The sequence below is a fragment of the Amblyomma mixtum genome, chromosome 3 (assembly GCF_055824585.1).
Source record: "Amblyomma mixtum isolate Tamu chromosome 3, ASM5582458v1, whole genome shotgun sequence".
NCBI lineage: Eukaryota > Metazoa > Arthropoda > Arachnida > Ixodida > Ixodidae > Amblyomma > Amblyomma mixtum.
The window spans coordinates 117,065,705-117,196,962 of NC_143014.1; the positions used below are offsets into that span (position 1 = coordinate 117,065,705).

Here is a 131,258-nt window from a genome sequence, read left to right on the forward strand (position 1 = left end):
TGGCATCGATTGGTTGTGTGGTAATTCTAGACAGAAGAATGGGGGTCATGACTGTCCCAGTTTGGGCCTTACGTAGGTTTTTGGCCTGTTGTCTGGTAAGGTCCGGGTGAGGTGCAGGCTAAAGTTTCCGTGCCTCACGGAGCTGATGGGTCATTTCATCGGTAAATGAAATCAAAAGAGCAGTTGTTGAGCACACAAACTAGATAGCGCAGCGCGTCCACAACGCTCCGAAATTAGCTTTTTTTCCACGGGCGATTTGAATCGTTTATATGTGAACGATGGCCTATGGTGCGGTAGCGAAAGAGTTAAGACTTTAGGCTGGAGAGGCGTGCATATCCCCCTCCCCATAGATTTTTAATGAAGGCGCTGGAAGTTACTTGGCGCCGGCTGCAAACACGCTCCCTTCTGAATCCGGCGGTGCTTGCCTTCTTGTACCCCGACCAATACAACCTTAACTGCAGCAAGTGCGGCGAAAGAGCCACGCACGACTACATTCGCAGGAACTGCGCAAAAGATCCACCCCCGTTCTCCCGAGCGGTGGGAGCTCGGACCCGGATTCAAGTACGGGCCATCGAGAGGGCCAGTGAGGTCACCGCCAGCCACGGGCTGGTGGCCATGTAGTACGTCTCTCTTGCAACCTGATCTAAACGCCGAAATAAATGTTTTACAATCCAAGAATCCACCACATACTCTGCAATAACCCATGTAGCACAATCAAAATTAGCGCCATCGTTTACGCTCGATGGCATTGCGCGAAACGCGCGAAATCACCGAAATGTCAGCGCTCCTAACGCCGTCTATGGGCAACCTACAGTCACTGCTCGTGCAATCTCGCAACCAGACCGAAAGTAGCCGGGTCTGGCCGGGTCAAGTGTGCGTGTGAACAGTCCAAGTTGTCGTCGGTGTCGGTCACCTTGCAAAATTCGCATTTCCTTGCCCAAAGCTTGTTGGCTTAGCCGATCTTCACTTCAGCAGCATGGCAGACGACGAAAGTGTGAGACAACCTTGCATCTGTTTACCTGAAGACCGAAGTATTGTTGTGCGAAGTGTGGTAGCTTTCAAACCCCCTCCCCGCCCTGCCGCACGTGAAGATTGCCGCGAATACGATTTTGATCGGGGTGTGGACAGTTAGATATTTTGCCGCGTTTGTTTTGTTGTATGCCTTCTGCTGAAACTGTGCATTGAAAGTCTTGCGCATGAACAAAAGGAAAATTTACATCGTGGTTAGGCTTAGCAGAAGCCTTGCCGCTGTATGGACAATTGCGACGTCTCGAGACATTAAAAATGTTGATTGAGGCTTATTGTAACCCGTTGTGAGGAGACCGTGGTGTTACCATTGACTGATTGTTTTGACATAAACCCAGTAGTTTCCTCGTCGGAAACGTGCAACGTGGTGTTTATTAGCAATATGGCAGCCAAAATTGCAGCATACGTGCCAGTAATAACCCGTTGGCAAGCACGTTGCCGGCGGTGAACTTTACTGGCTTGTATTTAGCAGCAGTACTGTTTCGACACTTTTATGGTGTGCAGAGAACAAAGTCTAAGCAGGATTTACTGCATGTTGTTTACGTTTTACCATCGGGCGGCGTATTGGCTACTAACTGGTGCATTGATAAAAGTGCTTGTGAAGTTGCGTCATGTGCATTGACGCGCTTCTTGACGTAAATCATGTGACGTATTGCTTTACCAAGTTTTCTTGTTGCGGAAACTTTTAGTGTGGCCTCGTTTTAAGTACGGCACCAAGTCTAATTACCGTTACATCTGGATGTGGGACACTCGTGTGAGGTCATTTTTTTTTTCTTTGGGGCAGTGACGCGGCTCCCTAAAAATATTTATTCTTGTGAACAGCAACTGAGACAAGAAAACTTGTAAATCAACTGCAAAAATTGAACAATCTTCATAGACTTGCCATAATAAGTTAAATGTGTAACTTTCTGTTCAGGTTAACAGTATCAGTATCGAGTGCTGAAGTGTGTAAATTATGCAAGGTAATGCCGTTGTTATGGTTATGAAACCCGTTGCAGCTTGTGTTTACGTGTTTTATATTTAATGTGTGTGCTGGTTAAGCCATTTTGGTTGTAAAGACTTGGCAGTCTGGCTTATGTGCTCATTCTTGTTCATTGTTTGTTATCATTGTGATGTACTCTGAACTTGTGGGTGCTGTGTTCTCCGGTATACAGCTCTCTGTTATTAGAATTGAGGTATTAGTTTTTGATGTTCCTCCATGACCACTGACTGAAGCTAGATATGCAGAAATAAAAACTCTGCTGCTGAATGTTGTAGGCTTGCTATCTGGTCGTGGTGGCCGTATTTTGACGGGAATAAGGGATAAAATGCCTGTTTGCTCAAATGTGATTCATGCTAGGCTCTCCAGGTAGTTGCGATGATTTTGGAGCCCTGTACACAAGAAGTGCATAAGAAATGCTGAAAATACATAATTGAAGGGGGAGGCAGGAACAAAATGGTAGTTTGAGTCACTTTGTTACTACGGAAATACACATTACTTCATTGTTTACTCAACCAGTATGGTTGTGGAGTGTGCATTTCGATTATGTCAGCAGGCTCGCTTATGAGTAGTGCACTCATTTCACCCCATTCACACATGTCTGTCAATGAGTGTAAGTGAGTGGATGTGTGTGGGTTGTTTCGCTCTAGATGGTGTTGTAATTTACTGACAAGATGTAATGTCTTGTAGGTTCGTTGTTGCTTAATTGCTTTTGATGGAGGCAAACTTCAAGAAGGCTTATGAGCTGTGCGATATCAGTGCACAGTAGAGGATGCCAGATGGTTGAAATTAATCTGGATCTTTCCACTGCAATGCCCTCTCATAGCCCACATGCAGCTTCGGGATGTTAAACCCCGTGTAGTACATAACATTTCTCGGGGCCAAATTTCATCAAGAGGATTATTTCCTATGAAGAAACAAGCAAGGAGAAAACTGTACAAATGACTGACCTTCTTCGTACAGCAACAGTATAAAAATTAGCTGATGAGTATGACGCAGCTCCAACACTCCATCCGTATGGAGTTGGCACACATACCAAGCAATGATAGCGGAGGGGAGCTGTAACAAAGCTTCCTGGGCTGCAGCAGTAAATCTGCCATCCCCTCCATTGTTAACCAAATAGAAGAAAAACTTTAAAAGGACACTGTTGGTGTGAAGACTATAGCTGAACATCAGTGAGTGGATTTGAGTGAATCGGCATACTATAGAAACATTTGTGAGTCAATGTGCGAGCGACATCTCATGGTGTGAGGTACGGTTTAGATATTGTTTTAATAGTTGATTGCTAATAGTGGATTGATGAAAGCCTAAATGAGGTGGTCGCGAGTGTAAAAACTCACTCGCACATTTATAACGACTGTTAAATTGGCTTCTTAGTTACGCCTGCAGAGTAATGGATCGAAGTGCCCTGTTTTAGTTGCTGGTACACCCATCAAACTTTGATCACAGTTGCTGCAAAAAGCTTTATTTGCTCGTGGTTACTGAGTAGTCCAAAATCAGTTGGTTCATTGCAGTGTTCACACAAACGTGTTCAGGTTGCATTGCTCACTTTCAGGATACGTGCCTAGGCCATGATATTTTATTTTACCATTTGCCCATGTGGTTTTGCTGAGGGTTTCAGTTTTGTGTAGCTTGACAGTAATCTGCCCCTTTTTACTAAAATCGCTAAACTGCTTTTAAGGTTATTGAAGTAGTATTGATAAATACTAGAGCTACTGAGTAGTGGATCTAAAAGAATTTGTCACAAACTCTATGCACGATATCTATGAAACTATAGTAGGCAAAAAGATAAGGTAAGCACAGTCACTTCAAGCTAGTTCACGACAGGAAAAAGAGCGGTATATAATCAAGGAAAAATGATAAGCTATAATGTTTTAGGCAAGAACTGATGCATGGAAGACCATAAATGAAGGTCTTTTTTTGTGGATTTTTAAGTAGGATTATTCTCGTCGTGGGATCGGGAGAGGAGTATTTCATTAATGGGGCAACAGGGATGTCTACGTCTGGTAGCATAACCTGCTGTTCTGGTTAAAATATGTGGGGCATGAGTGTAACCTGCTCACCCAAACTACATTGTTGCTCTGTGCAGTTAGGGGAGCTAGTGCAGTTACTGTAGCCTGCCGCAGTGACTCACTGGCTTTGGCATTCGGCTGCTGATCTCAAGGCTACGGGATTGCATCCCGGCTGCAGCGGCCGCATTTCGATGGAGGCGAAATGCAAAAAACGGTCGTGTGTTGTGCAATGTCAGTGCATGTTGAAGAGAACCCCGTGTGGTTTTAATTAATCCGGGCCTCTTCACTACACACCCTCATAGCCTGTGTATCTCTTTGGGATGTTAAACCTTGCATAACACATCCTTACCCGGTGCAGTTACAAGCTGTAACTAAGGTTCATGGAGTTTCACAACTACCATGATGTGCAAAACTTCCTAGGCCAAGGAGTCTGACTGTAGAGCATGTGCCCAGTGCAGTGACACAATCATGCCTGTAACTTGCTAGTTTTCAGATATTGTTTACAAGCCTGGTGCAGACAAATTTGCACTGTTCTGTCAACATCACTGCATGACCATACTCCAGTCACTGATGCTTTTGCCTGGGAACTTTTGCAACAGGTGGTGCAGCATTGTAGTGGGTTGCCGTACTTCATGTGGCTGGTACCATGCTGCTTGACATTGATGACTTTTGTCTTTAGAATGCAGGCTATGAAAACATTTCATCTGGCCAAATGGTTGTGAAATGTAGAAATGGAAGTTTCCCAAGTGTATTGTGACACTTATCTCTTTGGGCCCCCTGGTTAATTACGTTTCATGGCTGTAGCTCTGCCCTTCACATTTTAGAGAGTATAAAGTAACGTAGTTAATCATTTCAAGAGACCAATTTAGTGGCCATCTGGTAATGTTGGTGGAGGTTTGCTGTGCTGATAATATTCTGCAGTTATCTGTAAACTAGTGTTGATGTGCTTTCAAGCTTACATTTGAATGGAGTACTTATTTCCTTATTCGGCTGTGGCAAACATGCTATCATTCAGCGGTTATGTTTTTTTGATACAGCAGAATATGAAAACAAAGGCTTAGCATTGGCACTGCGTGCTGTACTGGGATTCTTATATGCATACACTTGCTGATGCAACATGAACATTCTTAAGTAAAAAAATATGGCAACCCCCTTTGAAATGGGTACCATATTCTTCAGACCAATTTTCGTCATTCCTGCTTTGTTCTTCTCGGTTATCATTAGAACTATGGTTTGATTTGTGCATTCCTCGACTCAAACTTTGTTGTGGGGTGCTAAAGAGCTTGGCACTTGTATTGTTAAGTTTTAGATTCTTAATGCTCATATGCAAAATGAGACACTGCACTCTTGTGGAAATACTGGGCTGGAGTGGGTACTCTGCATGTCGAAGAAATGTGGCACATGCATTTTATTGACTTGACATTTTGTTTCTAGCTTATATTTGCACATCTTATTGGAGTGGAAGCACCTGCATATGGCTTTGCATACCTTTGCACTAAAAGTGCTGTACAGTTCTGCTAAGTATTCACTGTCATACACAATGCTGACACAAATGTCTCAGAATTATTTGAACACTCCACAGTGACAGACAAGAAATGTGAACAGGCTCTTTGATACGTCGAATTACTTGTTGCTTATTTGCGTAATCATGGTGGCCCATCAACACCCAGTAGTGTGCAGTGAATGCTCATGAGTTAACACGTGTTATTTATTTAGTAGGTGTATAGAGCTCTGGCATAGACAAGCTTAGCTTATCTGCTGGTACAAAATTGCAGCCTTTATTTTAACCTTGGTAGCTGCTGGGTAGGGCATTCTGTAATTGCTAATCTGGGGAATAAAGAATTCTGGGGAAGATTTTTCATGCAAGAGCATAATTGATTAGCTGAAATTTAAATCATACGGAAGTTGTTTTATTGGAAGTAAAGAATGTATTCTCTTCTGAAGTGTGTATGGTCATTAGAAAAAAAATGCCGAAGACAGTTTGGAAATTCTAGAGTGTGCTTGGCGAAAGCCTTGTGGTCAGCCCACTGCCGCTTCCCCAACCGCTTGGCTCGGAATCACTGGGCCGCTTCGGAGCCATGCGTCTCACTCACTCGACTGCAATGAGACGTCTGGCGAAGGAGCGGCGATGTAGCTGCCGGCGCGCGCGCTTGTTCTACTGCTACTGTGTGACGTCATGGTTGCTATGCACAGCTGCACCCCTCACTGGCGCGCCGGTTGCTAAGGAGGGGAGGAGGTTGCGCTTTTACTTTCTTCTTTCTAAGCTCCTGCTTCATTGCTTTCGCAGCTTAAAGGGTGTCCACTGCTGGTTACAACTGCGACGGCGACGCCGCGAAATGCAGAAATGGGCGCCTAAGAGCTGCGCTCTAAAATATGTTGATTAGCTTAGTAAAATGATCACATTGATCAAGCTCATCTTGTCATGCAGGAGAGTTTTAGAAAGATTGTTTAGACAGGTGATCTTTTGGACAGCATAACAGAACAGAACATTTGTTGTTTTTCAGATTTTTGACCCATCCTTGAAAAAGAAGAAAAAGAAGAAGAAGACTCCATTTGACCCGAGCGCACTGGAAGATAGCAGCACAGGCGATGCGGCTCAAGCTGAGAATGGCATTGAAAAGGAGGATGCTGAGAAAGAGAACCGTGAAGATAAGGACGAGGGTAAGATTGTTGGGGTCATCTTCGAACACTTGTTATGCATGTCTTGAAAAATTTGTGTTTCATGGTAGCCAGTGCATTAGCTTGCCGCAAAAAATTCCTTCACAGCAAAAAAGTAGACTGTTGTTGAAACTTTTCTTGTTTCCTAAACAAGAAGCTGATTACCAGAAAAAATTATGAGCTCTATAATTTTGATACCTGGCTTGTTAATTTGGAGGACAGGTTTAATAGAAGTATGGGAGAGACTTCTGTCTTGCAATGGGCGTGGTGAGGCTGATGATTATTTTAATAAAGCCAAACACTAAAAAGTTGATTTCATGTACTTTTGTGATCAGCTAGCTAGCGGAGTAATGCAGGGTGCTGCAGACCGTGGCGCAGTGTTACCAACTGCTGTTTTTTTTAAGTGGTATGCGACTGTAATTTACCTTACCTGCACAAAAATAGCACAAAGAGGGGGGGGGGGGGGGGGGGTTGAGGCCTCAGGAGAATTTAAAAAAAAATATTGCGATTATAATTCAATCTAAAACTGTTCTGGCCAACCAGTATACAGCTGATGCCTTCCACTTATCCTCCTATGCAGCAGCAGCAGTCACCGTCATCACCGTGCCACCACTATTCGGTGCTTCGAGCTGCCCAGTCGTGCGCCCGTTTGCCATTTTTTCCTTTCTAGACCTTCCAGTTTTTCTGATTGCCTGGGAGACTCCCAAATTTTCACGCACAGTCCCGATTGTATGGACACGCTCTTTAATCTCCCGAAAATTGCCCCCGACGTTGTTTAGAATATTTTTAATTTTTTTAACGTTTCGCTGCATGCTGGATAGGTTTAACCGTATTTGTTGTCTTGCTGAAGCCAATGTGACTTTAGGTACCACACCTGATTTTCAGAACTTCGAAAATTGGGACTCTTCGGGATTTTATGTCAAGCCACCTGCTTTCGGGAGGGCCTAATGCATGTTTATGACCAGTGAAATCCGAAAGTTTGTTTTCGAAATAAACCGTGTGTTTCTGGCGCTGATCTAGGGCGCGGGAGCTGTCATGTTAATTTTTTTTTTTTTTTTGTGTATTGTTATGAGCTTTTACAGCTTGTTCTTGGGCTGTTCGCTGGTTTCCTCGTGATTGTTAACGAGAACAGCTCAGAACGGCTCACAACAGAAATGCTGTTAGCTCTTTTTACATCTGATGATCTGTGCGGCTGTCGTTTTGAGTAGAGAATGGGTATAAATTTGCTGAAAAGTCAACATTACCTGCAGTTTAATTTAAGGCAGAATTTTTCCTTTATATCCAGTTTTTTTCAGTGTATAGTTAATGCGAGGCACTTTCAGTGGCCCTTGAGGTTCTGACTAGCATTCATGAAACCCCCATTGTGTTCCATGGCCGCTGACTCAGTTGGCATTAAAAATGCCCTTGTGGCAGGGGTATTACTCATTGGTCTATGACCATGGCTATCTGTGAAAAAGGAGGAGAGAAAGAAAGCAAAAACAAGTTGATAGGATAAAATAGCCTCGAAAACGCAGCTTCCACTCTGGTCCTCACAGAGCAAGTATGCCATGTTTCTTCACGCAGACCCAACACTGGACTTGGACGACTTTTCTGGACTGAAGAAGAAGAAGAAGAAAAAGAAGCCCTTTAGCCTAGAGGATATGGATGCTGCTCTTCCAGTAAGGAACCTTGCAATTTTTCAGTGATCTACAGTAAAGTTCAACTTTTATATATCTAATATGAAGATGACAAATTATTGGCTAAGTCGAACTCTCCTGAAATGTCCTTACAAATGCATGAAATTTCTAGTTTATATAATGAAGTAGATTGTAGGATGGTGTGAATATTGGAACATTTCGAGTATCGAAGTGATTAATGCAGTATTCGATTTGGGCTTCGAAGCCAACAGCAGTATTCGAGAACTTCGAATATTTTTGAAGTTCGTGAATTTAGAAAAAGAAGCTGCTTGGAGAAGCAGTCGATGGTGTTATGCTCACTTTGACACTTTCACGTGATCGTACCATACTGGGCGTCAGCACTCGTGACCATGGTATGGTGGCCACGTTCACAATCTCTGCCTTCGAAGGCTGCACTGTTCGGCATGTTGCCGATGGGCGCTTGCAAAGCCCAGAGGTGAAAGCGAGCCCGCTGTGTGAAAGGCCCCAATGACAAAGATGACAAAAAATGAGATATGAATGCAGAACTACCAACATGACCGAGGGCGAGTGCTCTGTTGGCGTTGGCTTTCATGTAGTTGCGGTGCCACTGGAAACCAAATTCGAAGCAGGCCATGCCTTATTGTTTGTGCCCTTCAACAGCTGAAATTAAAGGTATCTTGAGGAGAAATTGAAGTTTGCTTGTACCAATAGAATACCAGCTCCTAACCACAAAAGGACCACTCTTACTGAAAACAAAGCTGTTGCAGAGCAAGAACTAATATACACATACTGCCGCCACAGGCCAGTCTCGCAGGTACAAGCGCGATGACGAAATAGTCGAAAAACACAACAGATCTCGGAGGCTGAAAAACGTGCATGAAGGTTGTGTGTTTAATCGATATTGAAGTATATAAGTTTTGTTTCAAAACCCCTCGTGCACTGCTTTTATCATGTGAGGAAGGTGGGAAAAAAGACAACCTGAATGAACCTATACTTGGCGGTGCAACAGGTGTTTCAATATGCGTTAGTGCTTCATGGCTATGCGTTTTGTGTGCCCGAGTGGTTCCTTTTTGGACGCGCCTCGATTTACAAGTGAGGAGCAGCAGAGGACCTCCAAGTGCCCCTCAAAGTGCTCTTCAGACTAAGTTCATGCAGCGGCAGGCACCTGCAACGAGGAAAATACCTATGAATAGCTAATGTTGCATGAGCCTCCTCGTTAGCAAATGCACTGTTCAGCAAGTTCACTTCATCAGTCTGTCAAGATGCTGGGCTGCATAACCAGTGCTACAATTATTATTATTGCAGAATTTAAATCTGTCCATATATACCAAGTCTCATTCATCACTTGTGACGGTGGCTCGGTGGTGGCAGCTTCCCCACCAGTAGCTTGGCTTGCTGCCGGTGCTGCCGGTGCTGCCGACTCCTCGGCGCTCGGACTATCCCGCGAGACCCACCGCATCAGCCCTCAAAAGCATCGCACGCTGTGTGGGGCTGAGGTTGGTGAAGTACAGGCTGCTGTTCTTTGTTAGAACTTCGTTGTTGGAATTAGGAGCGGGATCCATTGTAACGCTGGTGCAAGCATAAACGAAGTGATGGTAGCGACGGCTGATAGAAGCCTTCACTGTTCGGCTGGCAGTAGTTTCCTTTTTAGCTGCTGCTAGGCTGCACCGCTTGGTGCCAGCAATCACGGAGTCCTTGTTTACGTCAGTTTTTGGCTATTTGTCATCAGAAAGGCCAGAGTGGCAGGAAAATGTTTTCAACTTTGAATCCAAATCTCTTGGCAAGAAATGCATGCTGCTGGACGAGCGGCAATAAAGCCACGAAATGCTAAACTATAAGATTTTGCTAACAAAAAAAAATTTAGTAGAGTTGTCCTCAGTGCCCCTTTAAGTGAGTGGTGAAACGCCAGTAAGTGTGGGTACTGCGGTGAGAAAGACGGGACTGCAAAGCATTTTGATGCGGGTGCACAGTCTTCACTTTGAAGAGCACCACCATTTTCTTGTGCTCATGATCTTGGTGTAGGGGTACACCTCCCGTGCTTCTTCATTTTCCGTGTTTAGATGAAAGGACTCACATAAGAATTTCCATTTAAGCCTGCTTTTCATGGATAGGTGCACCTGTGCCTTTGCGCAGTAGCGCATGTGCGCGAGGGTGAGGGCGGCTCGCATCTCCTTGTGCTGGCCCATGCTGCCGACGCGCCTCTTGTCTGTAGTAGTGCAACTTGCAATGTTACGAGGTTGGTCTATGCCAGGGGTCCTCAGACTGCGTTTCGCGGGCTGGTTTTGTGTGTTCTGCATGCATCCACACTGGCCTGTCGCCCCTTTCCGGTGCGCTACTGGCGGGTGTGCGCGAAGCAGACACAGTACCTGGTTTGTTACAACTCATTTCTGAGTGTTAGCTTTTCCTCGGTTTCGTGCCGTCAGCGTGTGTGTCATCCACAGCAGACCTTGGCAGCACGCCAAGACGCTGAGTGTTAGTAACGGCTCCTCGTATTCATGCAGCCCCCCGCGACTACGTGGGCAGCTGTAGTCGTGTGCGGCTGCGAAAAAGTGTGTCTAGGTGATGAATTGTGCGGTGTTTACCGGCTCGCTTCCACTGGCGGTCATTGGCGGTCACTTTCTCGTGCGAACATTTGCACACGTGCATCATAATCCGGAACTACCAAACTGTTTGTTGTTTTGTTTGCCACTAGTCAGCAGGGCCGCACGCGAGGGCGCCACTTTATCGCTTGTTATCTCCATTTGCCTCTGACTGCTGGCTTTGTGATTGTATCGTTGCGTTTTTATTGCTTTGAGCTGTGTATGCACCGCCATGCCATCCCGCGGGGAACTACGTAACGTGGGGCGGGGTGGGAGAGACTATGTGTCATATTTGAGTCAACTGTTTTGTTGGCCAACGAGGGGTGCGAGATGAGAGGTTTACGTATAGGCGGAATATACAGTATGTATTGCGCGTTATGACCTTTGTAGAGTTTTTTAGGAGATGTTCTGAAAATTTTTGCGTAATTGCGCGCCCCCTTTTTGGAAGCCCTAGTTTAAAGAAAAAAAATTGCGCAAATTATGAGTGTAAACACGGTACTTACAAAAGTGATTGAAACAGCGAGAAAAAAGCACATGTGGTTCATCCACAACAACATCGACCAGTTGTGGCGCTTGTGATAGCCGATTGAGAGGGGAATTCCTTGCTACCTGTTGAAGGCTGTTTGGGGTTGTATGCGGCGATAAAGTTTGAGAACCCCTGGCCTGCGCAAAAGCCAACCCCAGAAATCGCTGGTACCAGCCTGTGGTTTCATTTCTTTATGTAATAAAATAGGTGTTGCTGTCAGAGGGGTGCTCATAGATCATGCAGTTGATGCAGCTTTACCGAGGTGCCGTTCTGGCAAAGGTGGTGCCATCGTTTGAGGTTGTGTTCAGTATGGTGGCGTGTTGGTTTTGACCCGCACTTGTACTGAAGTGAGTGGATGTGTGCAGGAGGCCGAGCCTAAGGAGGAATCGTCCTTTGTGGTGGATGATGACAGGGATGAGGAACGGGATGGGGCTTTGGATGATGACTTAGACTTCAACCTTCCCAAGAAGAAAAAGAAAAAGAAGAAGATCACATTTGATGCAGTTGATGCAGAAGGTGGCGCAGCTGGAGATGAGGAAAATGATGATGCAACGTTTGGTGAGTGCATTTTACCGTGAAATTTTGCCATGTAATGTGCTTCCTTTGTGAAAAATATACAGCCCAAGAGGCTTGCTTCTAAGCTTTGGAGGGGTGAGTACGTGAGCTCATTTGAGAAGTTTAGAACACTGAGGACACAAAGTAGGTCATATAGCAAGGCCCAGAAACCTGCCAGGTAGGCTGTGAATTTTTTACAAAGGCTGGGGTGCTTCCTTTTCAGCATATATGGATGCTTACGCAGTGTGTTCTTTTCTCGGCAGTGTTCCTTTTTGGCATCTGGGAGCATTAAAACCAGTTACTGTGAGAAGCTAAAAATGCCTAAAAAATATCTGAAGGTGGAGCCCGTGAGGTATTTGAATAAATAAATAAATAATACAAGCAAGGGGTAGTTTTGAAATTTTAGGGGGGGGGGGTCACTGCTTTCAGCATGAACTTTCGTATCTTTTGTTGTATTTTATTTTTCTTCTTAGTAATGCTTCCAGACTTGGTGGATAAAGTTTCAGCATTATATCTGAAAAACTTTTTCTACAAGTTCTTTCTCTTCTGTACCTTGTGGAAAGGCTGCCGACAAGAAAAATCATGGTAGAAGACTACTTCAACCTTCATTAGCTTTGTGAATGTTTGTGATGTGTCCAACAATCTTGTTTTTTTTTCCTCAACACAAAATTCTTGTTTGTCTTTTTTGGTGTAGTTGTAGACATGTACAGTGTGAAGAAAATGTCATACCGAGAACTCTCAATTCATCAACCTCTAAAAATAAAATTTTCGTCACATTTTATGTGGTTCAAGGAGTGAAACAAAACAAATGTGCTCAAAATAGACCAAACAGTCAGGAGAAAGTCAGCTTCACAAGGTGTGCAACATCCCAGAAAAGCAGTAGAGATGTGCGAATATTTTAAATTTTAAATACGAATTGAATATATTTGGTATCGTGTTCACATTCGATTCGAGAAATAGTATTCGAAATTTCTGATTGCACGAAAATTCATGAATATTCGGCATTGACTGAATACCACCGACTTTCATTAATCTCACTGTGGCAAGACCACACTATCTGGACAGATTATCCGAAAATTGAGTTTAAAGTGTCAGGAGAGCCATAGAAAAGCATCATCTTTGCTTCGTTTTTCGTCATTTATTTTGTGGATCACTTGCATTTGGGATGTTGCTAGGCTTGGACCTCATGCAAAGTTCCGCAAGTTGGCTTTTCCATATACCACACAATGAAAACAAGATGCCGACCACTTGCTTTGAACAATGTCAATGCGAAAGCACACAGTTTCTTGCTTTCTTTTTCACAAATTTTTTCTTGTAATAAACTTTAAAAATAATCTATTGCTTACATGTTATTCATTATTTGCGTGTCTGTGTGCATTTCTGTCCTTTTTAGCAGATGATATGGACACCAAGTCGAGCACAACCAGCAGTTCCAACACGTGGTCTGGAAGTGATAGAGATTACACATACGATGAGGTAAGCTTTATGCTGTAGGTCTGAATTTTGCTCATATAATTTTTTTAGCTGTTTTATGGGGGTAGCAGCTTTCAGAGGTGAAATTTTTCATTTTTTTGCGCAGAGCGATTTAATTTGGCACGTATATTGGGAAGCGCACTGAATGAGTAAATACAAATTTTCACTCATATATCTTCAGTAGTTTTGACATTAAAAATTTTTGCTTCATTGTTGTGTACCACACTTGCAGAAAGCCTGGTCTGGCAACAAAACATGGTAGGAGCCTAGAGGCGCTCTTGAAGGCGCACTAAAGAGGATTCTGAGCTCATCTTTTTACTGCAGGAACTTGACCTGCATGCTCCGAGCATTCTGTTGGTGTCTATTTTAGTCTGAGAATTCAAACTTTTAGACTCCACAAACTCCGAAATATCGGTCGTGAAAATGTACACGTTCCTCTGAGGTGCGCGACGGTTCCTCAGTGAAGTCTGAAATATCGCACTAGTCCGAATTACTGGAGTCCGAAAAAATCGGTCGGCTACTGTGTTACATTCTAACAACAAAGACTTTCACTGAAAACAGCTTTTTATAAGCTAGAAAAGGCAAGAAAAAGATGCAGGTATTGCTAGCACCAACTAAACTGCAATGTGTCCACACAGTTTTTTATGTGCGGCTCTCAAAGGCTATGCTACACTGCATTTACTCCAAAATGGTGATCACACAGCCTTTTTTTTTGTGTGTGCGTGTTGCGTGCGGGTGTGTGTGCGTGTCAGGAGTTTGAATCGAGTGATGGAAAAACTTTTGAGTGCAATTTTCTCAGCAAAGTGTCCTTTGCTTTTGGACAGACATTAACATTCCCAGAAAGAGTCATAAAATGATTTTTGCTGGAACGAGTATTGGATGGTATTGACTGTTTTATTGTCTGAGAACTACTGTCTTCAGGATGTGCACCTTATTTCACCTGAATTGTTGATGTAGTCTGTCCTGAAGTGAGCCTTGTTTTGTGCAACCTTTTTTTCTCCCAGCTTTTGCAGCGGGTGTTCAACATTATGAGGGAAAAGAACCCAGACATGGTGGCGGGTGAAAAAAAGAAACTAGTGATGCGGCCACCCCAGGTGCTGAAAGTGGGCACCAAGAAGTCCTCTTTTGCCAACTTCCTTGAGATCTGCAAAATGTAAGCAGGCCGAGGCTTTGTCAGTTTTTCTCATGTAGTTGGTTTTGTGAGCACAGTGAGGAGCCCCTTTAAAATGGAATAAATTGCATGAAATATTGTGGGTAATACGGAAGTATTTTAGTTCAATAGCCATCTTGTGTATTTTTTTTCCATCCTGTGTATTTTTTTTTTCTTCAGTGGGAAAATGTGTTTGTCAGGGACCACCTCAATGCCTGTAAATAGCGGTCTACTGGAAAATTTCCAGGATGTTTGTACAGTCTGGAGAGAACAGTTGTCAAAAATGGTGCGGTAGTGTGCAAGGAAATGCATTGACACAAAAGAGCTTACTTGCATGGCAGTGTGCCTACAGTATAGGCATTGCTGTGCCGTGTCAGCTCATGCATTTCATTATTGGTTACACATCTAACACCCACATTCATAGCACTTGTACTATCGCCTTCACAACTCTTTTAGCGTAAGCTCTGCCACCTCGTTTTGGTCAACTATGATGTGCTTGAAAACTCGTTTGCGGAAGTTCGCATGGGGCTCCTCAAAGGGGTGCTGAGTCAAGATGTCACCAGCAGGGCAAGTGGTTGTGGAAAAAAGTAACCTATTGCATGGTGATTACAATCTGCGCACCTCTTACTTGTGCGCAATGACAGGCCTGACGCCGATAGCAGGGCCCCTGTCATTAGGCCAAAAAAGCCTGGCCTTTTCTGCCTTTTTCATTGGAATCCTTGGGCTCTGCAGCAATGCCAGGCTTCTCATGATTGTTGTCTACAAAGTGGCTGCAGTAAAATGAAGCCACATCTAGCAGGCGCCAATGTCAGGCGCCAATGTTCCATATTGTCCATATTGCATATTCTCCGCAGCTTCTCATCTCTCCTAAAATAGTAGCATGGCATATCTTGTCCGACAACATTACTTCCGCGCCCCTGCACGCTGTAGTACCTTGGCTTTCTCCAGCATTGTTCTAGCTGCTTTACACATTGAAGTAGAAAATGACAAGACGCAGGCTGAGAACCATGAGGCATGGACATGACACAGCTGGAAAAATGGACTACACAGCAAGGCAAAAGTGCAGCAAATGTGCCAGTTCGTATTGCCTGTGTGGGAAATGGTTGGTGATGGGCAGGGACAAGCCTTTCAGAGCTTTCAGAGGTGGCCGCTAGGCACAGCGGTTCAAGAAATTTTGTTAATATAATTACTTTTCGCTAGTTTCTGATCAAAAGTAGTGTTGCTTTGCTCATTTATCAGTGCCACAGCTACCATGTGGGTCGTTAATCAGGGTGGTAAAAGTTTTGTTCGCAGTCTGTTTAAAATAGGAGAAATGGAATGCAACATGAAGGTTTTGACGACAGTCCAGACTTATAAAGACAAGGCATTTTCTGTAGTGGCTTTCTTTGATTGTTACGATTTATTTCTAAATTGCTCTTGGTTGCATCAGGTCTGAGCTTAATAGTTGAGGAACAAAGTTCACAGTTTAGAATAACCTAATACTGCTTGTTTGCTGGTTCTGCACAGTGTTTCATAATGAGTGTTTACATGTGTGTAATTGTAAAGAAAGTGCTGTAGCTCTTTTGATGTTTCTGCTTGTTAATGAGATACATTATGCATCAGGGCTAAGAAATACATTTAATATCTTCATGTAAGAGTAAATTATATCATTGATGAGGCTTTTGATGTCGTAAGTGAAAGACTCCTGTGGGGCATGCGGAAACTAACTGGTGGAGCTCCTGGTATTGAGGCCGGCACAGCGCTTTTATGCAGCATATATGGCCAATGTGCTATCTGCCAATGATTTCACCTCAAAATATAGTTCTGTTTCATCTACTTATGCCACTGTCAGTACTCATGCCAAGTATTCATGGCCTGTTCAGTTTTTATCTCTGTATGTATGTGCCTGCGTGTGTGTGCGGTGTGGTGTGGTAACATGACATGGACAATGACGTTTTTTAATTCCTTGCTTTTGTCCGCAGGTTGCATCGTCAGCCCAAGCATGTGCAAGCATTTTTACTAGCTGAATTGGGAACAAGGTCAGTGTACACAGTTATTTTTTGTATGAAAATACAGCAAAATCTCGTTGATCAACCCCCATTAATTGCATAATCCGGATAATTAGAACTGCTGGCACAGTCCCGGCCAAAACCCATGTAAGTTTACGGTGTCGGACGCTCTCTGATTTAGACGCTATGGGTCTCGCACTGGTTAATTCGAATGAGCTCCCAAATGGAGGCCTCATCTAGGAATGCCTGGTATGGCATGTGGTCATCGAAATAGCCCTACTCACACCTGAATTAATTCTGCAGAGTTGCCCGCGCAGCTCTGACATGCATGTAGTGGCAGGTGTGCCGAAAAATGGATGTTCCTGTCTCCGAGAATTAACCAGCCGTGTGGTTCCGGTATCACTTTCCTTAGTTTCACGCTAGCTTGCGGCGAGGACGACTGTGAGCCGTGCATCAGCCAGCCAGTTGCGTGCAGTTTCGGACTCTTCCCTCACTTCCATCTGCATGGTCCTTCCATTGCATCGAAACTGCGGGCTTGTTACGTATCATTCGCTGCTTGTACAGCGTTACACGAGAATTGTATTTATTCAAACGAGGTGTCATTTTTTGTGCGGGTTCAAGAATTGCAAACGACTTGATCAGACTGGTCAGTGGTGTAAATGGTGTAACTGAAATTAAAGTACTGAAACCTTTTTAGTTATAAGTTTCTGTAATGATTCTCTTCTTATTGCCACTGCTATGCCAAGCTAAGATAATAGCAGTGTTTAAATTAAAATGTTCATGAAGTCTGCTTCATATTATTTTGAATGTGTTAGCAAATTTGTGCTGCCAGCCTCTTATCGAAATTTCAGCAAGAATGAGTATTTCAGGTGCAATGTAGCTGTTGTCTTTTGTGACTCTTCACAATATCTTGCAGTGGATCCGTGGATGCGAACAACCAGCTCATCATCAAGGGGAGGTTCCAGCAGAAGCAGATAGAAAATGTGCTCAGGAGATATATAAGTAAGTATGTCCTTTGCAGAACTTGTATTCAGGCTAGCTTCTAGAAACAGATTGAATGCATCAGGTGATCACTTTCATGTTACAAAAACTTGTAACGGAAACATTGGAATGCATTTAACAGAAACATCGGAAGTTTTGAGCTGTAGTCAGCCAACTAATAATGAATGTGGTTATCACCTGACGTTTGTTACGTCTTGGAGTTGGTAGTAAGTGGCAGAGGCATAACTTATTGGACTTGGGTAGGGCGAACTTCCATAGTGGCTTTTATGCGACATGCACAAACTACCATCCACACAACAAAGTTTTGGCACTGGTTGGCGCGTTTTTGTTTTACTTTCCATTTCTGTGATGGCTAGGAAATAATGCCAGCAGTGCATGCATAGAGATCAACTTCGCGGAACCTCAGCGGAATCTGAGATTGGGAGTTGTAGTCCTAGTGAACTAGAATGGTTACACTGCTAATTTTCCCAATGATCAACACCACACACACACACACACACACAAAAAAGAAACATTCCCCTATGTATTCCTCAGTTTCAGGGACTGTTGGCTTTCTTCATAGAACAATTTAGTATGCATGTTTCGTTGGCACACTTGCCAGGAACCAAGTGTGCATATGCATCGTGCATGAGCAGCTAGCACCCGGCAGCAGTGGTAATGGTTTAGTAAACCTCTGCAGTGGTGTGCTTTGAAATAGTTGCTAAGATTCAACTTTTACTGTGCATGCTTTGTAGACTATTAATTTGAGTCTGTGGAAGATGCTATTTTTGGTTCTGTATTGCACCTCAATCCTTTCTATTGCTTTTGTTTATCCAGAGGAGTATGTGACGTGCCATACCTGCCGGTCTCCAGACACCATCTTACAGAAGGACACACGACTCTTCTTCCTCCAGTGCGAAAAATGTGGCTCACGGTGTTCAGTTGTGAGCATCAAATCGGGTTTCCAGGCTGTTACGGGAAAGCGTGCAGCCATTCGAGCCAAGACTGCCTGAGAAGTCTGTCTGCCCCCCTGCATGTCTGCCTAATAAAAAAATTCTTTTTTTTAACCTTCGAGAGAGAAGAGCATCAGAATTGAGGCTGGTTTCATGGTAAACATAGTTCACATGAAGCTCACATTTTACATTTTGCTAGAAGCTGCATTATCTGTTTGTAAACACTATACAAATTCATCACAAAAAGAAGTGTCGATGTCAGTTGTGTAGGCTGTCTGTTTAAAGGCAAGCAAAACTTGAAAAGGTTGGCTTGTGAATGTTGCCAATAAGCAAACAGGCATTTTTCAGTGTTGAAAAATCTATTACATTAACAAGTTACTGTTAGAAGTACAAGAAATTAAAAGAATGTATTCAGCTCAAGTACAGGCCTCGCCAGGTTTAGTAAAAGCAGCTTATCTCGTGAAAGCATGCAGAGGATGTGCTAGACCTGGCTCTCGCTGTGCACATGCCTCGCTCACCGTGAATACCTTCAGTTTGTGCTAGATGGTGTACCAAACACTACATGGCCAAGCACTCGAGTGGCGTTTAGTTGAGGTCTGTGGATGCTAGGGATGGTTGCGGTGCATATACGTATTGGGAAAAAATCCGCTGTAGTCTGTAAAGCATAGCAAGTGTATATCCCCCCCCGTCAAAAGTATACAGCCCAAGGGGTTTGCTTGAGAGGCATGCAGCATGCCTTATGCATCCTCGGGTACCGTGACCTCGCGAAAGAGAAATGGCTTCGAGTCTTAAAACCTCCCAAGTTTTGGACTGCTAGATGTGCTGGGACTCGGGAGCCCCGCTAAACAGCTTAGGAGCAGACCTCTTAGGCTGTATACAGGGGCTGTACCTGTCAGGTAAACTGCTGTTGCAGAGGATAACTTGATAGTAATGAGCGGTGAAAATAAGCTCAATGTATGAAGGGTAATACAGTTTGCATACCACTGTGTATGTTTGCTACCGCAAGTGGTTATTTTAACTAGGTGCGATAAATTTTATATGTGCGGAATCTGCAAATGAAGCAAATATGTCCCATAATTGTGCATGGATTCAGTTCATGCGCTGCAATGACTGATTATTAGGGAATGGTACAAAAGGTAATCTCGCATGTTGGTCGATTTTGATCCATATTGGGTGGGATGACCAACTATGAAAGACATGAAGGCTGGCAGTGCAAAACAGCAAAAGTGTGCTGCAGAGGTGGGGATCTGAAGCATTACTGAGAAGAGGCTACAAAAGATTGCATGGTCCTGTCCTGCATTCGTTGTGTGGCAGTTTTGAGACATTCCTGAAGATGGCAACTTTTAATTGTTGGGTCAGTTTATTAACTTAAAACTCCCCTATAAGGGCATTGCATAAGGAGTGCGTTTCTACACAAGCACCGTAAATACGGTGGCAAATAATCATTGTACGAAGTGGTCAGTTATAAGTGGAGCAGTGTTGTCGCCTGGAAGGGCATTCCGACTTGTGGCAGTTCGGAACATAAAGGGAGGCACTGTAAGTGGTCCAAGTAGGCGTGCACGCGAACTGGAAGTGAATAGCTATTGGATGAGGTATGCATGATGCTGCTGTGGTGTATGGTGCTTGATGATGTGAGTTCAATGAATTCTGGCCCATTTCGGTTTTGAATATCAAGCTTGAACAAATGCAGCTGTGCTGAAATAATGTGGCACAAGTGAACGGGATCCATCTTAAGTTGGTTCTTGTGGAGGTTACCTGTAAATTGCTGTTTTGTGTCAGTATGAATGCGATGTCTTTAATGGAGACTGAAGCTATACTAAAGATGTAGTGTTGACCTTTTGTTATGTGAGGGGTCAAATTTAACCCACTTTTAGGCCATTTAGCACTGACCGTCTGCATCTGCATTTTGACAAGATAAACGTTTTCCAATCCAAACTGGGGTAGCTTTCAATGTCTGTAGATGAGCACAGTATACATTTTAACCTATTTTTTATGGTGCTGCCAGCTCATGAGTAAAAAGAAACGCTTTTTTTTATAGCCTCTAGAGTTATTTGATGACAGTGGTATCAAGAGCAGCTTAAGTTCACACTGCTCAGAGTTTGGAACATGCGAGTTTTTACATGGATGCCATCAGCTCAGCTTCTCGGGCATGCCTGGTGTCTTCATTTCACGTTTTTGGCATCAAAACCTTGGGCGACAGAAAAAAAAATGCTATGTGTTCACAGGTACTAGCATACTAGGCTTGCACGTCAATCTGTGCATCAATAGACAACCTACATGTGGTTTCAATTGCTGCTGGATGGCCACCCAGCTGAAAAAAAAGCAATTGGTGCAAATGGGCTTTCCAATTGGAACTAACTGGACTCAATGGGACAGTCAATTGGGTTCACAAATCTAGCTGGGCAGTTCACTTGATTCCAATTGGACAATCCAATTGGAACATCCAACTAATTCCAAATGGATACAATTGGAACCCTAATTGGATCGTCTAATTGGTTTTTTAGGTTCTAGCCGAATAGTGTAATTGTTGTGTAAGTGGTGAAAGTGTGCCAACCCAGGCAAAAAAAAAAGAAGCCAATTGGGATCAAATGGACTCAATAGGTCAGCCAATTGAACTCGTGAATCCAATTGAGTAATCCCATTGAGAGGTCCGATTGTTCCAATTGGCTCCAACAAGATCTCCCAATCGGAAGCCAATGATTTTCATGACTGAGATCTGCATATTGGCAGCTGAATCTTCTGAATTGTTTTCATCATTTCGACCACCTGTGCAGTCATGATTAAATACAATAACTTCATTCACAGGACCAGCACCACTGGCTTCAGGAGGAGGGTCCAATGAATGGTGTATGTAAGGCCGAAGAAGAGTTGTGGACATAGACTGAATGCTCTGGTTTTGTGCCACCACATCTGGCTTTTAGTGTTCCTATGGCTTGTGTGTCGTGCATGCTTGCCTGTGGCCCACTTCAAGCTGCCACTTCTGTTGGAAGCCAACAGTTATTCACCGATTCTTATAGGCTCCAAATGGTACAATTGGGAATTTCCCCATTGGACCACGGTGATTTTTTTCACCTGGGCAGCTAATCAATGGGAACAGATTCAGGCAGCGAAGAAACAGGGTATGCAGGAAGAACAAAAATGAAGCGTTGCGTAGGCACCAAACACCCCCCATGCAGCTTGCCAATAAAAAAGTGCCACTGGTGCTCCTCTACTTGACAGGAAGCATGTGCCAACTACGAGTGTGAAACATGCCGTGTTCCGTTCTGCTTCCCAGTGCTTTGCACCTTTTCAAAGAGGAAACTGATGCTTTCAACATGCAGAGACATATAGGTTCAAGAGAGCCAAGGTGGCAATTTCCAGTACTTTTTCATGTTTCTCTGAATATATCACCGGGGCCATTTTTGTCCCACATTTTCAGAGAAGCCATGGCGCTCGGGGGACGTATTTGACCTACTTTTTTTTAATGCTGCTCATATATGTGTGAGGTTGAGAATTGTGCTGAAAGTATTCGTTTGCTCTTCCGAATTGACCAGGCTACAATTTCTCCAAAATTTTTGTGCTGAACTTATAGCACTTATATAAGGTCAAGTACTGATGGAGATGCACCATGTGTTGCAAAAGGTTCCAGGAAAAAGTGCCCATAACAGGAGGGTTCAAAGCCGTATCAAGATAGTGACCACTGTCACTCGTTCTATTGCTATTAAGAGATGTCAAGGGGGAACGTTGCTAGTGTTCTAAGGATATTAAAGGGGCACCGCAATGCTTTCCTCATGTGCCAGTTAATCTTATGAAATAGATTTGTCATGCGTTCCAGAGACCAATGCAAAAAGAATTATTTCAATTACAGCATGCAAACGAAAGTTATACCACTGAGAAAATTCGAGAACGCGTTTCACTAGCCCATTTCACTCGCCTGCAGTGCTAAGATTGTGCGCTCGCTGTGATTCTTAATTGGTAGGATTGTATCGGATTGGTAGGCTAGCATCGGTCCCCCCTCCAACCCCCCCAACCCCGCTTCCTGTCCGGCTTGAAAATTGGTTATTGAGGAAAGAAAATGGCCCAGCAATTGTCTCGCATATCGGTCGATGCCCGAACTGCGCCGTATGGGAAGGGAGGAAGTTGGGAGTGAAAGAAGAGAGAAACCCAGGTAGCACCAAACATTAGAGACAGTGTTATAAAAATGTTATGTAAGTTGCAGTAATGTTACATGTTGCATTGTAACTTTACATTAACATTAAAAATTAACGTATAATGTTAAGTTACATAGGAAATGTTACTTTCACGTTCTAAACAAACATTGTTTTAATATAATCTTCTAAGTTTTATTAAAATGTTAGAGTCATAACTATAAAACAACATTGCAAATATATTTAGAGCACTGATTTCCAGACCATTTCTCGTTGTTAGTAGAGTAAAGATGTTTTTAAACTAACAGTACTTTGTAACCACCCCTCTTAGATAGTACTTGCCATAGATTGCATGAACAGCCCCATTATTTTGTTACAAAATTTTGGTTATTACCCATTCACCACTATCACTCATGGGACATCCCGCAGTAGTGAGTATATAAGCACGACTGCATGATGTCCGTTCGGAGGTGAGTGAATACGATCGTTGCATGTTGTGCTGTATAGCGGAGCTGAAGTATCGCCATCGTTGCTGGTTCTTGCAACGTGTTGTAGGTTGTGTGCCGTCACAACTGGCGGGCTTGCATGCTTGTGCGGGGCTGCTTCACTATTTTCAAGAATGTTCCATTTATGTTGTTTACATGTTTCACGAATGTTCGCGGGGAAGGTTATTCCAACATTTATATGTAACATTTCAAAAACGTTGGAAGAAAAGGACAAAACGTAAAGCTAAAGGGCCCAGCCATGGTCCAGCCTAATCCAGCTGCCCCTGCGCACTTAGCCTTTTCTGCGACATAGCATAGTCCGCGAGAACGTATCTGTTAGAATATATCGTGGAATATATAATTGAAATTCGCGCGGGTTCACCAAGGTAAGGCAGTGTGGCCAGAGTGGGCATTTTTGTCTCCTTTTTCTTTATATTGCACTGCCGCAGTAAAAATTGGAATTTGATGGTCATTACTCATGGTGCTTGTACCCTAATTTTTCAGCTTTGTCTTTCGCACGGTTCGCATTAACTGTTAGTAAGGTTTGCGTCTAGTGTTTTTCATAAACACGCACAGTGCTACGTGGCTGTCTTCAGTGATTGCGGTGTAATGTAAGTTATTTGATACTACTAATTTAATAACCAATTGTCTTGAGCATGGAGTCTCTTAATGATCCTGACGATCTTGAATTGCTTGAGTTGAGCAACTCTGCCATTGACCATGATTGGCGCTGCCGGCGCTTGTGTAGTCCGTGAAGGCATAAAAAAAAAAAAAAAAAACACCACGGTGCTCTCGGGGGGCTCGCTCAGCTCGTTCGCTGGCTCGCTCTCGTGCGCTGCTTCCATGGCGATGTTCCTTGTGAGCTAAGGCTGGGAGCTTGTTCTAACGTAGATGTTAGCTTGAACGATGCTCATTGCAGGTGGGTATGTCGTGATCATCGTGTGTCGCAGATAACGTGCCAGAGAAGTCTGTTCAAGATGGAACAGGAATTTCAAGAAATTGATTCCAAAAACTCCTGGAATTCTGTCTACCAGGTAAGTTGCTTTACCGCCGAGGTAGCGCCTGCCGCGATTCTTTTCTATTGCTGTAGTTACGTCGCGCGGATTTTCCTTTGTAACGTCCCTCCGTTCTGCTCCTACGTAACAGCATTTAAAGTTATGTTTTATAAATCGAAGGCTAGTAATGTTTCGTGTCATTGGTTAGAAACTGGCATAGGGGTTAGGCCTACGGTCTGTTAACAATGTAATGCTTGGAACCCACGCACGGTCGAAGCAGCGATCGTAAGTGGCAATTGAACGGACCTTTTTCCGTTCATCACCTGCTTAGCCTATTTCATAAAGGAACTAGAAGCATGTGATGAACGCGTAACAGGGTTCGGTCACTGCTAGCGTGAATAACCAGAGAAACCGGCAGTGGTCGCGGAGCGCAGCTGTCTCGGCATTGACTGATAGTAACGCCGGTCGTGTTCTTTGCTTTGGCGTTTCTGTGCGTCTTTCATTATTTTTGTACCCACTTATGTTTTCGAATTTTTTCTCACATGCGACAAACTGCTTTTTTTGTTACAGAAGATTAGGCACAAGTCCAACAGCTACGACTACACGTGTAAAGACGCAAGACGAATGGATAACAAGAGCTTAAATCGATATCGAGACGTAAATCCATGTGAGTAAGATGGCGAACTGCAATTTTTTTGTGGCATGGCCTGACAAATATGGCCTGACAGACGTATATGTCCTGGCGATTCTATTCTTTGCAGCTCCTTGAGCTTGTAGATTGCACCAGCGATTTGTGCTCAGATACAAGTTAAAAGAAAAAAAAAAAGCTACACTATCATTTGGCAGTGAGAAGAGGGATAGGGAGCACAGACTCGTTGCTTAGACAGCAAGCGTTCGCGTTGTCTGGTGACTGCTTCCAGCGTAGTACGTGTAATTTGTTGCGTGTAACTTAATTTGGTGTGGCTTGTGTAGCTTTTTCGTCACCATATATCATGCCTTTTGGGAAGTAGCTATGTTTTACGAACATGTCGCTGTTGACCCAGTATTAAAGGTTGAAAGCTGCGAGGTTTCGCACACTTTTAATGTGCGTTTGAGGGAGGGGCCTTGGGGCTAAACTAGATCTTGATGACATGAGTCTACATTAGCGGGATGCATTTGCACTCATGGAGGAACTCTGGCATTTGTTTTTAGTCGGCGCCATTACTGCCTGCTAATTGGGCAACATTATAAAATATTTATTCACTGTTGTTGTCTATGCGTGAACAGTGCAGTGAGATAGCCTTTGCCCGTGATGCTTGTGTGTATTTTTAGTGAATTATATCATTGCTTCTGTTAAAAGGTGGATGTAATGCTGCACCTTGCACATCTTGTAAAGGTGTTGTCACACAAGGCCAACAGGTTGTGTCTGATGTACTGCGCTGACGCCAACAGTCATCCAACTGTCAGCGTCGGCGTCGTCGTTTGCAAGACCACTGTTTGCCAGTGGTTTAACAACTCTGTCGCACTAGCAAATCACCTTGCGAGACCTCGTGCCAACTCGATGTCCTCTTGCTCTTCCGTTGTCGCGCCCTATTGCAAAGTACACCACTGTTAGGATTCAGTATTGCAGTGTTGTGCTTGGTTATGGGTGCTGGGCACTGGCTGTGGCACTGAGTATTGGGTGACACTGGTTGCTGCTGCAGAAGAGCAGGGCTCACTGATATAAACAAAATTACAACCACATAAGAACTGGCAAAGAAGAAAAATCAGTAACGGGAAAGAAAATGAAAAGTTTACTCTAAGTGCACTCTTAATGTTCCAGGGGTATTGACAAAAAAAAAAAAATCACTGAAGGGACAGTGTGATACTAGGCCGGTCTTCCACTTTTTTGCTCTTTGTCGTTTGATTAACCCCGGTTTTGTTACCCAGTTTATGATTGCTGTTTTGATGTGCACTACCTGCCAATTTTTTCTCTGTTTCCAGTGCCTTGCATATCCCTTTGTATGCCACTTCTTTCAAATCTTGGCATTGATAATTTTTGTTTCACACCTCAGGTCATTTAAGGAGCTATCTTTTACTATTGAGATAAGCACCACCTCTTTTTGAATGGAAACGCTGCCGCAGACATTTTGTATGCGACAGCCCCATGTACTCTTTAGCATGCTTTTACTGTTTTTGCTGTCATGAGGCAACAGATCATGTGATGTCATAAAGCTTTAAATAAGTTGGTTGGTAAATCGGTTTTTGAGAAAAGAAAATGGCGCATCTGTCTCACATATTCCAGTGGACACCCGAACCACACAGGAAGGAAGGGGTGCCATAGTAGGTCTCCAGAATAATTTCGACCACCTGGGGATCTTTAACATGCACTGACATCGTACAGCACACGGGCGCCTTTGCGTTTCGCCTCCATCAAAACGTGGCCGCCGCAGTCGGGTTCCCTCCCCATCCTCGTACCAATCTTTCGCCTTTTACGAAAGCTTTAATAACAGTATTAGTTTTCTGGGGCGCTGAAACATTTTCTCCTCTGACAGGATCTAGAATTGGATTCATTTTGGGGAATACTTCCATGCTGTGGGAGCTGCCATGGCACCTATCTGCCGATAGGTGGCAGGTTGGTTTTCTTGTCGTCGGTGGCCTGAAAGTCTGTAGCACTGCTACAGTATTGGGTTGTTGGTCTTAACGTTGTTTTTCGTGTAGTGTTGTTTAGCAACACAGTCTGCTGACTAGTTGGCTGATCGTCAGTGTCTGTGTTGCGTTGCCCTAGTGTGACAGCACCTTGTTCCAAGAAGCAACCATTTATCAGCTCATTATGAAGAAACTTGTTTGCTGTCAGGTGGTATTGTCTGTGAATATACAAGGTGTGGAAGCAGGTTTGAGTAATTTTTTAGTAACAGATGAAGCAGCAAATTTAGATTTGCAATGCTGTTGAGTAATCTGTGATGCCAAGAAGTAAACCTTCAGATTGGGTGCCTTATGCACTTATTGCCTTGCTTTGTGCACGTACGGAACATCCGACTGCTACTCGTGTATGTTTTCTACACAGGGCATTTCAACAGTGATGTTAAAAATGTTTTTTGCTGTCAAGAGATGCGTATGGAACATCAAACTGCTACTCATGTATATTTTCTACACAGGGTATTCCAACAGAGATGAAAACATTTAAAAATGTTTTTCGCTGTGAAGAGATTTTTTTTTTGGGCAATTTTAGCATCAGTGGTGGCGTATATCGGAACATATGAATTTAGTTAAAGGGTCAGTCTACTCACTGAGATGAGTGTATAAATAATGGCATATTCTGGTAGTTGGCACCCTATAACATCAATAACGAGGGAACTGCTCCCGGTTTAGGCAGGAATTTATATTTTATTTCGTCGTTAAAAGTCGCGTAAAAATGCATGGTGGCAACCCCAAACGTTCATTTTGTTCAAGCAAGTGGTAGTCTTTTTTTTGTAGAAGCATAAGTGAATATACTACGTACCGTTAGTATGCCCCAATGTCACAGAAACATACATTTCGTTCTAGTAAACTGTAGAAGGCGTACCGCTCGCTTTTTCTGTAATTCACATGAATATTTATAGTTATACGTACGCTAAACGCAGGCACTTTCCCACTTTTAGTTCAGCGTATGCTAGCAGAGACGCAAAAATAAACTCAGCCTATAGTGGCGTCATCTGGTTGTCAGGACGGGAACCATTGCTGTAAACAAGCAGACTCTCCACTTAAGCCTAGAAGTGGCAGAATCGTCACTCTAATTATTTAAATAAAGCGAATTTCTCACTTATACGTTTTCTTATGGGTGAGATGAGACTAAGCGAAAGACCGGCGCCCCATTTATGTCCAGTGAACGCACTGTAAAAGGCAGCAACAACGAGAATTCAGTCCGAAGCGAGAACTCCAGCTTTGACGGGCGCCGCCATGTTTGTCGCCGCGCGGCGGAAATCCAGTTGGTTGCCAGATGAGACTACCATCTCATACAGATGTGTTCTCACATCAATAAATTTTATTTTAAAATGTTCTACCGCACTTCTTGGCACCACAGCTGGCTAAACGGTAATTTGAGTAAAGAGCTATCGGTTGCCACAAAGAAAATATGGCCGATAAAATTCAGTAGACTGACCCTTTAAGTAGAGTCCTTTGTTTCTGGGTTACCCGTGTACTGTGCGATGTCATTGCACGTTACAGAACCCCAGGTGGTCGAAATTTCCGGAGCCCTCCACTACGGCGTCTCTCATAGCCTTAGGCGCTTTGGGACGTTAAACCCCATAAAACAAAACCTTGTTTCTGGGTTAAACCTGACTTTTCCGAATTTGTGCACTTCACAGATAAATTTAAACCCAGTCTCTTCCCAAAACTGCTTTCCCGTGAATTTTCTATTGCAAACAGGTGAACTGAGGCACTGTGTGGAAAGCGTCCTCTTCAGTAAACGTGTGTGAGAACAGTTTCTGCAGTTAATCATTGGCAGATAATCACCATTGCTCCTCTAGTCCGTGTTCTGAAGGCAAGGTTCGCTTGTGAAGGCGAACACTTGCCCTGAAAAGGAAGCCCTCAGGGTACAGGTTGGCATCTTAGTATTAAGCGGTATCTACTGACGATAGCACTGCTCTTGTGCCATTAGAATTTCAGATGGTAGCTGTGACATCCGAAAGATGTTTTTGTATTTAGAGAGTGCGCATACAAAAATGCGTACAAAAACTGGGATGAAATCTTTACCTTGTCGTTTTAATTCACTCCAGTTATTACTCTAGCCTTGTTCAAGAGCCATAATGGCAACAAATGCAGAAACAGCTAATACGTTGAAATTTCTTTATGCCTTACGGGACTTCAAGGCTGTCTCAACTCGTCTGTGACATCATAGTCGCTGTTTGGCTGTTGAAACTGGGACCGCAACAACCTGAGAGAAATAATTTGAATTATAAATTATTTACTGGACTTAGGTGAATTCTACGTAGCAATCCATCGTTATTGACTTCTTATGCATCATTCCAAAGAAAGTAAGCAGAATAAAATTTGTCTTTCTACTCCTTTACACCTCTGTAGGACAGCGGGACTCATGTTGTCCCACTTGCTTCCAGTGTCGACAAACTCGCAACGATGCTTCTATATACCGTATTTTTGTGTGCTGAAAAATCAAGGGAACCATTCAGGGTGTTTTTCTCTTTCGCTAATAGGTATTTTTGATGTTTTATGTGTTTTTAAAGGTCTGGTTGTAGTTAGACATGGTCCATACTGTTGGGAAAATTAAAAGTTAACAAATTGAGCTTTTGAGCCTTTCTGAGCAGTCATTTGCCTCATAGTACTTCTTGAAGCAATTTTCAATTCTAATGCAAGTTTTCTTATTATACGTCTAGAAGACTGAGGTACCGATACATACCACATTAAAGGTCTTTAGGCCCGTGTGCTGTGCGATGTCAGTGCACGTTAAAGAACCCCAGGTGGTCGAAATTTCCGGAGACCTTCACTACGGCGTCCCTCATAGCCTGAGTTGCTTTGGGACGTTAAACCCCGGTAAACCCATGAACCCTTTATACAATGTCATTGACACAGAGGTGCATCCTTTTTTTTTTACAAAACCAGTGGTCGAAGCGGTTGAAAGTGTTGTCATTCAATTTCTAGAGTAATTCTGAGTGCAATTTTACCATTTGTATGCATGTGAAACACGCATATGGCTTGCATTATGTAAAGGTTTCAAAAAATGGTGCCCGATTTTTACACCCTGAATTTTGGAAAATATAGAATCAAAATATAAAGAGTTCTTAATAAAATTAGCTTTCTAACTGGTGCATTCATGCATGGTTTTGTAATTTGAAATCTATAACTAGACATTGGTAAACGTCATATTTGTTCTTGGATTTCGAAAAATGTGATCCCGCTTTGAGCTGCTGTGTGAGGAGTTTCTATCCTTACATGTGTAGTAAACTAGGTGGACAAAAGTGCTTATAGCTATTATGACATCTGCTTGTAGTTCTGGGTTGTGGCATCCTTAGGTTGCCAAGTTGCTGTTTCATGTGCTGCGATAGCCAAAATGTCGTGTTGCTGTAACAAGCACTGCGACTTTTGAACAGGGATTGACATTCATGAATGTCTAGTCATGGATTCCCAATCACTGTGCAGTGCCTAACTGGAACAGACTTGCATTTTTGCTGAATTGCTCTATGGTACCAGAAACATTTCTTGAGTAATGCTTGTTATTTTATAGATGACCACAGCCGAGTCATTTTGAAGAGGGGTGACAAAGATTACATTAATGCCAGCCTGGTTAAAGTGAAGGCGGCTAATCGCACCTACATTTTAACTCAGGTGAGTTTAGGTGGTCCTTTCATTTGTCTAAGCAGCATTCCAAAAGTTGGCTGTTGCAGTTTTAAGGTGATTTGAGGCATATGTTGTAATGAAGTGCTGACGTAAATTTTTGATACTGGCTTGTGTTATTACTTTTCAGATTGCTGCAGTGTTGTAATTTCGTAAATCTTTAGTGGTTGTAGCATAGTAAAGAGGAGTATTGGGCGTTAGCCTTTATGATATTGTCTGATTTTTTTGTGCATAATGACTGTTGTAGCTGTACTTTTGTGATTTCCTGTTTTATTCAGTTGTAGAAAGAAAACTTGCAAGCTGTGGCTGCAAATGGGCAGTTGCGCTTACAGTGAAATGCCTCGGCTAATTTAGCCTCTGGTAAACCAGCAACAAAGATGTAGCTCCCGATGGATATGTTGGTTGTTGTCTACTCATTTTTATTAGAAACAATTGTTTGACACAAAGACATTGCATTACAACCTTGTTCTAGTTCGACACATTGTCTATGTGCATATGAGAGGTTCCAAGATATTTACACATGGCAATAAAACATGACTGCTGTGAGCACATGCCATTGGGTGTATATTGAAAGGAGTACTATGAGGTGTGTCCTTCCCCTTCGTTCAAGTCTGGGAACTCAGAATGTCATTTTTTTTTTATGGCTGCAGTGATAAACATGCCTTGTCCAGTGTCTTTTTGATGCTTATGACCACGACGTGATATACTATAGATGGCTTGCACAGATGTCGCATTGGCCACCATGTTGGTGGACCAGAAGCATGGTGAAAGCCTTTTTGTCCATGTAAACCGCTTATCGCCACCTGCCTCTGTGGAAACTTGTGAAAACCATGCATGGTCCACCATCATGGCACCCATGACTTCATGTGCGTGCCATCGTAGCACACTGTATGCAGTATAATTGAGCTAATGTGAGCACTAACAATTAATTGCGACAATTATAAAAGTTCATATTTTTATAATATATAATATCTGAGCAGCTCTGCACTGTGCCTGATTTTACTTGAATGTAGCGATGATTTAGCTTTTTAATGTGTGATGAGTTTAGTAAGCAAAAATGACTGTGTAATAGCTTAGATTCTGTACAACTTGTATTGAATGTTGCTACTGCTCTGTAGCTTGTGGAGCACTTCAAGACTGTCTCCATGCACTTTGCCTTGTTACAGGGTCCACTGCCATCAACCACAAGCCACTTTTGGCTTATGGTGTGGGAGCAACAGACCAAGGCCATTTTAATGCTTAACCGTATCATCGAGAAAAGCACCGTGAGTAAACTGCCTGCGTGCTTTTTCCTTGTTCAAGGGCCATAGCTCATCGGTTGCAAGGAAACTGTGGCACAGCCATAGCCACTTGATAAACAGAGCATGTGCAGCTTGATGTGCAGTCTGCATCACCCTTGTGTAGAGCGCTTGGGCGGCGCACATCCCTGAAATTATAGCCAGAACTCAGCACAGCTGCTAGATTCCGGAGACGACACTTGCACAGAAATGTTGTGAGATAGACACGCAAGCAAAGTAGGTACGAACACATTGCCTAGAAATGCTGCACTCTAATTTCAGTTTTTGTTGCCCCGTATGTATTCCTTGAGCGCTCTACACAAGGGTGATGCAGACTGTATGTGCTGGCAACAGTGTGAGAGCACCTAGCACTTCATGACACTGCTGTGGTGCTTCTGGCCAGGTTGGGGCATTGGTGTTGGCATGTAGAGATTTCAAACATACCCAATACAGTTAGTGGCAGTAATATTATGCTTTCTTGAAAGCAGCTGTAATTGAGGTATTATCGGAGCTACCTTACTGGAAATGCTGGTTTTATTTCATCTGCACTGGTCATGCAATGCAAAATTTGGTTTTTGCCCTTAGCCTGGGTCTGCCATCTCTTGTGCTTAATTTTAACCTTGCAAAGCAGCACACTTCTTGTCATTTCCCTCTGAATAATGTTACTGTAATCTGTTATGCTGGTATGCGTGTGAGGACGTCGATGGAAGCCTAGGCTTGTGAAGGATGCACAAACTGTTTTATTACTTGAACGTCAGAGGCGCGTATGTTGCATTTGCCGAATAATGGTCAGGGATGAAGGATAGTTGCCCAGTGTTGCTGGGCTACATGTCAGAAAATTGGTTTGATGTGTAATGGGCTTTCAAATTTTTTGATACCAGTTTTTTTTTTTACTGTTTTCCTGCCCTTATAGGATTGTTTATCTAGCAAAAGTAGTTGTTCTTAATTTTAAGAACTTTAAAAAGGAGTATGGTTGTTCAGACTCGGTGCTTTCATTTTTGCAAGCATGCCTGATAGAGGGTGACCAATTTTATCGTTGCAGGTGAAGTGCCATCAGTACTGGCCGGTCAGCCAAGATGAAGAGCTCGTGCTTTCTGGGGTAGGACTCAAAGTTGCCTTTCTTGGAGAGAAGCCAGCCACCAATTACACCGTCCGAGAACTTATGCTCACCGATCTTGAGGTGAGGGTTGTTGACTCTTGTGTTGTTTATGTTTTTGGGTTCTGTAACTGACAGAAACGCCAGTAAAACAAATTGGCACTGCAACCGATGTAATTGAAACTGTTGCATTTCTCTGATTAATCAGTCTTCCTGTGGCTGTGACATATGGGAGATTAATCAGTAATCTCCATCTGTCACAGCCACAGGAATTTTAATGAATCAGGGAGACATGAAAGTTTCCCTTATAATTGGTGTATTGGCCAGTATATTGAACTTTCAATGCGTCAATTTATTGAGATTCTCTTTGAATTGTGCACTTTTGTGTTCTGCCATGTGGTATGAAAAGGACTCAATGCATGACCAAGAAATTGACATAGGAAGATTCTTCATGTGGACAAAATGAAAATAAATGGTGTGCTCTGGGGCAGTTTTCAGGGGGGGGGGGGGGGGGGGGGGCACCGTTTCAACCAAAGTGTGAAATTACCAGAGGGGAAGTTCTTTAACGTGCTCTGACATCGCACAGCACACGGGCCTCTAGAATTTCGCCTTCATCGGCCGAATTTCGATGACGGCAAAATTCTAGAGGCCCGTGTGCTGTTCGATGTCAGTGCACGTTAAAGAACCCCAGGTGGTCGGTGTCTCTCATAGCCTGAGTTGCTTTGGGACGTTAAACCCCAATAAACCAAACCAAACCGAAACTGCATTGTCGGTTTCAGGCAACTTGTTAATGGTCTTTTGAACTATGTACACAAACCACTTCCATTTCTTAAATATGAACATGATCCATAAGCTGGAGGGTAGCTATTTATAATTATTGTTGTCTGTTTTGACTTTCTTGACATTTAAGGCAGATTAGAATTGTGTGTTCCTGTTGTGCAGTTGGTGCATTTTTTGCAGCTGCGGAATACCACAGTGCTTTTTGGTTGGACCACAAAACTTGTGCGTTTGTCACAAATGAAGGTGCATGTTTTGCGATGTGGCATTAACAAAATTTAGGCATTAAACATTTACTGTCAGGAGAGTAGTCAGTGATGCTAAGTGTCGGCATGTTACCGCTGCACCAGTGATGCTGCTGTGCACTGGAATTTCCGTCGTTGGAACGGGTCATAAAGTGGCAAAAATGGGGTTTATTGATGGGAAATGTGGCAGCTTAAATGATGTCCTTGTTTGTGCAGAGTGGTCAGAAGCGTGTGGTGCTGCACCTTCATTATACGACTTGGCCTGATTTTGGGGTGCCTGAGTCTCCAGCTGCATTCTTGGCCTTTCTGCAAGCCGTGCGAGAGTCTGGTGCCTTGGATGTTGATGTGGGCCCACCTGTGGTGCATTGCAGTGCGGGTATTGGCCGCTCGGGGACCTTCTGCCTTGTGGATTCTTGTCTTGTACTGGTGAGCATTTGTAGCTGTGCTGCCTTTTGTGTGCCCTGTCAAGGAAAAGGCATGTGTACTTTAATATTTTAAGAATTTTATGCTCTTTGAAGTTGCCCAAAATGGTTCATAACTCAAAATTATCAGTGAATAGCAATCTGTTCACTGTCAAATCTCATTATAGCAAACAGGTAAAAAACGTTAGAGATCACTGCGGCACCCGCATTGGAGAAATGCGTAAGCATGACGTCACACTTCATGATGTCACATAACATCACACCTTATGACGTCACACCAAGACGTCGATGTAACACTTCACTTTTCACATCAACTGAGAATCGTGACCCGAAGTCGATCACTTATCGATACCCTATCGATACTACAATTAATTCTTTCTTAAGTTCCATCAATTGCCCATCTGGGTTTTCAAACGCTTGCCGCGCTTCGTTTTCAAATTTGGTGCCACGCATTGGCTCTGCCCACACTTCCGGCCACGTGGTGCCACACTTCCGGCGTTTTCAAATTTGCACCACTTTTTCTCTGGCCCCGTGCACTTTTTGGACATTTTTGGCTCTAATTAACTAATTAACCCACCTTAACCCCCCCCCCCCCCCCCCTGCTCCCCATCTAGTGCCCCTCACTGGCCAAAAAAAAAGAAGATAACTACAATGCTGCAAACAAGGTGCATACCCGCTGCTGCCTCACCTCACATTATGTAGTTCCCCGCGGGTTGGCATGACGACGTGTGCACAGCTCAAAGCATTTAATGCATAATTGTGAAGCCAGCAGTCAGACGCAAACGGAGATACAGTTAAACCTGTATATAATGAAATTGAATAAAGTCTGGGAGATTTGGTTACGTTCAGGTTTTAGTTAGTTATGTGCAGTTCTCACTAGAAGACTCGAAAGGGCCATGCAGAACGGAAACCAAAATAAGAAATAAATGTAGGCGAAGTCACCTTGAAAATGTTTATAGGAAACCCCATTACTCGAAGTCATAAATATAAATGCGGAGAAACGTTTCGCAGCATCTGCTGCCATCACCTCCGCTGCAGCTTGTGCAATGCCGCTAGGAGTGGGGTGGGGAGGGTTTGGGAGGCAGGGGCACCATGGTTGAGCTAGAGGAGAGCGTGCACCTGCTTCTTCCAGCATCGGTCCAGCAGCTTCGGTCTGCCCACTGCTGTTGCCCCAGGAAACTACTCGTCGCTTTGCGTCACTGGCGCGCTTTGCGTCCCCGCTCCGCTGTCCCCCCACTCCCAACGCACGACAGACAGCTATCGGCTATCATGCGAGCAACCGTGCGGTGGCGATGGGCGCGTGCTGCTTGTGCCGTCTTTATTTGCTATGTCCTGTTATTTTATGCGAAAGCGTAAAGGCCCCGTGGTGCTGAAAAGCTGGTGTCGGCGTTGTCGGCAGTGTGGGTGAAAACTTGTGACTAGTCTTATCACAAGAGCCTGCTCTCATAGATGCTGCCAGCCATACCAGCAGCGCTTCAGAAACATCTGACCCCTCGGGTCTTTGGGTTGCGAGTGAGTCAGACATGCTGCCGCTACGCCATGCAGACATGTTCGTACGGCTTGGTTAAGGGGAGACGCGGGTTCCCATATTATAGGAAAATAATTGAAGCCTAATTAGTTAAATTCTTACGGGTCCTAAGAAATGACTTTAGTTAAATTCTTACGGGTCCTTAAGAAATGGCTTTAAAGAATCCTGGGAGACCCTGCTGTGTAGTTCAGACCCTGAGCTCTAGCTCCGCCTTGTCCGACTGGCTGAAGAGGCTGCTGAGACATGATCTCCCGGCCAGCATCTAAAGCGGTGTCCCCAGCCTAGTGTGGAGGGGTGGTGGGGGAATGCATTTGTTGGACAATAAAAGTTCTTTCCTCCTCCTCCTCCTTCTACATTTTCGTTTTCGATTGAAATGGGGCTGTAGCCAAAGACCTGCTATCTGGAGCTATGTTAATTATATTGTTGTTGAAGTACGTCATCATATAAAATGTTAAATTTTGTCCAAGCACCATAATTATGAAGTAAAGTTAGGTGACATTATGGTTCACAAAATTTGAAATGTTTGACTCAGCCAAACAAAAACAGCATAGCTCTACAGTTTAAGTTCTTTCTGATTTCAACGGTGTGAGGTTAATTGATGTTGCACTATAAAAACATAATAAAACTTCCGTAAGGCTAGTCATGTTTTCAAAAAGCACGAAGCTGAGAGAAAATCTCATTTGAAGTGTGCTCGCCATCCATTTGGAGGTCGTTGTGGAGGCCTCAGAAAGTGTCTGAATGCGGGTGCTCTAAGAGGATTTCTCAACAGCAAGTAGCATCAGGGCGTAGGGAAGAGCGCCAGCTTTCAAACAAAACCAAGGTGGTGACCATCGGGGACATGGTCATGGAAAGTGATGGGCGCGACGTCCTGCCGCATTTCGCTCCGAAATCACCATTTCCGGAGGCGAGTTATATAGGTTTTTAGTAGTTGGAGGGAGAACTTAGGCCTTGAAAATTTTAGGCAGGAACTTTAGAGTGCATTGATGATCCTGAATATACCATTTTTGAAAAATCGATATTTGCGCATTTTTCGATCTTTCTGATCAAAATGTGAAATTTTGAAATGATCAAAAAATGCGAAAATTTCGATTTTTCAAAAATGGCATATTAGTATTCAATAGTACCTACCTATGATGTTTCAAGGTATCATTTGACCTCCAACTACCATACCTTCGATATATTTGGCACTTATGAGGCGGCAAAATGTGAGCACGGAGCAAAATGTGGCTGAACTTCACGCCCGTTGTTTATCGCAATGGCGGCCCCGATGGCTGCCATCTTGGTCTTGTTCGAAAGCTGGCGCTCTTTCCTACATGCTGATGTTACTTGCTGTTGTGAAATCCTCTTAGAGCATCCGCATTCCACCGTTTTCTGAGGCCTCTACAATGATCTCAGAATAGATGAGCACACTTCGAATGCGATTTTCTCAACTCCGCATTTTTTTTTTTTTTGCTACATGACTACCCTTACAGAGTTTTCGTTATGATTTTATGGTGCAAATTCAATTAGTCTTAAACCGTTGAATTCAGATAGAATTGAACTATGGAGCTACGCTCTTCCTTTATGGCTCAGTCGAATATGTCAAATTTTCTAATCTGCAATGTCACCAAATTATATTTCTTGATTATGGTGCTTTGACATAATTGAACATTTTTATATAATGATATATATAAATAACAATATAAATACAGGGGTGGAAGTGCTGCGCCAATTGCGCCATGCTGTGCCAATTTGATCTCCTGCGCCAAGCTGCGCCTAAACGGCAATTTATGCCCATTGCAAGTATACAGAGCCAAATTTAGCTGAGTGTTATTGTCGGCTGGGCAACACTGGGCGCTCGCTACAAAACGGAAGCAACCGCATTCGCATCGACAGTTTCGTTAGCTTGTGCTTGTCGGCGCGGCTGTCACAAATGGCTTGTACAAGCATGAGCAAAAATAAGTACTTTTAACTATTATCTGGTAATATAACTTCATTGCGGCCGGTATTGTGAACTTACCTCAATAGCAAGCTGTGTTTATTGTGCAGAAAACGAGATACCAGGTTCACTCGCATATTTTGTGCACTTTTTTCAGTAATTAAGGGCTCCAAAAAGAGATGCGGAGATTTCGCGGACACTTCCTTAAAAAAACTTCACGAACGTCATAATGCGCATATATGTCCTACATTGTCGCGCATACGTCGACTCCCACTCGCACCTCTCGCTGGTAAAAAAAAAAAAAAATTCCATATACAGGTCGACGCAACCCCCGTCACCCCGCGATGGTATGACGCCGCGTGCTCAGCTCTAAGCAATAAACGTGCAGCGATACAATCGCAGAGCCAGTGAAGATAAACGGCGCTAAAACGGCGTCTTCGCGATAGGCCCGGCTGACTAGTGGCAAACCGAACCGCCAGCGGTTCGTTTGTTTAGAATTTTGGACACCTTGTCCTGGAAAACAACCGCCGGCGCGCGAATATAATTTCGTTTACCGGAGCTAATTTAACAAACGAATTACGAACTCCTTACACGTGGAACTGCGAGGGAATGGGCAGCGGGCTTTCTACCCGTCGTGCTCGCACCTCGCACACAGCAGTTACGAAATTGCTTTGACTTGGCCTGGCCAGTTACGTGGTTACGTCTTCACAGTGGTGCGGCCGGCGTCCCCTCGCTGCTCGCACCTTTCACAGCCATACACGGCAAGGCGTTTGCGCCGTTTTTCCACAGCCTGCCTTGCATGCACCCGTGTGTACGCTGGTGCATTTTTTTTTCATATATGTTTGGGTAATAAATTGTGGGTGCGCAATTAAGGGGGGATGAGGGTCTTGAAAACTTTTTTTTATTTGTTAACATATCTTTCTAAAACTTAGCACCTGGATTTATCATTGAATGCTGATTTCAAATATGCATTTAGATTTCAAACATCTCAGCTGGAAGGAAATACAGTCGAACCTCGATGTAACGAACCTCAATGTAACGAAATTCGCGATGTAACGCATTTTTTTCATTTCCCAATCACTTCCCCATTGAAAACCATGTATTTTTTTTCGCGATTTAACGAAGTAATTTTGCTCCGCACTTTCGATGTAACGAAGTCCTTGCGCATCGCATGCATGTGCCAGGAGCTACCTTGACAATCGAATGAGAGCTAAAAGTTTAGCCGAGACGAAACGCAGCTTGTATTTGCCCTTTTACGCGCCAATTTTGCCGGCAGTGTGCGAGAACGTACCGCCGCGCCATCTGTCGTGCGCATACAAAGCCCGCGGCATGGAAGTTTCAAGACGCGCCGCGCCATGACGCCACTGGCGAGCTGTAGACTCTGAACGTGAAAGCGCAAACCGGAATTTTCTTGCAGCGTCCGTTCGTTTTTTTTTTTTTTTTGCGTGCGATGTCCTCGTAGGCGAGTGGCGAAGGGGGTAGAGGGGAGGCGTGGCGTGGGAGGCGCGCGCGGTGCATTCTGGGTGGGCGGCTTCGGCGCGCTCTCGGCGCGGCCCGCGCGAAATGCAGCCGGCTGCATGGCTTCGGCGCGCTCTCGGCGCGGCCCGCGCGAAATGCAGCCGGCTGCATTCCGCGTCAGAGCGCGCCGGTAGCCGCCGAACACGCTGGCGATCGGGCGCCGCTGTTTCGCGGACGTGACGTCGCCGTGCCGCGCGCGCACGCGCGCTCGCGCTACGTCGGAGTATAACCGCGCCGCGAGCACAATCCCACCGCGCTGGCGTGAGCGATGCGAACATTTTTCTTTATTTTTCTCTGATGCGTCCCCGGCTGCAAATGTTCAATGCTGATGATGATTAGAGTTCCTGTATATGCTACCAAAGGTAGCAGAGTTGCGCGTCTGTTTTCCCTCGCCGCTCCGAACGCCATTCGCCGAGAGGCGGTCACATGATTTTCGTGACGTCGTGTGTTCTACCCTCCGCGGAGAAGCTGACTTCACAGGTGCAGCGCCGAGCGAGCTGTCAGCTCGACGCCTCATGTGTGCCCGCGCCGTCGGCTACATTCATTTGTTTTCCGTGCACACCTGTGGCGTCAGGTTTGGTGTTCTGAAGTGGCAGTGACGGATGCACTCGTCAGCTATGACTGGGTGCAGTGCGCCAAACTGCAGCAATCGCACAGGGAAACGGCAAAGCGTTTTACGCAGTGCCATGTGAGAGGTCGGCGGCCGAAGTGCGTCGGCGCCTCAAGTGGCTCTTGAGAATGAACCTCTCCTGTTTGCGGCTTTGAAAGGCTTACAGTACTAATGAATAAATAAAAATTTCTAACATGTTTCACGATCTACCAGTGCCATCACAACCAACATTTGCCTGTTTCGACAGCAAGATCAGAATTGTATTGGTAAAAACATTTTTCATCTGTCGACATTTGTTTACCTTGAACAAATCACTAGTTTTTTTTCTAACTTACACACATTATCAAATAAGGAACAGGCAACGAAAATCTTGTTTGTCTATATCTTTCACTTAGTGTCCTTTTATGGATACTAGTTTGAGCCTATACCTGTGCCTCGAAGCAGTATTTGTAGCATATCACTGCATTAAAATTGTACAGAATTTACAGTCTGCATCTGCAACTCTTTGGCCCTTCACTAGGGCAGGCTCTGCTTACTCTACTGCTGCTTCGATCCTTCTGTAGTGATGGTTCGAGGTGAAATATAAGGGACAATGAATGTTCAAGAAGCAAATTACATGCAAAGTTTTGCTACATTTCGATGCCAGTCTCACCTGCATAAACATTTAATTTGCCTATGCAGCCGCTGCGGTGGCTTAGTGGATATAGCTCTCGGCTGCTGACCCGAATGACGCGGGTTCGATCCCGGCCGCGGCTGTCGAATTTCGATGGAGCCGAAATTCTAGAGGCCATGTACTGTTCCCTGTCATAGCCTGAGTCGCTTTGGGCAGTTAAACCCCCCTAAACCATTTGTCTGCCTACGCTATAAAGTATTGTTCTTAGTAAAAATGCCCTTAAAGGGACTATGAAACAAATTAATTGAGATTACGTAAAGATAGGCAATCCATCACTCGTCACCCCAGCGAAAGAATTTTCGAGCTAGCATGAATAACAACGAAGTTATAGACGATTAAAAATCACGCTCCTCCTCTCCCCCCTCAACTCATACGCGCGGAGCACCAAGAAAAAATAAAGAAAACAGCTCCGGGACTGGGCACCGCCTATGAATACGTCATTCGCTGACGTTCGGTTTACGGCTTCCGGTTGTCGCACTCCCGAGGAGCAGCGTGCGTCGGCAGCGTCTCTCCGGTCTCGGCGCTTTCTTTGCTCCCGAACTCCTGGCAGAAAGAGGCGGCAGAGGTAAATTGGAAACATATGCGTGAAGGCAATGCCCTGGCCCGCGCTTGCCCGAGGGGGTCGCGCGGCGCCTCGAGCAGACGATTTTCACCGCTACCGGAAGTGTGCCCGTGACGTCGTAGCTGCCGCGGCTCGAGCGAATGACAGCGTGTGGTGGCCTACCGACGTCATGGGACTAGTGACGTCTGTTTTCCCGGTTTTGGTTTCAAAATCGCTCCCTACGAAGACACCAATCGGCCCGCGAATTTTAAAAAACGCGATTTTTAAAAAGCCATAATAAATTGCCGGCTCAGTTCCGAAGACTCATACTTGGTGTTAGTGCTTCTGAGCGTAACTTCTAACATTTACAAGCGTCTTTTAATTCTTTTCATGGTCCCTTTAAAAACCATCTAAAAAAGGATTAAGTGAGAGATGTGACGATTGGATAGGCAAAAATGGCATGTAAACAAGTGTCGCAAATCTTGATGCCGCGAATAATTTCAGCTAGAAGACAGCAAATCAGCCTATAACCCCGGCTTTAAAAAAATCCAGGAGTCGCGAAATGTTTTGATACTGCGAACTAAGCCGAATCTACGAAGAAGGAGTACAAAAATGCAAAGTGGAACATTAAATTAGTTTTTCCGAGCAATAAGGATGAAGCAGGCACGAAAACCTACCACAGTAATCAACAACTATTGCAATTTAATAACTAAGGTGAAACGATAGTGCTTTTCGATAAAAAATGAGGAAAGTTAAATAAGATCTACGTGTAAGAGTACTTTCAAGGTCCTTTAAAGATCCGAACTATCACTGCATTTAGCAACGGGGTACATTTTGTGAAATGTGTTGGGCAAGCAATTGAGTGTTAATTTTTTCGTTATGTCAGACTCGCCTCGTTCAATGCATTCCCGTTGCTTTAGTCTGCTTGCCTACAACAAGTTGCACAATTATTTTAATGTGGTTCTAGAGAGATGCGTTTTCGTATTTTCCGCGCATAACTCGTATACAGAACACACGGCTGTGCTAGTTGTGAAAAAAGGTAATTCATCGCTATACTCTTTTTGTTCTTAAGACGTGCACGCAGGAAGACAGGATGGGCCAGACGCTGTCTCATCTGGAACGGAACTGCTTGTTCTTCTGAAATTACTAGTTCCAGACAGAAAAAAAAAACTCGCAGGCCGTTTCCAGTCTTTTTTTGTCAGTTTGTCATGATTACGATTTGCTGTTAACCTTTGGCGATTTTTTTTTTCGTGCTGTATGCACACCCTGGGCAAATCACAGATTAGTTTTCAGCGTTACGTTTAAAAACTTGCCATCAAGTCAATCTATTTAAAGGAGAAAAAAAAAAGCCCAAGCGCCCTACACAGCGAGCTACGCAGCCCCTGTACGTACGAGAAGTGGCTTTCCCGCAGAGCTTAGAACATGATGGCGGACCTTCGCGCAACTCTGCTCCCTGCGGGAGCATATACAGGAACTCTAATGATGATATACCAGTAGCGACATCTTGTGGCGGCTTTCAGTACTAGGCGCTGCGCTCGTTCTTTTGCTATGCGCACACGGAGAAAAATGATGCCGTCGCGGTGTTTGCTATCACTCATGCTCCTGATGTAGAAAAAAACATCCGGTGCCTTTGTTAGCGATACTATTACTCGATTTTCTTGTGTATTTCCTCAATAAGTGATTTACAAGTTCCCATCAACAAGCAGTGTTCCTGAACCAGTTATACTTTATTTTGACAGCTGAAACATGGGAACCTCGACGTAACGAAATTCGCGATGTAACGAAATTTTCGGCTGCAAGTAGGACTTCGTTATATCGAGGTTCAACTGTATATGGCAAAATAAAATATCCTAATTAGGTCATTTCTTACGGGCCTTTTTAGTAATTTATCAGTTAAATAAACATTTTTAAAGAATACGCAGACATTTGCAAAGGCCCAAAGCACATCCTAAAGCTAACAGAATGTCTACAAACTAATTTTGTTGATCATAAATAAACAACAAAGTCAGAAAGAAAAAATGACGTGGCGGTAATTAGCCCACACTTCGCCTAATTGCTCATATATTATGTTTAAAGGAAAAAAGAAAGCTTTAGCATGTGCTTTGGGCCTTTGCAAATGTCTACTTATTCTTAAAAAGTCATTCTTTGACTGATAAATTACTATAAAGGCCCGTAAGAAATTGCCTAATTTAAATGTTATTTTGTGATAAATTTTCTTCCAGGTGAGACATTTGAAATCTAAATGCATATTTGAAATTAGCATTCTATGATACACCTGCATGCTATGTTTCAACAAGTTATGTCGAAAAATAAAAAACAAGTTTTCAAGACCCTCATCCCCCCTTAAGCGAGGGCACAAGTTATGCGAGTAAATAGGGTAAGTTAGCCCCCTCGTTGGTTTGGCTGCGCAATTTTCCGAATTTTAAAATCCATCGGTTGGCGGGTATTGATTCATTTTGTTTTTGGTTCTGACATAGTATATTCGAGATTCTGCTGCACTGTTTTGACGGTTTGGTTGTGGCTATTAAAAAGTTATGCAGAACTGAAAGGCTTTAAAGTTTACTAAGCAAGTCCTGTCGCTCGAATTCTCGGCGCATTGTTCTGTGACAGAATCAGGCGAACAGTGCAGGTCTGTTTTCCTTATAGCTCTCACTGGCATGATACAATTAAGTGGATTGAGTGGCACAAATTTTGGTATGAAACCTATTTGCACTCTTGTTTCTGTGGTGAGCGAGCTGACACTTGTTGCTGGTTTTGTTTTTAAGGTTTAACGGCAATATCTTTGTATTCTATATGGCAGTAGCTAGTTCTAGTCCATTTTGCTTCTAGTCATTATATTTACCGCAAGCCAATTGCCATCTGTGATCCATTTTTCACTTTTTTTCTCTGATACATCCAGTAGTAAACCAGTCTGAAACAGTTTACCGTAATTGTCTCGGCTAATGCTTTACCACTAGGGTCATAGTCACATATGTGGTGTTTTTGGAGTGAAGTGCTCTGGGTTTGTTTAATACAAATAAAACTATCCCCATTATGTTTTTTTTTCTGAACTGAAATTGTTAATAGCTAATGTACTGCAACTACTGTTCGTAATAGCTGCCACATGTCTTTTTTATGAACCCTAGCAAATATCTTCAGACCAATTGCTGTCCTTTTAATTAATTCTGGCCTGTGGGATCCGTGATCAATATCTATGCAGTTTTTGGACTAGTTGCAAACAAAATTGCTCTCAGTTGCATTTAAATGTCGCCAGTCTGCTCCAAAAGTGCTCCGAAATAGCCTAAGAAGTGCTCCAAACCTGCTCCAAAATAGGAATTTTGCTGCTCCAAAGCTGCTCCAAAATGAGACTTTTGCTGCTCCCGTGCCTGCTCCAAAAACTGGAGCCTGCTTCCACCCCTGTAAATAGCATAGCTCTGCAAGGTAGGCCTTTGGCTGCAGCTTCATTTCAGTTGAAACCAAAAAACGTGGAAGGAAAGCAGCGTAATTAGCCGTAAGAAATTACCTAATTAGGCTTGAGTTATTTTTCCACAACGGAACTAATTGAGATATACTGAAACTAACTACATTTTTGAAAACGGGAAGAAATATGTATACACACATAATTTCATTATTATATCTCTAATAATGATAATTTCCATTTTAAGACCCGCGTCTCCTCTTGAGCGGAGCTTGTGTGGTCTTTCACATAATGATTGTGAAAGAGGAATGTCTGTGTGGGCAAGAGGAAAAGCTGTCGCGTCATATCCTTAAAGGGACTATGAAACAAATTAATTGAGATTACGTAAAGATAGGCAATCCATCACTCGTCACCCCAGCGAAAGAATTTTCGAGCTAGCATGAATAACAACGAAGTTATAGACGATTAAAAATCACGCTCCTCCTCTCCCCCCTCAACTCATACGCGCGGAGCACCAAGAAAAAATAAAGAAAACAGCTCCGGGACTGGGCTCCGTTCATGAATACGTCATTCGCTGACGTTCGGTTTACGACTTCCGGTTGTCGCACTCCCGAGGAGCAGCGTGCGTCGACAGCGTCTCTCCGGTCTCGGCGCTTTCTTTGCTCCCGAACTCCCGGCAGAAAGAGGCGGCAGAGGTAAATTGAAAACATATGCGTGAAGGCAATGCCCTGGCCCGCGCTTGCCCGAGGGGGTCGCGCGGCGCCTCGAGCAGACGATTTTCACCGCTACCGGCCCGTGACGTCGTAGCTGCCGCGGCTCAAGCGAATGACAGTGTGTGGTGGCCTACCTACGTCATGGGACTAGTGACGTCTGTTTTCCCGGTTTTGGTTTCAAAATCGCTCCCTACGAAGACACCAAATGGCCCGCGAATTTTAAAAAACGCGATTTCTAAAGAGCCATAATAAATTGCCGGCTCAGTTCCGAAGACTCATACTTGGTGTCAGTGCTTCTGAGCATAACTTCTAACATTTACAAGCGGCTTTTAATTCTTTTCATGGTCCCTTTAAAGGCAGAGCTCAAGTGTCCCTCAATTTTCCGCCACTCTTGAGCATGAACTTTTGTAATGCCATGTGGTATGACGTCCCAAAAGGGCAAGCAGTGGAGATGCGCAGACGGTGCTGGTGCATGACGCGTTGTGTCAACTGCTCGTTGAGATCGTAGGCATTCCTCTCAGGTCAATTCGCTCTTTATTGTCATGAAATTTTCCTGCCAAATTTCGTAACTTAGCACAAGCTAACAGTTATTCGACATAGCGAGTTCGCTGTGTCAAGGTCAACCAACCCAACACCTTTTTTACTTGCAGGTCTCATATATACGAGCTTCAATGGGGGCGGCGTTAGGGAATTGAGAAACTTAGTAACATTGAGGAATGCACTATATGGAGATCTGTTACATCCAGTTTTAACTGTAAAAGGCGGTCAAAATTTTGGGGACATTTGAGCTATGCCTTTAAGGTGGCGGTCCCACTCTGACGGTGAGCGGGAACCATTTTTGGCGATATTTGTACGTCGACTGTACCTCGCTCGTTCGCTTCATAAATATGGTTCAGATATCTCCGAAAAGCTAGTTTTCTCTGCTTTTAAAAGATGCATTTGGTTTAACGGTAGCTGCAGATTTGTTTCAACTGTAAAAGAAAACGCAAAGATGAAAACTGGCAGTTGAGCTCAACTTGTCTCAGGAAATGCAAAATTGTGAAAAACCTCTTGCACCTAGAGAAATATCTTTCGAGATACTTTGAGATGTGATGCTAGTGCGCATATTTAAGCATGTAGAAGTGCGTGTATAGATTAGTTTATTAGCCACGCTTGTTTGAAAATCATAGAAAACAGAACAATGTAATCTACAATAACTTTTGGGATATGCATTGCATTGCGGCGAATTTTTGTACAATTTGAGATCGTCTAATCGCTCATCCATTCTGAAAATTTTATGCATTTGCCTTGTTTAGTTTAAAAGTTATTCTTGATCAAAGTTAGCGTTTTTTCGAAATAGTTAAAAACGGAATGCAATACTGTTCAGGTAACCAGCACGTGGCAGTTGTGAGATTTTGCGTGAAGAAACTTAATACTTCGCTCTACGCGGCTAAGCATCGCCTTTACTCTACGGCTTTTGGGGAATGCGCAATGTCTAGTTGATTTTAGCTACCTTTTTTGTTCTCCTTATGAAGGGCACAAGCTCTTGAAACGTTCCGCGGCTTCTTTTTTTCTGGCAAATATACTCTTAAAATGTCGGTCTCTCATTCTTTTAATCAACTTGTAACAATTGCCAACAATAAAGTCCACAGAATACAAACGATAATAGCAATAACGCAGAGACATGCGATAAATGTAGATAAATGTAGTAAGTAGCGCCATCTACACACATGCACGTGTACTAAATAATCAAAGTTCAAAAAAATAACGAGTGTGGCGCTGCCAAACATTTACAATCAGGAGGTGTTCACGAGAGGGAACGATATCTCTACGATGTTTGCACGTTTCCCTCGATTTTGCCCTATGTAGTGTGTGTCGAACTTCCAAGCAGATTTTCGCCATATTGCTTTGCTGGATTGTTTTGTAGCGTAAAGCTAGTAAAGCCACACTACGCGGGTCAGAGCCGAGTTTTGCGCGAGTGTGCTGCCGCCTGTTATGCGCATGCGCGAGAACCGCGTGACGTCACGAGAGGCGCAGGTCCGCAGGTCTCGCCACAGCCGGTGCGAGCTCCTCGCTGCCGGCGCCGCCGGCGTGCGCTCCTCTCCGACGCGTGACATCGTGTTTACGACAGTTGCGCCGCGCGCTACTGCGCATGCGCGAGGAGGGTGCGCGGAGAAATGACGGTCGCGCTCAACCTGTACGCTCTGGTGAGCTAAGGAGAATCGAGCAGCTGCCAAACGGCGCAGAAGACTGGAAAATGTAAATTCTTCCGATCCCGAGGTTGTCCGATATCCAGGCATAGCAGAGCTAAGCCACTGCCAATTTTTTTCACCTGACGCTACGAAACGCATTCTGGACGTCGTATTATTTTTCGAGGACAGCTTTGGCATTACTAAAGCGACAGGAAAGGGAAGAGACAGGCTTTCGCTTCGTGTTGCCGGTTGTTCGTTGTTCCGGCTAGCGCTGTGGAGGGGAAGTTAGAGAGCGCTCGATTCGCCTGCACTCACTGCACCAGTTCGGCAAAGTTCCGCGGCAGCGGCGGTGCGGCGAGTGTGTACCGCTAGTTCCGGCACTTTGAGCGCAGTTTGGCACATGTCTGCTTCCAAAACGGATGGTCGAGTGCAGGCCTGGTCGTCGCTAGCCTTTGCGATGCCAATGAATTGCAGCCAGCTGTTCACAGCCTACATCAGCGGCAGCCAACATCTCGTATCTCATGAAGAAATGTGCAAACAGCACATCACAATAACATGTTGCCATGAACCAGCCTCGATCCGTTTCTTCGGAGAACTCGAGCAGCGTTCTAGCTTGTCGACGAGTGAAAGTTACTTGAGTCTCCGCCGTTTATCACAACCCGCAAACCATCATCTGCTTCCATGGCGGCTGCACTATTTCAGCACTAACCATGGAGCAGGTGCAGTTTTCCTGAACTAGACCCACACTTCTTTCAAACGAATGCCGTGGTTCAGAGGGCGCCATGCTCCTCCGCTGAAATGAATCCATGTGGTATATAAGTCGGGTACAACTCAAGAACGAAGCAGCACATGCCCATCAAAGGAGACCGCTTAGCCAAGCGCGTCGACCGAACAGTTTTCTGTTCGGTCTCCATAGGTGCGCCGCGAAAGCACCGGTGGAGACTGAAGCCGCCACGACCGTCTGTTGCCGAATATGGCCCCACCTGTAACATTCAGCGCTTTTGCGCAAAAGACGCTCTCGCGCGGACATATGAGAAAGGTGAGCACCCCAGCCCTCTCCCCCCCCCCCCTCCCTCTTTAGTGGCCAGCGCAGCTGAGACAATAAACGGGGGCACCACACCTTCGCCTTTCTCCCTGTCTTTTCCCCTGCTCCAGCTCAGGTGCTCCTAGAGACGATGGCAGATGCCGGGGCAGCAAAATATTTTCCTTTCTTTTTGGGTTATTATTTTTTTAGGCTTATCCCGAACAAAGGATATCCACCGTCGGCGACACGGGGACAAAGCGCCGACTCCTTCGTTCTCTTTCGCAGGCTTGTCTGCATGCACAGCCACACAAATCGACGTGATTGGCTGGAGAGCTCCGTCTGAGTTGCGTGTGCCGCTTCGTTCTTTTGTTGTAACCGACTATAGTGCTGAGAAGTCCCCTTTTCGGGAACTGGCACAAAGGACCGCCCCCTCCCCTTGCTGCGCGTCCCTCCTGCAGGCGGGGTAGACTAGCGCCGCAGGAAAAGGAATTCTCGGAAAATGATTACAAGCACGTTATAAGCGGTGTTTACATGACGGGCTGAGTTGAGGATTTGAGCTGAAAACCGGTTACTGGGTTCATGTAAACGAGTCGGGTCCGGGAGTCGAGGGGGCGAGTCCAGTCAACTCCGCTGCAGGGGGTGGGTTGACTCACTCGACCCCAACAGCAGATAGCACGTAAACCGGTCTGAGTCTGGTTAGTGGAAGGGGAGGGGATAAATGCGAACCTGTTATTCTCTTGCGCCGTTGCGCCTCCGAGGCAGCCGTGCATGCCGCAATCTTCCAGGCTGCCACTGCCCTTTCCCGCTGCGCCGCTCGACGCTTGGTGCCGCTGCTGTTGAACAGGTCGCGACTCGCTAAAATCGAGTTCATGTAAACATGCAGTCATGTTGGGCTGACCTTGCTCAACTCGATCTCCTGGCTCGACCCGCCGAAGTCGGGTTCATGTAAACGAGGCTATAGTTGCCTGACAATAGACGGTGTGAAAATAGCAGCTGTTCCTTCAGTTTCCAGGTACGCGCGCGTGGACACGCACGCATACACACACACATACGCGGGCGCACTTTTTCAATCTTTGATCCAACCAAATCGAGTCAAATCGACGCAAGGCAAGAAAGATATACATATCAGCACGCGATGGAAAATTTTGGAGGGAATAAGCAACCTAATGATGCAAACTGTATGCAAGAAAGACGTACGTCTAAAATGAATAAGGGCACGCAGTTGAGGGTCCAAATGAGAGAGGGGAGGGGGTCGCCCTAAGTGCCTACAGAACTATCGCTTTGTAGCCGACCCCCCCCCTTTTTTTTTTGGCAGCCTTCCTGCACCCCCCCCCCCCCCCCGTTCTTCGTACAATGTCTATAAAAAAGTCTCGAGTCCGCCTTGTGAATGGTATGCATCTAGCTGTATACTGCATTTTTGTGAACCTTGGCAATATTCCGTCTTAGTTGATCGGAATTGGTTGCAAGGTGCCGCCGCATGTACGACGAATATTTGCTTCTGAGGTAAACATATTTCGACACCCTGCGGTGCTAACCCTCTCAATAGCAATTTCACGTCTCTTGCGCAATGTCGATTCATCTCAAAGGTAAACAGAAATTGACAATTGCCCACTTCTTTCTGCCTTTTTCTTTACCAAGCATAGTTTATAAGGTTGGACAGGCATCCGCTGAGCGTTGACTAAATTGTATAGCTGTTTTTGTTATAGTTTTCTAATCATAGATGCAATACCATTTGATAAAAAAATATATTTTTTTCAGCGCTAGAGTTTGCAGGTTACACTCTAGACCAGGAGTGTTCCGACTACTACTAATATTACTATGCATCAACAGTGACGAAGTGATTGCACGCGCAAAAGACGAGGGCAGAAGAAAGGACACAAGAAAGGCACCGATTTCAACTATAAGGTTCATTGAAAAAAAACAAAACAGAAACGCTAGAAATATATACATGGGACATAAACATAAATAATTTGCTTTATATCACACCTTCCTTATTTTTGGCATCCGCTTTTTCTTTTCGCTTACTTAGTAATTTGCGCTGTGCAATTATGTCGACAATTATCACTAACCCTCCCAAGTTTCCACTGTATCGACGTTGTGCCTTTTGCGATGCAAGCTGGGCAGCATTATTCTCTTTCCTTTTCTTTGCTCCCACTAATATATGTCACGACATTGAAAACAGTAGAGTCTGTAGTCGGGTAAAACTCAAGAACGAAACGGCACATTCCTTCAAAGGAGGCCCTCCGATAGTAACATCGACGGTACAGCTTTCTGTGGCTACTCAGCCAAGGCTAAACAAGACAGGGAAGGAAACGGTCCTCTGTAGTCTGTTCCCGTTTGGACAAAGACGGTACCCTCTTTGCCCCGGCTCTCCAACTTTTTCCCTTCACCCTTCCGGAACCATAGACCGAATAAAGGAAGCCCCACTCTCTTTGGCTTTGGCGAGGGACAGGCAGAGAAAGAAGCATGCAGAACCACCCCAGCCAACACCTCCCCCCACGCACGACGGGGACTAGCAGCCGGGTTTGCCATGGTTCGTTTGTAATCCTCTGAAGGCAGGCAGAGCAGCAAAAGAAAAGCCTTCACGCAGCACGGGTCAAGAAAGGACCGGACACATATCTCAACATCTCAACCAAAACCAGTCTCGGGTCGCTGGGGGCAAGACGGGTAGACACTTTCTCAGTGATGGATCAGTGTCGTAGCCTGGTGGCAGAATATGAACTACTTTCAAGATGGCGGCAGTGGAACCGCCACCTTAAGGGCCGCAGTTCTTCTTGCCCACGCAGATGCTGTTTCCTCTTTCACAACCGCAATCATAATGTGAAAGACCTTGCGACATACACACAAAGCCCCGCTTTAACCAAGCCGTTTGGACATGCCTCTGTGGCCTAGCAGTAGCATGTCTCTCAATCCAAGGGTCAGGGGTTCGATTCCGAACTACCCCGATTTTCTTTTCAGCACAGTTAATTTATTTCTAACTTACATGTCCTAATGACGTTTGAGTCATGTTGTCAGCTTCGAATCACCGGTTTTCTAACGTTTTAATCACTCCTGAAATCCTCCTCTCCGCGTGTGACGTTGTCACCTTTTCAACCCATCTGGATTTTTCGGTAACAACGATGACTGCAATGCTGACGCTGGCTTTTCTTCAGAACAGGACCCTTAGGCTGTTGCGTAAAATGCCGCCCTCGCGTGCGGCCCGGCTGACTAGTGGTAAACCGAACTGCAAATGATTCGGTAGTTTCGGATTCCGGTGCTTGCTGGAGTTTACTGCAAGTTTGCTCTTGCAACAGTTTTTCTGGGAAAGTAACTGCCAGTGCGAGTGAGATGGGTAAACTGTACGCAGTTCGTCCCCTTGCCACTAGCGCCTTTCATAGCCGCACATGTGATGCGGCCGCGCCGACCTTCCCAAGCCTGCCTGTGCGCACCTGTGTGCATGCTGATGGTCCAGTGCATCAGGCAGTGTTAAATGTCCGATTAAAGGCTTTTTTTTGTTTTGTAAGCCCGAGCAATAAATTAAGGGTGTGCAAATTACGGGAGTAAATATGGTAGTTCAATATATGTTACTGAAAATTCGTAATGGGTCATTTCACGCGAAACGTCCCAGACTGCAAAAGCAACCACCGCCGATTCTCTTGAAAATTGGGCTAGTTGTTGATTATGGGAATAGACTTTCAATGAAGTATCTTTCCTGGAAAAAATTTCTTGCTCACGTGAGCGCTCTTTGAAGTTTCCGCAAAGAAGCAAAAGTTGGTTTGAGTTAAATTTAAAATCAAATGTGAAACAGGATGCAGTAACAAATTTCATTTTAGAATATTTCACTTGCGTTGTTCTTTAATCTGATTTTGTTAATGAAGCTATGCAAGAATTTTCTGCGTTTTATTACTTCAGTAGAAAAGCAAGAAATGTGGCGTTTTAGGAAATTTTTCACCTGAACTTCGTTAACATTTCAGCCACAATAATTTTTTCCTGCTTTCACCTATTGCTGTAGCTTATGCTAGAACTAAATTGAAGTTGTTTAACAGGTTACTTTTTAGGATAATTACTTGCAAAGTTTATAAAAAGGGACTTTTCTTGAGATTCAGGCCTGGATTAAGAATCAAGGCCCTCCAGATAAAGATACGTGAGGTGGGTCATAATACACACCAACTTCGTTGTTTGCAATCTAGAAATATGTATGCGAGTAAATTTAGTCTGACGGGAGGAAAAAATTTTTGAAATCCACAACCATACTGCTCGGTTGATACTGCTGAACTGTATCTTCACTGTAGAACATGTCCATGTTGACTGGGCAATCATTTTGTTTCTTTGTAAGGCCTTGTGTTGTTTAAGAATTTTAAGACTTGTTAACACTGACACCCTTCAGATAACTGAAATCACTGTGCCAAAAATGTGCTCAAGGCTGTGCACAATAAAACGTGTCTGATGAAAGTACATAATTGAAGGTTCCTGCTTGAGTTTGTCTGGGGAGCATTGTTAAACTGATAAAGGAAGGGAAATGGCGCAATAAAGGTACCAAAGGAGCAGTTTAGAAGGGACTGGCTTGAACTGCTGTCTTGTTGTCCTTCCAGATTGAAGCCAATGGGGGCCGCCTGGACCGGGTGGACGTGCAGGAAGTGCTGCTGGAGATGCGCAAGTTCCGCATGGGTCTGATCCAGACGCCAGACCAGCTGCGCTTCTCCTACCTGGCCATCCTGGAAGGCGCTCGAGCCCTATCCTGCTCCCAGCAGGTTAGCACTTCATTGTGCCCATTGCGAATGATGCACAATTTAATGGAGGGCTTTTTAACTTCCAGAAGGATGACCACCTTGCAAGTGATGAGCGAGTGCTCAACCGAAGCCCTGAGCGCAATGGCATCACCGAGGAAAGCTCTGAATCTGAGGCCACTGACTCCTCAGATGATGAGGATGAAGGGGATGATGAGGACACTGTGGGTGGGAAGGATGGCAGTGAGAATGGAGGAGGACGCAAGCGGCCCGTCACTGGTGCTGGAGACTCGCCACCACCGCTCCCACCACGGCTGAAGCGTTCCTCGGAGGAAAACTCCAACAGCTCGAGCGAGGCAAAGGATCTTCTGGCTGGTGAACCTGGTATGGTGGAGGCATCTCCTAGGAAAAGGTACGTGCTATCCTCGCACATAGCCACTGACAGTTCATGGGGATTTTTTGGGGGTTTTAGGCAGGGAAATTTAGTGTCACTTACAGCAAATGCACTTTGCCTCAAAAGTGTCACTTTGGCGGCATTGCTGCTTGGCAAAAAGTGTAATTTGGAATTCGTATTGCTGACAATTGATGAATGTAATAATCACTCAAAATATTGATCAGCATGCACAGATTTTCAACTGTGATTACTTATTTATTTATTTTCTAAAGGACTCTTGTAAGGCTTTTTTTTTTTTCCCCTTAAAAAGAGGTAGGGACACCAAGTGCTCAAGTTGCGTGTTTTTCTTTTCTGATAATGGTGCGCAGAGTTTCAGGAACAACATAGCTGGAAAAGGTATGCCCCAGTGTACCTACAGTAACTTTTTTACAGCACCATTTCAGGTGGCTGTAATGTCAGAAAAATGTGCACAAAAGAGCCACAAGTCGCTTGTGCTTGCAAAAGAGTGGCGCATTTGCTGCTTTGTAGTCTGCTGCAAAATGAAAAACTGCTGCAAGGCACATGCACAGTAGTGTCTTACTTCGGTTGCCGACCAAAAGTGTCCATAGTGTCAGTCTGTAATAGGGAATTGTAAAGAAAAACAAAAATAAATATTCTGAAAAAAAAAAAAAAAACTGGTTATGGTCTACTTCTGTGCATAGTGGCAGGCAATGAAGTGGAAATCGGACAATCTTGGAAGCTCCAAGTACATTATTCTCTCCGCCATTATCTTTAAAATAATGTAGTGCAGCTTGAAGAAAGTTTGACGCTCTTAGAGGTTGGTGAAAGACGTAATGGTGCCTCATGGTGTAAAAAAGTTTCTCCTACGACATTTCACATGCGAAGAACTCGGTGCTTAATCTGTTGACAGCTGCTAAATGTGGTTTTCAACATGGCACAGGCTGCAGAGAGAGCTTTTTTGCAGCCATTTATGCAATGTGGAAAATGGCAAGGTGTGTGAATTTCTGTAGTAACGAGTTGCAAATACATTGAAAAAGTTTGGTCCCTAGAAAAATTGTCCAGAATTCGAGTCGTCCGTATAAATGGGCCCTTATTAACGAGGCACTACTATACTTGCAGTAGACGACAGAGTAGTGAATGTATCACTGCTCTGGGAGTGCATGTAAGTTGTGAATCCTCTTCTGAAGTAGCCTGCTCAGTCTGAAATTTTTTTTTTGAAAAAGTTATAAATTATTTAATTCACACTTCGACATATCTTCTTTGCTGCTGGCATTTAAAGACCCTGCCCACTGATAAAAACAAAAAACTGAGCCTATGAAATCAGTTTTTGCTCCTTCACTATGCTAAGATAGGCATCAGGAAAATCCACCACTGTGTCCTAGTGCTTAGCATGCATATAGTGGCGTTACCAACAAAACTGGTTTCTGGCTGTAGAATTTTATAATCCGCTTTATAATGCACCACTGCCTATGTGTTCAGGCATACCTATTTTAATTCCCTGAGCACAAGTATCAATGCTATGTGCATAGACAGCATCAAGTTTGTTCAGATCAAGAGAAGTGAGCTCGAGTGTGTTCAATCACGAGTGTCATGAAAGTTTGCGGTGTGACACTGCATGATTGACACTGGAGATGAGTTTCACGTATTGAAAGTGATGGCAAATTTGCCTTTGTGATGAGAATTAATTGGTGATGAGGGATGGGGTTATTATTATTATTTTTTTTTTTTCAAAGCAAAATGTTGCCTTTGCAGTGACATTCCTGTGCTGTTAGGTCTGTTATCTTATCTACGCTAGGGTTCTTAATAGCACTTCATTGTTAAGTAGTCTAGTGGTTGAAGTTATTGATATTGGTTTCTTTGAGAAGGCAAAAGCAGGCTTTTTGTGACATACCTTTTAATGTTTGTTAATGGCATTCTTTTCTTTTTGCATTGAGGCATAAGAGACATGCAGCAAATCTGTGGATTTAATTTTTGGTTGAGGCACGGTGTTATTGTTTCAGGTTTGAATCCATTGAATAGGCAGAGGAAGCCATTGTGGAGATTTGAGTCAGGTGCCTTTACCACACCTATTAATGTTTCGAGGTTTAACTTTCCAAGATAAGTTGTGGTGCAGCCATAAACATAGGGACATTGTGAAATGATGAGAACAAAATGCATTTATTCAAGTAATGCCGTATTTATGGCTAAGAGTGCATGTGATTGCACCATCTCCACCCTTCGTTTTGCTATGTTTTCTGCACATTTCACCTTGTGAGGATTTTATTTTGCAGTTTGTTTTGATGTGTGCTAGAGATCACTTTTACTGTCTTCTGGGTTGCAAAGCAGCCATTTGGCAAGTGTGGTTCATAGTCGCAAACATGCGCTTGTGTGTGTGCATGTAGTCTGCATCACCTTTGTGTAGAGCACTCGAGCGGCGCACTGCCCTACATACCGACACCTTTCCATAGCTTGTAGGTTCTAGCACTGCTCAAGCGTTCTACACAAGGGTGACGCCGACTGTACACTCACTGCACATGTACGCACGTGCACTCACACATATGCACATATTCATGTATGACATGCTCATTGAGATACAGGATGTGTCCATTGTGTCATACGTATGATGTATGTGCTCACATAATGGGTCACATGGTAATAGCCATGTTGACGTTGCTCCATTTAAGCAGGGAAAGGAAAGGAGAATTTCTTCCTTAGTTAGCCTGCAGTAGTGGTGTTCTGAGCTAGCCCATGTGCTTTAACTATTTGAGGCTCTCCCCTATAATACTGTCCCTTTCCCTCTGTATACTGCACTTGATGCTCAAGGAAAAAGTTGCATTATCCACATTTTTCTTGAAGGGCTTTTGGCTGCTGAGCCCAAGGTAGTGGAATTGAATCCCAGCCCTGACAGCCACATTTTGATGGTGGCTAAATGCAAATGTGCCCTTTTGCTGCGCAGTGTCAGCGCATGTTATGTACCATACCGTATCGTACCGTACCGTACCGTACCACACCGTACCGTACCGTACCATATCTCCGAATTTCAGCATGGGTTCGGATCCCACCAGTGGCATGTGGTTTTCTTCTGCTCTCATATCTCCCATTGACGAAAACCACAAATTCAAAGAAAAGATTTAAAAAAATCCCCTTATGCTCCTCGGTTTCGGTGACTGTTGGCTTCAGTCATGTATGTCTTCACAAGCACCTCTTTCCATTCCCTTGTCTGCTGCACACCACGCCACACGACAGCACACCACACCGCAAAGAGTGGCATTGTTGCTACTCCCAAAGCCTTGATTATATGTGAAGCCACTGTAGGCACCTGCCAAAATTTGGGATTGTGAGTGCGCTTATCTTTTCTATCTGTGCTGTCTGCAGGCAGCAATGAGGCTGCCAAGAAGAGATGTATGATTGATTATTGTGTGCTATCCCACATGAAAATTATTTCCATTTCCACTGGATCATTGAACCGGAAATTCTTCCAGCTGGAAGAATTTCTGGTTCGATAATCCAGCAGGAAATGATTTCAGGTAGAAGCATTTCCAGATGGAATCCAGCTGGAAGAATTTGCGGTCCATAATCAAGCTGGAATTGGATAAACTAGAAAAATTCCAGCTGGTAAAGGTCATTTTTAGCTGGAGGTTGGCAGTTCAAAGCCAGAAACAACACCTACACCAGCTTGAAGGCTATAATTTCTAGCTGGCACTTGGTTGTTTTCAGGTCTTGTTGAAGCTGGAAAAGACTGGTTTTGAGGCCTAATGGCAAATTGCTTCTTTCTCTTGCTGTCGAACATGCTTTGTCGAAAACAGATGTCGTCTGCAGATGCATGAGACATTCATCCGTTGGATCACAAGAACCACACTTTTGGTGAACAGCGCTCAACTGAGAATAAAAAAAAAAACAAACAAAAAAGCGAGTGCACGTTCACACAGATCCGAACTTCCGAACGCTGGCCATATTTGATGCTTACTTCAGTGCGACTCAAGATCGGCTTTGGCTAGTTTTGGCTAATTGGTAATGGCACCATTGCCTGTTTTTTTTTTTAAAAGCCGGCCCTTTTATTGTTTTTTACTAGCAAGAATAAAACTAAAAAGTAAAAGTGTGCGTGTAAAGTGCCTAAATTGTAATGTAATGCTGGTAATCACTCGAAGCAAGATGCAAGTCTAGCAAGAGTCCGATAATGTAAACAAACGTGATGGAGCAAAATCAGTTGTTCCGTTGTTCGCGTTCTTCGAGCCTCGTTTTTTTTTCTTTTGCTGCGCAAGTTTGTTCTTTGGCATAAATTAAGGAAAGGTACAGGCTCATTTTAAAAATGAATGCTAGCAAGGCTCGGCGCTAAGGCCCATACATGTTTGGATGGCAGCTGTGGCTGTGAAGATGTCAGTCGCGCGCGACAATAAGTCTAGGGCAGGGCAGGCACGGGGGCAAGTTCCCCGAAAATGACTGAGCATAGCGTCCATGGTGGGAGTGGGGCAGAAAGGACACATGAGTGGAGGAGCCTATGATATCCAGGACGACCTGACCGCAGCAGCCAGCACAGCGCCCGCTCAAATTCTCAGTGCGACCTTGTCACAGCGAGTTAGACTGCCTGGAAGGTTACATCCACGTGGTGGAATTAAGGCACACACGGAGTGCCATAGAGCTTTTTTAGGAAGGGCTACATCTCCATCTGAACTAGAAATGACTATTTCTAGCTCGCAAAGCCACTTTTATTATTTGTTATTTATAGAATACTGCAGACCTAAAGATGGGTCCAAGCAGGTCATTTTCATGTGCTCGCTTCACAATTCTCTGATGCAACATCGCTGGTAATGTCCTCAATATCGCAAAACCAGTACGGCTCAGTGCATTCGTCATTTCTTTCCCCAGCTTGGAAAATTCCAGCTGGGAAAGTTCTAGGTAGAAAATGCAATATCCAGCTGGAATTCCTAGTTTTCGAGCTGGAAATGGAACTTCCATTTTAATCTGGGATCCACTCAGCTTTGTAGATTGGCAGAGAGACAAGTGAGCGGCTTAGCTCCATGAATGCAAGTTTGAGATTGGCGTATTGTTCAGAGGTTGAAAGCCTATCTGTTTGTTGAATCAGCATTACTGCTGTTTGTGTACAAAGGTGAAATGTGAAGGTGAAATAGCAAAGGTCGTTGGAATGACATGATTGTCCCAACAAGTGTGGGAATGTGTCGGATTCCAGCCAGATAGAAGTAGAGTTCTCTTGTTTCAGGATGAATCTATACCTGTCGGGCACTGGCACAAGTTGATCAGGGAGTTGTTTGCTTGAGTGAATGTGTAGTCGTACCTTGAACACGCTTTGAAAATAATTCTTGTGAGAATCATTTGACGGATGCCTTTTGTGTGGTGCCATTCTCCCAGGTCTGACAAAAATGGTTTAAGGACTCTTCGGAGTGTTTCTATTGTGCCTATATAGTATTTCTGCAAAGTTTATGCCAACTTGAGAAAGGCCTTTGTCTGCTTGTAGCTTTAATATGAGTCGGCAAGGGAACGGCTCCAAATACTCTTGCATTTTGGAAGTCTTCTGTGGAGTGTTTTATTTTTCTTGTTCGCCACTTTTAGGTCACGTACTGTGCTAGCTTGTTTAGTGTAGGGAATTATTGCTTACTACATGCCACTACAAGGAATTTTGGTTGTCACATGCCAGTTTTGTTTATTGTGCACATACGGGGTTCAGAGAGCAAAATTGAAGCACTTGATTCTAGACTGTACTTATTTTGAGAGTAATGCATCGTAGAGCTTGCTGTGCATCTCTGTTTCTCTTTGAGAAAGATGTCATTCAAGAGCAATAGCCTTGGAACAAACCATTCCTTGTGCACAGTCGCTCTTGGTGTTGGTCATCAAAGCAAGTTTTTATTAATTTATTTCAAGGTATACTTCAGGCCATATATATAGGCCAAGGACGAGGGGCACGTCTTAAGGACTTGTTCCACTGTTATTCCAGTGTTGTGACATTATGTGTCTTTAATCGTGATGTCAAAAGAAGTTTGTGCTCTTGCCATTGTGGTCACAGCTTCTGAGCTGTGAGGAAACGCACAAGGCAAGATGTAATATGTGCAGTGGATGAAATGGGATAATGTGGAATGTGTGGCCTAGGTACATTTAGTGTTGTGGGATGATGTTATGGGAACCATTTCACACATGAGCACTTCATCTGAGAATTGTGGATGCCCTGCTTGCATGCTTCATGCCATATTTCAATGTATGCATGTTTCATCACTACGCAGCTTACATCGAGGACCATGCACTCATTCACTCATATTTTTGCAATTTCTTTGTTACTGAGGACAATTGCTGCCTTCTTCACAGGCTGAGTGGCAAGACGCATATGCTGCTCGTTTTAGCTCTGCGAAATGCCCACTACTATGCTAGTAGGACATTAGCAAGTTAAGTAATTTAAGTAATTTAACCTTACACCCATTTTCATTGATCCATTACAGAGCGAGTGCTGGTTGACTGTCATGTAGTGTATGTGCTTAGCCCTCGACGTTGGGTAGCATTTGTTTCCCTGTGTGTCTTGCAGTCATAAAGAAAACAGGAAAAATATGTTTTCTTGAGTTTGTGTAATGTTGATGTTGAAAACAAGAACGTAATCGAAATGTTAGTTTAAAACTTCTGCTCATGCAGGAGTTAGAAACAAACGCAGTTGTACGAAGCTACCTACTTGCAGTACATGTTCAGTACAGAAACTCGAGTGAATTGCGAAAAAAACTTGGTTATGTTTGGTATCTGGGTGGGGCTACCAGCATCAGCAAAAAGGCACAATATTCTATGTGAAAGGTACAAATTTATTCATGTCGGCAGTTTTCAGTTGTCAGTCTCATTTACTTCACTTTCATTTTGACTCTGTTATGTTGTTTCTGTGCAAACTGTTAACTTTACCTTTTGCGAAGGGATTACTCTAGAAACACCTCTTGGCGTGTTGTGGCTTTGTTGTTCATTACTGTAATAAGATTTAAGGGCTCTTGAAATTTTTTTTTCAGAAAATTCTTGTGACCCTTTGAACCTTTTGTATCCCAATGGTCATACGAGGGGGTACCCAAAAGAAACCGGACTAAATTTTTTGGTCTCCAAAGCTTCTGTGGTACCGCGTTTTGCCACTAGGAGCGCATACAACGAACATTCCAGAGTCAGTAAGCCGAGTGCCGTCGTTGAAGGAGGTCAGACTAGTTTAGGCAGAGTTTTAGAGTGACGACTGTTTTGTGTGAATGTCGTTTTTGCAATGGCTGATTTTCGTGAACAGCGTGCGCCGGTGAAATTCTGATTTTTGCTTGGAAAAAGTTGAATGGAAACTCTTGAAATATTAAGAAAGACGTACAAGGACGATGCTATGGGGAAAACTTAAGTGTTGCTGAATCGAATCCTGAATCAAGGCAACAAGCATGCCAATGGAAAACATCAAATTCACCTCGCCTCAAGAAAGCTCGTCAGGTGAAACCAAACCTCAAAACAATGCTGGTTGGTTTTTTCGACGTGAGAGGAGTCGTCCATTGAGAATTTGTTCCGAAGGGTCAGAAAGTTAGCCAGGCTTTCTACTTGGATGTTTTGAAAAGATTGGGCAACAGTGTGCGGTGGAAGTGGCCAGATTTGTGGCGGTCGGGTGACTGGTTTTTCCATCAAGGCAATGCCCCTGCTCACACAGCCCTGTCTCTACGACAATTTTGGACCAAAAATGGCATGACCCCTATTCCTCAACCATCATACTCTCCAGACCTTGCCCTGTGCTACTTTCTTTGTTTCCTAGAATGAAAAGGCAGGTGAATGGAAAGCGTTTCGCTGATGTTGCTGAGGTGAAGAAAAAAACGACAGAGGCACTGTCAAGCATCACAAAAGATGAATTTAAACAATGTTTTGAAAAATGGAATGAAAGATTCGACAAGCGTATCATTTCAAGTGGGGAATACATTGAAGGAGATTGAAGGTCTGTGCTTAAAATGTGGACAAATAAGTTCAAACAAAAATAAGTCCGGTTTCTTTTGGGTACCCCCTCGTATACGTAGCCAAAAAGTATGACCAGACTGATTTTCATATTGCTGAAGTGAAGCTCTCAGATACTATTCATATTTTGCTGTTACGTCGGCATGGATGGGGCAGCAGTATTTGAATATCTCACAGTTTTACTACTACTTTATGATCTGTAATCTGATCATATTGTATGGCCATATATGTGGTCGTTGGGTTAAGAACGGTTAATACCACTTTGTATTTCAGGTCTTTCAGTGGCAAAAACTGGGTCGTTGATGGGTTTATACTTGATATCACGAGACATAGGCTGGGTGGAATTAGAATTTTGTTTTGTGATTTGGTATCTCTGTAGAAAGCCATTAATGTCCAGAGTTGTAAGTTTTAAAATGCTTTTCAATCTGGCGATTGGAGTAAGCACAGATGTGATAAAAATATGTTAGTATTAAGAGTACTTAGAAGGATCTTATTATAACATGCCAACTTTTACAGTTAGTTCAAGCTTTTATTTGGGTATTTTTGCTGCTCTTGAGCTTGTTGTACAGGTTATACCTGGTTAGCAGTGTAGACATACTGCATAACATGAATTAAATGTTTCTATTTTTTAGCACGTCAGTGCATAGCAGGCTTCAGTACTTGTTGCTGTTTAGGAGAAAGTGCCGCACAGACCAGTAGTAGTATAAATAGAAACCATGGGGCCATGTACAGCTGTACAAGGTTAGCATGATCAAGCAGCTCTTGATTTTTTTTTTTTTGAGGGTCATTGTGTAGTTTGATTTTTTTTCCACTCCCTTGAAGTTTCAATTAATGAGCTTGCTTTTTTCTGATTTTAGTTGTTAAGTTGCCTTAGGCACTAAGAAGAAACTTGCAGTTCAAAGAATGAGAAGTGGCACTTGGCAGATACTTACTGTTCGGGGAGTGGGAAGTCTGATGATTGCATTTTTGTGATTTGTGGGTATTTTAGAAGGAGCATTTGCTGCTTCAGCACTGCATGGTGATGCACTGCATAGCGCAGAGGAGGTTTTCTGGAAAAGCTAAACATTAGAACACTGCTGTTAAATTCTGAGGTGCTTTTGTTTTCCCGGCTGCTACATTTTCATTAGCCAGTCCCGTCCAAGCTCCCATAGAAACCCATGCGCTACAGACTCGGCAGTTACGTCTCATCAGCTGTGGGAGCATTCTCCTATGCTACATCGTGAATGTCACCTTGTGGTAGTGGTTTTCCCTGTGCCGGCATTTTGACAGCCTACATTGAGTGCACACTGAGCAGAGATGGCAGGCCAGCCAATGTGGGACTCTAGACTGCATCAGTGCATAGCTGTCATCATGTTCTGGGGCTTCTGTCGTGTTGCACCCATGCGGATGCCGAGCACACTTATGGGTGGCGTGAATCTTGTTGCTGCTTTTGGTGCAGTTCCATTGCCACTGCGGCGTGAAATTGAAACTGTGCCACGCGGGCAGTGCTGTCAGAGATCAGTTGCATGGGTTGGCTCTGAGGCATATTTCTGTCATTTGCGTTCTCCTTGTTGCCTACAGCTTAAAAATGCAATTTCCAGGTTCCACTAGATCAGGATTGTGTGAGATTAAAGCGACCGTTGTGAACTGTGCAGAATCACGCACGCTGGCCCAAACTTTGCCCGCCCAGTGCGCCCTCCTTCTTCACTGCTGCCTCTCATCCACCAACAGCTGTTCAGGCAGACAGAGTGCCATTACAGGACGTCTAGGACATTCTGCGCATGCGAACGATCGCGAGAGCCTCAAGGCTTTTCAGACTCCAGGGCAGCATAGTGGCTTTACTAGAAGTAAAACCAACAAAAAAAAAAAAGCAGACAATGGTATGTTACATTTTTTCATGTGCACTTCCAGGCTGGTATGTTTTTCTTTTGCAATCCCACGAAAAATGTAACAGTGTGGTTCTGCTGTATTTCAAAAGTTCAGGGTTCCCACATGCAGTGTGAATTGACTGTTTTCTTTAGGTAGTGATCCAACAAGAAGATCAGAAAGGCGTGCTGGAACACTGTAATGCAGTGGTGTAGTTTGTGCTTCGAGAAGAAGCCAAAGTGAATGTAAATGTGGCTCGATATGTCTGATACTACATGCTTGTGGTGGCAGAACAGCTCAGTAAGTAGTGCGCAAGGGCGACATTAATGTTTGCTTTTTTCTTTATGTAAGAACATGATTCAGTACTAGGAACATGTTCTTTTTTGGAGAAGAGGGGTCAGGGGCAATTTGAATTGCCTGCTCCCTCCCCCCTTTTCTTTAGACGTGCTGTCTTTCTGACCAGGTGGAAATGTATCAGTCCTGTCGTGTACCTTACAGTGGATCAGTAAGCGCTGAAACCTTGACACCCTCGGTGATTTTTAATCTGTATAATTGCTGTTGTGCAGTCTAGCGAGGAGTGAAAGATAGTATAAGCAAGCTCACGCGCATTGCTGTAGCAAACCGAGGTGAATGATTTACAGTGAAAGGAATCATTGCTAAGGTTGGTTGATTAGTGTCAGGTTCTTTGTTGATTGGTTACTTTCTGTTGAATAGCAGTGTCCCGTGCCCGATGACAGTAAAACTCTGTGGTATTCTACTACACTCACAAGCTCAGTGCGATTTTCTTGGCATTTCTGATTCACTTGAATTTGTAAGATAGGGCTTTTATTGAATACAGTTTCACTGCCACTCATTGAAATGGTTGCTGATAAACAGCGACATTGCAGGCAGTAGTATGCTTTTTGCACCAGCTTTATACCAAAGCTTCAAAACATGGCTTTCTTAATGCAGCGAGACTCCAAAGTCTCATGCTTATGTAGTCATGGTGTCATGTGCAAATTACCTTGGGGGCTATTCGACCTAATTATATTGGCCAGGTTAGGCACAGTGAGTGCTGCTTTGCATAAATTTTATTAGTTGGTAATTGTTCATGTGTACAGAATGATGACTAATTAAAAAATTGGAATTGTAAGCATGTGTACATGTGAGGTAAGGTGCTAATTGTTGCTTTCTTTACTATTAGTTTATGAGCAAGCAAGCTAGAATTGCTTTGTACATATTGGTGGTAATAATCGTACACTGTGCTAAGCCTTGAGCATTTTGTTGTTGAAGTCTTTTTTTTTTTTTTTCTGTAGGCCTCAGCCATGCATAGGAATAAATCTTTGTTGACCAGTTGTGGCAGTACACTGCTGTGATAGAATATCTGAAGTTATGATGTAATTTCACTGAATGAAATGCGCACACTTCTAAGTGATACCATTGGCACATCCCTGACCGATTCAGCTGCATACTTGCAGCTTTTGTCATCAGTGTGAAATTGCCCTAAACGTTGCTGCCGTGGCCTCTCGTGAACAGAAGCACCAGTGTCATCTACATGCACCTATGAATAGTGAATAAATTCTTCGCCTCATGTACAAGCAGTGAATAGATTCTTAGACCAGTGATTGTGTTTGCTGCAGGAGCCAGTATTAGTAATTCATAAGAAAGGGCTAGCTACTCAGTGTATTGCAAGTTGCAGATAGTGCCCTTGATTTTAATTTGGCAGGTGCTGTTTATTACCTTGTGATGTTTGTAATTTACTATGCAATGGAGCATGTCCACAGATTTGTCTTTGAAAGGGGCCCTGAGAGGCCTGTTGCCCTCCTAAGAAATCTCTTGGAAGCAGGTAGTTGCTGCCCGAATTTTGTGCCATGAATTGTTCAAAAGTTTATGGAGTTTGGGCAGCATAAAAGTTTGCTTGGATATTCCCTTCATTTTTTTTCTGACTGAAGCGAAGCCCACCCAGCTTACATTGGCCATGTCACTGCATTGCGATGTGCTCATGCTAGCAGTTTTCATGTCATTTAGCTTTGCTATGCAGGCTCATAATTTTGCCCAACTTGCTTGTGACTAAAGCTATCATGCTGCAGGTGCCAAGTTTCTCATCTTGTGTGCCTTGTTAATGGTGATTAGATGATGTGGGCAAAGATTTCATGATCAGGCGTTTGTCATTTAACTTGAATGTGCGGTGGTCACGAAATGTTTACTTGTTATCTCTCTGTAGTCTGTAGTGCTGCACAGTTCAAGCTGTGTCAACAGAAGCCTGTCTGCGCTGTCTTGTGTGGAAATGGTATTTTATGAGAAAGTTTAGAAAAACCTATGCTAAGTTTATCTATTTGGGGTTGTGCATTATGCTTTGAATGAAATCGTCTGGGTATTTTTAGATTATTGATGCTATGTTATTTCTTCCGGAGATTCAGTCAATTTCTGAGTTATCTATTTTGCATTGATGGCGAACTACAAGCATGCTAGCTAATGGATATGCTAGCTTTGGTAGCATCACATATTGAATGGAGTATAAAGGTTTAAGGTTGTGTTGAAATATTTCAGATGCAACAAAGATGGTAGTTAATGAAGATGACACATACACTGCAATTGAACATTGTGCATGTTAGGTGCTGGTTTGAAAGGATTCAGTGTAACCCGTTTCTTGGGGCCTCTAAAGATGTTTGAAAAAAGCAGCCGTTTTTCAAGTCAGAAAGCTGAAGAGATGTTTTTGCTATTAATTCAGTAATTTAGCCTTTGCTCCCAACAGGTTTAAGCTTATCTCTGCTGTTAGTATTGAACTGTGAATGCAGATTTGAACCTATGCTTAAATTCTGAACTGACACTGCCCATTTATTTCTAATGTCACACTTGGCCTTTTTGGTTTTTGCTAACCTTCATTGTTAGTAGCTGTTAGCATTAATGATTCTGTTATGTTCTAGTGTTGCTGTTTTGCTCTTTTTTAAAGTGAGCATCAGCAACTAATTTGGAGCTTCATCTCTGCCATATTCAGTTTCACTATTTTCATTGTGGAAAGTTATTATTAGATAATATTATTAGATCAAGTCTGTAGGCCTTTACAGAGGAATGTTGTGCAAGGCATTGGGTGTAGCACTATCTTGCTGCTGAACTGAGATAGGCTGCTGACATTTAGGTCTGGAGTGAGGACAGAAAATTTTTGATTGCACCTTGTTATCGTGAGCACTAGAGCAGCCCATGCATTGCGATTGCACATTGCATTTTTACTTGGCGACGTGCATTGTATCCATGGGAGTTCACAAATGTGAACTAGTTCAAATACAAGACCTTAAGTGGTTGAATTGTAGTTCTCATAGATTTCGGACCTTGGCATTTTCCCTGGCAGCTTTGTTGTTTTGTTTGGGCTGTGCCAACTTTCTTAGTGAAATGCAAGTTGCGTACCACTAAAAAAGCTGCCATTCTAAGTGTTTTATGTAGAAAACTCAGCTGAATGGTCACGCATACATGTTGAAAGCATATAAGTGCACAGTAGGTATGTGCGAATAGTACTTCTTCTATACTGAATAGAATACAAATAGTGTAGCTTTGCTATTGAATTGAATATGCATAAAGTAGCTAACAACCGAATTGAATGCGAATCAAGTAGTGAATGAACCAAATCGTATATGAATCGAATATTCATATGAATATTCAATTGACTTGGTGCGCGCGAGCAAAAACAGCAAAGTGCTAGCGGTGGTGCTATAACTCATGGAAGGTATAGCTGCTGAAGTACGCACCACCTTCTCTACTAGGGTAATCCAAAAGAGAGTCTGTGATCTAGGACCACCATGTCATAAGCATGAGCTGACAACAGCGAATGAACTGGCACCACATCTCAGTAGATGAAAGGGACATGAGCTATGAGTCATTGCCTCGTAGATGGGGCATTGTGGCACAGTGAGCTAAACCTGGCTGTACCATGCTGTGTTTCCCAATCTTGGAGGCTGTCTGTGAGCATTATAAATGCTGCCATACAAATGTGCTGTTTTTGGAACATTTGGCGAAGAAAACTATCTATGATGTTTCTTCATACTAATTATTTGAAAACTACTTTAATGCTTGAAAACTTATTCGAATAGTTTTAAATAGTTTAGAACATGTACTACATTCGTGCCCTGTTAATATGACATCCATAATTTGAGTCACCCATATTAACAGAGAATTTTTCTGGGAACCAAATTTTTTCATACATTTACGCCTTTGTTAATGTGGAAACTCACTGTTTGGACAATGGACAGAATGCAAATGCTCGGAGCCCATTGGGGTCCATGTATTCTTGTTGCATTAATGTGGGCAGCAAGAGAACAAACTTTGACTGCCCCAATCAAGCTATTGTTCTCTTATATTTTGAGTGCAGGACACCTGCGAAAGGCAGTGCAAAAGTGCAAACATCTATATTTTGGAGCGGGGTGTTTCATTTTTTAAACCGCCAAGGTGACCAGTTGATGTGCATTACCATCTGTTGTAATGCATGAACGGTTGTGAAGAAAATGCCCGCTGCAGCTTCTGCTACTTTGAGAGTTGACTGAGTACAGATATTTACTAGCGATGTGTGGGGTATGGAAACTTGTAGTAGGAGATATGTCATCACACCAGGAGACGCCATCTCATGTCCCATGGACCACCAAGTGCTCCATACTGCACCACTTAATTTAAAAGGTAAATGGCTATTAGGATAATGGACTTCAAACTCCCAAGAGTTTGCCTAACTTCCACTTCACTGGTGCTGCTGTGCACAGAAGCAGACCTTAATCATAAAGTGTTTTCTAACATTATTTGTTTTGTTTTTCTTCACAGTTTGTTGTTACAAATGACTCGCTTTGTGTACAGTTTTGCTCGTGAATCAAAGTGTCCTTTGCTGGGGCTTTACAGTGAGGAGCTAGCCATGTTGTACAGAAGAAAAATATGCAGCTATATCTAATGTCCAATGTCTTGTTACTTGGTTAAATTTGGGGTAGATTGCACACTTTTTTTCTGCTAGTGCCCTAGCTAACTCTGTTCATAGAGGGACCGGATGAATCTGGCAAAGATTAGAAAAATTTTAAAAGCTGCGTGGCCACTTGAATTGGTGTTAATTGCCACTTTCACATTAGAAACGTGTTGTGCCTTTGAAAGTGCTTAAACTCATCAGACCGCGACTGTTTTCCTCATATTTCAGCATGTGACGTCTCTCTGTGCTGCATCAGTAATATGTGCTAGTAATAAGTGCAAGTTTATCACTTGATTCATGCTTGTGTTTGGTAGGGTAGACTGCTCATGGCGACTGACTTGGTTTCTCGTTAGGGGCATGAAACAGATTGGAAGTGAGGTTGGAGGTTGCTTGTCCATGAAGTCAGTGGTGCAGTGTGCTCACGTAATGCAGTTAGCATAAGAGTTTATTGCAATATAAAAAAAAAGGCGTTGTAAAAAGTGGTTATGTATAATTTGAAAAGTATGTTGTGTTTATGTTGCGTGTGTGTATTTGAAATTGTGGGATGGTTTTCAGTATTTCTGTATTGCAGTATTTCCATCAGTTCTGAATTAAATATTTCCTTGGAATAGTTCTGTATGCTTTGGCCCTGTGCTTGTGTGCATTCAGTATGTGTGGCCTACAAGTGATCAGAATTTGACCTTTGTGGCAGGCGCAGAAACATTTTTGTAAATACTCTGCAAGAAGGCTTTTGACCTTGAGGTTTTTACTTGGCAGATGTTTACTTTTGTTCTATTCTGGTGTAATGAGATCTTAGAGGAGTAATTACTTATTAGAATCTACCGAATCACAGCCATACGGCCACAAAAAAAAGCTATATAGCTTTCACAGAAACTTCGTAGTTGAGGAGAAATTCATCGTGGTCGGGAGTTTGAATCCGTGATCTCCGCCTCTCCGAGGCAGTCGTTCTACCAACTGAGCGAATGAGGGTGGCGAGCGGATGGTGGGCCAAAAGTGAATTGATAAACGGTGGGAACGGTAGGTAACCTACGTGGTGTTGGTCGAATCAGGGCCCCAGACCAGGACAAATTTCTCTTCAATTATGAAGTTTCTGTGAAAACTGTATAGCTTTCCTTTTGTAGCCGTATGGCTGCGCTTGGGTGGATGCTGATGAGTAATTACTCCCTTATTACAAATGTACCCCACCTTGGAGCATTCCCCTAAACTTTGGACCAACGAAGATCTTATGAAGAAAGTTTACCAAGTTATTTGCTAGTAGCTTTTAAAAGTTGGATGCACACTGTGCTCTTTTCGGTACTGAGTCACTTACTTAATATTTTTGTGACATGAAAAATGGGTCAATAAGCCAATTTCAGGAAGCCACACCGGCCAGCATTGTAAATTGTGACCGTAATTGGGGCAAGTGGGATGGTTTCGTTGGCATCGTGCTGCAGCTTAAATTGAAGCACTAAAGTGAAGAGCTGTTTGTGCTACAAACTAGCTGAATAAGAAACTTATCTATGCCTTGACACCTGCTGACCGTCCAGACATTTCCGCATTCACCGACAGGAGCCACTGCGAGCTTGGGTCAGAGCGGCAAGTAGGGCTTTCTCTTATAGACAGCACGTACTAGCCTGCTGGGCTTTTATTCTTTCTTTTCTGAATGAAAGCTTGTTGTAACAAGCGCTCCGCCACACTTTTTTTTTTTTGCACTGTCTTTTTGCAGAGTGGGTCTTTGTTCACAGAGGCATGATGCAGTTGCCTTCGCCTGCTCACACGAGCTGTTGGCTGTGAATGGTGTGCCCTTATGTTCAGGGGTTGACTCTAATTTAAACGCAGGTCTGCCGTGCCTAACATTGTATGTTGCCATCTGTGATTATGGAATTGCAGAGAGCTGAGTGTGCCAAAGTATTTTTATGTATTCAGGTGCAGTGATTTTTATGTAAACACTGTCCCAGTGCATTTGCTTTCCAGATAAATTGCTGCTTAATATGCTATAGCCTCAAATGTATTCTGAGCATGCTAAGCTTGCAGTAAGATTCTCGCTGTTTGCTTCATGCAGCCTTCAATTGCTGCATTATAACTTGAGAAGTGGGCTAATGTATGCTTGATAAGGCAGAAAGACTGGCTGGTTGGTCTTTGTGGCTTGTGTACATAATTTCAACATGCTATATGTTTAATGTGGGACAGAGTAAGGAACACACATGCATAGAACAAACTTTGGACTTAATTGGTCAGTTATTGAAACGTAATATGATCATTGTCCCACTAGGGGAGCAGTTGAGAAGTGGTAGAAGCATGGAAATCGTGAAATTCAGGGGACCAAAACAGTAATGATATTAATAAAAACAAAAATTGCATGTTTTCATACATTCTGTCCTCTGTGTTGTTTTCATACCTTCGTCCTCTATGTTATCACAAGCATGATTGAAGGAAAGATGATAAAAAAAAAAAGAAAAGCGACTACAGGAGGGAGCAGGGAGGAGGCTGGAAAAGAGAAGAGGAAAGGCATGAGAATCGTTAAGAACGAGTTGTGCACACATAAAAGACGGACACAGGAAGACGATGAAGACTGTGTCTTCATCGTTTTCCTGTGTTTGTCTTTTATGTGTGCACAATTCATTCTTAACAATAGCCATGCACAAACTTGCCCAGCAAGTTCTTCTAAAGCCATGAGAGTTTCCCACAATACCATCTAGACCCATGCATCACGCTGGTCTTTAGGGATTAGTTATATTTCTTTGAATGGTAGTCAGTGAAGGAAGGAGTTTTCACTTAATACTTGACTTCATTCTTTATTTATTTATTTATTTACAATACCCCTAAGGGCCCTCGTGCGAGGGTATTACATAGGGGGGGGGGGGATACAAGCATAAAAATATGGCACAGGCATTTGAAACAAAATACACGTAATAATGAATTAAAACTATACACAAATAACACAAGAAACAACGCAGAATAAAATACTTAGTAAATGCACATAATACAACAAAAATACCAAATCTGTTAGTCCATGGTTTGCTTTAACGAATGCTGAAACAATTGTAGGTTAACCTCAGTAGCTATGTGTGATGGCAAGTTATTCCAATCTATTATAGTGCGAGGAATGAATGATTTCGCGTAGAGCAATGAACGGCATGTGATGCGTTTTATTTTATCGTGGTCGCGCTGAGGAAAGACTGCAGGGTGTGGCAAAAAGAAGTCGTTGTGGAGGGTGGGATGGTGATACAGTTTGTGAAGTAAGGTTAGGCGAGCGAAATGGCGGCGACATGATAGCGGTTCCAACTCGGCACGTTGTTTTAATGCTGTGGCACTGGTGAAGCGTGAATAATCTGAAAAGATGAAGCGAACAGCACGGTTTTGCAGGGATTCAAGGTTGTTTGTGATGTAAGCTTGTTGAGGGTCTCATATGGCAGAAGCATACTCAACTTTCGGGCGGATTAGCGTGATGTAAGCAAGTTTTTTTTAAGTGTGAAGGCACGTGTTTGAGATTACGCCTGAGAAGGCCGAGTGCGCGATTTGCTGATGCTAAGACTGTGTTAATATGGTAATGCCAAGTTAGGTCAGACTGAAAGTGAACTAATAGGTACTTGTAAGTAGAGTTATTAACAGGAGCTCTAAAATTTCTCTGCTGTATTGCTGCTTGAAGCTGTACAGAGCACATTTGTCACGGAATGCAGGAGTGTATAAGAATCTGCGGCAATGACTGGCCAAGTGGCCACACTGCATCTGTGAGTCGACGGCCACAAAAGTGTTCTCGCAATCTGTTGTTAAGTCCTGTCTGTCCAATGTATCACTTTCCATGCACCAGCAGTATCTTGTATACGGCACCTATTCTGCAACGAATGAAGCATATTTTTAATTTCTTTGTGCAGGTGTTGCCATTTTTTTTTTTACCTGTCGACCTTGGTACTAGCCCCAACTTTTTAGGGTCAGTAATCACCACAGGAATGCCACACTTCCCTGCAACCGCATTCTGGCAGTGGGAAATTTCGTAGATGTGTGGGATGGCGACAGGCGTCGTGCTATGGCATCTGATTTGTCCCTGATGCACACCTGCCATCTTTCCTAAATTTCGACTGAACTTCCAGACTGTGCTAACACGATCGTATTTCTTTTGAAAATTGTGCCAGACTTTCTCTGGAATTAATTTCTGGGAAAAAAACTGACTGCATACATATAGGTGAAACATAATTGCTTCCACGTGCTTAGTTATCTTGCAGAAGCCAAAGTGACCACAGCTACTATAGGCCTGGAAAATTGACTTATTCAGACAGTTATAAGGAGTTGCCAGCTTTCCTGTTGTTCTAAACCTGTGTTTTGAAAGGAGCCAAATCCAAAAGTCTGTTTTTGAAAATACACCCTGTCCCCGACACACTGGCAGTGTGCCTGCGACGATGCATCATGTAGGCATGCACGAACCTACCACACTTGTCACCACAGCTCGTACTGGAGGGTCTTGTAACCCATCCGATGAATCTTGCTGATGGCAGGAATGATGCAAAGACAGCTTGGACCTCAGGCCACACTTGTGTTCTGCACTGCATCAAGCAGCAAAACATCAGATAAATTTTTGAGGCCTATCCGTATAAAATGAAGATGAGCATTGTGTAAGCACTGCCTCATTTAATTTATCATCCAAAGAAATAAAATTCCTCTGACTAGCATGACATGTGCTCCCGGGTGATTCCGTGGAGAACTCTGTTAGTTTTCCTCTTCTTTTTTCTGGTCTTTTTTTCTGTGCTTCCTCCTGTGGTTGCTTTTTGTTCTATTTTGATACTTTGTCTTAAGCTTGTGCTTGCAAAGAGGAAAGGGGGCTGGTATGAAAATATTGCAATCAGTCCTTTTTTTTTTTATAACTTTTTGGTGTGCTGAATTTAAAGATTTCCCTGCCTCTTACTTCTCAACTGCATCTCTGGAAGGACCAGTGAGCGTGCCTGCGCATACATATTGCATTACATTTCAGTGAACCATCAGTTAAGAGGAGAAAATGGTTTTCAGCAAAAATGTTTTCATTTTTTTGGTGTATTTACATGAAATTTTTTGCACATATTAAAATTAATTTTATGACTACTGTCACAAAATTTCATTTTTACACGGCCAGAAAATTGTCTGATATATGTTTTTCCTCTGAATCGTGTGAAAAGGCTGCAAGTTGAGACAATGTGACAAAAGGCTGGTTCAACATTCATTGCGTCCCTGTTTGCATGCTACGGGTGAAGACATACTTATTAACTGTTTTTTTTTGCAAAGCATAAATTTTAGGTTTGAGTTTTTGCAGTGTAGTGGTCTTTTGACATATCTAGAGTGAGAAGACAATTTTATATAAGAAATTTAATATTAACCATTTTGCAAAACAGTCTTAACCTGTCCTGTGGTCCTAGGAGTGTAGCTAAACAAACTGAGTCAATGCAGGTAAAACAGTTGTGAAGAAATCTGCTCTGCAAGGCGAGTGTCTAGGTAGGAAACTGTAATGAAGAGAAACGCCCATTGTTCGAGCATTTTTCCAGAATGCAGAGCTGTGGTTCGTGAAGCAAATTTTTTAGAGTGCTGGCTGGCCGATTTCAGCAATGAAACTTCGGGTCAGCATAAAGAAAGGCATAAAGCAAATGCAACAATTTTCAAAATATATACATATTTTTTTTATTTTAAAGCTGCGTCCCCCTTAAGCCTGGTATTTTTCATATGTGTATGTGTTCCTTACTTAGTCCTGCCACTGAAAATATGTACAAAGGCTAAAGTATGCTTGCGTCAGATGACATAAGGACTGCAGCGTGTTTCAACCAAGTGATTTGAGGTAGGCTTGATCCCTGTGCTGTACTAGCACAGGAAAGGATCCAAAGGAAGCAGCTCCTTAGGATTTTCTGCAGCAGTGTTGTGTACACACGTTTGGTTTTGATGTTACAGAAGTCCACGCTTTTTCGTGTCATTTTAGAAAGTAAAAATATTTGTGCTATCCTGATAGGATATTGGGCATTGATTCTGTGCACTAGTCAGTCTTTAAGAGCCTTTATTGGGTATCTGGTTAGTTGTCGGGGGTCGACAGAGCACTGAAGAGCTCTGTTGAGGATTTCAAGGTCTTTGAGCAGTAGCAGTGCACATTGCTGAACATGGTGTACCTACAAGTATAGGCTGTGAAACTGCAGTTGTAGGATTTAACTACAGACTAATTATTGAACTCGCATGAGCATGGTTACAAAAACATTAGAGCGAGTAGAATCTAAATTGCAGATGTTCTGCAGCTGAAATTTCCACTTGCATAGAAGTTAAGTGAAACTGCAGTGCATTTGAAGAACCAGTATATACTTTTTACTTAAAAAAACAAACATTGTTTTTCATTCTTCTAGATTTAAATTTAAAGTGTATTATTCTTACTTCAGCAAGACAACCTCATGGGAGGCTGCAGTATGTAAAAATAAATCTATGGCTTGGTGAGAGATTGGAAGCAGTGATGCAACTCCTTCAAATTGAGTAGATATTTCAAAAGGCCTTGATTTTACCAAAAATTTAAAGTGCCTGCAAGGCATGGGCATAAGGGCTTGGCACCTGTTTTGAAAAGAAATGAAATATTCATTAGGAACCTTTGCTCATTGGTTGTTGAATGCTGGCTTTGAAAATTGTACAGCTGTAGTGGTTTGAAGAGAGCAGCAGGCAGTCTCGATTGAATGTGCGCTACATTTGTGCAACAGGTACTGTAAATGCTTTACTATTGGCATGGCAGTATTTATTTTTTTTTTGCATTTAGCTGTAGTGCCACTATTTTGTTTCTGAGACCATTTGCCTAGTAAGTGCTGGTGAAGTTGCTTTATTTGGAACAATTTGCAGAAAGGGCTCACCGTGAGAAAAAATTGCCATAAATGCTATAAAAATGTGAAGCTTCAGGTGGTGCTGCTCCTTTTGGCTTCATTACCACTTGGTCTGCTGAATTTTTCTTATTAATCTAATTTGATTCTTGAATTGATGTGACTACTGCATGCTCTTAAAATATTTTGTTTGCATTTGAAACTGGGCCTTACAGGACTGAGTGAAAAAAGCTTAGGTTTTGTTGTGAGTATACTTATTGGCAGTACCGTCTTATGTGGTCTAAGCAACATGGTCCCATTTTGCTACTTCATTCCTTGGTTGCATTTGTAGGCACTCTCAATGAAGTCCATGAGAGTACACACCAGCACATTAGTTCAGGTGTATCTCAGGAAGCAGCCATTACTGTCGTCGGGCTGAGTGTGCTTCAGCATGATAATGGCATGGTTGCTTAGGCCTGATTACTGTTGGCATTCAGGGAAGGTGCGGTTGATGATGCCCATGTATTGTACGCAGTGCCGGAGAGGAGGCTGAGTTGCGCAGGCGGCAGCGGCGAGAGAGGGCGGAGCGCACATCACAGATGCTGCAGCGTATGAGGCAGAAGCAGCGCTCTTCAGAAGCCTGGGTCCAGCGGCAGCGGCTGCTCAAGCGCGTCTCTCTTGGCCTTGCTCTCCTGCTGGGCACAGGTGTACTCGTCTACAAGTACTACGACTCTGGCAAATAGCTCAGGCAGCTCTGGGAGAAGTTTGCGGGTGGCCGAGCTGAAGGGGTGGTGGCGGACTTCCCAGGTGCCACAGTGCTGTTTTGTCAGGTGTCCATGCAGCTTGTGAATACAGGTTGCTACCAGGGCCAAATGGAGAGAGACTTGAGTGGATCATAGCTTGTTAAAGGAGCAGCATCACTGGTAGCACATCTACATTTTGTTTTCTTCAATATTCATTTCCCATCTTGTTTGTCAGGACATTTTGGGGTGATTGGGTCATTGAATCCAAGTCTGTACATCTTCACGTTTATGCTTTGTCTTCATGAAGGTGTCATATTGCCTGTTCATTGCTTTGCTGTTACCATATTGTCATCTGTTGAAAGGACTAGCAATCACGCTTAGTTGCCAAGTCTGCAGGTGTTAGCTTTGTGACTAAAAATTGTGCTGGTTCTTGAAGCTTTGCTTGGTGCATCTCTTTGGATTGAGGTCATGGGTCAAACTCACTTCAGAAATGCTTCAAGCACTTCCATCTCATGATCCTCCATATTCCCTTTTATTTAGCCAAAGTTTCACTCTATGCTTTAACTCAGGGCATTTGTTTGGATCTGTGCTGCTTTTATGACTTAACGCATTCTGTGTTCATGGTAGCCAATGCATGTAATTTTTTTCCATTGTGGGTATGTAGTGACTGTTCAACTCCACAAAACTGAGATGGCCAACCTGGAATATGGCACACAATAGGAGCAAAATATATTCATATCTATAGACTGAATTTCGAAGCAGTAGCTTTCACTAACCTTTAGACTCGTTAAAAATTTTCTTTGTGTGCTCTTGACATCCTCGAGTCGGATAAACTTCAGCCTTCAGAATTGGTGTTATTCAGGTTTATTCTTTCTAAAATGGCACATCATAATGCAAGTGGTCATTCGCTGGATATTGTGGACAACAAACTGTGCTTTGTCATTCATTTGTCATGAGTGTGTTTCTGATTAAAAGTTTTCATGACTGGCACATGTGACTTGAGAGTGGTGTGACTAGGCGGCACTTGGAGTTGCGCACATATTTCTTAATTTCACAAACGTGCTGTCCTTGCTGTCTTTCTCCTGTTTTTCATATGCGTCGGCTGTGTGGGTTGCTTTCTTGAAAGGAATGACATGTTGAAAAATAGTGTCAGCAGTGCTAGGGTGGTTGTTTCAGTATTGTTTTATCAATGGGCTCTCAGTTTGACTAAGCTATGTATACAGATTAAAAAGGAGCTGGTCGAGTAAAGCTCGATCATTCACTATGCATGATAATTTTTGGACAGAACAGTCAAATATTTGTTCTAAACTAAGCTTTTGGTGTGGAGACTAAGCAAATTGGCTTAGTTTTGTTGCTGGAATGTGGATGAGTGTTGCTGAAGCGTAGCAAGCTAGACTGTTGCATTTGGGAGTTGCAAATTTGCTTATTTTTCGTTCTTGAGTCTGTCATCCTCATTGTAGGACGTTGTGTAAGGGGGGTGAGGTGTCATTCTCATCTCTTGTGCTGACAGGCCTTCGGGATGCAAAAGGGATAATCAAGACTGTACGAGCACTTGTGCTTTGCATTCTGCGTGCTTACTTCCAGTGGTGTACACTTCTAGTTTACGGCTTTCAGCACATTTCACTCCTGATATCCTTTTGTACTATGTCCAGCAGTGGTGGATGTGCGTAGTTACAGGGCAAGTCAGTTTGTATTCTTCTGGTCCCTGGTAAATTGGTCTGCTCGATGTGATGATGACATCCAAACTGGTGACTGGTGCTCCACTCTACAGCAGTTATGGCAGCCTCAGTAATATACAAGACGGTGGTTCTTTTGACTGAATCAATTGTTTGACATAGGGAAAGAATGTAAAAGTTGGTTTTATGAAGGATTTCGCAGCTGTCAGGGTTTTTTTCTTGTATCAATTGCATTATTGCTGCCACAGCAGCCTTATGGTATCTGTCCTTTGATGAGTCGCTAGAAACATGATTGCCTTGGAATAGCAGCTACTGGAAGGCTTGGACCTGCAAACCAGCAGCTTACTTTTGCTATGCTGTATGTATTCTTAGCTTCTAGCAATACTATGTTCTCTTCTGGGCACTAGTTACTTAACACTGCACTTTCTTTTATGTAACTTTCACATTTGGTTCAATACTGCAGTTCACTTCAACAGTTGTATGAGTAGCACCCTTGCCTAAGAGGCAGCGTTCTCCAATGCCACTGCTTAAGCTATACCTTGCATCTATACACGTTGCACATCCTCTGTTTTGATTGTTTGAGGCATGTCATGGTTCACACGTTTAATGTCCCTGTGCTATGTGATGTTTGAATTTTGATGGGTCTATTTCTTGTCGTGTAATTACAGGCTAGTTGTCAAGGAATCAAAAAGCCACTGCAGTGCCTACAAGAGTTCTCTATTTTCGGATATGTGTCTGGACAGTAGTAAATCTTTCAGGCTGAAGCTTGTAAAGCCATTGTAAATTCTGCTTTGTTGCATTCATTTTAGTGGATGTTTGGTTTGTCTCCATTGTTATGTCATGGTGTTGTGAATTAGTTTTACATGGTTTTTTGTTTTGCTGTGTCTAATGTAGCCAGTTGTGTGTTCTGCTTTGTTTCGAACAGGGCATGGGTGCAGATGCTATGTTGGATTCTGTTCATAAGTGTGTGATTGCTCTCTGTTTGAGATTTTGTAAAGTATTCCAAGCTTAGTTATGCAGTGACACTGTATAGCCACTGCCTTAGGCTGATTGTTCAAACTTGGGGCATAGTTTATGCTTTTCATGCGAATAGTCACTGACCTCGGTATAGAAAGTTGTGCAGTTTTTGCCACTTAGTGGCAAATTGACTGCTGCTGTGCAAAAATGGTAGAACTGGGGGTGGCAGTGACAGGCTGTACTCATGTCTGTGGCATATGTGACTGCATATGGTCCCTTTCGTTTTGTATCCTCAAGGATTGAACTTGGCCTGATGGATCTGCATATCATGCATCTTTTGTAACTCACACTGAAAACAACTTGGTACACTGCACGCCAATTATACTGCGATGTGGCCAGCTGGAACAACATGTTAGGCAAAACATGCAGATTTAGTAGCTGGCTCACATGCTGGCTCACATGCAGCAATACCCGCTACAAGATCCTTGCATTTTGCTTTGTCAATGCACCATGTCAGGAAATCAAATTAAGGCATGTCAACTGCAGGTGCAAACAATACCTGAGCCTTTTTTCGGTGTGCAGAAGAAATGGTGTAATGAAATGGGTCATGGGTTCAAAGTGTCACAGAAGTTGCTGCTCTAGTTCATGGTTTTTACTTGTTCACTTTTGTCTTGTATGGGGCTGTTGGGTAATTGGGGAGTATTCTCACAGGCTGTTGTGCTATGCTATTCCCTATTGTGTCAATAGTTCCAAAGGAAGAGTTCGAAGAGCCAAGTCATGGGTGGTGAACTGCAGAGAGTACAAAGTAAATGTGTGTGATTATTGCTTTGGTTTGGGGGAGGGGGGAGGGGATGGCCTACTGGGCTGTGTGCTTTTTCTAGTTTGCCTTATTTATTACTGGCTGTGTGAACTGTTGTCGTCCAAATTCTGCTGATAAGCAGAAAGTGCCTGTTGCTAAATTGCTAGAATAAACGTGCTTCTTTTCTAAGCTTGGTTTTATCATACTGCTGTGGTGGTTATTGCATTGGATTGTAATCTATACTTGCAAACAGCTTTCTGTGTAAGCAGAAAACTCTGCTGGTCTGGACAAGTTTGGCATTGCTGTAATTGCTAAACTGCATTGACATCTGTCATTTACTAAAATTAGTACAGAAGCAGTGAGAAATCTAAGCTAAATAAAGCATAAAGTGTGCGTAATGCTGCACTGTTAATTTTTTTATTCTAAAAGTAGGTCTAGCTACACACCTTTGGAAAGCTTATGCAGTCGATGTCTATCCTGCAGCTTTTATTCTCAATGTCAGCCAAGGGCTTCAGGATGGATGGCAAAAAACATTCGGTTCTGATAAGCAGTGCTGGTACCTAAGTGAAACGAAACGGCCTCTAGTTGCAGTAGCAATTACTTAGTGTAGACCATATTTTCATTATTTTTCAGTTCAGAACTGACGTGTCTGAAATTTTATTCCCCACTTATGAAGGGCAGTGTTGCCTAAAAAGCTTGCTAGAAATTTTAAGAGTGTGCACTGCTACTGATTCCTGCTGGACAAGGGCGGAATGTAACATTACAATTTGCGATTCATATAGCCGTTTTATGGAGCGTCATCAGTTTGCGTGCGTTTCACTACCAGACCGCGGCTTTGCATTTGTACTGTTGCTGATGCTACTGATGCTACTGTTGCTGTCACATTCCTTTTTTTTTTTCTCGACTGACATGAGCACTCACACTGGTGTAAGTTCACAAAATGTAGCCCCTGCTAACGTAGCGTTAAGCTCAGTCTCGAAATGGGCGAGGAAAGCTGAATAGACTGAATCGGGTTCAGCACGGCGAAGTTCTGGGCCTGTTGGTCCAATATGTTAACGGGTAAAAAGGACTGAGAGAAGAACAAGACATGGGAATAGAAGTGGATAGGACTCCTGTCCACTTCTCTTCCCATGTCCTGTTCCTCTTGCAGTCCCTTTAACAGACTGAATCATCGGGAAGATTTCACTGGAAAAGCTTTCACGATACGCAGTAGCGCTGAAAAAAAAAACTGCTATGTTGCCTCACTACCCAGTTATCTGGTATTCATTCCAGCAGATGGAGTACGCATGCTCCGTTATGCTTTCAGGATTTTTGGTACACTGCTTTGCGTGACCGTGGAGGAGAAAAACTTTTTTCCACATAAGCGATTCGTCGGAGCGCACTGATTTGACGATATCAGTCTCTGTGAACCCACATTCTGTAAACTTTTGTCCATGGCTGCATATTTCTGGCCTCGCTGCTGAGAGTAAGGATAATTTAAAGCCATATTGAACTTTCTGTTGCATTATCTGCACCAGCATCTCTTTTTCTTGGCATATAAGCGTTCAAGGTCACGGTAACGCCGCCCTCAGCAGATGCCGAGGCAGGCTTCTCGATCAGCTGGGCCATCATGAGTCGTAGACTGTGTTGGCATTGTCGGGATTGATACTTTACTAGGTTTCAAGTGAAGGATGTCAGTGTATATGCCAGCCAGGCTCCCGTTGTTCCCTGCAGCCTTGCGGTGTGTGATGGCCGTGGATGTTCCCGTCTTGTTGGTGAGGGAGCCAGGTGGAGAGCAAACCTAGTCTGGCACGCATGAGCTTTGTTACAAAAGCAGCCTGCACCGGATTAAGAAATTTAGTGTGTTCACCCTACCTCCGTGGTTTGGACTCTGCAGTGCCCGAAGTTTGCCAGAGTTGTGTGATGTTACTTTCCCGCCGAGCAATGCGTCCTTTCTTCAAAAGATGCGGCACTTTTGTCGTGCTAACTTGTGTGGGCTATCCAGCGATGGCGTTTTCTTTTTAACTGGTTGTGACCTAAGGGCCTTCGTTATATGGTTGTTTGTAGTACTTTCATTTGTTGTTGCTGCGTATTCGCAGCATTCCGGACAACGTTTCAGCGGCCGGTACCGGGTTCGGCAGGTCGTTCATGCAGTGGTGGAACTGCTGCGCCAATTACACATATTCTGCGACAAATGGGCATTAAAAAAACAATCGATGGCCAGAACGGAGCCAAAACTGAAGCTGGCGCTTTCAAATGTTGATTGCGCGGTCCTTCCATGAGTGTCGCAGAAAGTAGGGGCGGGAAAATATTCAAAATTTCGAGTAGTTTGCGAGTAGAGTCTGCTGCTTTGTTTGAGTCGTGCCGCCGCGTTTTCTGTTCGAAGTGTCGACCGAATATTCGAAAACCACGGGACTCTCCTGCTTCTCTCAAAAATTGAGGCGGTGCGATGTAATGGGTGATGTGTGTTATGGGGCGATGCTTTTCCCGCATTGTCTGAAGCCTCTTGCACTGCCACACGAGGTGCCGCATATTTGTGGCACCACGCATCGCAGACACACGCGTCGCACTTCACTGGTGGTGGTGACTGCGGGTTGGCGGGGTCGTTGTGTTGCCGTTTCCACTTCCATAACGCGACTATGTCGATCAGTCACGGCGTAACCGGTTCATGCATAGAAACGCGCTCTTGTGAAAGCGCGCTTCAAACGCCTTCAGATATCACCGCCACTTCACGGAAGTTTTCATTTGGAATTTTAACTGCCAAAGCTGAAGGCTCGGATCAGTCGAGCGTCGTTGATGAGCCGAGAAGAAAATACTTCTGGCGAAATCACTCCGATATTATTGTTAAAATGCGACAACATTGAGTCCATCGCCGAGTGTGGCTGTATCGACACGCTAGTACAGAGTGGGTTGCGTCTCGTCGAGAAAGCAACGTTTGAGCGGAATTCCCTTGCCAGCGCTGCTCTCCATCGTTGCAAGGGAAGGACGGTGGCGCTCGCCGTGAGCTGTCTCGCTGTTTCGCCAGCTAAGTACCCATTTCTGCCCCTTCGATAACGGTATTTGATGTCATGCTGCCGGTGGCACTGTCCAAGCTTGAATCTTTTGAAAAAAAAAAAAGGGGGCAACAGATAATATACGGGAAGGCTTTCATTTCACGGATGTCATTCTTGTAGCTTGTGTAGATTTTTTATATATATCATTGTTTTCCACCCTGAATAAAATTACTGTGTTCAGCAAAATCTTTCCGTTTGCTCATTTTAGCGCTTTTTTTTTTTTTTAACAGAGCGCTATAAAGGCAGCTTTTGGGTTTAAGGTTTTTAAAATTTTTTTGTTGCTTTGCGGCTTAAAAAGCCGGCAAAATACTACTTCAACCCCTCTTTTTGATGCGTTGAAATAGCTGAAATTGTTGTTTCGAATAACAATTTTTTTCTGCTACAAAACTTGGTACTACAGAGTGCCGTTTCTTCTGCTACAAAAGCTGCTACAAGAGTCCTGTTGCCAGTTCCATCACTGCTTATGGTGCCATATTCTTCCTTGAGTGCCGCGCAAACTATCCAACCTCGCGCGAAACGGCTACTTGCACAGGCACACCAGTCTGCAACTCGTCCACGGACACTAGACTGGGCGCGGGCGACGTCACGGCCACAGCAGTCGTACACGGTCGTCTTCCGGACAGTCAGAGAAGCGAGCATGTAGCTCCTCCGTCTTTGGCCGGGCAGTAGGCGCCAGAAGCGTCCGTTACAGTAACGCAAGTATGATTAGTACTGGTGGAGTGCGCCGCGTCTTCGGATGTCCAGGAGACACGCAGTAGTTGCCGCGAAACGGCTATTGATACAACTCAAGAAAGCAGCGGCAAATTTACCCCTCAAAGCAGGTCCTCCAGCCAGTGGCGTCACCGACCGTAATGGCGTCGCGGTTAAACCCATTTCACGGAGGCACTTGCCAGTCGCATGAGATTTCAATCCGCTCCCCACAGCACATGGGCAAAGGACCGTCTCGTCCCTTTTCCTGCCTAGCCTTTGCTGCATTGCAACCGCGACGTCACGAGAAAAGGGCCTCCTTTGAGGAGCATTCGCTTCTGCCTTGTAACCGGTTATGTAGCTGCTGCGGTGGCTCAGTTGTTACGGCGCTCGGCTGCTGACCCGAAAGGCGCGGGCTCGATCCTGGCCGCGGCGGTCGCATTTCGATGGAGGCAGAATGATAGAAGCCCGTGTACTGTGCGATGTCAGTGCACGTTAAAGAACCCCAGGTGGTCGAAATTTCCGGAGCCCTTCACTACGGCGTCCCTCATAGCCTGAGTCGCTTTGGAACGTTAATCCCGCATAAACCATGTAACCGGCTATAATACTGATACTTGCTCAACTACACAGGTTTAAGTTGGAAGGGGGTAGGAGATTGCCTCTTCGGCGCTGCTGCAATCAGTCATCTCCAAAAATGTTTGTGCTCCATTGTCATGGTGCTGAAAGCACAACGCACGCTTCATTGTACTACCTGACACTGTTCTCATGGAACACTGACTCCCGAATGTCTACTGACCTAAACTATATTATTCAATTTGACAAAGTAAATTCTACATCAGTGAATACTCTAATTCGCAAAGTTTCTGGGAGAAAATTACATTTCTACATGCATTCAACAAGTCTCACGAATCGCACTGTGAATGCTGAGACGATATTCAATTTCCTGCCAAGTTTCCCATCCCCGATTGCTTGGCGGCTTTACTGAACCATTTGACGTGTAACTGTTCCAATGGCAGCTGCTTGCTTTCTTCGCAACTGTTCCGTTATTGTCAGTTTGAATACACAGGCGTTCTCCCAAAGGTCTAGATCAAATTTTCGCTGTTTTCTTCTTCCAAATGATGCCTTAGACATAAAAATAAATGGGTATACCCGCATGGTATTTGTCTACGACCGCCAAATAATTTGTAATGAAATTTCTTCACGCTGTTTCGGTTTCATCAACCAAACGATGGCTGCATGGAGGGAGGAAAATTTACCTCCATTGATGGCTGCACGGAGGAAAGAAAACTCAGGAGAGGCCCTCGATCGTTATCGAGCTGCTCGCCAAAAAGTGTGCCGGAGGTCACGCGCTTTCGTAAGGACTACTGGGAGTCTTTGGCCGACTGCGTAGCCAATGGTAACGCTGGGCGCAGCGGCATCGTCTGCTGCAATGCCTGCTGCGCATGGGCAAGCGCGCTGAGACGACGGCCACGAATGGGAGGAGCAGGGGGGAGCCAGCTTCAAAAAAATGTGACGTAACCGCCTCTCCTGAGTTCTTTCGTTCCTCCATGTACGGCTGTAACGTGTAGTTTACACTTGGGCCAGGTGATGCACGGAATAATCAGCAGTATAACTGCTGATACGTCATTTGTTGTCATTCCAGCTCTTGAAGCAGCCTTGTTGAAGTGTTGCAGTGAATGAAAACTACGTTTCAGCGTTTATATTGCAGTTTATTTCGTGCCTCACGTAACCTAAAGGCCAACTACACGTCACTGCCATCATCGGTTGATGAAACCGAAACAACGTGAGAGAAAAAATTCAGTTATAAATTGTTTAGCTGTCGTAGGCGAATACCCGCGGTGATTCATGTATTCTTTTGTCTAGCGTATCATTTGAAAGAAGAAAACATGCAACTAAAATATAGTCCTTGAAAGAAACGGTCACGTTAACTTACTTATGTTCTCTTAGGACTGACAGCAAACACATATCAGGCTCAGTTTTTACCACACGGTGCTGGTTAAACAATGAGGCTTCAAAGAGGAATCGCCTCGATCCGCCCTCAGTGGCTGCCACGTTTGACCAGGACATGAATATTTTGAGTCAGTGCAGTACGTGCCATGTATGCGGGCAATATATCGCAAGATGCCATTATTACGGACTAACGCCGAATGACAATGGAAGGCCACATGCAGGAAATTGCCCCGTTCCTCCCCGGTGCCTGTCACGGCCGTGACAGCGGTCAAAGAATACTGTGCCCGTGTGCGTTGCTCCAACCGCGAGGATTGCCGGCGCCTGCTAAATGAGCACGAACCCTTGGTTCTCGGCTTTACATGGAAGAGACTTGCAGCTTGTGTTTCGGTTATCAGTGGCCGAGAAACAGCCAGCGTGATTGAGGCTCACAGCTGCATTTATCTCCGCCCATATACCTGCTTACCTTTGGGTTGCAGCTTCATCCACATATCCTACTCTTTGCACTGTGGGTGCAGTCTGTCGAGAACAGCCGTCACCAGTAAACACTCTTGACATTTCTGCTTCTGGCTGGCGCCTCCGGATATGGGCTTTGGCGATATCGCAGGCCGGAAAGACATCCTTGCGAGGCGGGCGGCGACGTTCGCTCGTGGCCATGGCGCCTCCGTTGTTTAGATCTGTCGGTGGATGCTGTATATCGCTGCGCAGAATGCGCTCCATTAGCAGCCTACACGTGCTTAATGCTGGCGGAACATTATGTTCGCGCGTCCCAGCGTGTTTGTGCAGTTTAGTTCATTCTGAACAAGGTGTGTCTTTATGAATGCACCAGCGAGTACTATTTACGCGTGGTGCGGTTGTATCACCACATGCAGTACGCGGATTGTAGTGGTCAGACGCCTTTGGTAAACGTCGCTTTTCGTGTTTGCAACGAAAAGTGACGTTACCGAAGCAGACCCCATTTCAGCTATAATGTAGAAGCTTGGGCGAGTTGGTGGCAATTCACTTTGAAACAGCGTGAAAAGACAGGGATTCAGGGAAGAGACGACAGTATAAGTGAGCAGCTTTCATTAAACCATGAAATGAAATTCCAGGCCATTGGCACTTTTGTGACTGAGCTAGACTTAAGATATTTGGATAAGATAAACTTGGCTGGCACTCCTGGTACCTGAGCCGCTCTGATATGAATACTTGTGACACTGTGCTGCGCTGTGCTTTATAGTCTCCGATGCACTCACTTTGCCGTTTGTTGATGTGACAGAACCGATGTGTTGTAAAAATAAAAAGAGGGTGACAGGCATGGGGACGCGGATGGCGCATGAGTGCGCCGGGACAGAGATGCATCTTCAGCAGAGAGAACCTGCCATGGTAGGACGCAAGCGTCAAGCAGCGGGCACCATTCACAAGCTGTTATGGACTTGTACTACTGTGTGATTAAGTGACAAAGAACGATGTGGAAATTTCAGAAAGCTTAATTTGCCTTTCGTCGTGGCACTGCACCTGCGGTGGTCAGGTGCCTATGGCATTCTTCCACTGACAGGCACGATGTCACGGGCTTGATCCTGGCCGCGGGAAGCACAGTGCAAGAATGCTCGTGTACTGAATCACGAATTGTCCAAGTTGACCGGAGCCCTCCACGACACGTAAAAATTCATTGTGGCTGTTCGCACACAAAAACTTCGTACAACTTGCACGTTTGTTACCCTGTTTTGTTGTGAGCATTCCACTGGTGGATGAAACTTATTTCGTTTAAATGGTGCCACTGTGGCATGTGGATTGTCTCTTTTGAAATTTGTTATTGACTGCGACGGTACGCAAATTGATACTTTTCAACTTCACAGTCATCTCTTAGACGACGTTTATGATGTGCTGACGCCTCTACACGCGACATCTGTTTAACTCTGTGGCGTCGGGTGATGTGATTGTATGCGATCTGTAAGTTGTCGAAATCCTGTAGTGGTTAAAATTTGCTTTCTAGACATCATTCCAGTGGTTGCACCAACGTTACTCTTGAGCGTTGCAAGGCGCCGCCTTTTGATGTCTGGGTTTCCCAGCTGGGCAAACAGTGACATATAACTGCTAGTGCCGTCATAATAAAACTTTCACCTAGCGTACGCAGTGGTCGCAGGCCAGCGCTCTCTCCGACACGACCTGCGCCACCTGCTCTACTGACTTCGGCTTCCTTGGCGTTTCACTTGCCGAAGGCGAGTCCTGCACCGTTAACTTCGACGGCAACTGTAGTTTCTGAAACCGTTTTCTCTTTAGTGCGCGCGCGAAGGTACAGCACGGCAGGTCTGCCCTAAAGTCACTGTAGCAGACCCGCTGTTTTGCGCTCGCCGGCTAGAATACTCTTGCCGTACGCAAAACACAGCGTCTTGCCTTGGCTGTCATGTTTATGCCGCATGGTCCGAAGTGCCTCGCTGGGCTTTCCGTAAGTCCAAGGCGGGCATGTCTCACTGAAGCCGTGCGCTGTACTGAGCTGTCTGATAACGTGCGTTTCGCTTTTTCTTTTTTTTCTTTTCCAGACTACGCATGGCAACGCGCCACCTTTCGGAGAAGGACTTACCATGAAGTCTGCGCTAGCTTTGTACAATATTTAATAATAAAACAGGGAAGTGAGCACCGCTTGTGCTACCGAAAACTGGCTGCATCGCATGAACGGTAGTTCATCCCGGCTTTCCTGCTGATGCCCCTCACTCAGTGGAGGCAGCGGGACATAGCATATTTTAATGCAATAGCATTAGAGTTGTCGTCACAAGAAAACTCCGCCGATGTCCGAGACGAAATTCGCTAATTGGTCGAGGGAGGTTGCGTGACCTTGTAACGTCTTCATAACCCGCCCTGATGGCCACCCTGATTGGTCGAGAGAGGTAACGTGATCTTGTGACGTCATCACAACCTGCCCACAGTGGCAGGCGGCAACATGACCACCGGATTGTGAGCAACCTGCTTACCATGACAGGTGGCAATTAATGATGGTGGAGAGAAATTACGCAACTTTGTAAGGTCTTCGCAACCTGCACATCGGGTTGTCAGCAACCTAGTTTCTGGACAGTAACCTAGATAGAGAATCGAAATCAAAAATGATAAAAAATTGATGTGCAAATGTCAGCACCGTCACAGCATAGCGGATGCCTTCTACTGCAGCTAGCAGTCCGAATATGGCGGCTGATGGACCGACAAATGCAAAGAAAACTGACGCACACACCCAGAAGTTGCAACAGAAGCTGCGGCAAATGTTAAATCTAATGCTATCGCATTCCACTGTTAAGGTGGCTTAAGCGTCCCCATAGTTTCTTGCATGCAGAGCCCTCGTACTGAGAACGTAAGGGGGGGGGGGGGGGGGAGCTGTTCTGCGCTGTGCGCACTAGGGTGTTTTGAAAGAACGAACGAGCAAAGGAACACACAGAGCCTCTCGATTTCGTGCTCCGTTGCTCGGCCGTTGTAACAATGAAACTCTAGCCCAACTCTACTGCTTAACTCTTCGTTTCCCTTTGCCGTTTTGTTTTGCCTCACGGTGACTCATTCTGCGACTGTGACCTCGGCTTATAATAAGTGCAGCAACTGTTATCGGAGTCAACAAATAAGCCCGCCTCAAGCTTGGATACGTCGCCACATGCGGGTAGCAGGTACCCTGCCTTCCGAATAGAAATGTGCTACAGTTGTTCATGTCTCCATGACTGTGAGCCTCAATGATCATCGGCTCGTCTCCCTTGAGCATCGTGCTTAACAAGCTAATGGAAGTGATAAAGCTGTTTACTGAAACTCCCAGAGGACCACGCGGGCCGTAACAAACTGATTCTGTATACTGGTTTCGCGTGTCTACCAGATACAGGAAGCATTATTAAGATCGAGTGTGGCGTAACTCCGTGCTTCACAAGGGGCGTTCAATTCGGTTTAAGCCAAACGTAAAGGAACCCGAGAACCAAGAGCACAGTTTTGGTTTTCAGTCCAACCCAGCCATGATGCGCCTTCCATAACTACATACACCATGCCGTCTACGCGAACGATATCGCGTTGTGGGTTACGGCCAGTACTTCTAGCACCGTTGTTACGGCTGGCTCTCTACTGACCGCGTTTAGTCGAACCTTAGTCGACGGCATACCAAATGGAAAAGCCACCAAAACATGCAAAATGCAAAAGCCACCGAAACAATTACTACTAAAGTCTATCAAATGCTGCGCCTGCCAAGTGACATCGCGAATAAGGAGAAGCTGGTGCAGCTCAATCTCTAATGCGCTCTAGTTTTCTTTTTCTTTACCATTTTCACTGTCACAACCTCACCACCATCCTCCGAAAGGAACTCCACTTCGGACGGCAGTGACTCAGAACTAGTCCACCACATTCATCACGAGCTGGGAGACGAATAATATAAACGTGGCATGTTGTCATCAGCCATTCTTTACGCAGTCAACTTTGTTAGCTCATATGTCGGACTATGCACTTCATCGTTCCATATGTAACACTATTACTCGCCGATGCACCTTAGTACGCATTTAATGGCCGCATTTTATCTTCTCCCCTTTTTGTTTTATTTTACCTTTTCCGCACCGCTCTCTTTCCGCCTTTATCTCCCAAATTTCCTTCCCCATCCCGAGTAGCATGCCAGCGATTTTTAAACGCCGGCTAAATTCTCTGTTTTTTCATTAAAGGGCTTCTCTCTCTCTCCCTCTCTCTAGAGTTTGGGAATACATTTTCCCCTCTTTCTCTCCTATCAGGTCATCGGACGACTCAGCTTCAGCGCTCTGGCTCTTCACCTCTCTTGCTTGCTCCGCTTTCCGTGTACTATACCTGTCTCCCCTTTGGGCGCTTGTCGCTTTGGCTCCTATTCCACTGACTGAGCATGGACCGCACTCGACATGCAGCCAGGCAGGCCTCGCAAGTCGAGAATCTACGCATGACCTTTCACACCTACTTCGAGAAAGCATCTGTCCAATGCTCTTTCCACGAAGGGGCATAGAGGAGCGACGGTCAGTACCTAAGCCTTCGCGGAAGGCACTCTGTCTCATTCCTCGAGAGACGTGCTGACTCTAGGGCTGTCTTAGGTGCCTCTCGCTTGTACACTGGAAAACAAAGCCCTTATTATTACAGACTTTCAAAACACGTATAGCTGTTACTTAACTAGCGTGGTGGTCCGATGTTATATGTCGCGGGCTAGTGCATTAGCGCGCCCATACACAGGAGAGCCCGGCGTGGCATGACCCAGAAGCCGCATAAGTTTATGCATCGGTGTGACAGGTGGGCGATGCAAACCGCCTATGACACCGACACGTACAAGCTTATGCGGTTTCTGGGCCATGCCACGCCGGGCTCTCCTGTGTATGGGCGCGCTAATGCACTGGCCCGCGACATATCACATCGCACCACCGGTGAAGCGGCGCTACCTGTTTCTCTCTCCTGTTATCTGGCGTAACACCTCATGACCCTCCGTACAGCGGTGCTTTGCGCAGCAGTTGTCACTATCCTAAATGACAAAATACGCGTTCTTTATACCATCGGATTCTTAACTGCTTACTATACGTGTCAGAAAAAATTCGGCAGTTATCTAGCGGAATGACTTTCACTGTATTTTTGTGAATAGATACAGGGTGACGCAAATACGTATCGCCGCAAATACGCGAAAAGCCAAAGTTAATTCACCAGAAAGAATCGTTTCAAGCGTCTGGTTTCGAGGCAGTCTTCAAGAGCCAATGGAGAGTAAACAATTTTTTGCCCAACAGATTTCTACCTCCTCTTCCCGCAACAGTTCTCACAGTATGGCATACGAGGAGTCATTGGTAGTTGGCTGGAAGTCGCACATTCACGCCCTCTTCAGACAGCTTTGTCACAGTGGCGCTGATAAGTTTAATCACAAAGCGATGGCTACTGGTATCAGACTGAAATAAAAATTGTTTTGCGAGCTCCTTGTAGTACTCAGCGTGCAATTGGTATGTCGCGAGTTTGCGATACTGGACATTAATTAAAGGGTTATACGATCCTTTGTCTCCTGGGAGAGCTTTCCTCTATCCTGACTAGCAAGGCTACCTCCGATTTCTGTTGCGCACTTCGTGAGAACTTTGGTAAAGTTATCCTTCACGCCTCTCGGCTCTCTGTTCTCGAGCGAGACGTGCTTCTTCCTCACTGCCTTTTCTCGTTCTCTTTTCAAATCCTTTTCCCGTTTATAGCCTTAATTGCTTATGCGCCATAAAACCCCATATAACTAACTAACTAACTAACTAACTAACTAACTAACTAACTAACTAACTAACTAACTAACTAACTAACTAACTAACTAACTAACTAACTAACTAACTAACTAACTAACCTTTTCCCGTCCTCTTTTCAAATCCAGGCTAACTCGGGACCTCGCCTCCCCATGGCCGCTGCACCTCAGCTTGCCTAGCACACCTACATCCTACAGGACGCCTAGATGGGTGCACATCGTGAAATCCGTTTTATTTTTAGCCTCTCCATTCAAGCTGTTGCATGCTCACTTCCTGTTATCGCGTTTGCGGAAGAAAGCATTTATAACTCTTGGATTCCGTTCTGAAAATTCTACTGATAATTCTTCTAGGTTATTCCTGGCACATATAACATAGTTTCCTACTGCCCGCTCGTCTGCTTCCTTCTTCCCTTCCTACGCACTAAAGTCGCCTATCATGCACGTCAGCACATCGCGATCAGTACTTACCAAAGGACAATCAGCGGACACGTGCGCACGCCCCAACGTGAGAGTCTGTCCCGTGGACCCTATAGGGAGGAAGCTTATGAAGGAGGATCATGGAGTGGTCTGCAAACAAACACACTGACTGCTCTCTCGAGAAACCACATTTGATTCTGTTGCTCTTCGCCATATCCTGGGACGTTGATATGCTTCGATGTGAAGGAACGTTCAAGCTCCCGTTCCATATGCAATCGTCACGAAAACACTCTTTGGCGATGTACCCAGACCAGTTGACTCCTAATCGCCCACAACAAACATAAAATTTACGGCACCTAAGCTGCCTCCGCTGCAAAGGGTTACGCTAGACCTGCGTGCAGCCCACACTCGCACCCTCACTTGCCGTTTACCCGATAATGTGTTCGGCCCGCTTTACAGGATGCTTCACCTAGATAAATCACCGGCTTAAAGTCATTCTGCTTGCTTTCGCGAGAGTGAAACCCAGTATACGTGGTGGTCATTTAGTGCAATCCGGCTACTTTTAATGCCTATGATTGCAGTTCCAACTCTTGACACTGTTAACAGCTCTCTACAAAGAAGGCTCCGGGGTTGAGGCTAATAACAGGGAAAAGAGCAGATAAGCTTTCGGGAACGGCAAACGAGGCGAGTGCGATTGAAGCGCATAGGACGCCGACATATAGGACGAGGGTAAGCGAGTCAAGTGCTGAAAGAACGAGCCCGCGCTGTTTCTCCGCGGTTTCCGCATTTCAGGCCGAGCTTTTTGGCGCAGTGCATGCTGTTAGTGGGGGAAACAGCACAAATGAGAAGGACGCGACAAGACTGCACAGGCGCTGCACTAACAATGGAGGTTTATTGTCAGACAATGAGGGAATTCATAGGTCACATAAACAAAACAAAGAGCACGAGTCTGGCTACTATCAATTTGATAAAAGGGACAGGCATTTTTAACGCGGCAAAATGTGTGTGAGAGTGAAGTTAAAACTGACATGTGTCACAAGAAAAGAAACAAAGGCATGCGCATCATGTTGGACAATACGGGCGAACAAATGTCGTGAAAGATGGATGCGATCAACACGGATTAATGTGGTCATCAAGGCAGGCAAGTTTCTTCTTGTGCAATGCGATCGAAGGGGTACTGACACAATCTTGTACAATTTTGCGTATGCGCTACGCCTCGTAAATCTCGCGTGTTTGTTTATTTTGTACGTTTTTAGTATGCTGCAGCGGTTTAAGGAAGATCTGCAGTGTTTACAAGACGCAAAATGCGCTCCAATCTACAGGCCATTTCTGTGCTCTATCAATCGCTCATATAGTATACAACGGCTGATCTGGCCTACGTAGCACCGACCGTACGAAGGGGGATTTTGTAAACTACTCCCGTCTTGCATATGGCGAAGGGTTTCTTATGCTTCTAGGGCTTCAACTTCCTTGCCAGACCCCGTAAATCACGCCCTCAGTCTGCGACCAAAGTTTTGCGTGAATCTCAGTCTCTACAAGACGGAAATGGTGTCGCTGGTAAGAAGCTCTGCCTCAAAGTCTAAAAGCGACGAAGCAGACAGATGCATTGTTGAAAGTATCGACGCCGTACCAAGAAAAATGCACTCCAGAGAGCGAGTACCGATCGATTCCTTTGCGGCCTGCCTTCGGGACGCCGTACTCAAGATGGTTGAATTTGACAGGGAAGGTGGCTTTGTCGTGCTTAAGTACAAACGCCGAGCCAATGAAGCTACCAACAGCAACAACTTGCGTGTCCGAGTAAATCCGCAAAATGCGCAAAAAAAAAAAAAAAACAGCGGAAAAGTGTGACGACATGGGATTGACCAAGCTGGCTTCATCCGTAGAAACAACGACGGCCTGAGCCTTGCCATCTTCTTCACTTCCAAGACCCATAAAGAAGGTGAACCTTCCTTTGTCATCGTTTCCGAATGGGACAAATGGCAACACCAAGTGGGCTTAATCTTCAGAGTTCTATGGCACCCTTGCCTGTTAAGGATCCATATCTTGACTGCAGCCCGCTTGGCGTATCTCATTTCCTAAAAGACAGTCAGCTCAAGAGGATTTGAGCGATGTACGTCGACATAAAAGGTCTTTACTGTTCTCTGCCGCAGGCTTCGAAATGCGATGTCCGTGAGTGCAGGCACGTACGGGGACCCAGGACATGTTTACGCAAAAGGCGTACTGGCGCTAAAAAACGAAGACAACACACACAACAGGACATGACTGGCGCCTTCGTTTCGTTCGTTTTTTAGCGCCAGTACGCCTTCTGTGTAAACATGTCATGCTACAACCAACTAGCTCAAATCAAAGTATTGCGGGACCCAGGGGCGCGCCCCGAATTCTTTTCCGAATTCCGAATAAAGTTTTTCTCTCTCTCGAGGCTTATGAGGCTGTAAAGTTCGAAGACGTTGTGAACGAGTGTCTCCTCTTTCCTGGAGTTGATGTTTTTATTCCTGAAATCCACTTTCGTAAGCTACGAAGAGGAGATGTGCTTCAAGATAGAAGGTGTCTACATCACATCATGCTTGGCTTCAGCTTTCAGCGACATACTTCTAGCCAGTTATGACAAACTGCTAGCTGAAGTCCGTCAGCACACTGCAGTGGTCAAATTTTTCAGATTTTTGACAACTTATACTTTCATAAAAAAAAAAAGCCTGATCAAGAAGAACTAAAACTGATTTTAGACACATTTTCTGATATCCTGAAGCCTGTCAGGTTATCCAAGGAAGTACAGTTGTGAGCTTTGTGAAAGGGAAAGCGGGAGCGCGTGGCATATAGTCTCGAACCCTACTTGTGGCGATACGCGGCGGCCACGTTTCGCAAGGTGGTGGAAAGGGTTCTGCTGCCTTGCCCATCTCCTTCTGACAATGGAGGATCGCACCTCATTTCCACTTCGTTTCTGAAAGTAGCCCCTGCGTATCGCCACAAGTAGGGTTCGAGACTGTCTGCCACGCGCTTTCATGTTCCCTTTCATAAAGCTGACGACAGTACCTTGTGAATGTCAAATCTGATTCCTGGGCCTCTTATTATTTCTGCTCCCAGGCCACACTTGCTGGTGCTATGATCCACGCGCACGAAAACAGTTACTTGCATTCACCTAGTCCCATTAGACGCTGGTGAAACGAGGTGTTGTCAAGGCTGCCATGAGAAGCGGTCGAGAAAAGTTGGAATCGGCAAGATACCCGACCCATCTGTGCGAAACATCGCGGAAAAGTTGCTAGCAGAACTTCGACGCAGCTCTGCAGCCAAGGATATACTATAGTGACCGTACGGAGGTGAAGACGCCGGTAATCCCCTATATACATTCACATAGGTTAAAGAAGATTGTCGGTTAAGCAGGAGTGCACCTGGTATTCCCAGCCCCGAAGAAACTTGCACAACTCTGCCGCAAGGTCAACGTGGCACAGAAGAGAAAACTGGGCTGCGCCAATAAGCATAAGAAGCCAATCGTCGCATGCACGACAGGAGTCGTCTACAAAATCCCGCCCTTGTGTGGCCCATGGTGCTTGGGCCAGACCAGCCCTTGTATAAACGACCGGTTGTTGGAACACAAAAACGACCTGCGGTCTGGAACTGGGAGCAATCTGGCTGTGAATTGTGCGTCCTGTAAACACTGCTGTCCTTCCTTAGACCGGCGCAGCATATTAAAAGCGCCAAAAGCGAGACATACGAGGCGTAGTGCATACGCAGGATTGGAGAAGATTCTGTCAGTACCCCTTCGACAGCAGTGCACAAGAAGACACTTGCCTGCCTTGATGACCACATGCATCCCTGCTGGTCGTATCCATCTTTCACGACCTTTGTTCGTCTTTCTTGTTTCTTTTTCTCGTGACAGATATCAGTTTTTATTTCGCTTGCACACGAACTTTGCCATCGCGTTACAAATGCCATTCGTGCCTTTTATCAGGTTGACAGCAGCTCGACTCGTGCTCTTTGTTTTGTTTATGTGACCTATGAATTCCCTCTTTTTCTGAAAAAAAAAATTGGGGGACACTTAAGCTCTGCCTTTAAGGGCATGACGCGACAGCCTTAATGGGTCCCGTCAGCGGTTCCGCTTGCCCACACACTGACACTGTTTCCTCTTTCGCGATCACAATCATTATGTGAAAGACCGTGCGACATACATACGAAGCGCCGTGTAACCAAAGCCGTCCGAACCTTAAAAAACGGTCATTGAGATCACGCCCTATACTACAAGATTTTTGCTTACGGAGGAAGGTTCTAAGGTCCCATGCGATCGTTCTGTCACGGCCGCTCAATGGAGAGCGCACTGGGTGCGGCCCGTCGCGTCGCCCGAAAGAGCCGTATTGCGCCTAGTTCTCATCGCCACCGCTGCGGCGCCACCGCTCCGGGACGAGTCCGGGCGGAGAGCTGTGCGCAGCGGCCGAGGCAGTGCTTTCGTTTAGGCGGCCGCGCGGTAGGCGCTTTATAATTTTAGCCTTTCTGAGCTGCGTTTCACACATTATGATGATGCCACGTGCAAGTTTGCTATTGATAGCGTGATAGCGGCATGTCACCATCACTGCGCTTTTCCAAATCGCACGTGCGTTTACACCGAGAATCGAGGCAGAAGTGCGCTTCGCCGAGCGGTCATCCATTCGGCTACGGGCGTTTCAACCACTGTATATTACAATCTTCAACTCGGGACAAGGTTTCGGCCACTTATTCAACGTGCACTTTTTGTAAACTTACGTTTGTGGCCGCAACATTCAGCATTATAGTTCAGCCTGTTGCTCCGTTTTCGTTGGAAATAGTTTCCAAGTGGATATACCACCCCGTACGAGGGTCATCCCAAAATTAAGGTCTGCAGTTCTTTTATAAATCGAAAGATATGTTTATTTGAAGCAAATTACAGATCACTTAAAAGGGAGACCATTCTTCTACCTTTCCACATAATCGCCGTTGCGGTCTATGCATTTTTACAGACGCTGGGGCAGTTTTTGTATGCCCATGTCATACCAGCTCGCCGCTATGCCGTTGAGGAAGCGTTTGGTTGGTTTGGTTGGTTTATGGGGTTTAACGTCCCAAAGCGACTAAGGCTATGAGAGACGCCGTAGTGGAGGGCTCCGGAAATTTCGACCACCTGGGGTTCTTTAACGTGCACTGACATCGCACAGTACACGGGCCTCTAGAATTTCTCCTCCAAAGAAATTCTAGCCGCCGCGGCCGGGATCGAACCCGCGTCTTTCGGGTCAGCAGCCGAGCACCATAACCGCTGAGCCACCGCGGCGGCTGAGGAAGCGTTTGACCGCATCTTTCACTTCATCATCATCAGTGAAGCGCCTTCCAGCGTGGTGTTCTTTTAGCTTTGGAAACAAGTGGTAGTCAATTGGTGCCAAGTCCGGAGTGAGTGGCTGATGACGTCCTATACAAACTGTTCTAGGAGAGCGATGGTTTGGCAGGCAACGTGGGTGCGAGCGTTGTTCCTCTTCTGCGATTTTGAATCGCCCGTCTGAGTTTCTTAAGGCTCTCACAATATCTGTCCGCGTTTACTGTGGTGCCAGGAGCCAAGAAGTCTACCAACAATACCCATTTTCGATCCCAAAACACAGTTGCCATGACTTTGCCGGCAGATTGTGTTCGCTTGAATTTTCGCGGCTTGGGCAAAGATGACTGCCGCCACTCACGTCATTCTTGTTTGGTCTCAGGCTTTAAGTGGAATGTCTATCACCCGTAACATTAGAACACAAAAATGTCTCCGTTTCCTCTCCAGAACGCGGAAGAAATTAGCGGGAGGAGTCAACGCATTGTTGTTGATGGTCGTCTGTGAGCATTCGCGCAACCTGTCTTGCGCACACCTTCCGATATTTCAACCTTGCTGTCAAACTCCTATGAATAGGGCCTCTAGAAACGCCAGGAACCAAAGTGCAGAGCTCGTTGAGTGTGATCCTCCGATATTGCCGCATCATTTCTTCGGCCTTCGCGACTGTCTCATCAGAAATTGACGGTCTCCCGCTTCTTTCTTCGTCGTGAATTTCCGTGCGACCAGCTGCGTACTCCCTACACCACTTGCGCAGTTTTTTAACATCCATGCGAGACTCTCCGTACACTTCTGTCAACTGGCAATAATTTTCGGTTGGTTGAACGCCATTTGCGTGAACTTCGCTCCTGGCGGTATATAGCGACAAACGGGAGCTCCATTCCAAATGGTTGCCGGGCCAAGACTGACAGTCCCTTTCGCGCTGAGTCATGGCTTGTTTGGAAGACTGGGAACAATGAACACAGAGTATAGCGAGCAGCCACGCATATAGTTTCCCTGCGGCCGCAGCCCTTTGGAGACTTTACTTTTGGGATTGCCCTCGTAAATACACTGCTGACACAAACAGTTGCAAAAGGAACAACACAAGACAGCCAGTTAAACCAGACGCCAGCTGGCTCAGCCAATGTTTTTCGTTTTATATTGAAGCCACGTGATGCACCGAAGGAATTCAAGCCTATTTTACAAGCGAAGAACTTTCCTCAAAGGCGGTTTATGAGCAAGTATAATTTTTTCCACCGTAAGATTGGTCAGCAGTGGTAGTTTCGTTAGGAAGGCTTTGCAGAGGTCCGCGGTGTGACGGTGGTCTTCTCTCTCGATCAACTCCGTACATTGCTCAAAATAGGGAGTAAGGGCTCAAACCACCATGTTGCATAGCTTGCTGCTTCTGCGGGAACTCATGGTAACCGATTTTCGGATATTTTCTTGCGTTTGTGGTGCACAGCTGCACGCAGCAGTTGCGTGGCATGGTATCGCATGCGCTTATGACGCTGTCGACACAGGCACCGATGACAAGCACGCAGAACTAGCAGACCCACGCGGTCATGCAGAGCAGTTACAGCGAAAACACGTGCAAACACAGCCAGCGCACTCCTTCCGCGTCGTCTGGCCGTGCGTGCCGGCGGCGGCTTGGATGGATGGATGGATAGGAGCGCCCCCTTTGAAACGGGGTGGTGGCAAATGCCACCATGCTCAGCTTTTCTTCTTTATTTTTTTTTTGTTTACTGTGTTGGCAATTCTCATTAAGAATCGCCACCACCTTTACCTACGGTTTCCTACAATTGTAACCTTATGCCACATCTCTGCTTTTCAGCCACCAATCCTCCAATCGCTTTTTGCTGACTTCCACTGCAGATTTATTTACATGACCATTGTTATCTTTAAACCCTAGGGCCTCAGGAAGAGTGACTGCGCCTGCATCGACATCCGGATGGATACCGTCACATTTGATTATGAGGTGTTCAATTGTTTCCACTGATCTACCACACACTGCACATGTGTCATCTTCTTCGTTAAATTTCTTTTTGTAGCTGCGCGTTCTAAGACACCCTGACCTAGCTTCAAAAAGTAGGGCACTGCCTCTTGAGTTATCATAGGAAAATTCTTTCCTGATCTGCCTTTTCCAGCATCGATATAGTTCTACACTATGTTTCTTTTCCATTGAATTCATCCAATTTTTAACTTCCGCGTTTTTAACCTGTCGTTTAATGCTCTTTCTTTCTCCGTCCTCATGACCTGCATACTTACTGGTTAGTTTTCTAGTTCTTTTCCGCCACTGTGAGTCTACGCTCTTTCTGTACAAATATTTAAATACCTTAGCTGCCCACCTGTTATCGTCCAATTTCCTCAGGCGTTCTTCATATAGTATTTTACTCTTAGCTTCCCGTGCTTCGAACGATGCCCAGCCCATATCCCCTTGTACTGCCTCGTTTGTTGTTTTGCCGTGGGCACCTAGTGCTAATCTTCCAACAGCTCTCTGATTTACGTCTAATCTCGACTGAACTTCTGCCCTTAAGAACAGAACCGCATTGCCGAAAGTAAGTCCCGGCACCATTATTCCTTTCCAAATACCTCTTAGTACTTCATATTTGTTGTACCCCCAAAATGCCCTATGTTTCATTATCCCGGCGTCTCTTCGTCCTTTTGCCCTAAGAGCCTGTTCGTGCTTTTCCGTGTATATCTGTCCTTCGTTTAGCCATATCCCGAGGTATTTGTATGCGGCCACTTTGGGTATTTCGTGGCCTTGTATTGTAAGCACCTGGTCAGTTGTATCGTTAAAAACCATCACACCTGATTTAGTTGCACTAAAACTGAATCCTAGAGCGTCTCCTTCGTCTCCACAGCAATTAACCAAAGTTTGTAAATCTTCCTGGCTATCTGCTAACAGTACAATATCGTCCGCATACATTAAACCCGGGAGTCGCTGCTCAACTACATTTCCGCCTAATCTGTACGACAGATTATAACCTAGATTACTTTCTTCTAGCCTTCTTTCCATATTTATCACGTAAAGTATGAACAGCAGCGGTGATAGAGGACAACCTTGCCTTAATCCTTTGTGCACCCCCACAGTTGTGGTACTTTTTTTCCCTTCCCATGTAATTTCAACTTTATTATCTCGGTAGATTTCCTGTAGAAAATCAATTACGTCATGACCGATACCTAAATCTTTCAATATGCTCCACAGGAGTTCCCTGTTCACGTTATCGTATGCACCGCTTATGTCCAGAAAGGCTAAAAACAGAGGTCTGTTTTCCGCCTTAGCTATTTCTATGCATTGGGTAAGCACGAACAGGCTATCATCTAAACGCCTACCCCTTCTGAACCCATTCTGAAGTTCTCCGAGTATCCGATTACCTTCTACCCATGCCTGCATTTTTAATTTCACCGCCTGCATTGCCAGCCTGTACACAACAGTCGTTATCGTAATCGGACGGATGGATTTTATGTTCATCTTATCTCCTTTCCCTTTATAAATCAAATTCATTTTACTCTGTCTCCGGCTGTGCGGAATTTGCTGATTTGTTACGACTGTCTCCAATGCTTTTATCAGCGCTTCCTTGCTTCTTGGGCCAAGTTCATTAATCAGCTTAATTGGAATTTCGTCTATCCCTGCGGATGTGGTTTTAGGAATATTCGCTTCCGCCTTTTCCCAGTTAAGACTAGTCAGTTCTAAGCTGTTCTCTATTGTGCTGTCCTGTGTTGCCGCCTCACTTGGGAAGATTACCCCATTATCGTTGCTAAAAGACGCAGCCACGGAGTGGTGGCGCCCCCGCGGAGAACAACGGCGGAAACTTGAACGTCTCCCAATACGCGCTTCCCCAGCCATTGAGGCGCGACGCGGCGGGCTCTGTGCTCATGACACGGTTTAGCCTGTGGAAGAACTGATTGGCAGATAGCCACGCAGAGCCGCCACGTTCACTGAAGTCTCTGTTCAGAGAGTGGTGTGTTCTGGTGCGGGGAGTACACGAGGTCTGTTAGAAAAGTATCCGACTTTATTTTTTTTTACGAACACCTGATGGATTTGAAACAAGCACTCTTGCACCAGCCTAGCTTGAACCTTCGTGCGCATGCACAAATTTTTTCTCGCCTGCCGATAGCGTCAGTCACTGGCACGCAATGTTTGAGTGAGGCAGTGCGCAGTGCTCTCGTGGGTTTTTTATTGCAAGAGAAATGGCGGAGCGACAGGAGCAGCGCTACTGCATCAATTTTTGCCAGAAACTAGGCGACAGCCAAGTGGAAACCATTCGGAATATTCAGACGGCTTTAGGTGACAATGCTATGAGCAGCACACAGATTAAGCAGTGGTACAATCGGTTTAAAGACGGCCGCACATCGGTGCAGAGAGAGCCACGCTCCGGTCGACCATCAAAATGCCGAAATGACCAGGTCATTGCCGAAGTGAACGCTGTGGTGATGCGGGACCATCGTGTGACTATCTGAGTAATTGTGGAAGAGGTTGACATCACCAATTTTTCTGCACATTCTATTATCACCGAAGATTTGGCCATGGAGAGAGTTGCGGGGAAATTCGCGCCGAAGCTGCTCACGGTGGAGCAAAAGCAGCTTCGTGTTGGAGTCTCACAGGATATGCTGGATTCCACAAATAGTGACCCCGACTTCATCAACACCATAATCGCTGGAGACGAGTCTTGGGTGTACAGGTACGACCCGGAAACCAAATCCCAGTCGTCACAATGGCAGCATTCCACGTCACCAAGACCAAAGGCCCGCCAAGTGCGCAGCAATGTCAGAGTGATGCTGACTGCTTTCTTTGACTCCCTCTGTGTGGCACACCACGCGTACGCACCACACAAAGTAAACATTGACCAAAAGAATACTACAGGGATGTCCTCCGTCGCCTGCGTGGTGCTGTGCGGCGCAAGAGGCCGAAGCTGAGGTCAACAGGAAATTGGCGCATCCACCATGACAATGCTCCTGCACATTCCTCGCACTAAATTCACACTTTTTTCGCGAAAAACCAGACTGCTGTAGTTCCACATACTCCTTACTCTTCTGATATGACCTCCTGTGACTTCTGGCTGTTTCCCAAAATCAAGAGGCCATTGAAAGGAGCACGATTTCAGACAAGAGAGGACATTATGGCTGCAACGACAGCTGAGCTAAACTCCATTCCGAAAGGGGCCTTTTCGGAATACTTCCAACAATGGCAGCACCACTGGGAGAAGTATGTGGAGTCCCAAGGAGACTACTTTGAAGGTTATTAGGTTTCCAACGTTCCAGTTATGCCAGTTTTTTTTCTTCGGCGAAAGGTCGGATACTTTTCTAACAGACCTCGTATGTGGCGCACGATCGACCTTATGTCTGGCTGCCTTTACTCGATGCATGCGTCTCTCGGAGTTTGGATGCGTGGGCAGAGTGATAGTAGGATGATGATGTGGCTATGTATGACGGGTTCACGGGATGCAGCATGGTTCAGAAGCCTGTCAGTGTTGTTGTACTTCCATGCAAGAAAGAGAAAGAAAAGTGCCGCGTGACTTAGCGGTGCGGTAGCGTGTCTGACTCACAACCCAAAGATCAGGGGCTCGATTCCCGACTAATTACTCCAATATTCTTTTCAGCACAATTAATTTGCTTTATATATTTACAAGTCCTAATGACGTTTTATTGCAACCTCCGAATAACCAGTTTTCCGCTGTTTTAATCACTTTTCAAATCCGCCTCTCCACGTGTGACGTAGCCACCTTTTCGGCCAATCCGCCGGATGTTCTGCACAACAGGAACGTTACGCTGTCACGTAATAAACCTCAGTTGCTATTAGGGCCTGTGTAGTCTCGTCACGTCTTTGTCATTTGCGCTGTTTCCCTCACGTAACTTCATGCAACAACTACCTCGCCAAAATACCCTCTTGGCATTGCATGCTCGGCGGCAAGGCGGAGCTTCTCCTGTCTCGTCTGCCGCCCATCCTGCAGTTTACTTTGTAAGAGTAGCCCTCGAAGGCCTCGTAGATAGCCAACACTCAGAAGGCTTTGGGAGGTACCAATAAGACAGCCAGGTTTTTAAGCGAAAGCTTTAGTGGCCTAGCAGGAGCCAAGATCACCGGGAGGCCGTATTTGACCTTCAAGCGGAGGAGCGGTGGGGTGTATCTCAGTCTCGCTCGTATTTCCTCTCCAGAAGCTAACATGTTTTTATTTTTGTCTTGGCATTTCAGTTCTCTTGTTCGCGTTTTATTTCTTGCTGATAGTGCAAAGCTGTCCCATTGCTTCACGGCGGAGCTTCATGGCCATTAAAAGTACTCAATGACTATGGCTTAAACATTCACAGATTACTCCACGCCGTTCCAACCGCGCTACTCCCCTACCCCAAAATATAGTTCAAGGGACCAGTCGAACGCCGCCCTATCCGCCCGGCACTAGCCGGAACCGACTGGCCCACATCGATACGTGTTAGGTTCTGCACAGCTTCGCGACTGCCTCGCAGGTATCCTCTTCACTGGGATTCAATGACCGCTTACCTCTGATTGGCGGCGCGGCAGCTTCAGTGGTGTCATGACGGCGGCAACACATGCGGTGAATGACGGCTGGGGAATGCTGGTCGCTGCACCGTTGCAGCGGCGGGTAGAGCTCACCAGGTTATATTGCGACAGCTCGATCACTTTGTGAAGTGCTTTGCTGCAGAAGTCGATTTAATGCCTAAATGGGGCGTAAACAGAATCACAAAATCATAAACGCGAAAACTAAACGATCTGAGACGCATCGTAAAGCAGTAGTGCGACGTACGTGATCCTAATGGAACGAAATGGGCTGTAGAACAAGACTGGTTCTGCTCCTTCGTTTGAATGCACGAGGTTCCGTTGTTGCCTTGCGCGGAGCGCGTGCAGCCGCGAGAATAAGCGAACGCTGGATCTTGGCACGCGCGCCGTGTATGACCGTGTGGACGCTTCGGTTTGGTTCGAGGCAATGAAAGGCGCAGTATCTGTATCACTTCTCGGTGGACGCCACCCCTGACGGAACGGAGGAAGGTGGGCTCGAACGAAGAAAGAAAGAGGTGCCGTAGTGGAAGGCTCCGGAGTTTCACTAGCTTTAGTGCCTAAAATTTTTATTTACCTTTTATTTTCAATTTATTCTTAATTTTTTTTTCTCATGGTACACATACTTATTCGCGCACTGTAAGTAGCAAGGCAACGCATTTACTAGGTCCTCCTTTGTTTGCCAAAAAGCAACGCGATTTTGCGGCCTTGCGTGCTCGCCTCGCAATTTGAAAGTCCTGCGGTTCCCCGCACCTCCGGAGGAAATTTTATTAAGGCGAAAGCCTTTAATGCTTCATACTGTCGTGACCAAGACGTGTTAGCAAATTTGTCCGCGTTTCAGATTGGTCGAAATGGTTGTGACGTCATTGCCCGCGAATTTCAAACGGGGCCAATTGTATTTTGACTAGTAACCGTGCGACCAACTAAATGGATGTTATAGTGACGCTCCAAGTAAGTGGGACTGAGTTTAGTTAATTAGTTAATTAACCAATTAGCCTAATTAACCTTTCTAATAGGACCAGATAAATAAATAAAACCGAGTAAGAAATTTGTCGAGTTGGGGAATCGAACCAGGGTCACTGGAGTGCGAGATGAGCACGCTAACCACTCCGCCATGCCAGCAGTGAGTACGGTGTCTTCGTTCACCCCCATCTTCCTCCCTTCCCATTACGGCGCGGTTCAGGTGTACACCGAGATATGCGAGACAGGTACATTTCCTTTCCCCAAAAACCAATTTACCGTCGAGCAAGGCGTAGAGATGAACGGGCGATGGCATTCTGTGGACTCCCTGGCAGTGTTACAAGACGCTGTCGCGTTCCACTCTTGGAGGCGAAGCTTAACATCTGAACCACACATCAGTGACTCAAGCAGCAACACCGCGCTTAAGGCTTTCGCCTCACCGCACTTTAGGTCAACAAAGTGCCCCTCTGAATTTCTTCATTGCGCCCCTCTTTCTCTTTCTTCTTTCACTCCCACTTCCCCCCTTCCTGTACGGTGCGGTTCAGGTGTCCACCGAGGTGACAGAGAATTACAACACCATTTCCTTTCCTCAAATAGCTTTGCGTTCAGAGGGCAAGGCATCGCGCCGAACGGGTGGTCGCGTTCCGTGGACCCCCCGGCAGCGCTACAGCACGCTGTCGCGTTCTGCTCCTAAAGGCGAAGATTAAGCGCCATTAATTGGCAGTTAATTAATGCACCAACAGAATGTGAAAGTGTAGTCGCTCACTTTACTCGTGGCAGCATTCATCGCCACATGCGCAACAATCGCGTAGCAGAATGCAGCACTCAGGCTTTCGCCTTTCACCACTTTAGTCGCTAAAGTTCCTCGTAATTTTTTCTCTCTGGTACCACGGTGACGTGACCTGGTTTTTTTGGGACCATTGCTGCTGGTCAACGCCGACTCCGTGTTTCGTTGCCGATTAGCCTCAATGCTTTCGCATTAATAATTTCTTCCACCTGGGGTCTTTAACGTGCACTGACATCGCACACCACACGGGCGCCTCTTGCGTTTCGCCTATACACCGAAACACAGCCGCTGCTGTCGGGTTCGAACCTGGATACTTGACGGAGTGTACAGTTACCGACGACGGATAAAAATTGCTCGAGCAGGAAACGGAAGCAGCATCGAGTGACGACACTTTTATTTGCCTTGTATTTTGTACTGAAGCGCGCTCCTGCACAAGGGGCGCTCCTGTGTCCTTCCACGCAGGCAGCGAGGATATGCGGCTAGACGGCAGTGGCGAATCCGACCCGGTTCTGGCCCCTGTCGAACACGGTGTAGTACTTCTGCGTGAACACCGCACCGAGAATCCACAGCGGCGTAGTGCCTCCCTCGGAGATGCGGGTGAAGCACTCTTCGGTGCCGGACCCCGTCGGGATCTGGGAGGAGGCGCCGCAGCATCAGCGCAGTTGTTGGAGAGTTCTTTTTCCCTTTCAAAACGCGCCACACTGGCTCGGCTCGCGCTTACCCTAATGGTGTAATCCGCTCCTTGCAGAGCGTATGTCTTTCCGCCGAGAATGACATTGATTGGCGGCAGGCTGGGGATGCCGTTGCAGTCAACTTGGAACTGCAAGCAAAGCGAAGAGAACAGTAACTAGAAGCACAGTCACTGGAGTGGCAGACTCACCACTGTAAAGACAGGAACGCTATCGTATCATCCTTGAATACGAAAAGGCAATGAAAAAAAAATACACCGGCTAAACTGCCTAACACGAAAAATTCATCGAAAAGCTGACCCCGCGGCTGCGTTCCCGCTGCTGTTCCTACTTTGCGAGCCCGCTGGTCATCCGTTGACACACATTTTGGAGGCGGCGGCTCCGTCGACGGTCCCGGCACGGCCAAGGGGGCAGCTAGTTCGGATGCTTACCTCTCCCGAGCATATGCTAAGTTCATGTGGCGACGGCGTTCGGTTTGACCGCGAGGCGTCTGGCTTCGCGTTCCGCCTCATGTACGTACACTGGATTCTGCCATTTACCGACGCTTCTCACGCTAGCGAGCGCGGCGAATCTCGGCTGCAGGCTGTGGCTTATCGGACGGTGCCGCGTCTGTCATGGCGAAGGAGCGGCGAGCCTCGCGTGACCTCTGGGCCGCAAAGAAGACGAAGTGGCCACGGGTGCTTGAGGCTGCCCAGTCCTCCCTGCCCGCGTCTCACGCTACCGCCGTCGTCTTCGGCAGCGGCGCGCGCTCACGTGGCTGTGGAGACGTATATCTATACATCACTGAAGTTCATCGCGCTTGAGCTCTTATGTAACAGAAAAAAAAAGAATATTGCGCCTAAATACTCGGCTATAGTGATGCATTTTAATATATTGCAAACAGCCCGCACTATGTAGTCCACTTTTTTCGCGACAGCGTATACAGCTCGTTCGGTCGAAAAGCTGCGCTACCCGGCCCCTTGTAAGGGACTGGATCGCGCTGACGAGCGCCTCCTCATCAAAATTCTTACTAACACTGTACTGTGCCCGGCGGTACTTAAACATTTCAACGCATCCTTTGATGGCACGTGCCAGTTCTGTGGGGAGGTGGCTGACACCTTCCACATGGTTTGGGCGTGTCAATCAAACTCATCTATCCCCCCCAACCCCAACCCCACCAGAGAGGACTGGGAGGCGGCCCTGCTCGGCTGTCAAGACCTAAAGACCCAAAAGGTCTTAGACGCGGGCGGCGTTGCTTGCCAATGGGGCCCCGGAATAGGGGCTCCACCTAGTATTGTTAGGGGAAAGGGCCAATAGGGCCTACCCCAATCACCTCTCTGTAAATATTTATTGCACTATAAATGTTTTTCACCACCACCGTCGTAGTAATTGTGAGCACCGCGCGTCGGAAAAAATCGTATCATGCCAACCGTTTGCCACAGAATGTTCGGGATGGTGTCATACGATTCAGCGTTTCGTGCAGCATAAACGTACTAGTTAATTTAGAGCCTAGCTGGCGGCTGGGATTCGAACCGGCGACCTATAATCGGGGCTGCGTATCATGCGTGGTTCGGGTGTCCACCCAGATGTGAGGCAATTACTGCGCCATTTCCTTTCCTCAAAAATGCGTTGCGTTCAAAGGTGTTTCTAACGGGCCAAGCGTCGCACCGAACGGGCGATGGCGTTCCGTGGACTCCCTGGCCGCACTGCAAGACTCTGTCGCGTTCCACTCTTAAAGGCGAAGCTTAAGCGTCTTCCAAACCTTTGGGACAGCAATGCCTTTAACAAGAAAGGGTGCGCTGCGAAAAATAAAGAAAGGATATTGGCCAGTATTGTTGCGGGGAGTAGCTCGACAATAAGCTGAAATGGTTTTCCAAAGTTGGTGTGGCAGCATGCGCGGACATGCGGTCCGACCAGAAACAGCAGTCGGTCGTACACAATGCTTTTAAAGCTTCTCGTCCATATCATTCATGCTAGCATCAATGGCCGTTGCTGGCGGATGGCCAGCTAACTCTCAGCGCGTGATTATGCGCACCAGCGTCCCCATTTCTCGATGGGTGCATACGCTTTTCAACAAAACAAATGAGCTACCCAGCCTAATTAGTGACTATTTGTTGCACTATCATAGCGATCAGCTTCAGAGGTAACCCTGGCGGAAAGGTTGCTGCATGTATTGTTATGACAGGTGGTATAGTATAGTTCCTCGCCAACGGGACGCGGAGTAAACTTTCTGACCATTCTTTGAATGCCACTGGGGATCATTTGGACTCCGTTGGCCTTCGTTCACTTGTAGATTTGGTTAGCTTTCTTTGCGTTTGGCTAGACGGCTTTGGGATTCCATGACAAAGCCATCAACAGAGTATCATCCGCTAAAGTATATCAATGTCACCTGTGGCATAGCTTACTGAAAGGTCGCGAGGGTCTTGCGATATGCTCTTCTGAGCGTTCATCACGCTTTGTCGCAGTACTGTTTTACTGTCTTTTTTTTTGTTTTTCAGAATACACACTAAATAATGTTGGGATATTTTCCAAAATGCAGGCTGCCCGGCGTACTTAGTGCAAGACGGGATCATGTAGCGTGTCTGCGGGTAAGGAACGTGTTTTTGAGAGTAAACATTTTAGCGCATACATTTTTCATGACAATTTTCAGGAAGAGAAATGAGCAGCTACAAGCGTTACTTGGACAGTACACGTCCTGGCCTCCGAGATCTGCACTAATAAGTGGATTTTATGGCGCCAACAGGCAACACGCCGGGAGGAGAAATAGAATACTCAAGTTTTACTCTTTTTTTTTCACGCAGGAATGCATTTAGCCCCTATTTTATAGGGTCTTGACTCGAGGCTTATAAGAAATTCATCTTGTCAGACTAAGAGGCCAGCATCGCACTGCAGACAAGCTAATTCCAGTCCACAAAGGGAGCCAGTTTCAACGCCTGCTGAAATATTAGCAAGGGAGACATATTCTTGCGCCCCCAGAGTACGCAGTTGCAGAAGTCTGAACATTAAAACACCTGACGGAAAGGATGTGAGAGCGCTAAGACAGGGCAAAGGGAACGACACACACACTTGCGCCAATGAGCCCATACACCAGCTCTCTTCTAGAGTTACAACACCTACGCTGTCGGCGGAACACCACGCGGGATATAATTAAATACACCGCAGCTGTGGCTTAGTGCTTCGGGCTTCCGCTTCGTATGCGGAAGGTTTGGGGTTCGATCCCCAGTGCCGCCGGGTACCCACCGGTTATCTAATGGGTACAATCGCTCCCCTGGCCTCGTGTTCGGCTTCTCTAGGGGGAAATGCTTTGGAAAAACAAGCCTTTCATTCTACGCCGCGTAGGCGAAATACACGTCAGTTACAAAGCTTTTTCACCAAGCTGGCCTTACGCCATTGTAATAGAATCATCATCACCTGATTAAATGTGTGACTTTACCTGACTCTATCGACACAAAAAGACGCAGAAAGGCGAAGATTTAGAGCCCTCTACTCACAACAGCTTACCAACAGGACTGCCGAAAATCATTTTTTCGTTGACACTGGACTTACTGGTGACAAATGTGGCATAACAATAGCAAACGAAACAAACACACCAGTCATGAAAAGAGGTGCTTCGCAACAAGTGAAGCTAAAGTCGTAGCTATAATGGAAGCTTTTAAATATATGCAGGAGTATCACTAGACGAACACGTTCCAACTCCCTCCATGTTTAAGAATTCACAAGGATCCTGCAGAAACATCACTGATAGACTCATAGCAGCCAACCTCTTAGACAAGTGCAAGTGCAGGCAGTGAGAAGTTATTCGGATCCCGGGCCATTCGGATATGCTAGGAATCGAAAAAAGCAAACTCGCTGGTCCGTGCGAATGCTGACCCGGCGCCAAGAATTCCGAGTGAACGGAATCCTACGTGATGTGAGAAGAAACGCACTTGCAATGCACTGTAACAGCTCATATTCGTCTTCCCTCACAATTTCTTCACCGGTAACGAGGATCACTATTTAGTCAACAAGCACAAATGAGAACTTTACATCACTCAGGCGCCTCACAACGTATAGCTTTCCGCAGAGTGAACCAACTTCCATCCTCCAGTATATAGATTTTGCCTTGAGCTACCTTTCTGCTCACATACTTTATTACTTTATGGGGCTGCCCATAATGAAGAGGTTAATCGCCTAAATCAGGAAGAAGAAACGTGTCTTCGAAGCTGTGTCTGACTCTAGAGGCAACTTGAACAAATCAGCAAATTTTAGTCAGACATACAAAACAAACATCGCAGCTACGCCAGGACTAAAAACAGTGGGGGGGGGGGGGCATCGATCATATAGGGACGAATCCAAGGCCTGGCACTATTGCTTCCATGTCAGTCCGTCTGCAAAAACTTGCTGATCGGCCAAGCGTTGCGAGGACGTGGAGGAAGAGCACATATTTGTGACGTCGTACCAAGGATGCAGCACTCTCCTCGGAGGCGTGCTTTTCTACGTTTGCCGAAGCGCGGGTCATCCCCGCGGAGGAGCTCTGCAAGACGCTGGTGTGAATACTTGGGCGGAGCTTACTGCCAGCCGGATCAGAAAGACGCTGGGAAAAGCGGCCATACTTAGAAAGCCGGCTGAGTAGCTCGCTTTGACCACTGCGCTTTCTTGCATAGTGCTGTACGACGTGAGTGCAAGTTGAAGAACCCTAGCTGGTCGAAATTAATTGCGTATTTACTCGAATGTAACGCGACTTTTTTTTTAACCGATAATAGAAGTAAAACGTCATCCCTGCGTTTGCGTTATAATCTAATATTCGCGTTAAAATCGAATATTACGCGCATACAAAAGCACACTATGCCGTATTTACTCGCATATGGGTTGATGCGTCGTGCGGGTCGGCCCTCAGCTTTGGGAAACGGAAAACAAAACGGCACTGGTCGACCAACGGAAGCTCTGAGCCACAAATACCGATCAACACATATCGGAGTAGCGACCGAGCACTCAGAAATTACTCGCCAGAGACGGCGTACTTGCGTACCAAGGAAACGAGAAAGAATACGGGGGACTTGAAGGCGTCGTAAAGGCTTTAAGTTCGTTCTCTGAAAGTTGTCAGACTCGCTCAATCCGGTTCGGGTGCACGGAAAGCTTGGCGTTGCCACTGCACGCGAAAAGGCGCCCTCGCTACTTTCCTGGCTATCGCTATCTGACGCACTTATCAGCGACATCGAAGCCACGCAATTTTCCGACGGCTCCGCTGAAGTCGACGACTTGTTTAAACGTTGCCGCGAACTTCGGCCACGGACGTTCGGGAGGCATGACTCGCCGCTCGGTTTGACGACTGGCAGAACTTTCGTTTTTACGACAAGGCATCTTACTCGCGTTACAGTCGTGTTTTTTTTTGCCCGTTTTGCGCCCGCAAAGTCGGCCTTCAGGTAACAATAGTGGTCCTCCACTACACAGCGCCTCTTTCTGTCTTCTGTCACCCCTCCTTCATCCCTTCTCTGACGTCGCTGTTCAGGTGTCCACCGAGACGGACAGTTACTGCGCCTTTCTTTTCCTCATAGCAATTATTTGACGCCGTGAAGGCGCAGCGCTTTCGAGGTTTAAACCAATCGGCTCAAACACAAAACGTCCACTACCTAGCGGGTAACGCTTTTGTCAAGGCCGACGTGATGCAAACTGAACAGCTTTGTTTCGCAGATAATGCCTAAATGATGGCTGCAAACTCGTCTACAAACGTAAGACGTCGTACATCGAATATGGACGTTAAGCGTAGCCATGTTGCTCTCCCTCCCTCTATTTTTTCTAACCTCCGCTTGCTGCTGTGAATCTACGCTTTACGCTGATGTGCGCAGGAACATTTTATGTACACATGCTGTGTTTTGCGCGCAACTTGGATGTGCAAGAGTGCCTTCTGATTACTGAAAAGGAAAGACGCGCCTGTGTTATTCAGGGCAAACGAACATGATTCACGTAAACTTCAGTAGGCCAACTTACGTATCCGATATCCGTGCGAGTAGCCCCAATAGCCCTGTTCAGGGCTTGCACCTCATCTGTCGGACCGCTGAGGAAAGAGGTTCCGGAGTCGACGACAGCGTTGCAGCCGCCGGTGCAGACGCTCGTGGATTGCACTTGCAAGCTGTAAAATACGGTAAGGGAAGTGAGGGGGGGGGGGGACATGGGCATTAGCATGGAGAAGAAGATAAAACGGAAAGGCAAACAAGAAAAAATAACGCTAAATCGGTTATGAAATCAGCCATGAAAGAGCGCCGCTATGCGGCCAGGTAAGAAAATCATACCCAGAAATTTTGGACAAGCCTATGCTTCAATAGGAAGTTGTTTTTCAACGCAACTTTTTCATAAGTCGTAAGATTCCACTGTAATAAATCACTATATGCGCAGATCTCCCCTCGGCAGGCTTGAATGTTCTTGCTATAAACATTTTCGCTATTGTTAAAAACGTTCCCCAATGGCTTTCTATGGCATTATTAACTACTCAAGGCGAGCGATGGAACGAATGAACGAAAGAAAGATTTTGCCACGCAACGGAAGAATGGACTTTCAATATTTCCATAACAGCTCCTTAGAATATTCTACAGTCGTCTCACAACTAAAATTGATGTCCAAGAATCCTGGAAGGGTAGAACTCTTTGAATTGCTGGTTCTTTCTCGATTTCTTGCCCCACCGCGGTGGCTCAGTGGTCACGGCGCTCGGCTGCTGACCCGAAAGACGCGGGATCGATCCCGGCCGCGGCGGCTGAATTTCTGGAAGGCGAAATTCTAGAGGCCCGTGTGCTGGGCGATGTCAGTGCACGTTAAAGAACTCCAGGTGATCGAAATTTCCGGAGCCCCTCACTACGACGTCTCTCATAGCCTCAGTTGCTTTGGGACATTAAACCCCAATAAACCAAACCAACCATCTTTCTCGATTTACGATTTTTTTAAAGCATGAAATGCTTTTAGCTCCCGGGAGTTGTCGGCAGTGGGGTGACGTCACGCCGAGACCGAGAGCCAACATCCGGGCACTGAATTCCACTCATCCGGGCACTGAAACGAGAGCATCCGGGCACTGAAACGAGAGCATCCGGGCACCGTACGATATTTAACGAGACTCTCTAAGAGAGAGGGCCGCTTAGAGCAAGAGGGGAGCTCCAGGGCGAGAAGGGCTTTGGGCGGAAAAACTGCTTCAGCGCCGTCCCCAAGGATGACGCTGCGGTCCCACACTCACGCATGTAAAAGACTGGCCGCTGGGCCTTCAGCGCATGACGTTTTCCCCTTTGGCAGGCAGATGTATACACGCTCGCGGAGTATTCGAACGCGCTGCATATACATTCTTGTCAGGCCTGCGTCTCGTCGTGTCCGCGTACGCTTCTGCATCGTCCTGCATTTCAATGCCGCCACCGTCGCAGCTACTTAAGCTGAGCAATGGAGCCTGATGAAAGGAGAGGTAGGAAGCGTCTTGCGGAAAGCGATCGCTTTGCGAGTGATACGCCTCAGCAGAAGACTGCTCGCCGTAAACATTTCATGCTTACTCTACTCTCGGTTACGGTCAGGCTCGCTGAATCTCAAATGTAGCGGCCTTGTGGAGGGCACGTGTGGTGTCAGCATTTGGGGGGCCCACTTCTCAAATCTCACTGCGCGGAAGAAATGTTTTTGAGTGAAACATGCCCCTGACCTCGGTTTCACGAACGGGAAGTTTGGGGAATTTGGCGCCCGCTTTTACGGCATCATCTGTGGCTTCCCCTGAAAAGTGGTTCATCTGAGTGCGACAAAGTATACCACGTGTTTCAGGGAAGCCCGCCACTAACTTAAAAATAGGGTTTTAAGATAAAGCATAGGGGCAGTGCAATGGCCAGGAGTGGGGAGCACCGCAGCGCGGGCGGGGCAGCGAACGTCACGTGGTACTTGCGGCACGGACTGACGGGATTTGGTGGACGTAGCTTTGGGCTCCCCGCAGGCGCGCAATTTTTCGAATGGCGCGAAAAGTAGCCCAAAGTGTTTTCAGCCAGAGCAGCGAGGGTAATCGCGCTTTCGAAATTTTAAAAACTGTTATGGTTATTACTAACGGCCGGCTACCAGTCACTAATTGCAGTCAGGCACTTATCAGTAATAGTTAAAAATTTAACTATTAGCATTTAGTTAACCACTTTGCTAGCTAACAAGATTCGCCTGTTTTTCTACGCCCGCCAATACTGGTACTTCAACGACGCAGAAAGCTTCGCTTTACCTCGACAACCCTATATTTAAAAATTAGTGCTGGGCTTCTCTGTAACACCTAATATATGCCGCTTCAAAAGATGTAACCGATTAAGTGACTTAACTTGTTCTCACAAACGCTCGCGCGTCAGTTTGCCTCATTTCATCGTTTTTGTGCTGATGGCCAATTTCGAGAACCAACGAGAAGCAGCGAAGTCCCTGTCCATTCCCGAACCGTTATTGCGTAGAAAATGTGCTGGAAAGAAGGAAACGGCTGCAGCGCACCCCACCGCCCTGCGCCGCTTCAAGGGGTCGCGCGAGTGTTGCCGTCAATGAACTGACGGCTTTGAAATGGAACAGAAACAATGTTCCCTGCCTAGCACTTTGATTAGATTGGTTTATATTGTTCAATGTCACAAAGCGACTCAGGCTTTGAGGGATGCCGTAGTGAAGGGCTCCGGAAATTTCGACCACCTGGGGATCTTTAACGTGCACTGACATCGCACAGTACACGGGCCTCTAGAATTTTGCCTACATCGAAATGCGACCGCCGCGGCCGGGATCAAAGCCGCGTCCTTCGGGTCAGCAGCCGAGCGTCATAACCACTGAGCCATCGCGGCGGCTTTAGAACTTCGATCAACCTCTGCTGTGCACAATGGATGCGGTTTCTCTCACGCGTTGTTCCAGCTTTCTTCTTGGGGCCACTTTTCAACAAATTGCGTTTTTTTTTTTCATGAATAGTAGTACAGTCGACTAGGCTGTATCTAATTCGAAGGGAATCGCGAAATAGTTCGACATATCGATAATTCAATATATAAAAATCACAGGACGGTTACCACTGTGTAAAGCGAGAATCAGTAACAGCTGTTTATTTATTTATTTGTACCTCACAGGCCCCGAAGAGCATTGGGTGAGGGGGGCATCTCAAAGAAAAGAAATATACAGAAATAAAAACAAAACAAAATAACGGTACAACGGACGTGGTACAAAACAAATGCATGAAAGGAACCCAAAGTTAATACAAAAAGGAGTTAAAATAACATTAAATGCTAAAATAGGAAATAAAAACCCAACTCTCCGTTTTCCCTCCACGGGCACCGCTATCCGAGTTATCCCCGTGGAAACCACCCTCTAGCTGCGCATTGTTCCTCTCTCTTCATACCCTTCTCATTTCACGGTAACCACTCTCCAGATGGTTCCCACTGTAACCACCTTCCGGTCTGTCGCCATACTTTCATTCTACGGTCACCTTTCTCGTTTAGTTCCCGTGGCAATCCGTCTCCGGTTGCGCATTCGTAATGCTCGCCATACCCTCCTCCTTCCCTGTCATAAGATGTCCAATCCTGCTACCAGTACATTATAAATAGTCTCTTTAAAATTAAAGTACAGTCGGGTCCCGCCATCCCTTCGGCAGCGAAGCGAGGACCGCCGCTAAGCTTTGGTATTTCGGTTGGCTTCACCGCACGACAGCAATGTGGTGTAGAAAATGAGTACAAGGGACCGAAGGTCACCCTCAAGCACACTCATGTTCACCTCGTCAAAGAGTTTCACAATGATAGCGCTGCCAGAAAGTTCCCAAGGCGGTTCAGCCGACCCGTCTCCGTGCACGAAAAGGGATCGACGGCGCTGTTAGGAGAAGCTCCACTTGCAGGGGCCTGGCGCGCCGTTCGATGTATCAGATGTTCGGTAAACGCGAACAATAGTGCTATACTTTAGCAAGGGATTTTCAAGCCGATGTTAGACTGCTCGATGGGAATTACTCCATTTATCCGGATTTGATTTGGTGATAAAATAACGCATACTGTTAAAAAGAAAGCTGCCTAGAAAACTTGCTTTCGTATTTTCTTCCGAAGCTAAAACCACGTACTCTTTGCCGAGACAAGATTATACTGCACTTTGATGTTTTTGGTGTGTGCAACGGTGCGCTAAACGGTCTCGCCGCCTGCACTTCGATAAAGCTGCCACGTCCCATAGTCTCCCCTCTTTCATCTCCAAGGCACCCCCCATCCCAACATCTACCCCTTTTCTCAGGTAAACTTCAGCGCCTTCATCATTTGCACACTGCTGGGACACAGGGCTTACTTACTTGTCCATCCTGATCTGCCAGTGAGCCTGCTCGGTGACAGGCACGTAGCTGACGTCGCCCGTGTAGCGCTGCGCGTTGATGCCGCCGAAGTAGATTTCCCCGCCGTTCTGCTCGCTGGGTTGCTTGGCCAGGTAGAGCGAGAACACGGGCTGGCGCACGACGCCCTGCCTGACCATGGCGTCGAAGAGCGGCAGCTGGGCGTTCTGCGAGATGCTCGGGTAGGCCAGACCGAAAATGCCGTCGTACTTGGCGTTCCTGAATAGCTTGCCGTCAGCGTGCGTCATCTCGGCGAACTTGTACTGCGTCACTGTTGCGGTCCCGATGCCTACGTTGTCGATGCTCGTGATGCCGCGCACCACACCACCGTTGTAGCGGATCCTGATGTACCGCCCGCTGGCGGTGTAAGTGCTGGACTTGCTGCTGTCGTACTTAGCGTGGTTATCTGCGATTAGAGTGGGTTCAGGGACGCAGGGAGTGAGGTGGACGATCAGAACATAATTGTGTTCGGCAAGGCGCAGACAGACGGGACGGACGGATAGTTAGAAAGAACAGAGTGTGACTCGTTTGCTCATGCCTGTACTTACCGCACTGCATGGTGCCATCACAGTTGATAGAGGGCACCCAGAAGTTACTGGAGCCCGTGTCCATGAGCAGCTTGAAAGACTGGGGCGGGGTGCCGATCGTCAGTACTCCGAAGTACTGCAACTGTTTGGAATGGAAGACAAAACAAAATCACTGCCGCCTCTCGTCTGAATGAAAATGGTAATTTCCGTGGTATGTCTATAGTTGCTTCACGAAAAGCCACTCCTCCAAAGCGACTCTTCTCTGCTTGAGGAGCCCTATGCTTGATCTCGAATGCGATGCAGCAGTTGCACGAGCGAAGCCCGCCGCGACTGCCACCGCACCCATGTCAAGACACAGGAACGCCAGCGGCAACGCAACAGCGAAACACGGAGACTCGATCGATGCTCTGGGGCACAAGAACGAGGCCCACAATGATTTTTCCAGGACCTCCCACACCTGTTCACGGCATTTACACGATACAGATAGCGGCGCGTGCGCAAGACACGCGCGATTTTCCTTCGGCGCCGTTCATTCCGTGGCGTGCATTCCGGTTTCTGCAAGTACCAGCACTGTGAGGTGCCGGCAGAACAACGCCACTTCGCAAGCATAAAATGCTCCAAGGACCTTTGTAAACCTTAAAGAAGGAGCGGTAACTTAAGTCAAAGGCGATGCTGCATCTGCCTCATATACTTACATTCAGATGGTTGGCGAGGATTACAGGGATAGGGTCGCCAGGCGCCCGTTCCAGAATCTCGGTAACATTGGGGTCTTTCCATCCCAACTGGATACTGGACAAAGAGCAGATAGTAAAAAAGATAATGAAATGTGCAAAACACGAGCGTTGGCTTCGTTCGTAGCTATGTGCTGGCCGAGAAAGAATAGCTTTGTGGAAGTGCGGCCTTGAGCTACATGATCTCCATTGAGTTATTCACTTGGCGTCGCCGTTTTTTCGATTGAGGATCAGAAAAACGCAAATACCATCCGAGTAGTTTTGCTTGCCATGGCTGTATACAGAAGCGACGCCTGGTTCAAAAGACGAAGCCTGACGGGAGCGTACGATGGTGCTAGCCTTGGCATCTTGTTCTAAATATTGCGAAGATCTGCTAACGTTAGTGAAAAGGGAAATAATATTGCTTGAGCGCGTTGCTTCATCTTAGCAAAAGAAAGTGCTAAGCAGTGTCATGGCCCATGTTCGTGGACCGGTTCGAATCAGGAACGACGCGGTCGGAGACGGAGTAGCGAGATCCGAAGGGGGTGCTGGCGAAGACCCTACAGGCTCATTCTACATATTTACAGCAGTCAAGTTCCGCACGTGAGAGCACGCGAGAAAAAATGAGGAGGTAGCACAGAGTTGTGTTCCACTGGCACACACTCACCGCTACTGGGGTCCCAGACTAGGGACCTCCACCTAGTGCTTGTAAGGATTGGTCTCTTACGGGCTGATCCAAACATACATCCTGTACCTTCCTAATAAATTTTTTCACCACCACCACCCACCAGCCCTGCTGCTTTAATACAGTCTGGCATTAAAGCAGCCAGACTGCTTTAATACCGTTTCAGTTCGTTACGGACTATCCAATCAGCGAATCACTCGTGGAATCTTGAGGAGACGCCCACAGCAAGAGGCGTGATCTGTGCCCTCTCGCAACTTTTTCGATGACGATGGCGATTATGCCGCCATGACGCAGCACTTCTGGCAGCGACGGGGATTCCCTACCAGGTCAAGTAGACTTCGCTGAAGCCGTGCTTCGACCAGGGTGACCTTTGAACTCCATTTATAAGAAGGTAACCACCTCCGAGGACGTCATCCTCTTCTGTTCGCAGCTACCCGTGGGAAAAGACGGCTTGCTTCCCCTGCCGTCGCCATTCTCAGTGCAGGGAAGATGGTAGTGGTGGTGGTGGAAAACATTTATTGAGGCTATATACAGGAGAGAGCGGGGACTGGCCTTAAGGGCCATCCCCTAACGAATTTTAGGACGGATCCCTAGTCCGGGATCCCAGTCGCTTCCGCGGCAGCTCGGGCCCTAGCCACAAGAGCTCGTTGGCTGTCTAAGGTAGAGCAGCCGAGCAGGGCAGCCTCCCAGCCCTCTCGGTTAGGTGAGGGGAAAGGAGGGAAAGCGGGGTTAGAGGGGCATGCCCACACCATGTGGTACATGTCCGAGAACGCGCACCCACAATCTGGACACTCCCTGCTAAAAGCCGGATTAAAATATTGCAGCACTGTCGGACACAGTACCGTGTTGGTGTATAGGTGAAGGAGCCAACGCTCCTCGCTTATGGTTAGCCCTTTCGCAGAGGGATGAAATCGTCTATGCTGGGTTTAATATAATTTGACAATGCCTTTGTAAGTGATAGCCGGGTTAGGTTCTGATACCTCAGGCGGCGAATGTCGAGGCGATGCCCGGGAGTTGAGCGCGCGGGCTGAGGCATCTGCAGCCTCGTTTCCTATAGTCCCGCATGTGCTGGGGTCCATATGACGACAGCTGTGTCCGGGCGATCCCGGCACTCGCTTCTATGTCAAATTTTGGCGGCGCGTCGCGAGGTGCGTCCTTGCTCTAGATTCCGACGGGCTCCCCGGGATTCGGTGATAATAACTCGGGAATCTGGTTCTGCAGCGGCGAGTGCTATGGCGTACTCCTCCGCGTGTGTATACGTGTTTTGGTGGATTACTGCGACCGTGTTCCATCCCCCGTGGTGTGGGCCAGCAGCATCCACGAAGAAGACTCCGTAGCGCGAGCCGTAGCGGTCGTGGCGTTTGTCTTTTCCGGCGCCGTCCGGCTGGCGCAGCCCTGAGCCGGCGATGTAGAACTGAACCCATTCCTTCCCGCAAAAAAGGGGGAGGGATCCTTTCTCCTTTCGCCCACCTATTTCTCACAACCAAAACCATTTTCCAACTTCCCATTCCTATAGCCCATCCCATCCCTCTACTTCCCAGGGGAGATTAGGGGAGTCTCGCCGGGCCCGCTCCTCCGGCGGTGGGTCGCTGTAGTAGAGCTTCCCTATTGATTTCTTCCCACCTTCGGGTGGAAAATCTCAATTGCCCACGGGCCAAATCTTTTATATTACTATTGGGCTTACACCCGCGATACAGTACTGGTGCAGGAGAGGAAAATTTTCTTATTCATTTTTTACGCCTCAACTATAATTTGTCGCCGCTGGCGCCGTGGTTACGCCGGGAGTCGAAACCGCGTCGAAGCCTTTCCTAACTCATCGTCGGCCCATGGGAGAGCCCACGTGCAAATCCACTTAGGCTGGAGGTCAGTGTTCGATAATAGGCCTGTGTACGCAATGCCTTATGGCCGTGAGTGTACCGGAAGCTTTGAAGAACTCTAACATCATCTTAATTCATAAGAAAGGAGACGTCAATGAAGTGAAAAATTACAGACCGGTAAGCTTACTGTCTGTTGCCTAGAAGGTATTCACTAAGGTAATCGCAAATAGAATCGGACAACCTTATAGACTTCAATCAGCCAAAAGATCAGGCAGGTTTTTGTAACGGATACCCCACAATAGACCATATTCACACTATCAATAAGGTGTTAGAGAAATGCGCAGAATATAACGAACCCCTATGCAGAGCCTTCATACATTATGAGAAAGCATTTGACTCAGTCGAAATCTCAGCAGCCGTTACGGAATCAGGGTGTAGATGAGTCTTATGTAAAAATACTGGAAGATATCTATAACGGCTGCACAGCAATCATAGTCCTCCATAAAGTCGGCAATAAAATTCCAATAAGAAAGAGTGTCAGGCAGGGAGACACGATCTGGCCAATGCTATTCACCGCCTGTTCACAGGAGACATTCAGAGGCCTGAATTGGTAACAGTTGGGGATAAGAGTTAAGGAAGAATATCTCAGCAATCTGTGATTCGCTGACGACATTGCTTTGCTAAGTCTCACAGGGCATGAATTGAAAAACAGAACGATGACTTGGGCAGGCAGAGCAGAACGGTGGGTCTAAAATTTAATATACAGGAAAGCAAAGCAATACAGTTATGCAAGTTATATATGCAGAAAACACTAGGGCTTCAGGGATACTGAATGTGCCTGCCTCGACGTCTGGATTGATACTGCCACATGCTAGCAAAATATGCGTCATGGTTCTTCACGTTTACCGCACACTGCATATGTGTCGACATCTTGTGCATATTTCTCTTGTACCTTCGCATTGTAGGACATCCTGATCACGCTTCAAACATTCGGGTGCTGTACCTTCAAGTTGTTGTTGTTGTTGTAGCCTGTGACAGAATGGCACATACCCACTCTGGGGGATCGGCCAAGAATCGGGAGGTAAAGGTTGGTATTCACCTGTACGTAGTAAAGGTAAAAGGAAAGCACACGGGAGAGGAACACCGGGGGAGTCTACCACAAGAAGGGCACGGAGAGGATGGAAAAAAATTGGAAAAAAAAACAATTAATAATAATAATAATAATAATAATAATAATAATAATAATAATAATAATAATAATAATAATAATAATAATTACAAATAATAATCATAGAGCGATCTCTTCCTGATTTTCTTTTTCCTCCTTCTATCCCGGTATAGAGTCGGATTCTTTTCCAACCATTAAAATTTGACCGATCATTCAAGTGGGTGTTACACTATTATCTAAAAATTACGAAACTGCCTCACTTCGGAACGTCGAGTTGGCAGTCGCATTGACAGCAGTATTTTTCGTATTATGTGTTGTGAAGATATTTTATTGCGCTGCATAATTTGCGGACAACTTAAAAAGCTGAGTGACTGGTCTATCACGACGCACCGCCTTTTGTACACGCCGCGGTGGCCAAGCGAACGCCGTCGTTTCTGCAAGGTAAATGAGCCGGTAATAGCGATGAGCCAATTAAGATAAACTTTTCTCTCCGGATTTCAGTTAAAGGCTTCACCACTATGGCCGAGCGCCAGCGGCGTCTCCTGCTGGTTTTTGCGCTCATAGCTGCCGTCTCTGATTTCGAGTTGCTGACAAAAGATGCAATCGAAAATTGCTTCGCATTTGCGCTGCCACCGAATGCCCCGGAGCACTTCGTGGAGGGCCTTGCTATCATCCTTGACACAATAATAAGCAGATGATCGTGCATTTTCTGATCAGCCTCTACTTGCACTTGGCGGATGCATAGGACAAAATCAGCTTATAGTAATAAAAAAAAGTGGTGTTGAAAATTTATTGTAAAATAAATACACGAACCGAAAAGGTGTTCACCGTCCGTTACGAGGTTGTATTCAGGGAACAGGCGGCCGGAAACACCAAGTGCACGTTTAAACTGGCATTTAAATGATTCGTTGCATGCACTACGTACTCTGTCGGGCCCGGAAAGTTTTGGCGCCTGAATCTCGCTGCAGATTTATCCTACTCTGTGATTTAGCAGCAGCTCCCGCACTGCGAAAATCGCCTTTGGAATTTCGAGTGCAGTGTTGTGTTTGGAGTAATAAGTACAGCCTCAATAAAGAACAAAAGAGCCCATCGCGCTCGTGAAAGGGACAGTTCTCAGATTCTGTATTGGGACTTGTGCACTTGTGACGTTCTAAATTCTTGGGAAAGAGTGTGAAGTGTTCTTTTCAGCGTCTAGAGCACCGGCAGTGCTACAGAGGACAAGAAAAGTGGCGATGAGATCTCAATCGAGACCTTTAGCATAGCGGACACGTCTACGTTAGACGTCTTCGGTGTGCGAAAAGAGTCTACTGGCAACACTTGCATCCTCAGAACCCTTGCTCACAATAGACGCAGCACAATTTTTTAGTATTGAGTTAGAGATGTAATCGGGGCCAGGAGCTGAATTTACCTTCAATTTCTGGAGTAATGTTGCTATTCCCTGCTCTCAAAAGGATATTTCGCTCGTTCGTGTAAAACCTTGACAGTCTATTCCACTAGCTTGAGGAATGGACTGTGAGGATACAAATTCTAAAAAGTTATTAAAATGGTATGTTCCACCTCAGGAAGTGGGGCATTGTCAATAGTGAGCACGAACGGTGTGGCTTTGAAAGTACGGCGGCCAGCTTTATTGCCCACATGGACATAGCAGGATTTGGAGAGGTTGAGAGAGAGGCCAGTGTCGGCAAGAAAGTTGTGGAGGATATTGAGAGCATTTTGCAGGGAGTCTTGCTGCACCTGAGCTGAGCGATTTGTGGACCAGAGAGTGATATCGTCTGCCATGCGAGTCATTACTGGCCTACCCCGAGCAACTCCTGTTTGTCTGCTGCAGGAGTATGCGCAGCTCAACACACTGCAAGATTTAATTACCCAGAGACAAACCAATAGAGCACGGAAAGTTTCTCTTCGTCCGATGTTCGCGCCTCAACCACCTCCATGGGACTACTGTCACATTACATCAAACAAGCCTGCTCGTCATAAGAAGTCGGAGTTCTTCTCACCGCCGTTACCACAAACTTTTTCTACGCAACATGACAGCTGCATTCTTTACACAGATGTTGCCATAACCCCAACAGAAGGATCAACTACTTTTATAAGCCCGACACACCCTCAACTCTACGGCCGACAAACCTACTCTACTGACACTTCATCACCTCTTTCTTTGGAGCTGCAAGCGATATTAAATGCCATCGCAGCCTTACCTGACGACCCTCCTTATAACCAGGTGCACCTATGTACCCATTCACAAGAAGCCGTGAAGCATCTAAAGAAAGTCCGCGGTACCCTTCGGGTTTCCCAGGCCATACATGCTGCTTGTAAATCTTACCCGGTACCTATACTCATTCACTGGGCACAAGCTCGCACAGATGTCCACAGCATCGCACCTGACATGGCATCTCGTGCCACTGACATTCCACAAACTCCACCTGCCTCTTTGCCACCAGATCCACTTCTGACACATCTAACATCTTCAGCCTCCCTCAGGCAGCGTACACGTGCTCTTATTCCCCCGTGTACTTACCCCCTTCCCCCAACCTATCACGGGTGGAGGAGGTCTCTCTGAGGCGGCTGCGTGTCGGAGTGGCCCTTACGCCTGCAGTTCGCAACCAGTGGCAAAGTGCCAAGATTCCTGCGCCGCAAAAATGCCCTCACTGCGAAGCACCCGCTTCCGACACCAATGTACACCACCTTCTGTGGACATGTCCAGGAACTTTACTGGTGCGCGCTCGAGTTCTTCAAGAGGCAGGCCTGTCTGCCAACAATGACTCTACTTTGCACGTGTGGATAACGAAAAACATTTACGCCCGAAGCTTATGTGACTTTTTACACGCAACCGGGCTTCATGCGTTTTTGTAACATATTCTACCGTTAGTCACTAACACCACGTTTTATGCCGCGCGGCACACTCAGCGTCACAAATAAATAAATAATATTAAAATGGTCAGCTTTCCCTTTCAGGTCCAAGCCGTAATTATTCTCATATAGAAAATTTGGAATGGTACGCTTTGATTGCTGCTGACGTACCTCCGTACGTCATTCGAGTTCGATTTTAATTTTTCGCGTGTAACACCCAGATACGCACTTCCTGCACTGCGCGTTTCTTTTGCTCTCTCTTTAATAGTTTCTTTCATCTTGCACTGCAGTTCAGGTTTTGGCGATTTATAGTAACGGCGATAAAACGGTGTCTTCTATGATCGATGCCCGAAGATTTCTGCAGATCCACGGCTTATCTGTTTGACGCTTGGAAGAAAAGACACAGGACAGGACGCATAACTGCGTTAGTGATATAAGTTTGGTTTTCAGTAGATGCCATGCAGAATCTACATCAAGGGTAGAGGTATGTTGTATGAAGTCAGGCAGGAATGCGTCAATCTCGCGTGGCAATGCGGCATAATCCGCTCGATCATAGCGAAATACCTTACGTGGTGGTGGGTTTCGGCGACGCGTTGCAGTGCATGATAACTGTGCAACGACGATTTCATGGTCACTTATACCAAATGTTAAATCAACGGAAGAAATAAGCGTGCGATCGGAACGAAACAGTCCAGGAGAAAGTGGTGATGAACCCTGGCAATTGATTACGTGAGTGGTAACACTGCTTGACTGTCGTGGCAGTCGACCCACCTGAACTGTCCAAGAGCACCACCGGTGAGGGTGAGTGCTAGAAGAAGCGTAGCCTGGAGCGTCATGCTGGTGGCCAGCTCTGTCCCGACTTTCGTGCCGGAAACTGATTTCTTGGGCAGCGGCGGCGGCGACTACGCTCGCTTAAGTACGCTGCTTATCGACGTCCACCAAAGCGGCGCCGACATCAGCGACGCGTGTGCGTCCTCGGGGCGCTCGCTTTCTTGCAGACTCTCGGCTTGAGTGGACATATTATTGTGCTGGCCGTTGCTTTCGCCCTAACCGGTCATTGCTCTCAGTACGGTTGTTTTAACTTCATTTTTTTTTCGGAAGAAAAAAAAAGAAGACATTATGAGCAGTGACCCGTCGTTCGACTGCGTATCTGAATCCTGGCTTTAAACGCACGGAGCAGTGACCTATTCTCAGTCTGAACGGCTATAGGGGAGTTTATGTGTGTGAGAGAGAACGAACGATTTGTGTCGGGAGTACCAGACAACTCTTCACAGTTGGCGATTATTTCTCATGCACAGCAGAGGCAGACAGGGTTAGCATTCGGGATAACACGGGAAAAACGCTCGAGCAAAATTACAGAGGCGGGCCGTCAACACATTATTTTGAATTCCAGTGCTTAGTCAGCGCGTGCTGTGGACAGCAGGTAAAAGATTTACAGCCACCCGTCCTTTTACACCGTCCCTGCCCTCGATCCATAGTCGAAAACTTGCTGCCGCATTTTTGGGTCAATGACACTCAATACGTTGTTGGAGTATGCGGCGTCTGTCTTTCTGGAAAAAGCTGACTTCTGCAGGTAATTAAGGAGCACGGCATTTTATTGTTGCCTAGAAGTCTAAAAATTGCTCGTTTCTTGTGCCGGCCTTTTCAGAACGCGGAAAGCAGCATATGGCGTGATGTCGGTGGCGTGGGGTTAAACGTTGCGTTGTTTGCATGCTCTGGGACTTACTTGCACTCAGCAGTGATACGTTCACACCGGCCAAACGAGGCTGAACCGAAACATAGCTCTTTGCACTCTGTGCCGACCTATGGTTAGAACCTTCTGCGCTAGTACTGCGACAACTCCGATGTTGCCGGACCTCTTCAGTTCAGGGAAACTGGCATGCACGCAATATATTCTCGAACGCAAGAAACCCGCCAAATGCGCTCTTGTAATGTCATTTTTTGACTGGAGCCACGACTCAAGTCATTGGATCCCATCAATTTCGCTCCCTTTAGATTCGGCAAGTTCATCGGCACCCGTGGACACCAAATTCATTTAGGTGGGCCCCCTTTCACAAATTTTAAAGCGGTTTTTCCTTCCCGCCTCCGGCGCCGACGCTAAGCCTAACGGCTGCGCCGGCGTTCGGCTGTGAGGGAGCCGCTTCTTTCGGCAAGATGGCAGAAACACTTCTGCAACGCGGCTATGACCCCGACGCCATGTCTTGGTCGACCGTTCCCGTCACTGTGGAACCCAAATCGGCACCCGCGGACTCGATCCGCAATGCAAATATTCTGCGTCTGCTTGAGCGCCGCTCCAGACGCGAAGCCAAGATAGCGGCGAACGCCACGCCAAACACCGACAAGGCTGCTGCTACCCGCCAAGCTCCCGCCTCGCAAAAGGCAAAGGACGCCGGCCCGAAGGGCCGCAACCCAGTTTCCATGTGGAGGCCCAAGCCTTCACCAAAATTTCACCTAGACGACTTTGTCATCGTCATAAAGCCCCGGAAGTCATTGGCCATCCGGGACGTCTTTCAATACGGCGAGCTCGGTGCCGCGTTCGGCGCTTTCCTCGGGGTGCCTAAGGCGTCCGAGTTGAGCCTCCTTTTATGCAAGGACCAAAATTTGATCCTTGCCAGCACCCGGAACGCCCACGTCGCAGACTGTCTGCTGGGAGATTTTGCCATCAAATCGACCAAAGGAGATGTGCCTGTCGCCGGCCATCTCAAAGAACATGAAGAGGACGTCTGCTATGGAGTCATTACGGTGGCCAACCATGAGACGTCCGAATCTCTTCAACCTAGCGTGCAGTGGAGGAGCAGCACTCTACTGGATATCCGAAAGTTAGGCAACTCAAACAAGGCCCGGCTCACCTTTGCCGGCACGGTGAAGCCAAGATACGTCCACTACAACTCTGAAATCGTCTCAGTGCAGCCGTATTTGCGCACTATTCCGGCCTGCAGCTTGTGTGGAACTGTCGGCCATCGGGCAGACTCTTGCCCCAACCCAGCACAAGATAAGTGTGTCCTGTGTGGACAGCAGGCACCCATAGAAGAGGGGGTGCGGGCCCCTCACCAGTGTATGCCCAAGTGTGCAGTTTATGGTGGTGGCCATGCCACGAACTCGCGGGACTGCACTGCAAAATACCGTCCCAACAAGCCAGCCGCCCCTAAGGGCGGGAAATCCAGCGTGACGGGCAGGCAGCCACGTCACCCCGGTAGCGTCGGTAGCGACGCTTCAAAACGACAGACGCCTACCAGCGGGAAGGACGTCAAGGGCTGTCAAGTGCCACCACTGCCCCCACACGGCGGCCAGGAGAAGCAAGCCCGCTCCCAAGACAAGAATGGTGCGGCCGGTTCCTGGGCCAACGCTGTCAAAAATGCAAACAGGTGAGCGGTTCAGGCAGGGTTGCCTCCTCCTCCCACCCCCTCTCCCCTGCCCCTCGCTCGGCGGCTGACGCTGAGCTCCACAACCTTGTAGCTTCTCTCCGGGCCCAAAACGAGATGCTACTTGCCAAAATTGAAACCTTAGAGGCTAGAACAACTCCCCATCCCCCTAGTAACCCCGACACAGAGGCTATGGAGAGCGAGACGGCGGCGACACCGGCTCTGGAACCTTCCCTTGCCGAACTCGAAGCCCGTCTCAATGCCAAATTTGACACCTTGTTGGAGACAGCGATGGAACGCCTCATCGCTCGAGTCATGGAGGCTATCCCCTCTATGATCGCTCAACACGTCGCGACTAACCCCCGCCTTTCTCGCAGAGCCGGTCCCCTTAAGGACGTATCTGGTCGGCCCTCCAGATTATCCCGGCGAGTCAATGACCTCGACGATGACGAAGACAGCTGCCCCCTTCCAGGTGCTGAGCTTCAGCCCCTGGTATCTGGCTCGGGGGCAGCCTCACTTCCACCTCTCACGTCAAAATCTGAGCATGGCGGGACACCCTCGGTGTAGGCGCTCCCCCCTTTCCAAATCGGCTTCCCCCATTACGATTACTCAATGGAACTGTCGGGGGCTCCGGTCCCGTTCCAAGCGCGCCGACCTCCGGCTTTTCCTATCAACCTTTGAGCATTTGCCAGCGGTGGTTGCCCTCCAAGAGCCAGGGAAAGGCGCCACACTAACAAATTATACGAAGTTCCAGCAGGACCCCTCTTGTCTGTGCGTTCATAGAAATTATACAGCCAACCAGGTCGACTTAGACATACAACTTGAATACTCCTATGTAATGGTGACCATACTCCCACTCTGCAAGCAGAACCCACCGTTACACATACTCAATATATACTGCAATCCGAAATTGCCGAATGTATCATTCGCGGACCTGTTTAGCCGCGCGCTGAGAGTTGCGGGTCGGGACCCCCTCCTGATTGTGGGCGATTTCAACGCTCCCTCTCGGATGTGGGGTTACTGCCGTGAAGAGAAGCGGGGACGCAAGTTGGCGGAGCTTGCGTCAACGCTGGGCCTCACTCTTCACACTGACCCCATCCATCCAACTCGTACAGGCAACTCCGTGACAAGGGATGCGTGTCCGGACTTGACCTTCACCCACAACATTCAGTACGCAGACTGGATCAACACCGAGGAAACCCTCGGCAGCGACCACTGCCTCCTGAACATTACAATTAGGACCTATCCTTTCGCGCGACCAACAACACAAGCCCGACTCCCAGATTGGACCAAGTTCAGGCAAAATTATAACACTGCCACACCAATACATGAACAAGGCTACCAGTCTTGGTCATAACAATTGGTCTCTAGCGTTCGCTCCTCCGAAACTCAAATTCAGCTCTCAGAGGCGGTCTCTGATGTGGACAACCACCTGCTCCACCTCTGGGAGGCCCGGCATTGCCTCGTCCGTCGGTGGCGCCGGCGGAAGCACAACCGGAAACTTAAAGCTCGCATCGCCGAGCTCACTCAACGAGCGGCTGAGTATGCGGCCCAACTCGCCGACTCCAACTGGGTGGCACGATGCAACACGGCCGCGCGGCAAATGTCAAGCCGGAACACGTGGCGACTTTTTCGCGCCCTAATTGACCCCACGCAAACACGCACGGAAACTCAAAAACACCTCCAAAGAGCCATACACAGCTTTCAGGGCAACACAACTCAGTTGGCGCACAAGCCCCGGGACCAGTACTTGTGCACCACCAAGGACCCCCGCGGGCCGGCGTACTCTTATGCAGGTTCTGAGAACGTTGAGCTGGATCAACCGTTCCAGCTCCATGACCTGAGGGCGGCCCTGGCAAAAATGAAACGTGGCACCGCTCCGGGTCGGGACAAAATTAGTCAAATTGTTAGCCAACCTCCCCGACCCGACATACTTGTCTTTACTGAATTACATTCACTCATCCTGGCTTGGGGAAGTACCACTCCCCATCGACTGGAAGACCGCCCTGGTCACCTTCATTCCTAAAGCTGGAAAGGCCATCAACACGGACAACCTCCGCCCCATCTCTCTGACTTCCTGTGTGGGCAAACTCATGGAGACGATGGTACGCGACAGGTTGTCCGAGTTCATGGAATCCAAACATCTTTTCGCAGACACCATGTTCGGGTTTCGCCCACACAGATCTGCACAGGATGTCCTGCTACAACTCAATCGGGCTGTCCTCGACCCCGTCGAATGCCCTCACAATGACAAGGTCGTACTCGCCTTGGATTTGAAGGGAGCATTCGACAACGTTACCCACGAGATCATTCTCACCCACCTCTCTCAAACTAACTGCGGCAGAAACGCCTTTCAATACATTCGGCAATTTTTGACAGACAGACAATCTTACATTCGAATCCAGGATAAGGAACATGGCCCTTTTCATTTAGGAACCAGGCATGGGCGTCCGGAAGGGGGGGTAAGGGGGCCGGTTGCCCCCCCTTGGAATTACGGATATTATTTATGCACTAGTAGAAAACAACTACATAGCTGCCGCCTCCCCCATAACCGGCCATCGGGTGCACCCCCCTGGAAAAAGTTCTGCGGACGCCCTTGGAACCAGGGGTACGCCACAGGGCGCGGTGCTCTCTCCCCTTTTATTCAATCTGGTTATGATGCGCCTACCGGCCCAGCTGGGCGCTGTCGCCGGTGTACAGCATGCGCTGTACGCCGATGACATCACCCTGTGGGCCACACAGGGTTGCCTTGGAGACATTGAGGCCAACCTGCAGGAGGCGGCGACCATAGTGGACCGTTATGCTCGCCGCTGCGTCCTCCAATGCTCCACCCAAAAGTCTGAATGTGTGCACATACGCCCCTCACCAAAGTGCACAGCCAAAATTTCATTGTCTCTTGAGACAGGTCCAATCCCTTAAAAAATCGAAGTCCGGGTACTGGGGCTCTTTATACATCAAGACAGACGGTCAGAAACAGCATTGGCCAAACTCCGTCAGGTGGGGGACCAGGTGGGCCGCTTAGTCCGCCGGGTTTCTAACAAGCGCGGGGGGTTACGATGTAAGGACGCCTTGCGGCTGGCGCATGCATTTGTAACCAGTCGAATTCTATATTCGACTCCATACCTCCACCTGCGGAAGCAAGACGAGGATTCACTCGAAGTCATCCTCCGCAAAATGATTAAGCGGGCTCTGGACCTCCCCGTGAACACCTCCAACAAGCGCCTCCTGGGGCTGGGCATGGTGAACACATTTCGGGAGCTCCGGGAAGCCCACTTGACCAACCAATACACACGTCTCTCGAAGACATCGTCGGGTCGCCGCCTCCTTGCCCGACTACACATCCAACACACCACTCTCATGGAAGAGCGCGTACGTATTCCATCCCAGTGGAGATGCGCCCTCCACGTGCGCCCTCTTCCCGCGAACATGAACCGTAAGGACCATAATGGCCGGCGCCTCGCGCGGGCGGAAGCCCTGGCCCGCCACTATGGATCGAAACCCGGCGTATTCTACGTGGATGCCTCCGGCCCCCACCATGGGGGATGGTTCACGGCCGCAGTCGTCCACGAATCCAAAACAGTGAACGGCCTTACTTTCCGAGCCCGTGACATAACACACGCGGAGGTGGTCGCCATTGCGTTGGCTGCATCTCATTCCAATTCAAAAACAATTATTTCCGACTCGCGAGGGGCATGTCGGAACGTCGAGTAGGGCTGGGTACCGTATCTAGCCTACCGCATTCTCCAAAACAGCGTCTATACCGGGGACCCCGCTCACCGGCGTATCGTTTGGGCTCCTGCTCACGTGGGCCTTGAGGGAAATGAGGCAGCTGACGCCGCCGCCCGCGCGCTCTCTCACCGGGCATTCCCCTCCGACCCCGACGATCAGGAACTCGAATTCACTCCAGCTTACTCGTTTAAAGACATTTCTTTACTTTATCAATCTGGCCATGGTCTTTATTCCCGCCCGTGTAAAGGTCTCTCAAAGGCGGAGTAGCGGCTTCTGCTTCGCCTATATACACATACTTTGCTGTGCCCGGCAGCTCTCAAACACTTCGACCCTTCTTTCTCTGGCAGCTGTCCGCACTGTGCGGAGAAGTCTTCAGACATCTACCACATGGTGTGGGCCTGCCCCTCCAACCCTGCTATCCCCCCTCACCCCAACCCAACCCGGGAGGACTGGGAGGCGACCCTGCTCGGCTGCTCTGACCTTCAGGCCCAACGGGCCCTGGTCGCGCGAGCCCGGGCAGCTGCCGACGCCACTGGGGTCCCGAACTAGGGACCTCCACCTAGTACTTGTGAGGGCTGGCCCCCTCTGGGTCTGCTCA

General features: G+C 46.0%; 3 protein-coding genes across 7 annotated transcripts; 2 read left to right on the forward strand and 1 right to left on the reverse strand.

Annotated features, from left to right (window-relative positions):
* Positions 1-828: 828 nt before the first annotated feature.
* On the forward strand, positions 829-18,656 carry eIF2beta (eukaryotic translation initiation factor 2 subunit beta). Of its 2 annotated transcripts, none has more exons than XM_089580893.1 (9): positions 829-994; positions 6,522-6,678; positions 8,239-8,333; positions 11,783-11,975; positions 13,366-13,448; positions 14,450-14,598; positions 16,557-16,613; positions 17,500-17,585; positions 18,402-18,656. In XM_089580893.1, the coding sequence occupies exons 1-9, from the start codon at positions 977-979 to the stop codon at positions 18,575-18,577; spliced, it is 1,014 nt and encodes a 337-aa protein (XP_089437019.1). In that variant the 5' UTR covers positions 829-976; the 3' UTR covers positions 18,578-18,656. The 2 variants fall into 2 exon arrangements, with proteins under 2 accessions (XP_089437019.1, XP_089437020.1); XM_089580894.1 differs by having other exon boundaries at positions 13,369-13,448.
* Positions 18,657-23,918: 5,262 nt separating this feature from the next.
* Positions 23,919-87,345, forward strand: LOC149351530 (tyrosine-protein phosphatase non-receptor type 1-like). 4 transcript variants are annotated; one of them, XM_089580898.1, is made up of 9 exons: positions 23,919-24,163; positions 24,695-24,791; positions 30,303-30,403; positions 31,579-31,677; positions 32,732-32,869; positions 34,024-34,233; positions 52,894-53,052; positions 53,118-53,440; positions 75,402-79,246. In XM_089580898.1, exons 1-9 carry the CDS (start codon positions 24,107-24,109, stop codon positions 75,607-75,609), a joined length of 1,392 nt encoding a protein of 463 aa, XP_089437024.1. In that variant the 5' UTR covers positions 23,919-24,106; the 3' UTR covers positions 75,610-79,246. The 4 variants fall into 4 exon arrangements, with proteins under 4 accessions (XP_089437024.1, XP_089437023.1, XP_089437021.1 ...); XM_089580897.1 differs by lacking the exon at positions 75,402-79,246 and adding an exon at positions 87,230-87,345 and having other exon boundaries at positions 23,972-24,163; XM_089580895.1 differs by having other exon boundaries at positions 23,972-24,163; positions 53,121-53,440.
* Positions 87,346-105,335: 17,990 nt separating this feature from the next.
* On the reverse strand, positions 105,336-124,411 carry LOC149351531 (lysosomal aspartic protease-like). The gene is made up of 7 exons (XM_089577041.1): positions 124,341-124,411; positions 117,035-117,128; positions 116,361-116,481; positions 115,777-116,218; positions 111,492-111,633; positions 105,578-105,676; positions 105,336-105,488 (listed from the first exon to the last, which is right to left on the reverse strand). Exons 1-7 carry the CDS (start codon positions 124,403-124,405, stop codon positions 105,336-105,338), a joined length of 1,116 nt encoding a protein of 371 aa, XP_089433167.1. The 5' UTR covers positions 124,406-124,411.
* Positions 124,412-131,258: the final 6,847 nt, after the last annotated feature.

Excerpts from the sequence above, each read along its gene's own strand:
- eIF2beta (XM_089580893.1), top strand. Across the intron at positions 8,334-11,782 it reads ATATGGATGCTGCTCTTCCA|GAGGCCGAGCCTAAGGAGGA; the intron begins GTAAGGAACCTT and ends GGATGTGTGCAG. Across the intron at positions 11,976-13,365 it reads AAATGATGATGCAACGTTTG|CAGATGATATGGACACCAAG; the intron begins GTGAGTGCATTT and ends TGTCCTTTTTAG.
- LOC149351530 (XM_089580898.1), top strand. The coding sequence starts at position 24,107 with ATGGAACAGGAATTTCAAGAAATTGATTCCAAAAACTCCTGGAATTCT. Across the intron at positions 32,870-34,023 it reads TTATGCTCACCGATCTTGAG|AGTGGTCAGAAGCGTGTGGT; the intron begins GTGAGGGTTGTT and ends TTGTTTGTGCAG. Across the intron at positions 53,441-75,401 it reads GAGGCATCTCCTAGGAAAAG|TGCCGGAGAGGAGGCTGAGT; the intron begins GTACGTGCTATC and ends TATTGTACGCAG.
- LOC149351531 (XM_089577041.1), bottom strand. The coding sequence starts at position 124,405 with ATGACGCTCCAGGCTACGCTTCTTCTAGCACTCACCCTCACCGGTGGT. Across the intron at positions 116,482-117,034 it reads TCCTCGCCAACCATCTGAAT|TTGCAGTACTTCGGAGTACT; the intron begins GTAAGTATATGA and ends CATTCCAAACAG. Across the intron at positions 105,677-111,491 it reads CTCGCACGGATATCGGATAC|TTCCAAGTTGACTGCAACGG; the intron begins GTAAGTTGGCCT and ends CTTTGCTTGCAG.